This window comes from Bombina bombina, chromosome 1 (genome assembly GCF_027579735.1).
Source record: "Bombina bombina isolate aBomBom1 chromosome 1, aBomBom1.pri, whole genome shotgun sequence".
Classification (NCBI taxonomy): Eukaryota; Metazoa; Chordata; class Amphibia; order Anura; family Bombinatoridae; genus Bombina; species Bombina bombina.
In genome coordinates this window covers 1,424,716,136-1,424,860,314 of record NC_069499.1, presented here as the reverse complement: position 1 = coordinate 1,424,860,314, position 144,179 = coordinate 1,424,716,136, and the positions used below count along the sequence as shown (strand labels likewise).

The following is a 144,179-nucleotide window of genomic DNA, read 5'->3' as shown; positions in this document are numbered from 1 at the left end:
ATCTAGACGTGGTACGGGCATTGAAATTCTATTTACAGACGACTAAGGATTTTCGTCAGTCTTCTGCTCTCTTTGTGGTTTTTTCGGGGAAACGTAAGGGGCAGAAAGCTACGGCTACTTCTCTTTCTTTGTGGCTGAAGAGTATCATTTACTTTGCTTATGAAACTGCTGGACAGCAGCCTCCTGAGAGAGTTACGGCTCATTCTATGAGGGCTGTTTCCTCTTCCTGGGCATTCAAAAATGAAGCTTCTATGGAACAGATTTGCAAGGCTGCAACTTGGTCCTCTCTTCACACATTTTCAAAATTCTATAAATTCGACACTTTTGCCTCAGCTGAGGCTTCCTTTGGGAGAAAGGTTCTTCAAGCAGTGGTGCCTTCCGTTTAGGTTCCCTGTCTTGTCCCTCCCTTATCATCTGTGTACTCTAGCTTGGGTATTGACTCCCAATAGTAATTAGATGATCCGTTGACTCACCGTGTCATTAGAAAGAAAACAAAATTTATGCTTACCTGATAAATTTCTTTCTTTCTTGACACGGTGAGTCCACGGCCTGCCCTGTTTGCTTAAGACAGGTTTTGTGGGTATGCTATAAACTTCAGACACCTCTGCACCTTGTTGTTTCCTTTCTCTCCTTTTCTTCGGTCGAATGACTGGGGTTGGAGGGAAGGGAGGTGATATTTAACAGTTTTGCTGTGGTGCTCTTTGCCGCCTCCTGCTGGGCAGGAGTTATATTCCCAATAGTAATTAGATAATCCGTGGACTCATCGTGTCAAGAAATAAATAAATTTATCAGGTAAGCATACATTTTGTTATTTTTAAAAGCATCTGTATATTATCCTTAGGCTAATCTGTGCTTTGAATACATCATTATATATCCAATTTATTCCCTTTAAGTTGCTGTAACTCCTTTCCATGAGACAATACTGAGGCAGGGTCAGAAGCATTCAAGTGTCTTGGGAACTATATGTATAGCTTTATAACTAATGTTGTTACGAACTATGCTAACATATAAAGCCCTATTTAACATTTGTCAAGTGGACAAGGTTTTCAGTCACAGGATATGTCCGCTCACATTTGGGGCCAGCAAGGTGACATCTGCTACAGGCATTTATCATTGCACAAGATTTTACTTATGCCACTTCTCCCAATGTTTTTGTGCAACCAATTGCAAACGAGCAGGGCTTGTATTTTCTAGTTTGCTTTTTTCTTTTACTATGCTTTGTTGAAAAACATACCTAGGTAGGCTCAGGAGCACATATATGCCGCTTGTCATTGGCTCACCTGATGTAATTAGTTAGCTCCCAGTAGTGCAATACTTTTTCTTCAACAAAGTATACCAAGAGAATGAAACAACTTTTATAAGAGAATTACATTGTTTATATTGTTTAAAATGGTATACTCTATTTGAATCATGAAGGAAAACGTTTGGGTTTCCTGTTGCTTTAGGATTACCACCTTTAAGATAATTAACAACTCCAGAAACAGAACAGTACTACTTAACTTGCATGTGCTTAGGTGAATAAGCTGACACTTCGCAACTCAATAGCTTCTTTTGCAGCTTGATAAATGGAGCACACTTTGCTGAATATTTATTAAAACTTCTGAGCATACCTAGCTATTTTTGACTTTTTGTAAAATTGCATACTTTGGGCTTCATTTATCAATTGATGAGCAGACATGATTCGCTGTAGCAACTCATGTCAGCTGGACATCACTGCAGGCAGTCATCATACGCTGTCCGCATTTTATAATTGCACAAGCATTTCACCAGAGGGAATGACTACCCCTCTGTATTCTACTGCGCCTGTGTGAATAACAATGCATGTTCATACAGCATATACATGTACTAGGTTGTGATTGGTTAGCAAGGGTCATTTTATCCAGACAGTGAAATAAATTAAAACAAAAACACAAATTATACTTATTTTACAGTAAAGCTTGCTTCATTCATAGCAAACTATTTCTCAGATATGAGCTACAGTTTCCTCCAGCTTCCAGTTTGTGTTTGATGTTTGTATACCTATTGTTCCTGCATCCTTGGTATAGTTTTAAGAAATGTTCTTGTTTGAAGTGGATCAGTATTGAATCCATCTTACTGCTTTGGGGATTGCATATAAAAATAATGTATTACCCTGTATCAAATGTGGTGAACATGAGGCCCAAGATGGCATTCATAACAAGTATTTTCTTAATATATGATCTATATAGCGTTCATTGTTGATATATATATATATATATATATATATATATATATATGGTTAACCATCTCAGGCAGTTACCTATAATGTTTCTGATGGAACTGTTCATTTATTCTAAACTCTCCCCTTTATAAACACAGACCCGGAATGTTCATGATATTTTAGATGGAGTTTAATTCATCAGTTGTAATGAAGATGCGCTATAACTTTCTTTTTAATACAGGGAGTGCAGAATTATTAGGCAAGTTGTATTTTTGAGGATTAATTTTATTATTGAACAACAACCATGTTCTCAATGAACCCAAAAAACTCATTAATATCAAAGCTGAATAGTTTTGGAAGTAGTTTTTAGTTTGTTTTTAGTTATAGCTATTTTAGGGGGATATCTGTGTGTGCAGGTGACTATTACTGTGCATTATTATTAGGCAACTTAACAAAAAACAAATATATACCCATTTCAATTATTTATTTTTACCAGTGAAACCAATATAACATCTCAACATTCACAAATATACATTTCTGACATTCAAAAACAAAACAAAAACAAATCAGTGACCAATATAGCCACCTTTCTTTGCAAGGACACTCAAAAGCCTGCCATCCATGGATTCTGTCAGTGTTTTGATCTGTTCACCATCAACATTGCGTGCAGCAGCAACCACAGCCTCCCAGACACTGTTCAGAGAGGTGTACTGTTTTCCCTCCTTGTAAATCTTACATTTGATGATGGACCACAGGTTCTCAATGGGGTTCAGATCAGGTGAACAAGGAGGCCATGTCATTAGATTTTCTTCTTTTATACCCTTTCTTGCCAGCCACGCTGTGGAGTACTTGGACGCGTGTGATGGAGCATTGTCCTGCATGAAAATCATGTTTTTCTTGAAGGATGCAGACTTCTTCCTGTACCACTGCTTGAAGAAGGTGTCTTCCAGAAACTGGCAGTAGGACTGGGAGTTGAGCCTCAACCCGAAAAGGCCCCACAAGCTCATCTTTGATGATACCAGCCCAAACCAGTACTCCACCTCCACCTTGCGGGTGTCTGAGTCGGACTGGAGCTCTCTGCCCTTTACCAATCCAGCCACGGGCCCATCCATCTGGCCCATCAAGACTCACTCTCATTTCATCAGTCCATAAAACCTTAGAAAAATCAGTCTTGAGATATTTCTTGGCCCAGTCTTGACGTTTCAGCTTGTGTGTCTTGTTCAGTGGTGGTCGTCTTTCAGCCTTTCTTACCTTGGCCATGTCTCTGAGTATTGCACACCTTGTGCTTTTGGGCACTCCAGTGATGTTGCAGCTCTGAAATATGGCCAAACTGGTGGCAAGTGGCATCTTGGCAGCTGCACGCTTGACTTTTCTCAGTTCATGGGGAGTTATTTTGCGCCTTGGTTTTTCCACACGCTTCTTGCGACCCTGTTGACTATTTTGAATGAAACGCTTGATTGTTCGATGATCACGCTTCAGAAGCTTTGCAATTTTAAGAGTGCTGCATCCCTCTGCAAGATATCTCACTATTTTTTACTTTTCTGAGCCTGTCAAGTCCTTCTTTTGACCCATTTTGCCAAAGGAAAGGAAGTTGCCTAATAATTATGCACACCTGATATAGGGTGTTGATGTCATTAGACCACACCCCTTCTCATTACAGAGATGCACATCACCTAATATGCTTAATTGGTAGTAGGCTTTCGAGCCTATACAGCTTGGAGTAATACAACATGCATAAAGAGGATGATGTGGTCAAAATACTAATTTGCCTAATAATTCTGCACTCCCTGTATAGTAATGAAATTCAAATTCCCTGCGCTCCGCTGCCCACTTCAAAAATCAATATTTCTATGAGCTAATGGTTTAAATTGTTCTCCAATCAGAACTGTAGCTACAACAAAAGTGCCATATGGGGAGATTGCTGATTGGAGAACAATTCAAACCATTAGCTCACAGAAAAATTAACATTTAAAGTGGACGGCAGAGCGCGGAGAATTTGAATTTCATATCTATATTAAATTATATTATAGCGCATCTTAATTATTACTGATGAATCAAATTCCATCTAAAATATCATTAGCATTCTGGATCTGATTTTAAAAAGGGGAGAGTTTACTATCACTTTAATAGAAATAATTTTGTTAACTATCCAGCAACATAGTTATTTTTGCAAGGTATTTATTTGTAATTTGCAATATAGATTATCCAAGCCATCAATTTCTAACTAATATAATTCTCAGTTACAGAACTGTAGTGCCATTTCAAGTAATATTTTATGTGGGCATATAGCAACTTTGGTATTAACATTATGGCTAATATCAGTTTATTTCCCTTGTGTTTTTACACACTTTTTTTTTTTATTAAACATGGGGATCTATTTATTATGTGTCTGTCCGACGTGAGCCGATCAGCTGATCATGTCCGACAGACATCGCTGAATGCGGAGAGCAATACGCTCTCCACATTCAGCATTGCACCAGCAGCTCTTGTGAACTGCTGGTGCAAAGCCGCCCCCTGCAGATTCACGGCCAATCGGCCGCTAGCAGGGCGTGTCAATCATCCCGATCGTATTGGATCGGGTTGATTTCACGCAAGTTCTGTCAGCAGCCTCAGGGCAGACGGACAGGTTATGGAGCAGCGGTCTTTAGACCGCTGCTTCATAACTGGTGTTTCTGTCAAGCCTGAAGGCTCACCAGAAACATGGGGCATCAAGCTTTATACGGACCTTGATAAATGGGCCCCATGATGTTAATAAAGGTTGTGTTTTAAGCGTGATTTCTCTGTCTTTCAAAAATCGTGATATTTAAAGGAACAGTAAGCGCTATAGTGCATCCCTTAGTCAGCTTTTCATACTGATAATTTTAGTTAACTGTTCCTACCCCTGTCCAAACTCACTCAGCATAAAATATTACAAAACAAAAAACATAAAATAGTTGTACCAAAACTCATCTTATATAGAATTTCACAAAAAAAAAATCACATTACAGTTCTCCCATTTATTAGGATTTATATTAGGATTTATAAATGTTTTTATTAGTTCAGAGAAACATGAAACTGTGAGCCCTGACATCAACAAGAAAATGAGTCTAGTAGTGACTGTCAGGTTATCATTATTACTATGACGATCACTTCATAGCTACAAGGACATAAAAACTATAGATGTGCATTTGTTTCGTTAAACAAAAAAGAAATCTGGTTTACATCAAAAAATAAAACAAATGAATGCTCCAAAGATAATGAAAGAAAACAAAAAAATACTGATGAAAATCATCAGTATTAATTTGTTTTCTTTAATTTTTTAAGGGATTAATACTTAATGTAACACACTCTCCAGAGCATATTAAGATAACTATTGTTACTATTGTAGCTACAGGGGAACTTTCACCTGTAGCTTTGAAACATTTACATTTGTTTCAACAAAATGAATGTTTTTTGTAGTTAATGTAAATGTTTAACAAAATTCAGATTCATTTAGTTTTAAACAAATAAATATGAATAGTGCAGCCACCGAATATATTCGGGGCAACAAAACCCCTTATTTGAATTGTGGGACCTTACTCTTTCAAATAAGTGGTCTTATGGTAAATATCTCTAGTGAAACGGTAATCAAGGCTTCTTTAAAGGGACAGTCTAGTCAAAAATCAACTTTCATGATTTAGATAGGGCATGCCATTTTAAACAATGTTACAATTTACTTTTATCATCAATTTTGCTTTGTTATCTTGGTATTCTTAGTAGAGCTGCAACAACTAATCGTCATAATCGATAATAATCGATTATGAAAATAGTTGTCAACGAATCTCATAATCGATTAGTTGGTTTGCAATTAGTTGGTCTGTGCACAACACCAGCTGCTTCACTCCAATGAACTCCTGCACATGGTATTGTGTTTTATGGTTATGTCCTTAGCCTAATGGACGTCTACTTTTCCCTTTTTCAGGACAGTATAAGTTTACTACTACCCCAGGCTTATGTGCAACCCAGATATAATAGTCATCATTTGGATTGTTTATATTAAATCTGGTGATTTGGAACTATGCTTTTCATGATATAGTGCTGAGCTTGTTATTTACACCTAGCCCCTAGATTGATGGGAGTTATTTAAATTGATGTGCACTATTATCTGTTTGCACAATTATTAGCGTATTGCTTGCTATTGCTGATTACATGTACTGTATAAATAAATGTGTAAGGCTTTGTCCTGTTATTGATATACAGTCCTTAGCGCTTTTGATTTTGTTTTTTATTGTTTTTTTATATTTTTAATAAATTGTGATAATATGTACAAGATTCAACCTTTATAAGTATATATTCGTTATTTTTAGAGCGGACTAGATATTTCCCCTAACCTTATAGCTGGTTATTAACCATTGCATATAGATATTTAAGATATTTTTATGTTAGAATTAAGTCAAGGGTTACTTTATTGAGAGGCAACTTGCCAAGGTAGAAATTGGTGAAGAGTTAACAAAGATAAATATCCCACTTTGGTGAAATTGGCAAAACCCTACTTATACACCTCAACAGCCTTTTCTCTTGTTAGGTGTATCCAGTCCACGGATCATCCATTACTTGTGGGATATTCTCCTTCCCAACAGGAAGTTGCAAGAGGATCACCCACAGCAGAGCTGCTATATAGCTCCTCTCCTAACTGCCATATCCAGTCATTCTCTTGCAAGCTCTCAACATAGCTGGAGGTAGTAAGAGGAAAGTGGTAAAATATAGTTAGTTTTTTCTTCAATCAAAAGTTTATTGTTTTTAAATGGTACCGGAGTGTACTATTTTATCTCAGGCAGCATTTAGAAGAAGAATCTGCCTGCATTTTTCTATGATCTTAGCAGAAGTAACTAAGATCCACTGCTATTCTCACATATGTCTGAGGAGTGAGGTAACTTCAGAGGGAGAATGGCGTGCAGGGTATCCTGCAATAAGGTATGTGCAGTTTTTCTAGGGATGGAATTTGCTAGAAAATACTGCTGATACCGGATTAATGTAAGTTAAAGCCTAAATACAGTGATTTAATAGCGACTAGTATCAGGCTTGCTATCAGAGGTATATACTCTGATTAATATGCAATATAAAACGTTTGCTGGCATGTTTAATCGTTTTTATATATGCTTTGGTGATAAAACTTATTGGGGCCTAGTTTTTTCCACATGGCTGGCTTTATTTTTGCCTAGAAACAGTTTCCTGAGGCTTTCCACTGTTATAGTATAAAAGTTACAGTTGGTGCAGTTAAAATTACAAACTGTGACATTCAGCTTCCCTCAGCAGTCCCCTGCATGCTATAGGACATCTCTGAAGGGCTCAAAAGGCTTCAAAGTAGGAGCTGTGGCAGTTGTTATGACTGTTTCAAAAACATATTTTTCGTTTTGTTAATCTGTTTTTTGTATTAAGGGGTTAATTATCCATTTGTAAGTGGGTGCAATGCTCTGCTAACTTGTTACATACACTGTAAAAATTTCGTTAGTTTAACTGCCTTTTTTCACTGTTATTTCAAATTTTGGCAAAATTTGTTTCTCTTAAAGGCACAGTAACGTTTTTTTATATTGCTTGTTAACTTGATTTAAAGTGTTTTCCAAGCTTGCTAGTCTCATTGCTAGTCTGTATAAACATGTCTGACATAGAGGAAACTCCTTGTTCATTATGTTTAAAAGCCATGGTGGAACCCCATAGGAGAATGTGTACTAAATGTATTGATTTCACTTTAAACAATAAAGATCAGCTGTTATCTTTAAAAGAATTATCACCAGAGGATTCTGACGAGGGGGAAGTTATGCCGACTAACTCTCCTCACGTGTCGGACCCTTTGACTCCCGCTCAAGGGACTCACGCTAAAATGGCGCCAAGTACATCAAAGACGCCCATAGCGATTACTTTGCAGGACATGGCGGCAATCATGGATAATACCCTGTCAGCGGTATTAGCCAGACTGCCTGAATTCAGAGGAAAGCGCGATAGCTCTGGGGTTAGACGTAATACAGAGCGCGCAGATGTTTTAAGGCCCATGTCTGATACTGCGTCACAATATGCAGAAGCTGAGGAAGAGCTTCAGTCTGTGGGTGACGTCTCTGACTCGGGGAAACCTGATTCAGATATGTCTACTTTTAAATTTAAGCTTGAGAACCTCCGGGTGTTGCTTGGAGAGGTTTTAGCTGCTCTGAATGACTGTGACACAATTGCCAGAGAAATTGTGTAGACTGGATAAATACTACGCGGTGCCGGTGTGTACTGACGTTTTTCCAATACCTAAAAGGTTTACAGAAATTATTACTAAGGAGTCGGACAGACCCGGTGTGCCGTTTTCCCCCCCTCCTATTTTTAGAAAAATGTTTCCAATAGACGCCACCACACGGGACTTATGGCAGATGGTCCCTAAGGTGGAGGGAGCAGTTTCTACTTTAGCAAAGCGTACCACTATCCCTGTCGAGGACAGTTGTGCTTTTTCAGATCCAATGGATACAAAATTAGAAGGTTACCTTAAGAAAATGTTTATTCAACAAGGTTTTATCCTGCAGCCCCTTGCATGCATTGCTCCTGTCACTGCTGCTGCGTCGTTCTGGTTTGAGTCTCTGGAAGAGGCCTTTCAGACAGCTACTCCATTGACTGAAATACTTGACAAGCTTAGAACACTTAAGCTAGCTAATTCTTTTGTTTCTGACGCCATTGTTCATTTGACTAAACTAACGGCTAAGAATTCTGGATTCGCCATCCAGGCGCGTAGGGCGCTATGGCTTAAATCTTGGTCAGCTGACGTGGCTTCAAAGTCTAAATTACTTAACATTCCCTTCAAGGGGCAGACCCTATTCGGGCCTGGTTTGAAGGAAATTATTGCTGACATTACTGGAGGTAAGGGTCATACCCTTCCTCAGGACAGGGCCAAATCAAGGGCCAAACAGTCTAATTTTTGTGCCTTTCGAAACTTCAAGGCAGGTGCAGCATCAACTTCCTCTGCTACAAAACAAGAGGGAACTTTTGCGCAATCCAAGCCGGCCTGGAAATCTAACCAGGCCTGGAGCAAAGGCAAGCAGGCCAGAAAGCCTGCTGCTGCCTCTAAGACAGCATGAAGGAACGGCCCCCTATCCGGCAACGGATCTAGTAGGGGGCAGACTTTCTCTCTTCGCCCAGGCGTGGGCAAGAGATGTTCAGGATCCCTGGGCGTTGGAGATCATATCTCAGGGATATCTTCTGGACTTCAAAGCTTCCCCCCCACAAGGGAGATTTCACCTTTCGAGATTATCTGTAAACCAGATAAAGAAAGAGGCATTCTTACGCTGTGTGCAAGACCTCCTAATAATGGGAGTGATCCATCCAGTTCCACAGATGGAACAAGGACAGGGATTTTATTCAAATCTGTTTGTGGTTCCCAAAAAAGAGGGAACCTTCAGACCAATTTTGGATCTAAAGATCTTAAACAAATTCCTCAGAGTTCCATCGTTCAAAATGGAAACTATTCGGACAATCCTACCTATGATCCAGGAGGGTCAGTACATGACCACAGTGGATTTGAAGGATGCTTACCTTCACATACCGATTCACAAAGATCATCATCGGTTCCTAAGGTTTGCCTTTCTAGACAGGCATTACCAGTTTGTGGCTCTTCCCTTCGGGTTAGCTACAGCCCCAAGAATTTTTACAAAGGTTCTGGGATCTCTTCTGGCGGTCCTAAGACCATGGGGTATAGCAGTGGCCCCTTATCTAGATGACATCCTGATACAGGCGTCAAACTTCCAAATTGCCAAATCTCATACGGACATAGTGTTGGCATTTCTGAGGTCGCATGGGTGGAAAGTGAACGAGGGAAAGAGTCCTCTATCACCCCTCACAAGGGTTTCCTTCCTAGGAACTCTGATAGATTCTGTAGAAATGAAAATTTACCTGACGGAGTCCAGGTTATCAAAGCTTCTAAATTCCTGCCGTGTTCTTCACTACATTCCGCGCCCTTCGGTGGCTCAGTGCATGGAAGTGATCGGCTTAATGGTAGCGGCGATGGACATAGTGCCATTTGCGCGCCTACATCTCAGACCGCTGCAATTATGCATGCTCAGTCAGTGGAATGGGGATTACACAGATTTGTCCCCTCTGCTAAATCTGGATCAAGAGACCAGAGATTCTCTTCTCTGGTGGATATCTCGGGTCCATCTGTCCAAAGGTATGACCTTTCGCAGGCCAGATTGGACAATTGTAACAACAGATGCCAGCCTTCTAGGTTGGGGTGCAGTCTGGAATTCCCTGAAGGCTCAGGGATCGTGGACTCAGGAGGAGAAACTCCTCCTAATAAATATTCTGGAATTAAGAGCAATATTCAATGCTCTTCTAGCTTGGCTCAGTTAGCAACCCTGAGGTTCATCAGATTTCAGTCGGACAACATCACTACTGTGGCTTACATCAACCATCAAGGGGGGACCAGGAGCTCCTTAGCGATGTTAGAAGTCTCCAAGATAATTCGCTGGGCAGAGACTCACTCTTGCCATCTATCAGCGATCCATATCCCAGGTGTAGAGAACTGGGAGGCGGATTTTCTAAGTCGTCAGACTTTTCTTCCGGGGGAGTGGGAACTCCATCCAGAGGTGTTTGCTCAATTGGTTCATCGTTGGGGCACACCAGAATTGGATCTCATGGCGTCTCGCCAGAACGCCAAGCTTCCTTGTTACGGATCCAGGTCCAGGGACCCAGAAGCGACGCTGATAGATGCTCTAGCAGCACCGTGGTTCTTCAACCTGGCTTATGTGTTTCCACCATTTCCTCTGCTCCCTCGACTGATTGCCAAAATCAAACAGGAGAGAGCATCGGTGATCTTGATCGCACCTGCGTGGCCACGCAGGACCTGGTATGCAGACCTGGTGGACATGTCATCCTTTCCACCTTGGCCTCTGCCTCTGAGACAAGACCTTCTACTACAAGGTCCTTTCAATCATCCAAATCTAATTTCTCTGAGACTGACTGCCTGGAGATTGAACGCTTGATTTTATCAAAGCGTGGCTTCTCCGAGTCAGTCATTGATTCCTTAATACAGGCACGAAAGCCTGTAACCAGGAAAATCTACCATAAGATATGGCGCAAATATATTCATTGGTGTGAATCCAAGAATTACTCATGGAGTAAGGTTAGGATTCCTAGGATATTGTCCTTTCTCCAAGAGGGTTTGGATAAAGGATTATCAGCTAGTTCTTTAAAGGGACAGATTTCTGCTCTGTCTATCCTTTTGCACAAGCGTCTGGCAGAGGTTCCAGACGTCCAGGCATTTTGTCAGGCTTTGGTTAGAATTAAGCCTGTGTTTAAACCTGTTGCTCCTCCATGGAGCTTAAACTTGGTTCTTAAGGTTCTTCAAGGAGTTCCGTTTGAACCCCTTCATTCCATTGATATTAAACTTTTATCTTGGAAAGTTCTGTTTTTGATGGCTATTTCCTCGGCTCGTAGAGTCTCTGAGTTATCAGCTTTACAATGTGATTCTCCTTATCTGATTTTCCATACAGATAAAGTAGTTCTGCATACAAAACCTGGGTTTTTACCTAAGGTAGTTTCCAACAAGAATATCAATCAAGAGATTGTTGTTCCATCATTGTGTCCTAATCCTTCTTCAAAGAAGGAACGTCTTTTACATAATTTGGACGTAGTCTGTGCTTTAAAGTTTTACTTACAAGCGACTAAAGATTTTCGTCAAACATCTTCCCTGTTTGTTGTTTACTCTGGACAGAGGAGAGGTCAAAAGGCTTCGGCAACCTCTCTTTCTTTTTGGCTTCGGAGCATAATACGCTTAGCCTATGAGACTGCTGGACAGCAGCCCCCTGAAAGGATTACATCTCATTCTACTAGAGCTGTGGCTTCCACCTGGGCCTTTAAAAATGAGGCTTCTGTTGAACAGATTTTCAAAGCGGCGACTTGGTCTTAGCTTCATACCTTTTCAAAATTTTACAAATTTGATACTTTTGCTTCTTCGGAAGGCTATTTTTGGGAGAAAGGTTCTACAGGCAGTGGTCCCTTCCGTTTAAGTACCTGCCGTGTCCCTCCCTTCATCCGTGTACTTTAGCTTTGGTATTGGTATCCCACAAGTAACGGATGATATGTGGACTGGATACACCTAACAAGAGAAAACATAATTTATGCTTACCTGATAAATTTATTTCTCTTGTGGTGTATCCAGTCCACGGCCCGCCCTGTCCTTTTAAGGCAGGTCTAAATTTTAAACTACAGTCACCACTGCACCCTATGGTTTCTCCTTTCTCGGCTAGTTTCGGTCAAATGACTGGATATGGCAGTTAGGGGAGGAGCTATATAGCAGCTCTGCTGTGGGTGATCCTCTTGCAACTTCCTGTTGGGAAGGAGAATATCCCACAAGTAATGGATGATCCGTGGACTGGATACACCTAACAAGAGAAATAAATTCATCAGGTAAGCATAAATTATGTTTCTCCAACATAGGTGTGTCCGGTCCACGGCGTCATCCTTACTTGTGGGATATTCTCTTCCCCAACAGGAAATGGCAAAGAGCCCAGCAAAGCTGGTCACATGATCCCTCCTAGGCTCCGCCTACCCCAGTCATTCTCTTTGCCGTTGTACAGGCAACATCTCCACGGAGATGGCTTAGAGTTTTTTAGTGTTTAACTGTAGTTTTTCATTATTCAATCAAGAGTTTGTTATTTTCAAATAGTGCTGGTACGTACTATTTACTCAGAAACAGAAAAGAGATGAAGAATTCTGTTTGTATGAGGAAAATGATTTTAGCAACCGTAACTAAAATCCATGGCTGTTCCACACAGGACTGTTGAGAGCAATTAACTTCAGTTGGGGGAACAGTTTGCAGTCTCTTGCTGCTTGAGGTATGACACATTCTAACAAGACGATGTAATGCTGGAAGCTGTCATTTTCCCTATGGGATCCGGTAAGCCATGTTTATTACGATTGTAAATAAGGGCTTCACAAGGGCTTATTTAAACTGTAGACTTTTTTTGGGCTAAATCGATTGATATTAACACTTATTTAGCCTTGAGGAATCATTTATTCTGGGTATTTTGATTTAATAATATCGGCAGGCACTGTTTTAGACACCTTATTCTTTAGGGGCTTTCCCAAAGCATAGGCACAGTCTCATTTTCGCGCCGGTGTTGCGCACTTGTTTTTGAGAGGCATGGCATGCAGTCGCATGTGAGAGGAGCTCTGATACTCATAAAAGACTTCTGAAGGCGTCATTTGGTATCGTATTCCCCTTTGGGTTTGGTTGGGTCTCAGCAAAGCAGATACCAGGGACTGTAAAGGGGTTTAAAGCTTAAAACGGCTCCGGTTCCGTTATTTTAAGGGTTAAAGCTTCCAAAATTGGTGTGCAATATTTTCAAGGCTTTAAGACGCTGTGGTGAAAATTTGGTGAATTTTGAACAATTCCTTCATGTTTTTTCGCAATTGCAGTAATAAAGTGTGTTCAGTTTAAAATTTAAAGTGACAGTAACGGTTTTATTTTAAAACGTTTTTTGTACTTTCTGATCAAGTTTATGCCTGTTTAACATGTCTGAACTACCAGATAGACTGTGTTCTGAATGTGGGGAAGCCAGAATTCCTATTCATTTAAATAAATGTGATTTATGTGATAATGACAATGATGCCCAAGATGATTCCTCAAGTGAGGGGAGTAAGCATGGTACTGCATCATTCCCTCCTTCGTCTACACGAGTCTTGCCCACTCAGGAGGCCCCTAGTACATCTAGCGCGCCAATACTCCTTACTATGCAACAATTAACGGCTGTAATGGATAATTCTGTCAAAAACATTTTAGCCAAAATGAACCCTTGTCAGCGTAAGCGTGGATGCTCTGTTTTAGTTACTGAAGAGCATGACGACGCTGATATTAATATCTCTGAAGGGCCCCTAACCCAATTTGAGGGGGCCAGGGAGGTTTTGTCTGAGGGAGAAATTACTGATTTAGGGAACATTTCTCAGCAGGCTGAATCTGATGTGATTACATTTAAATTTAAATTGGAACATCTCCGCATTTTGCTTAAGGAGGTATTATCCACTCTGGATGATTGTGAAAATTTAGTCATCCCAGAGAAACTATGTAAAATGGACAAGTTCCTAGAGGTGCCGGGGCTCCCAGAAGCTTTTCCTATACCCAAGCGGGTGGCGGACATTGTTAATAAAGAATGGGAAAGGCCCGGTATTCCTTTCGTCCCTCCCCCCATATTTAAAAAATTGTTTCCTATGGTCGACCCCAGAAAGGACTTATGGCAGTCAGTCCCCAAGGTCGAGGGAGCGGTTTCTACTTTAAACAAACGCACCACTATTCCCATAGAGGATAGTTGTGCTTTCAAAGATCCTATGGATAAAAAATTAGAAGGTTTGCTTAAAAAGATGTTTGTTCAGCAGGGTTACCTTCTACAACCCATTTCATGCATTGTCCCTGTCACTACAGCCGCATATTTCTGGTTTGATGAACTGCTTAAGGTGCTCGATAGTGACTCTCCTCCTTATGAGGAGATTATGGACAGAATCAATGCTCTCAAATTGGCTAATTCTTTCACTCTAGACGCCTCTTTGCAATTGGCTAAGTTAGCGGCTAAGAACTCTGGGTTTGCTATTGTGGCGCGCAGAGCGCTTTGGTTGAAATCTTGGTTGGCTGATGCGTCTTCCAAGAACAAGCTACTAAACATTCCTTTCAAGGGGAAAACGCTGTTTGGTCCTGACTTGAAAGAGATTATATCTGATATCACTGGGGGTAAGGGCCACGCCCTTCCTCAGGATCGGCCCTTCAAGGCAAAAAATAGACCTAATTTTCGTCCCTTTCGTAAAAACGGACCAGCCCAAGGTGCTACGTCCTCTAAGCAAGAGGGTAATACTTCTCAGGCCAAGCCAGCTTGGAGACCAATGCAAGGCTGGAACAAGGGAAAGCAGGCCAAGAAACCTGCCACTGCTACCAAGACAGCATGAAATATTGGCCCCCGATCCGGGACCGGATCTGGTGGGGGGCAGACTCTCTCTCTTCGCTCAGGCTTGGGCAAGAGATGTTCTGGATCCTTGGGCGCTAGAAATAGTCTCCCAGGGTTATCTTCTGGAATTCAAGAGACTTCCCCCAAGGGGGAGGTTCCACAAGTCGCAGTTGTCTTCAGACCACATAAAAAGACAGGCGTTCTTACATTGTGTAGAAGACCTGTTAAAAATGGGAGTGATTCATCCTGTTCCATTAAGAGAACAAGGGATGGGGTTCTACTCCAATCTGTTCATAGTTCCCAAAAAAGAGGGAACGTTCAGACCAATCCTAGATCTCAAGATCTTAAACAAATTTCTCAAGGTCCCATCGTTCAAGATGGAAACCATTCGAACTATCCTTCCTTCCATCCAGGAAGGTCAATTTATGACCACGGTGGATTTAAAGGATGCGTATCTACATATTCCTATCCACAAGGAACATCATCGGTTCCTAAGGTCTGCATTCCTGGACAAACATTACCAGTTCGTGGCGCTTCCTTTCGGATTAGCCACTGCTCCAAGGATTTTCACAAAGGCACTAGGGTCCCTTCTAGCGGTGCTAAGACCAAGGGGCATTGCAGTAGTACCTTACCTGGACGACATTCTGATTCAAGCGTCGTCCCTTCCTCAAGCAAAGGCTCACACGGACATTGTCCTGGCCTTTCTCAGATCTCACGGCTGGAAAGTGAACGTGGAAAAGAGTTCTCTATCCCCGTCAACAAGGGTTCCCTTCTTGGGAACAATTATAGACTCCTTAGAAATGAGGATCTTTCTAACAGAGGCCAGAAAAACAAAGCTTCTGGACTCTTGTCGGATACTTCATTCCGTTCCTCTTCCTTCCATAGCTCAGTGCATGGAAGTGATCGGGTTGATGGTGGCGGCGATGGACATAGTTCCTTTTGCGCGCATTCATCTAAGACCATTACAACTGTGCATGCTCAGTCAGTGGAATGGGGACTATACAGACTTGTCTCCGAAGATACAAGTAAATCAGAGGACCAGAGACTCACTCCGTTGGTGGCTGTCCCTGGACAATCTGTCTCAAGGGATGATGTTCCACAGACCAGAGTGGGTCATTGTCACGACCGACGCCAGTCTGATAGGCTGGGGCGCGGTCTGGGGATCCCTGAAAGCTCAGGGTCTTTGGTCTCGGGAAGAATCTCTTCTACCGATAAATATTCTGGAACTGAGAGCGATATTCAATGCGCTCCAGGCCTGGCCCCAGCTTGCGAGGACCAGGTTCATACGGTTTCAATCAGACAACATGACGACTGTTGCGTACATCAACCATCAGGGGGGAACAAGGAGTTCCCTAGCGATGGAAGAAGTAACCAAAATTATTCCTTGGGCGGAGTCTCACTCCTGCCACCTGTCTGCTATCCACATCCCAGGAGTGGAAAATTGGGAAGCGGATTTTCTGAGTCGTCAGACATTGCATCCGGGGGAGTGGGAACTCCATCCGGAAATCTTTGCCCGAGTCACTCACCTGTGGGGCATTCCAGACATGGATCTGATGGCCTCTCGTCAGAACTTCAAAGTTCCTTGCTACGGGGCCAGATCCAGGGATCCCAAGGCGGCTCTAGTGGATGCACTAGTAGCACCTTGGACCTTCAAACTAGCTTATGTGTTCCCGCCATTTCCTCTCATCCCCAGGCTGATAGCCAGGATCAAGCAGGAGAGGGCGTCGGTGATCTTGATAGCTCCTGCGTGGCCACGCAGGACTTGGTATGCAGATCTGGTGAATATGTCATCGGCTCCACCTTGGAAGCTACCTTTGAGACGAGACCTTCTTGTTCAGGGTCCGTTCGAACATCCGAATCTGGTTTCACTCCAGCTGACTGCTTGGAGATTGAACGCTTGATTTTATCGAAGCGAGGATTCTCAGATTCTGTGATCGATACTCTTGTTCAGGCCAGAAAGCCTGTGACTAGAAAGATTTACCACAAAATTTGGAAAAAATATATCTGTTGGTGTGAATCTAAAGGATTCCCTTGGGACAAGGTTAAGATTCCTAGGATTCTATCCTTCCTTCAAGAAGGATTGGAAAAAGGATTATCTGCAAGTTCCCTGAAGGGACAGATTCTGCCTTGTCGGTATTACTTCACAAAAAGCTGGCAGCTGTGCCAGATGTTCAAGCCTTTGTTCAGGCTCTGGTTAGAATCAAGCCTGTTTACAAACCTTTGACTCCTCCTTGGAGTCTCAATTTAGTTCTTTCAGTTCTTCAGGGGGTTCCGTTTGAACCCTTACATTCCGTTGATATTAAGTTATTATCTTGGAAAGTTTTGTTTTTAGTTGCGATTTCTTCTGCTAGAAGAGTCTCAGAATTATCTGCTCTGCAGTGTTCTCCTCCTTATCTGGTGTTCCATGCAGATAAGGTGGTTTTACGTACTAAACCTGGTTTTCTTCCAAAAGTTGTTTCTAACAAAAACATTAACCAGGAGATTATCGTACCTTCTCTGTGTCCAAAACCAGTTTCAAAGAAGGAACGTTTGTTGCACAATTTGGATGTTGTTCGCGCTCTAAAATTCTATTTAGATGCTACAAAGGATTTTAGACAAACATCTTCCTTGTTTGTTGTTTATTCAGGTAAAAGGAGAGGTCAAAAAGCAACTTCTACCTCTTTCTCTTTTTGGATTAAAAGCATCATCAGATTGGCTTACGAGACTGCCGGACGGCAGCCTCCCGAAAGAATCACAGCTCATTCCACTAGGGCTGTGGCTTCCACATGGGCCTTCAAGAACGAGGCTTCTGTTGATCAGATATGTAGGGCAGCGACTTGGTCTTCACTGCACACTTTTACCAAATTTTACAAGTTTGATACTTTTGCTTCTTCTGAGGCTATTTTTGGGAGAAAGGTTTTGCAAGCCGTGGTGCCTTCCATTTAGGTGACCTGATTTGCTCCCTCCCTTCATCCGTGTCCTAAAGCTTTGGTATTGGTTCCCACAAGTAAGGATGACGCCGTGGACCGGACACACCTATGTTGGAGAAAACAGAATTTATGTTTACCTGATAAATTTCTTTCTCCAACGGTGTGTCCGGTCCACGGCCCGCCCTGGTTTTTTTAATCAGGTCTGATATTTTATTTTCTTTAACTACAGTCACCACGGTACCATATGGTTTCTCCTATGCAAATATTCCTCCTTAACGTCGGTCGAATGACTGGGGTAGGCGGAGCCTAGGAGGGATCATGTGACCAGCTTTGCTGGGCTCTTTGCCATTTCCTGTTGGGGAAGAGAATATCCCACAAGTAAGGATGACGCCGTGGACCGGACACACCGTTGGAGAAAGAAATTTATCAGGTAAACATAAATTCTGTTTTTCTCTGCTGCAGGAAATATAGCTGCAAACAGAGAACCAGCCTTAGCCAGAAGCATGTGGACATGTTGAGATTTTTGCATTTCAATGCAAAGTTTCTGAAAGAGTGAACAACAGAATGTTATTAACAGTGATAGTCTAACTCTTTCTAGTTCTACCTCTTTTCAAACAGTTTGTGGTTTTGTTTTGTTTAATTATAAAACTGTGCTCTGCTGCATAAAAATTGAAGAAACAGTTGTGTTAATGTAAAGTTTTAGTCTGAAGTTTATATTTGTAACACTCATTATGTGGATTTTATTTAAAACATAGAAAACTATTATTGATTCTCTTTTTATACGATTAGTCGATTAATCGAAAAAATAATCGGCCGATTAATCGATTATGAAAATAATCGTTAGTTGCAGCCCTAATTCTTAGTTGAAAGCTAAACTAGGTAGGCTCATATGCTAATTTCTAAGCCCTTGAAGACTGCCTCTTATCTAAATCCATTTTGACATTTTTTACAACTAGGACGTTAGTTCATGTGTGCCATATAGATAACATTGTGCTCACATCCGTGGACTTACCTAGGAGTCAGCACTGATTGGCAAAAATGTAAGTCTGTCAAAAGAAGTGAAATAAGGGGGCAGTCTGCAGAGGCTTAGATACAAGGTAATCACAGAGGTAAAAATATATATTAATATAACTGTGTTGGTTATGCAAAACTGGGGAATGGGTAATAAAGGGATTATCTATGTTTTTATACAATAATTTTTTTTAGTGTAGAATGTCCCTTTGAAATAAATGGAACTTCCAAAATAGAACCAATGTTTTCAGGTATTTGAAAGGGTCAAGTGAGGGTCTCTTGTGCCTGTAAAATGCAGATGATCACTGAAAAATGGTAATAACCTAAAAAAAAAACAGGTACAGCACTTAAAGTTTAGTTTAGCCTGAGGTAGGTGGACTCTAATAGAGCCCATGTTTCTATCATCCATTTGACCCCTTATTAGAAAGGACAGACTTTCCTCTTTCAAATGATGGGTCACTTGTTGCTCAAACACAAATTGGGGGGAGATGGGGGCTCTGTTTGTGACTTCACCTGATCAGGTTAAACAGCACTTTTAAATTTAAGTTTTTACACTTTAAGGGTGATGATCTGCATAATACAGGAGCCCCCCACTCCCCCAGGTTAACTTACAGAGGGAAGACTCTCCTCTTTCAAATGAGGGGTCACTTGTTCCTCTAAGTGGCCTGGCGCTGAAATATGGCCTTACAGAGCCCTCCCCCCAGCCCCCTGGCTTAGTCTCCATAACACATGGTATGAACAGGGAGTTCCCAGTCCCCATGACATCACCACGTGTGCCTTTGGCTTACCAGAAGAGGCAGCAATGATGTCCCCAGGATACCGACATATGGTTGTCAGCCATACTGGGTAGTGGATGTACATGATGACCATGGGTCGTCATCATGCACATGTAAAGGGTTAAAGTAAAAACACACTTTGGGAACACACTCTCAACAAGGTTAGCCATCCCTGCTCTATATGTTGAGAAGGATTCACAGAGTAAAATGCTTCCCCACTACAAGAAGTCATGCTATGGCAACGTTCAGTAAAAGACAGTAAATGCCTTATAAGTGCAAGATATTTCTGTTGTCTGGCTAACACATCAGCCCATTGTAAAAAATAAATAAAACAAATTAACATCTTGTCCACAGCATTTATTTTTTAGTAGCCAAACTCATCACACCACTTGCCTTATTTGGAGAGCCAATCCAAGCTTGTTTCTGTAAAAGCAAAGGCTTGCTGTTGTTAGTATACAATGAGTTGTTTTACAAGGTCATGTATGTAGCAGGGTTAGCCTGCAGCAGTCTTTAGTGCAGATGTCCAGTTCTGAGAAATTTCAGAGCTAAATTACATGAAAAGGGGGCAAAATAAACATAATGTGTTTACTGTCCCTTTAAATGACTAGTTACAGTAATTGAATTAGCAAACAGATCAGAATTGCATTTAAAATCTGAAATGCTTTTTTTCCGTCTTGTCCTTGTTCTGAAGGTTGGGTAACGTATGACATTTTTTGATTAAAGGTATGGGCTTGTTACATATCCACATATATGAAAATAATACAGCATATTTATAGTTTTCAAAACACAGTTTGCAGTAGGGGATTAAAGAAGTGTATTTAGACAGTCAATGCAGCCCAAAGCATGAACCCCAGCCAATTGACAGTTCTAATAAAGCATGGACATTTTAAAGGGACATGAAACCCCAAATTTTTCTTTCATGATTCAGATATAGCATACAATATTAAACAACTTTCCAATTTACTTCTATTTAATTTGTTTTGTTCTCTTGGTATACTTTATTAAAAAGCATACCTAGGTAGGCTCAATAGCTGGGGGCAAGATGCTGATTGGTGCCTGCAAATATACGGCTTTTGTCATTGGTTTACCAATGTGTTCTGTTAGCTCCCAGTAGTGCATTGTACTTCAATAAAGGATACCAAAAGAACAAAGCAAAATTTATAATAGAAGTAAATAAAAATGTGTGGTTTTATGTTTATTTAACTTCTAAATTTGATCATCATTTGTCTATTACTTGGATTTCAAACTGTCTTCATTTATTGTACCCCCTGTATAGCGCTGCAGAATTTATAGGAGCATCACAGATAATAAAGTGATGTGAAAGTCAAAGTCAAAATGAAAGTTTAATGATTCAGATAGATCATACAATTTTGAGAGGCTGTACTTCAATTATAAAATGTACTTTCTCCTCTTGGTAATCTTGGTAGGTTCAGCAGCAGCAAAGCACTATTGAGATTAGTGGCTTTGCAGGGGTTAAACAAAGCTATTTGAAAGCACATTTTAAATTCACACAGCATATCTCTGTTTGTGTGTGTATCTCTCTCTCTCTCTCTCTCTCTCTCTCTATATATATATATATATATTTATATATACTCACATGCATACAGTGTTCAGGTTTAAATTGGTATTAAAGGGACATAATACTCAAATGCTAAATCACTTGAAACTGATGCAGTATAACTGTAAAAAACTGACAGGAAAATATCACCTGAGTATCTCTATGTAAAAAAGGAAGATATTTTACCTCACAATTTCCTCAGCTCAGTTTTGTGTAAAAAGTTATACTCAGGGCGGAGCTTGGCCACGCAGGCGAATGGCTGTGTATTGAGTAAGCTCCTGAATCCACTAGCAATACAATCTTATAAAAATGGCACTTTCCTAATATATTTCCCCTAAAAAGTGTGGGATAACTTGGTCTAACAAAACGCCTGACAAGTCTCTATATTTTTGGCATGTTTTTATCACTTTGACTGCAAGAAAGATTTGGTGCGGTGAGGGCCTGGAACGGCGCGAAGACTGAGGCCTGCATTCCCTAAAGTGAACTGCCTGCGGGAGAACAGTGTGCATCTGACCGGAGCCTATAATCAACAGACTACCGCAAGTAAGGAGAGCGAGGAGGCCTAACTACAAACTCAGCATTCGGGTAAGATACCTGTTTGAAGGCTGGCAAAGAGAAACCGCGCACAACACCCTCAGTGTACACACTCCGCCATGCGCACACACACGGCTTAACGCCGCAGCAGTGCAACGACGACACGGTCCTATACACCTAGTCACACGGCACCATTGCTAATTAAGGACTGATCACATCTGCCCCTTTACACCCACTGTATCCTGAATATTAATAGAGCGCAGCTCTCCTTCTAGCTGCCTGGCTACAGATATAAATACACAAAGTGGGCATACCTGGTAATTAAGAGAGCGGAGGTTAGAAAAAGTAACTCCATCGCGGCAACTGAACTTGTACTACAGCTCTAATTGATTCTACAAATACCTACTGAACGCTCTAATAAAAGGAGAGTGAGAGGAGGGTGATGAGCGGCCCTGAATATCACTTTCACACACTTAGAAAGTCTGGCAGTGTCTCTATCCTTAACAGGCCTGTGAGTGTATGGGACATCTGGGGGTAGAAAATAGAAAATAATAGGTTTAAACATCACTCCTAAGATAAAATAAGAATCGATGTGCCCTCCATATGTTGTAACATTTGGGCAGACAGCCAGAATAATCTAATTATACAGACAGAAAGATAAGGAAAAAAGAGTGCATCTTCAAGCAAGAGACCATTCAGATATGCCTGGCAAGAAGAATTTAAATAAACCAGATAAAGGCACTCCACTTCGCACTTTAAGTGGATACTTAAAACAGGCTGAACAATCCACCCCAGCACCCACAGGAGACATGGAAATTGAAATCACACAACCATCCCAGAATCCATTAGATATGCAGACTGCACACCATATAACAAGAGAGGATCTACAGCATTTATCCTCAAAAGAGGACATTAGAAATGCAGTAAAAGAAATGCGCGACATGTTTAATGATCTCAAAAAGGACATAAATTTACTTGATAATAGACTGTCGCAATCTGAGACAAAACAAGCTAATACCAACACTACAGTAACGCAAATGCAGTTAGAGATTCAGCAACAATCTGAAACTATACAATTTCTATCTGAAAAAATGGAAGATCTGGACAACAGGGGGCGCCGAAATAATTTAAGAATCAGAGGAGCATCGGAAACAGTCCACCCCCCAGCCATAGAAGGGTACCTGCAGAGTTTGTTCCGTACCCTTAAAAATACACCATCATCCCCTGATATACCACTAGAACGGGCTCACAGGGCCTTGCGGGCAAAACCACCACCCAAAGCACCCCCTAGAGACATAATAGTCCGCTTCTTAAATTTCAAAGATAAGGAAGAAATACTTCAATGTGCACGCACCATGCAACAGGTTCAACATGCAGGGGAGACCCTACAGATCTTTTCTGATCTCTCACCAGCTACCCTGATGAAGAGGAGGGAGTTGACTCCCATAACAGCAAAGCTGAGAGCTAACAAGATCCCATACAGGTGGGGCTTTCCTGTGTCAATCATCGCCACACGAAATAACAAAACATCAATCTTCCGCCCAGGAAATGATGCCCAGGCCTTCCTAGAAAATCTGTTGACAGACAACAATAGAATACCACAGACAGAAGACTTAGACAGCTCTACATCGACACCATAACAAAGTGTAAAACCTGCACATACAACTTGCTGGAACAGTTTGATATACTGTTGATATGATGCAGTCCTGTATCCTTTTCTTTCTTATAATTTCTGATTTAGTGACTTGGGGGGTGATGGTACCCCCTTTTCATTATAAAAGTTATGCTGAGTGTGGGGATCCATGACCAGACTATCTACTAAAGTTTTATTGTTTATTGTTGAGTTCCCTATGCTTAAAGGTTATATATGCTTCTGTCTCATGCCATTGATATGAGAAAAATTACGCAACAAGGTTATTGTTTAAAAATGTTCATGTTTTATTCAATTAGGCATTCTTTCAGCATATAAGTTATAACGTATTGCCAAGTTTCCACTGCTTTCCCTTCCCTCCCCACCCTTCCTCCAATTTTCCTGTCTCTCTTCCATCTCTCCCACACCCTACCCTCTTTTTTCCCTCCCTTTCCCCTTGCACCTATCCAATCCATCCTCCCCCATACTCATCACCCACCCCTCTTCTTCCATCACCCTCTCGCCACCCCCTCACCCCCGTTCTTCCCCTTCTATCTCAAAATTTAGGGAACATTGACACATATAGTTCTACAGAACAGTTCACTAGGCCATTAGCTTGACTCAACTCAATATCTTTTTTTTTGGAGACAATGTTCTGAAGGATGATGTTATTCCTTCCTTCTGGGTCAGGCTGAGTTTAATGATTATTGGTTTAAAGTGTATTCTAATATCTCAATGTTTACCGGTGTATTTCTTTTGATCAAAGTTTACATGTATTGTTGATTCATGTCACTGATACGGTCAAATTAAGGCAATAATGTTAATGTTTAAATGTGTTTTTGTCTCGCTCAAATAAGCATTGCTTCTGAATAAGATTTCTTGACATGTCATTGAGTTTCCCTTGCTCATTCCCTCCCCTTTCATTCTAACTGTATTTTTAACCCTCCCTCCTCCTTCTCGCTCTCCCTTTCCTCTTTCTCCCCTTCTTATTTCAGCCTTTATCCACACTCCTCCCTCCTCCCCCACCCCCCACCCCCTTTTTTTTTTTTTTTTTTTTTCCCTCTTGTTTTTCCCCCTACCCTCCTTCATCCCCCCATAAAGCTTCTCCCCCTTTTGTTTGTCCTCTCCACCTTTAACCAACTTCTCAAATCAAATCCCCTATACCGGCCCCTTCCCCCTCCTTTTCACCTCCAGTGCCATATTTAAAATGCTCCTAAGACCTTGATTCCAATAGGTCTGGGTAAACTGTTAATGACATGATAAAGATTGTATTTGCTAAAGGATTACTTTCCCTGTCTCACCTCTCCAACTGAACGAGTGGTTTATCTTAACGGCTCGAGCAGTTGTTGTTTCCTTCTTTCGGAGGTTCTTATCTTCTTAATCTTATAGTCTACTCTTTATTTCCTTTCACTATCTGAATATTCTCAGGTAATAACGTTTTTTTTAAAAATTTACATTTGGTTTTAACAGACCTTCTCTTTTTATTTCTTTCCCTTTTTTTTTTTTTTTTTTTTTTCCTTTTTTCTTCTTCCCTTCTTCTCTTCCCCTTCCTACCCTTTAACCACCCCCTATTATCCCGGCATAAGGATGGCACCCTCACAAAGTAGATTTACCTTTCATAGCCTAAATTTTACCACGATTAATGCAAAGGGACTTAATGATCCGGGCAAAAGATCGATTGCTATGAGAGAACTTGGTAAGCTACATAGTCACATAATTTTCCTCCAAGAGACCCATTTTCGGAAGGGCAAAGAACCAAAATGGAACCCTAGACAATATCCCACGGCAGTATTTGCCTCAGGTAACAATAAGAAAGGAGGAGTGGGCATTCTGGTTCACCAGTCTGTCCCTCTAAAAATCACCCATACCGAGAAAGACCCTGACGGCAGATTCCTACTCCTGACAGGTACACTATACGACCACCCACTGACGTTAGCCACACTGTATGCGCCAAACTTAGAACAACACCACTTTATAAAAAAAGTAGCGAAGCTTGTTCTGGATTTAGCTAAAGGACCGGTCTTCCTTTCAGGAGACCTCAACACACTACTTGATGCGAGTATGGACACCTCTAATGGTTCATCCAGCATACCCAGTAAAACTATTAAATCTATCAAAACAACCATAGCAGACTTGCAGCTCCATGACGTTTGGAGAGCTGTACATCCGACAGACAAAGACTACACTTTCTTTTCACCACCCCATAACAAATATTCCCGCATTGACTACTTTCTATTCGATTCGGTTGGGTTGGATATGGTTAGTAATTCCACAATTGGTCCAATTACATGGTCAGACCATGCCCCTCTCACCTGTAACATACAATGGCCTGACATACCTCCCACAGCCTATATCTGGAGGCTGGATGAATTTCTCTTAGAGAACCCTGAAGTTAAAGCAGATATACAGAGTTCCCTCTCAGACTATTTATTACATAATGATCCCTCGGACACATCACTCACATCCTTCTGGGAGGCACATAAATGTGTTATCCGTGGCATATTCCTTAAGCACAAGGCAAGGCTAGTCAGAATGCATAATCATAAACACAAACAGATTTTAGATAACATCACACAGCTCGAAACTATACATAAACGCGATCCTACAAATAAGGAGGTTTTTAAGACTTTAGAAGACGCTAAAAAACAACTTCGACAATATCAACTGGAGACATTGCACCGCAAACTGATGACTGCAAAACAACATTATTACGAGGGAGGTAATAAACCAGGCAAACTACTAGCTAGAAGTATACGAAGGCAACAACTAAAATCATACATCCATTACATCCAAAGTACTGATGGCACAATACTGAAAAGCAGTAAACAGATAGCACACTCCTTCCATACTTACTACAATAATTTGTACAATATCTCTCCCATGCAAGAGGACGGTCACAGGGCTAATGCTACACTGAGCAGACAGACGGAGATAGACGACTATCTAGCCTCAATAAACCTTTCACAACTAGAAGATATGGACAGGGACTCTCTTGACGCCCCTATTTCTTCTGTTAAGTGTGATCAGTCCACGGGTCATCATTACTTCTGGGATATTACTCCTCCCCAACAGGAAGTGCAAGAGGATTCACCCAGCAGAGCTGCATATAGCTCCTCCCCTCTACGTCACTCCCAGTCATTCTCTTGCACCCAACGACTAGATAGGATGTGTGAGAGGACTATGGTGATTATACTTAGTTTTATATCTTCAATCAAAAGTTTGTTATTTTAAAATAGCACCGGAGTGTGTTATTATCTCTCTGGCAGAGTTTGAAGAAGAATCTACCAGAGTTTTTGCTATGATTTTAGCCGGAGTAGTTAAGATCATATTGCTGTTTCTCGGCCATCTGAGGAGAGGTAAACTTCAGATCAGGGGACAGCGGGCAGATGAATCTGCATAGAGGTATGTAGCAGCTTTTATTTTCTGACAATGGAATTGATGAGAAAATCCTGCCATACCGATATAATGTCATGTATGTATACTTTACACTTCAGTATTCTGGGGAATGGTACTTCACTAGAATTACACTGTAAGAAATACATAAAGCTGTTTAATAACTAGAAATTATGTTTAACGTTTTTGCTGGAATGTAAAATCGTTTTCATTTGCTGAGGTACTGAGTGAATAAATGTTTGGGCACTATTTTTCCACTTGGCAGTTGCTTAATCTTTTTTCTGACAGTTTCTGTTCTCTCTCACTACTGTGTGTGAGGGGGAGGGGCCGTTTTTTTGGCGCTTTTGCTACGCATCAGATATTTCAGTCAGCAACTCATTGTATTTCCTGCATGATCCGGTTCATCTCTACAGAGCTCAGGGGTCTTCAAAACTTATTTTGAGGGAGGTAATTTCTCTCAGCAGAGCTGTGAGAATTATAGTTGACTTAGATAAAAAACGTTTATTCTGTAATTTGTTTCCTGCTTTCAGAATTTGTTATCTTTGCTAATGGGATTAAACCTTTGCTAAAGTTGTGTTGTTTACAAGGATTGAGGCTATAACTGTTTCAATTTATTAATTTTCAACTGTCATAGATCTTCTGTGCTTCTTAAAGGCACAGTACGTTTTATTATTATTCTAATTGAATTGTATTTCCAAGTTGCAAGTTTATTTGCTAGTGTGTTAAACATGTCTGATTCAGAGGATGATACCTGTGTCATTTGTTGCAATGCCAAAGTGGAGCCCAATAGAAATTTATGTACTAACTGTATTGATGCTACTTTAAATAAAAGTCAATCTGTACAAATTGAACAAATTTCACCAAACAACGAGGGGAGAGTTATGCCGACTAACTCGCCTCACGTGTCAGTACCTGCATCTCCCGCTCAGAGGGAGGTGCGTGATATTGTAGCTCCGAGTACATCTGGGCGGCCATTACAAATCACATTACAGGATATGGCTACTGTTATGACTGAGGTTTTGGCTAAATTACCAGAACTAAGAGGTAAGCGTGATCACTCTGGGGTGAGAACAGAGTGCGCTGATAATATTAGGGCCATGTCAGACACTGCGTCACAGGTGGCAGAACATGAGGACGGAGAACTTCATTCTGTGGGTGACGGTTCTGATCCAAACAGACTGGATTCAGATATTTCAAATTTTAAATTTAAACTGGAAAACCTCCGTGTATTACTAGGGGAGGTGTTAGCGGCTCTGAATGATTGTAACACAGTTGCAATACCAGAGAAAATGTGTAGGTTGGATAAATATTTTGCGGTACCGACGAGTACTGAGGTTTTTCCTATACCTAAGAGACTTACTGAAATTGTTACTAAGGAGTGGGATAGACCCGTTGTGCCGTTCTCACCCCCTCCGATATTTAGAAAAATGTTTCCAATAGACGCCACCACAAGGGACTTATGGCAAACGGTCCCTAAGGTGGAGGGAGCAGTTTCTACTTTAGCTAAGCGTACCACTATCCCGGTGGAGGATAGCTGTGCTTTTTCAGATCCAATGGATAAAAAGTTAGAGGGTTACCTTAAGAAAATGTTTGTTCAACAAGGTTTTATATTGCAACCCCTTGCATGCATTGCACCGATCACGGCTGCAGCGGCATTCTGGATTGAGTCTCTGGAAGAGAACATTGGTTCAGCTACTCTGGACGACATTACGGACAGGCTTAGAGTCCTTAAACTAGCTAATTCATTCATTTCGGAGGCCGTAGTACATCTTACTAAACTTACGGCGAAGAATTCAGGATTCGCCATTCAGGCACGCAGGGCGCTGTGGCTAAAATCCTGGTCAGCTGATGTTACTTCTAAGTCTAAATTGCTTAATATACCTTTCAAAGGGCAGACCTTATTCGGGCCCGGGTTGAAAGAGATTATCGCTGACATTACAGGAGGTAAAGGCCATGCCCTGCCTCAGGACAAAGCCAAAGCTAAGGCTAGACAGTCTAATTTTCGTTCCTTTCGTAATTTCAAAGCAGGAGCAGCATCAACTTCCTCTGCACCAAAACAGGAAGGAGCTGTTGCTCGCTACAGGCAAGGCTGGAAACCTAACCAGTCCTGGAACAAGGGCAAGCAGACCAGGAAGCCTGCTGCTGCCCCTAAAACAGCATGAATTGAGGGCCCCCGATCCGGGATCGGATCTAGTGGGGGGCAGACTTTCTCTCTTCGCCCAGGCTTGGGCAAGAGATGTTCAGGATCCCTGGGCGCTAGAGATAATATCTCAGGGATACCTTCTGGACTTCAAATACTCTCCTCCAAGAGAGAGATTTCATCTGTCAAGGTTGTCAACAATCCAGACAAAGAAAGAGGCGTTTCTACGCTGCGTACAAGAGCTCTTGTTAATGGGAGTAATCCATCCAGTTCCACGATCGGAACAGGGACAGGGGTTTTACTCAAATCTGTTTGTGGTTCCCAAAAAAGAGGGAACTTTCAGACCAATCCTGGACTTAAAGATCCTAAACAAATTCCTAAGAGTTCCATCGTTCAAGATGGAGACTATTCGGACAATTTTACCTATGATCCAAGAGGGTCAGTACATGACCACTGTAGATTTAAAAGATGCTTACCTTCACATACCGATTCACAAAGATCATTACCGGTACCTAAGGTTTGCCTTCCTAGACAGGCATTACCAGTTTGTGGCTCTTCCATTCGGATTGGCTACAGCTCCAAGAATCTTCACAAAGGTTCTGGGTGCTCTTCTGGCGGTACTAAGACCGCGGGGAATCTCGGTAGCTCCATACCTAGACGACATTCTGATACAAGCTTCAAGCTTTCAAACTGCCAAGTCTCATACAGAGTTAGTACTGGCATTTCTAAGGTCACATGGATGGAAGGTGAACGAAAAGAAAAGTTCACTCGTTCCACTCACAAGAGTTCCCTTCCTGGGGACTCTGATAGATTCTGTAGAAATGAAGATTTACCTGACAGAGGACAGGCTAACAAGACTTCAAAGTGCTTGCCGCACCCTTCATTCCATTCAACACCCGTCAGTGGCTCAATGCATGGAGGTAATCGGCTTAATGGTAGCGGCAATGGACATAGTACCATTTGCACGCTTACACCTCAGACCATTGCAACTGTGCATGCTAAGTCAGTGGAATGGGGATTACTCAGACTTATCCCCTTCTCTGAATCTGGATCAAGAGACCAGAAATTCTCTTCTATGGTGGCTTTCTCGGCCACATCTGTCCAGGGGGATGCCATTCAGCAGACCAGACTGGACAATTGTAACAACAGACGCCAGCCTTCTAGGTTGGGGTGCCGTCTGGAATTCTCTGAAGGCTCAGGGACAATGGAGTCAGGAGGAGAGTCTCCTGCCAATAAACATTCTGGAATTGAGAGCAGTTCTCAATGCCCTCCTGGCTTGGCCCCAGTTGACAACTCGGGGATTCATCAGGTTTCAGTCGGACAACATCACGACTGTAGCTTACATCAACCATCAGGGATGGACAAGAAGCTCCCTAGCTATGATGGAAGTATCAAAGATAATTCTCTGGGCAGAGTCTCACTCTTGCCACCTGTCAGCAATCCACATCCCGGGAGTGGAGAACTGGGAAGCGGATTTCTTAAGTCGTCAGACTTTTCATCCGGGGGAGTGGGAACTCCATCCGGAGGTCTTTGCCCAAATACTTCGACGTTGGGGCAAACCAGAGATAGATCTCATGGCGTCTCGACAGAACGCCAAGCTTCCTCGTTACGGGTCCAGATCCAGGGATCCAGGAGCAGTCCTGATAGATGCCCTGACAGCACCTTGGGACTTCAGGATGGCTTACGTGTTTCCACCCTTCCCGATGCTTCCTCGATTGATTGCCAGAATCAAACAAGAGAGAGCATCAGTGATTCTAATAGCACCTGCGTGGCCACGCAGGACTTGGTATGCAGACCTGGTGGACATGTCATCCTGTCCACCTTGGTCTCTACCTCTGAAACAGGACCTTCTGATACAGGGTCCCTTCAAACATCAAAATCTAACTTCTCTGAAGCTGACTGCTTGGAAATTGAACGCTTGATTTTATCAAGACGTGGGTTTTCTGAGTCAGTTATTGATACCTTAATACAGGCTAGGAAGCCTGTTACCAGAAAGATTTACCATAAGATATGGCGTAAATACCTATATTGGTGTGAATCCAAAGGTTACTCTTGGAGTAAGGTTAGGATTCCTAGGATATTGTCTTTTCTACAAGAAGGTTTAGAAAAGGGTTTATCTGCTAGTTCATTAAAGGGACAGATCTCAGCTCTGTCCATTCTGTTACACAAACGTCTGTCAGAAGTTCCTGACGTCCAGGCTTTTTGTCAAGCTTTGGCCAGGATTAAGCCTGTGTTTAAAACTGTTAAAAATAAAATTAGAGGCGCCCTCAAATACTAGTAATAATCCGCCAGTATTGGTGTATAATGTGCTGTAAAATTGTCATAGAAAAGTTGTTACTATTGGCATTGATACAACAAGAACAGTATTGATAACCTACAAATAGATGTATAACTTGTTCAGTTAAGAGGATTTGAGTATGATATAGTTTGTTATAATGAATAAACTATCTCTCTAACAATGTATAATAAGATAGTCCACACTCTCAGAGGTGTTTGTAATCTCCAGGCAGCAATCTCATTCCAGAAAGGTGTTGGCCGTCACAGGTTCTGTTCAAAAAGAGAAGAGAGAGAAGAGGCGCCAAATGGTGTGTATCGTTTTGAATTCAGTAGGCCTTGCCCCCAAATAAAAACTACTTACAAGGCATTTGTGGCACTTCTCAAGTGCTGGAAATTTTGTAAATAGTTTTTATTTGGGGGCAAAGCCTACTGAATTCAAAACGATACACACCATTTGGCGCCTCTTCTCTCTCTTCTCTTTGTGTTTAAAACTGTTGCTCCACCATGGAGTTTAAACCTTGTTCTTAATGTTTTACAGGGCGTTCCGTTTGAACCCCTTCATTCCATTGATATAAAGTTGTTATCTTGGAAAGTTCTATTTTTAATGGCTATTTCCTCGGCTCGAAGAGTCTCTGAATTATCAGCCTTACATTGTGATTCTCCTTATTTGATTTTTCATTCGGATAAGGTAGTTCTGCGTACTAAACCTGGGTTCTTACCTAAGGTAGTGACTAACAGGAATATCAATCAAGAGATTGTTGTTCCTTCTTTGTGCCCAAATCCTTCTTCAAAGAAGGAACGTCTACTGCACAACCTGGATGTAGTCCGTGCTCTAAAATTTTACTTACAGGCAACTAAGGAATTTCGACAAACATCTTCTCTGTTTGTCGTTTACTCTGGGCAGAGGAGAGGTCAAAAAGCTTCTGCTACCTCTCTTTCTTTTTGGCTTCGTAGCATAATTCGTTTAGCTTATGAGACTGCTGGACAGCAGCCTCCTGAAAGAATTACAGCTCATTCTACTAGAGCTGTGGCTTCCACTTGGGCCTTCAAGAATGAGGCCTCTGTTGAGCAGATTTGCAAGGCTGCAACTTGGTCTTCGCTTCATACTTTTTCCAAATTTTATAAATTTGACACTTTTGCTTCATCGGAGGCTATTTTTGGGAGAAAGGTTCTTCAGGCAGTGGTTCCTTCTGTATAAAGAGCCTGCCTATCCCTCCCGTCATCCGTGTACTTTTGCTTTGGTATTGGTATCCCAGAAGTAATGATGACCCGTGGACTGATCACACTTAACAGAAGAAAACATAATTTATGCTTACCTGATAAATTCCTTTCTTCTGTAGTGTGATCAGTCCACGGCCCGCCCTGTTTTTAAGGCAGGTAAATATTTTTTAATTTATACTCCAGTCACCACTTCACCCTTGGCTTTTCCTTTCTCGTTGGTCCTTGGTCGAATGACTGGGAGTGACGTAGAGGGGAGGAGCTATATGTAGCTCTGCTGGGTGAATCCTCTTGCACTTCCTGTTGGGGAGGAGTAATATCCCAGAAGTAATGATGACCCGTGGACTGATCACACTACAGAAGAAAGGAATTTATCAGGTAAGCATAAATTATGTTTTCCATGGAGGAGCTCTCCCAGGCTATAAAAGATTTCCCTGGCGGGAAGAGTCCTGGTCCTGATGGGTTTACCCCTAGGTACTGCGGGATTTTCCTGGATACTTTGGGCCCCCATATGCTGGCTCTGTTCAATTCGCTCATTCATAATCCCACGCTTACGAGCTCATTGTTGGAAGCTCACATTGCGGTCATACCCAAACCGGGCAAGCCCCCTACTTCTCCAGCCAACTTCCGACCAATATCGTTACTTAATTCGGACATGAAGGTCTTTGCTAAGATCTTAGCAAGAAGACTTAATAAATTTCTCCCAGCTCTGATCCACTCTGACCAGGTTGGCTTTATACCTGGTCGAGAAGCGCGAGATAATACCAATAAGGTGATACAATTGATTAGCCACGCTCGAAATATGGGTATTCCAATGGTTCTTTTCTCGACCGACGCAGAGAAGGCCTTCGACCGGGTCGACTGGCTCTTCCTGCGTCGAGTCATGAAGGCAATGAATTTTGGGGATTCGTTCATAAATATGACTTTCGCTCTATACTCAGCCCCAAATGCCCGGGTTAGGGTGAACGGCACATTGTCGGATGCTTTCAAAATCACAAATGGGACCAGGCAGGGGTGTCCTCTGTCACCACTCCTTTTTGCATTATCCATTGAGGCGTTGGCGCAAACAATTAGAAGGAATCCAAAGATAACAGGAGTTGGTGTGGGAGACTTTGAAATCAAACAGGCGCTTTACGCGGATGATATTCTGTATACCCTCACTGAAGCGGAAACTTCGGTTCCGGAACTCCTACGTGAATTTGAACGGTACGGAAATCTTTCCAATTTCCATCTAAATTTATCTAAATCTGAGATGCTAAACATTAACACCCCCAGAGAACATATTCAATCTTTAGTTTCAAATCATAATATTTCTTTGGCCTTTACCAAAATAAAATATGTAGGGATTTACCTGACTGCTAACCCATCTGATCTATTTAAAAATAATTATTTAACCCTGAGGCGTGATCTAATTAATGATTTATCATCCTGGAAAAATAAAATGTTATCGTGGCTGGGAAAGATCAGTTTGATCAAAATGAATATCCTGCCGCGCATATTGTACTTATTACAAACAGTTCCTATATCACTACCGAGCGACTATCTTGCACAAATGCAACGCTCTCTGGAGCAGTTTGTTTGGCACGGTAAGAGACCTAGGATCTCTAGAAAGACTCTATACCTCCCCAGAGAAAGGGGGGGATTGGGGTTCCCTGAGCTGTCTAAATATAGGCGAGCCATACTTTTACAAAGACTAGTTGAGTGGTCTCGAAACTTACCACATAAACAATGGGTTAGACTTGATGGTCAAATCTTTAAACGACTTAACGTCGGCGCTTTGGCATGGATCCCCGCACAGAGCCGCCCCAAATTGATTTACAAATACCACTTAACTATCACAACCTTTCAGGAATGGGATAGAGTGATTGCCACTAGCACCCATATTTCATCGGCCTACTCCCCGATGACACCAATCATAGAGAACCCTGAGCTTCCATACCATGTCTTGGGATCTCGCCTAGGCTCTAGTTACAGCCTCCGCGATGGCATATTACACTTCGCATTAGATGCAGGTAAACTACGAACGATGAATGAGTTATTTGAGCGTCATGGAGAGCTCTTCCAATCCTGGCTCAGATATCATCAGCTCTCGCACTATCTGAGATACCATAAATGCAGGGGAGGTTTTGACAGAGAGCTTACTCCTTTTGAGGCCCTCTGTGTGGAACACACTCCGCCTAGGCGGTTGATTTCTAAGGTATATAAACTCCTGCTTTTACCACCAGGATTGCAGTTACCCACGTATACATCGATGTGGTGCAATGACCTTAACAATACAATAGATGAGGATGAATGGTTTAAGGCGTTTACTTTAACTAAACGATCCTCAGTCTCGGCGGTGGTACAGGAGATCCACCTCAAATTTTTGACTAGGTGGTACTATACCCCGGCAAAATTACATAGACTCTTTCCGACAGCGAGCTCCCTATGTTGGAGGGGCTGCGGTTACCCTGGCACGCTTCTCCACATCTGGTGGGCATGCCCCAGAATACAGGGCTACTGGCAGGCTGTGGTCGGGGACATGTCAAGTAGGCTACAGATTTCTATTCCTAACACACCTGAAACTTTGCTACTTCTACGCCTGCCCAAGGTCAGGGATGACACTACTAGGGCACTTATGCTGATTATGCTGACTGGAGCCAAAAGGCTTATTCCTCGAGGGTGGAAGTCCTCACGGGTTCCAACCCTCGATGAATGGCAAGCCGCGGTGGAAGACCTGTTAAATTTGGAGAAACTACATTATATGAAAATTAAAAAACCCGCAACACATGAGACGATGTTAGCCATTTGGAAAGGCACAGCACCCTAATGGACATTAATACGCTGGTTAACACTCACTTTACACATGACTACTCCCCGTGAAACTGATTAGTAAACACACTCCCCTCTCCCTTTTTCCCAGGATGACTCCCCCTCCCCTTTTTTTTTTTTTTTTTTCCTCTTTCCTCTTTTATTCTTTCTTCTTTTCTTTCTTTCCTGATCCTTTCTGAGCTTATTACTTTCTTTATAAGTTCATTTCTGATTTGACTATCACGAAACTGATTTATATTCTAAATCTATTAAAAATGTAAAATTACCAAGCTTTGTCAAAATGTTCTGATCTAAGGACTAATACAGACATTCATTATTTTGGTTTGAGAACATCCAATCTACTTGTCGGGTGGAAATTCTTTCCTGCCCCTACTCTCTGTTTATATATTGACTTATGACACTAGTGGGCTGATGGAGTTTGTTTGCTTTTGTATGTTCCATCCCTCCTTTTGTTCAAAGAATTGTATTGTACAACAACGTTTCTTACTACTGTATTGGTGACAAAATGCTACTAATAAAGCTTGTTTGAAAAAAAAAAAAAAAAAAAAAAAAAAAAAGTTATACTCAGCTGCTCCCAGCTGCAGGTAAAAAAATTAAAAAAAATGAAGAAATGAACAGCAGCCAATCAGCATCAGCAGTGCTGAGGTCATCAACTCTTACTGTGATCTCATGAGATTTGACTTCACTCTCATGAGATTTCATTGTAAGCTTCCGTTACCTGATTGGTGAAATAATATGAGAGTGCACGAAGCTCATCCTTTCAGTTGTCCCGGGACAGACACACTAATATGCCGCTTAGAAGTCCTTTACAATAGGATGTGGCTACTGAGGAACTTTTGAGGTAAAATATCTTTCTTTTTTACAGAGATGTTCAGGTGATATTTTCTAATCAGCTTTTTACAGCTATGCTGCAGCACTTTCAAGTGTTTAAACATTTGGGTATTATGGCCCTTTAAACCAGGTGAAATAAATAGTAAAAGTACAATGCAAAGTTTTTAATGTTTTTTTTTAATAATTAAATTAAATATTTTAAGGGGAATTTAGAGTGCAGTAGTGCAGTATCTCTTTAAGTGCTGAAGTTAAAGGGATATTATAGTAAGGGGACCATATTTCTCAGACCCAAATTCGGGACACCTGGAGAAGATTTCCAAAAGATAAGATTCTGGTCTGGATGCTCTCCCCTATGGATCCAAATTATAAATAAACAATAATAATGATTAATAAGCTTTCCTTTTTTATGGTTTAACTTTGCTGCTTTTGTATTGTACTTTATACTCTGGAGGTTCTATCTGTTGTGATGACAGTGATGTTTGTATAATGCAGCCGCCACCATTGCCCTTAATGCTAATTCAGTCTCTGCTTGAGATCACTACAGTCGAAGTCCCTCTAAAATAGAAATGACCCCCACAAAGGTGTTAAACACATAATGTTAATACTCCTTAGGACCCTTGACCACTGCTGGTCCTGAGCGGAAATCAGTGCTGAACCAATCAGCAGAGCTAGTTACACAGCTGGACTTGCGTCATCAACTAATGCTGCTGATTGGGTCATTGGCAGTTTCGGCTTGGGACCAGCAGTGCTCTGTGGGTCCCAAGTGGTACTTTTACAATGTGTTTAACCCTTTTGCAGGGGTTAAACACGTATAGGTGTAGAGGCACTACTCGTGCAAACACATCGGCACTGGAATGCACTGAAAGGTAGATTGCAACCCCCAAGAGGGAGGTGGGGAATAACCTCAATATCATGCTTACAATTTTTATTTAATGTTTAAATGTCCTTTTAAACAAGTATATAGTAGGAGAAATGCAGGTGTGTCAAAGAGAATAGGGGAGAAGAGAGAAACCAAAAGGCGAAAATAAGAAACAGGATGAAGTACAAAGAAAATAGTTGGAAATGTTTAAACTAAAAAATATGCTAGTAGATAAAATCAGTGTTTTTTGTTCATGTTGCATTTTATAAATAAAGCTCCAAAAATCTTATTTTATTATTGATACATAAATATATAATTACACTTGCTTGTAAAAGTGCTATGTTACACTCAGATATTCCTATGCCTGGATCTTACAGTGGTTTATGAAGGGATCACAGTGCTTTCTGTGTAAGATTGTACACATTTTAAGCCAGTCACTTTTTGTCACAACAATGACTAAGGATGAGAAAATCAAAAAACAAAACAAATATACCATCAGAAAATTGCTGAACATGTTACTGCCACTGGAACAATGAAACCAAATCTTTACAAGACTACAGGTCAATCAATATACATTCATATAAAAATACAAAAAATATAACACCTTTCAATAAATCATTCTAATTTAATATATTAAATATTTTTGTCAAAACAACCTATACTTATCTACAGTGGTTTACTTCCAGTGCTGCAGTAATATATATAACACAGCTTATACACTTATTCACCATTGGCTAGGCAAATGCTAGGGCTGACAGGTTTTCAGTATTTAATCGTACAGTCCAGTATTTTAGCAGGTTATCTAGTTCAATATTCTCAAACGTACTTAAAGGAAAATGAAACCCATTTTTTTTCTACATTTAGCCACCAATTAGCAGGTGCTACGCAGTTGTTGAAACAAAAATGGGTAAGCTCCTAAGCTTACATTCTTGCTTTTTCAAATAAAGATACCAAGAGAACAAAGAAAAATTGATAATAGGAATAACATAGAAAGTTGCTTAAAATTGCATGATCTATCTGAATGGAAAACAAATTTTGGGTTTCATATCCCTTTAAATGTCCAGTATCATTAAAGGCAAAAAGAAGTGCGTAGCAGTCAAGGGGGGGGGGGGGGTCAAATTACTACTATATATGACTGGCAACAAAAGAGGTCAAATTATTGTGTATGTTACTGGCAGCCAATGGGGTAAAATAACTGCTCAGTTGTGAAAAATATATATGGTGAGCTCAAGACTGTGGGCTTTTGGGGACATTTTGTGACTCCACCTACCATTGTGACCAATTGTCTACAGATTATCCAGAATTTTTTTGAGGACAGCTGACAACCCTATCAATGCCATATCACATTATCCAATCACATAACAGATACTGCCATTCTCCCCAATAGTTTTTTAATTGAAAATAAATTCAATTTGACTATTTTTACAGGCTGCTTGGCAGCAGATATGATTTGCACCATTCCCCATCAGCTGCTATAGTCATGGCCCTTTTGGATGTTAACATATTTTATTTCTTAAACACAAACGTTCATTACTTCTAAGAGCTGTGCTTTAATTTAACCTTTTATTTTCCTGAAAAGGCTGCAATGTATTGTTTTGCAATGAGGTTTGTCCATATGCGAGCAATGTGCTAAGAGAGTGTTTCTATAATGTAAATCATTTTAGTTTTAGGTAAAAAAATAAATAAAATGCACTGGTACACCAAATATTTTAACTAAAAACAAGGTTTTATCTCATGGGTCTACTGGCCTTTTTAGAATAATAGATAGCTTTTTACAAAAGCTGTACTGCCATCATGTGGCCATTGTTTGTATTGTATTGCTTTGTATTTCAGGTACACCAAGGAACACGTGGTTCCTAGTTACTATGAAAGCACAAGGTTTTTTTTTTTTAAAAGAACTATGCAAAAATATTTTTCTTTTTTGTAAAAGTAAGGAAAACAGATAATGTTGCTATGGGAATGCATGTGTGGGACACAGCTTCTTGCTCCTCTATCCATTTGCTACCTCCAGCTCCTTATTGGACAAACAAAAACATTTGTGAGAGATTTTGATGTTCTTCTTCTTACCAACAACATATTTGCAGATTTAAGGAGATTATTTTTCCTCTGACATAGTTTATTGATTTTCTGATTTTAATGAAAGTTGCTTTATTTAGAATTCCATACATTTTTTAAATAGGAGTTAGTGCACTGTAACCCTCTCTATGGATTCTAGGTATTGTCAATCAATTTACAGTGTCACCATTCATTTTAAAGGGAGTTGTTACTAAAAATGCTTAATCAATTGAAGGTGATTCAGTACATATGTAAAAGCTGACTAGAAAATGTCACATTAACATCTCTATGTAAAAAAATGAAGATATTTTACCTCAAAATTTCCTCAGTAGTCCCATCATATTGGAAAGGGACTTTAAGCATCCATTTTTGATGCTTGTCCCAGGACTTACAAGGGACTGTGCATCTGGCATGTGCAGACACAGTAACTTTATTTCCCTACTCAGTTTAAGGAATTTTACTATGTTTATGTGCAATGACAAAAGTGCCTGCACTGACAATTTTTATTGATGGGGAGATAGCACCATGGGGGTGATGGGAAAGATATTAAATGCCTGTATGTAAGGTCTTCTTTTCTTTTGTTCTGTTGACTATATTTGGGGCAAAGCAAAACTATTTTATATAGTTGCTTGTGCTGTTGGGGTTTAATGTATTTTTGCATTTTTGATTTTTTTTTTTTAAGTATTCCTTAGTGGAAGACTAAATCCAAAAGATTTGCATTGGTTGAAGAATGGTGCACCATTTTTAGATTTTTAAGAGACTGGTCTCTGGAAGTCTTAGTGGTACTGCCACATTGATGCCAAGCATTAAAAGCTGATTTTCGTCCCTTTTTGTTAACATGGCATCACAACGGAACACAGATTAATGTCTACAGATTCCATATGATAGCAGTAAAACATAGCAGCAGTAGTGATATAACACAGGCATGGTGGTGTGTCACTGTTTGGCTAAAGATGTGTAGTGTTTCAGGTTCTGGGTGAAAATCTTTAGCATCTTCCAAGGCAAAGTAGGCTGAGCTGGTGAAGTTGGCATCTCCTGATATAATCAAGTCAAATACACAAGACTGAAAATAAACATCCTCTATGGGTAACTTCTCTCTGCACAGAGACTTGGCTGTTTCAGTGCTGATTGGGGTTGACAGAGCGTGCTGCCTAGTCCTAGATATCCACTGGCTGGCAGGGCAACCCCCAACACAGAGCTGCAAATCCTGCTCTTCACTGAAAGCTTGTGAAATGTCCTCTGCCATGCGCAGGGAGAAAGACAGCTGCCTTGCCAGCTGGCGCACCCGAATTGTGGTGCCAATATAAGAAGCCACAATCTCTATGTAGCTCCCAGCCTCCCTCTCATGTATGGTTAGACTTCTGCCACCAATTCTCCTATCCCCATTCACTGATCCATCATCAAATGCTGCCGGCAAATTGCCAACCTCTGCTTGGTAGACTTTCTGTTCAATGCACTGTTTCATGTTTTTGAAGATAATGGTAATCTGTCAATAAAAGAACAAACCCTTATTATAACAGGTAAAAAAATAATGTTTTGTACAAAGATTCATCAAATTACAACTTATTTACATTCATGATTAATATTATTTTCATTGTTGTTCTACTTCTAAGTGGAATAAAATAAGACACTGTTTTTTAATTAATACAGAATTCATGATATTATATTTATGTTTAAATCTTTTTTTATTAAAGGTATGCAAAATACAGCAGGTATTAACACATCAATGGAACAGCCAATTTGCAGATAGCTTAACAATCAAGGCATAATGCTTGAGACAGGCATGTTATGTTACATGAGTTCCTTATAGTTTTCTTTTTTGTAAAAGCTTCAACTTGCTTCGTCATCAAGAACTATAATATTGTTCAGTGTCTTCATGTCAACTAATCTCTAAAATCGTGTTAAACCCTACCTTCTTCCGGATTCCGGGAGGTTCCAAGATGTGATATCTCTTGTATACCAATTTTAATATGAGTATAACAGTAACTCATAAATAAACTCTATAAAATTAACTAACTAAAGTGAACAGAAAAGAAAACCTAATCCGCTCTCTTTCAAATCTCTCTAGATCTCCTGATAACCTGTTTAGGCAAAAAAAAAAGAAAAAAAAAGAAAACAATAAGAAAAAGAATGAAATAAATAAAAAAGAATACCGAAAGTCTCCCCCCCACCTCCCTCCACAGGTCAATAATTAGGTCTCCTCTCCTCTGTTAGTCTAAAAAACATATCTAAATCTCGGTGGTTGATGTCCTGTTCAATGTCCAATAGAACCAGACCTTCTCAAACTGTGCTTGTGTATCCATCACCCGTGAGGCAGATTAGTACATTCGGTATGTTAGGGAAATTCTACTGTATATTTCCTCCCAAGGAGGAGCTGAGGTTTTCCAGTATTTTGCAATACAGGTTCTAGTGACCGTGCAAATGATTTTAATAAATGTATTTATCTGTTTGTTAAACTGTGGTAGAGGCTCATGTAACAGAGCTTGAATCGGGGTTAACTGAACATGTTCCTCCAGGACAGAGCTAAGTAGACTGGATGTTTTAGTCCAAGTTTCATGTATTGTCTCGCATGTTCTTGTATTCATATGATATTATATTTAAAGGGACATAAAACAGGTTGAAATATGTGCATATCTTAAAAGGGCTAATTAATTAAAAATAGTTTGCATAGAAAAATTGTTTAAAAATTGCTGGTAAGTATATAAAAATAATTTTCAAAAATAAGCAAAATTAATTACATAGTTAAGCTGCCTGGAGAAGCCAACTCCACCCCCCTTATCAGTGTTTAGACACAGGCATTGTAATTCAACTGAGTTCACAGCTTCTAGCATGCTCCAGCAGATAATCCCTATGCATTTTTGCATTCTACCAAAACAACAATAGATATAGATACAGCCATAGAAGTAAATGTGTAGGGGGAGTTAGAGCTTTGCAATTAAGAAACTAAAAAGAAAGGGTTAATGGTGAGGCAGTGCCTGTTTTTCTATGTAGGGTTTTTAAATTGTGATGGTTTATTTTGTGATTAAGATGTGATTGTTTTACTGCTTTGATTTTATGGGGTGTATTGAAATTGGATACCTGTAGCATCAGGCAGCACAATGCCAGTTGTCAATTACAATCCAGATGGTTTAAGGTTTATAGGAAATAATTATGTAGTATAAGGTAGAGCTTCACCAGCAACAGGAAGGGGTTCTATGTTAATCCCAGGCCTGTACAGTTATTACTGAAGGGGTGCTACTCAGCAAACAGCAAGACAGAGACCTTGATCTGAACCTTAAAGGGACATGAAACCCAACATTTTTCTTTCATGATTCCGAGTATGTGATTTCCAATTTACTTCTATTATAACATTTGCTTCATTCTCTTGATATCCTTTGTTGAATGATGATCAATGCGCTACTGGGAGCAAGCTGAACACATATGATGAACCAATTAAAAGAGGAATTGTTGTACAGCCACCAATCAGCAGCTCACTCCCAGTAATGCATTGCTGCTTCTGAGACAACCTAGTTAAACTTTTCAGATAATGATACCAAGAGAATAAAGCACATTAGATAATTGAAGTCAATTGGAAAGTTGTTTAAAGAAGAAAAATTTTGTGTTTCATGTCCTTTTACCAGTACATACACTGCATATTAGGGACTATTGGTAACCACGTTTATAGAGTCATTATAGTGAAAAAAATTACATGTTTTCATTTGGAAACTGCAGCTGACCCAATTAGCAGTGCTAGTCACGCGACCCAGCTGTGCTGCTAATTGGCAGTTCCTGTTAGGGACCAGTAGTTCTTTGTGGCTCCAGAGTAATACTTTTACTTGAAACATAGATATTGACGGCAGATAAGAGCCATAGGCCCAGCAAGTCTGCCTGATATTACCTAACAGTATAAACTTATCTAGTTGGTAGGATAGCCCTATGCTTGTCCCAGGCATTTTAAAAGTTCCCCACAGTGTTTGTCATTACTACCTCTTGAGGAAGTTTATTCCATAAATCAATCACTCTTTCTGTAAAGAAGTGCTTCCTCAAATTACTCCTGAATCTACTACCCTTTAGCTTGAGATCATGACCCCTTATTCTTTAATTTTCCATTTTATGTAAAATACCCACTGCCTCAGTTTTACTAAGCCCTTTAAAGGGCCAGTAAACCTATAAAATAATGTTATATAATTCTGCACATAGAGGCCTATTTAACAAATGTCTTGCAGACCTGATCCGACAGTGAGGATCTGGTCCGCAAAACATCGCTGAATGCGGAGAGCAATACGCTCTCCATATTCAGCATTGCACCAGCAGCTCACAAGAGCTGATGATGCAATGCCACCCCCTGCAGACTCACGGCCAATGGGCCGCCAGCAGGGAGGTGTCAATCAACCCGATCGTACCCGATCGGGTTAAATTCCGGTGATTCCTGTCCGTCTGCTCAGAGCAGGCGGACAGGGTTATGGAGCAGCGGTCTTGACGGGCCGTCAAGCTTCGTTCGGAGCTTGATAGATAGGCCCCATAGTGCAGAATTATATAACATTATATTAGCGCTAGCTTTATGCAATCTAATATTGCCTGTGAATTTTTATTAAAAAAGACTGTTTTTCAGACCCGCTCTCTGTGCTCTTGTGAGCGGGTCTGTTTTTATCACAGAGCGCATCTGGCCAGCTGTCTAGCAGCAGCCTGGCCCGATCGCACCATTATACTCAGTTCAGCTCGCTCCCGCTGTCAGACAGAGCAGGAGCGAGTTGCACTGGGTGTCTTTTTTAATAAAAATTCACAGGCAATATTAGATTGCATAAAGCTAGCGCTAATATAATGTTATATAATTCTGCACTATGTGCAAAATTATATAACATTATTTTATAGGTTTACTGGCCCGTTAACGTACTTGAAAGTTGCTATCATATCATCTCTTTCCCTTCTCTCTTCTAAGCTATACATATTTAGGTCATTGAGCCTATCCTGGTAAGTTTTATTTTTTAAACCATGTACCATTTTGGTAGCCCTCCTTTGCACAGATTCAAGTTTGTTAATATTCTTCTGAAGATATGGCCTCCAGAACTGCACACAATACTCAAGATGAGGCCTAACTAATGATCTATAAAGTGGCATAAGAACCATACTATTTCTGCTGCAAATACCTCTACCAATACATCCAAGCATTCTGCTAGCCTTTCTCGCTGCATTACTAAGTTTTAAATAATCTGAAATAATAATTCCCAAGTCCTGTTCCTCATCTGTAACAGTCAGTAAAGTGTCATTGAGTCTGTAATTAACATTTGCATTTTCCTTCCCTAAATTCATTATTTTATACTTTGCTGTGTTAAACTTTAGATCCCAGTTGTTTGTCCAATCCTCCAATTGTAGTATATCATTTCTCATTTTGTCTACCTCCCTGGAACATCCACTCTGTTACAAATTTTTGTATCATCTGCAAACATACTTTCCCCTGTAGCCCTTTGCTGATATCACAGATAAATATGTTAAACAAAACAGGCCCCAGAACTGACCCGTGATGAACACCACTAGTAACAGCTAAATGAACTCCATTTTACTAAGACACTTTGTTTTCTGTCCTTAAAGGGACAGTACACTGTAATATTGTTTTTATATTAATTTATTTTCAGTGACTTGTTATACCAGTTGCAGAGTATAAAATTTTTGAGAAATTGAATTTTTTGGTTTATTTGTGTATACGAATCAGCTGGTTTTACAATGGGTTCATACCCCCCAACTGTCCCGATTTTCGCGGGACAGTCTCGATTTTAGGGGTCTGTCCCCCTGTCCCAGGTTGCTAGCCATCTGTCCCGATTTGCCCCAGGCATTAAAAAATTTTTTTTTTTATTTTTTTTTTAAATTCTGTTGGGCCCATATTCAGAAGCAGCTGGCTTTGCTCTCACAGGGTTAGATACCTGTTAGATTCCCTGTGGAAAAGGAATGGTGTGTGGGTTAAGCAGGAGTAAGAAGGCTGTATACACTCTGACCAAGGGTAATGGTGACCTCTCTAACCTACCTCTGGTAGTGATGATGTCTAACCCCTGGTGATAATACTAGCATGCCTTCAGTTTTATACAATGAGCAGTGCTTATACCAGGGTAACGAACAGTGGCAGACTGCCATCTAATGTGCTTGCCAACCCCAGGGGGGGGGGGGGTGTCCCTCTTTTGAATTTTGAAATGTTGGGAGGTATGTGGGTTGAGCTTCAGGTAATATCAGATCTCATTATGTTATCACTTTTATGTACACACACTTGCTTCCTTATCTTATATTTGTCTAGAAAACCAAAGCTCAATACTTAGAGAGAACAAGGGAAAATTATAATTGTATTACTTAACTATCATGCCCCCCACTGAGAGTGCAATCTCTTCTGCTGGCTGTGTTTACTTAGGCTATTCAATAGAATATACTCCAGTATAGAAACTTTCAGTATAGGTTGGGATACCACAGTCTAAATCAGCTATTTCAAATGCCAAAATAGGGGTAAAGGAGCTACTTGTAAACAATCTAAAACACTACAGCAGGTAAAATGAATCATTGGGAACAATTTAAAGGGGAGAAAATTTTTGGGTGAACTGTCCCTTTAAGCCAGCATTCCACCCAGTTCACAATTTTTTAGTATAGACAAGGAGATACAGTTTGTGAATTAGTTTATTTTGTGGGACAGTGTCAAATGCTTTGCTGAAATCTAGATATGCTACATCAACTGCTCCACCCTTGTCTAATAATTTTGTTACATAATCAAAGAAGTCAATAAGATTAGTCTGACACGATCTCCCTGAAGTAAAACCATTCTGGTTTTGGTCCTCTAAATTGTTTGTCTTTATGTAAGTCATAATTCTTTTAAGAGGCTTTCCATTAATTTCCAAACTACTGAAGTTAAACTAACTGGCCTGTATTTACCAGATTCTTTTCTACTGCCCTTTTTATGAAGAGGTATTACATTTGCTATTCTCCAATCATCTGAGACAGCTCCTGTTAATAGTGACTGATTAAACAGATCAGTTAATGGGACAGTTAGCATTGATCAAAGTTCTTTTAAAACCCTTGGATGAATATTATCAGGACCCACTGCCTTTTTAACATTTATTTTTGATAATGCTAACAAAACCTCATCCTCTGTAAAAAGATTAGTCTTAAGCTTGTTTCTATTTTTCATAGCATTCCTTAATGTAGACATTGTATCTTCACAATCTTTTGTGAAAACAGAACAGAAGTAATCATTGAGACAGTCTGAAATTTGCTTATCTCCTTCTATTATTCTACCATCAACTGTTTTCAATTTTACTATTCCTACCTTATTTTTCTTCTTTTCACTGATATATCTTATGGCCTAGATTTGGAGTTCGGCGGTAAAAGGGCTGTTAACGCTCCGCGGGCTTTTTTCTGGCCGCACCATAAAATTAACTCTGGTATCGAGAGTTCAAACAAATGCTGCGTTAGGCTCCAAAAAAGGAGCGTAGAGCATTTTTACCGCAAATACAACTCTCGATACCAGAGTTGCTTACGGACGCGGCCGGCCTCAAAAACGTGCTCGTGCACGATTCCCCCATAGGAAACAATGGGGCTGTTTGAGCTGAAAAAAAAACTAACACCTGCAAAAAAGCAGCGTTCAGCTCCTAACGCAGCCCCATTGTTTCCTATGGGGAAACACTTCCTACGTCTGCACCTAACACTCTAACATGTACCCCGAGTCTAAACACCCCTAGCCTTACACTTATTAACCCCTAATCTGCCGCCCCCGCTATCGCTGACCCCTGCATATTTTTTTAAACCCCTAATCTGCCGCTCCGTAAACCGCCGCCACCTACGTTATCCCTATGTACCCCTAATCTGCTACCCCTAACACCGCCGACCCCTATATTATATTTATTAACCCCTAACCTGCCCCCCACAACGTCGCCGACACCTGCCTACACTTATTAACCCCTAATCTGCCGAGCGGACCTGAGCGCTACTATAATAAAGTTATTAACCCCTAATCCGCCTCACTAACCCTATCATAAATAGTATTAACCCCTAATCTGCCCTCCCTAACATCGCCGACACCTAACTTCAATTATTAACCCCTAATCTTCCGATCGGAGCTCACCGCTATTCTAATAAATGTATTAACCCCTAAAGCTAAGTCTAACCCTAACACTAACACCCCCCTAAGTTAAATATAATATTTATCTAACGAAATAAATTAACTCTTATTAAATAACTTATTTCTATTTAAAGCTAAATACTTACCTGTAAAATAAATCCTAATATAGCTACAATATAAATTATAATTATATTATAGCTATTTTAGGATTAATATTTATTTTACAGGTAACTTTGTATTTATTTTAACCAGGTACAATAGCTATTAAATAGTTAAGAACTATTTAATAGTTACCTAGTTAAAATAATAACAAATTTACCTGTAAAATAAATCCTAACCTAAGTTATAATTAAACCTAACACTACCCTATCAATAAAATAATTAAATAAACTACCTACAATTACCTACAATTAACCTAACACTACACTATCAATAAATTAATTAAACACAATTCCTACAAATAAATACAATTAAATAAACTAGCTAAAGTACAAAAAATAAAAAAGAACTAAGTTACAGAAAATAAAAAAATATTTACAAACATAAGAAAAATATTACAACAATTTTAAACTAATTACACCTACTCTAAGCCCCCTAATAAAATAACAAAGCCCCCCAAAATAAAAAATTCCCTACCCTATTCTAAATTAAAAAAGTTACAAGCTCTTTTACCTTACCAGCCCTGAACAGGGCCCTTTGCGGGGCATGCCCCAAGAATTTCAGCTCTTTTGCCTGTAAAAGAATAAATACAATACCCCCCCCAACATTACAACCCACCACCCACATACCCCTAATCTAACCCAAACCCCCCTTAAATAAACCTAACACTAAGCCCCTGAAGATCTTCCTACCTTGTCTTCACCATCCAGGTATCACCGATCCGTCCTGGCTCCAAGATCTTCATCCAACCCAAGCGGGGGTTGGCGATCCATAATCCGGTCCAGAAGAGGCTCCAAAGTCTTCCTCCTATCCGGCAAGAAGAGGACATCCGGACCGGCAAACATCTTCTCCAAGCGGCATCTTCGATCTTCTTCCATCCGGAGCGAAGCGGCAGGATCCTGAAGACATCCAGCGCGGAACATCCATCCGGACCGACGACTGAACGACGAATGACTGTTCCTTTAAGGGACGTCATCCAAGATGGCGTCCCTCGAATTCTGATTGGCTGATAGGATTCTATCAGCCAATCGGAATTAAGGTAGGAATTTTCTGATTGGCTGATGGAATCAGCCAATCAGAATCTAGTTCAATCCGATTGGCCGATCCAATCAGCCAATCAGATTGAGCTCGCATTCTATTGTCTGATCGGAACAGCCAATAGAATGCGAGCTCAATCTGATTGGCTGATTGGATCAGCCAATCGGATTGATCTTGATTCTGATTGGCTGATTCCATCAGCCAATCAGAAAATTCCTACCTTAATTCCGATTGGCTGATAGAATCCTATCAGCCAATCGGAATTCGAGGGACGCCATCTTGGATGACGTCCCTTAAAGGAACAGTCATTCGTCGTTCAGTCGTCGGTCCGGATGGATGTTCCGCGCTGGATGTCTTCAGGATCCTGCCGCTTCGCTCCGGATGGAAGAAGATCGAAGATGCCGCTTGGAGAAGATGTTTGCCGGTCCTGATGTCCTCTTCTTGCCGTATAGGAGGAAGACTTTGGAGCCTCTTCTGGACCGGATTATGGATCGCCAACCCCCGCTTGGGTTGGATGAAGATCTTGGAGCCAGGACGGATCGGTGATACCTGGATGGTGAAGACAAGGTAGGAAGATTTTCAGGGGCTTAGTGTTAGGTTTATTTAAGGGGGGTTTGGGTTAGATTAGGGGTATGTGGGTGGTGGGTTGTAATGTTGGGGGGGGTATTGTATTTATTCTATTACAGGCAAAAGAGCTGAAATTCTTGGGGCATGCCCCGCAAAGGGCCCTGTTCAGGGCTGGTAAGGTAAAAGAGCTTGTAACTTTTTTAATTTAGAATAGGGTAGGGAATTTTTTATTTTGGGGGGCTTTGTTATTTTATTAGGGGGCTTAGAGTAGGTGTAATTAGTTTAAAATTGTTGTAATATTTTTCTTATGTTTGTAAATATTTTTTTATTTTCTGTAACTTAGTTCTTTTTTATTTTTTGTACTTTAGCTAGTTTATTTAATTGTATTTATTTGTAGGAATTGTGTTTAATTAATTTATTGATAGTGTAGTGTTAGGTTAATTGTAGGTAATTGTAGGTAGTTTATTTAATTATTTTATTGATAGGGTAGTGTTAGGTTTAATTATAACTTAGGTTAGGATTTATTTTACAGGTAAATTTGTTATTATTTTAGCTAGGTAACTATTAAATAGTTCTTAACTATTTAATAGCTATTGTACCTGGTTAAAATAATTACAAAGTTGCCTGTAAAATAAATATTAATCCTAAAATAGCTATAATATAATTATAATTTATATTGTAGCTATATTAGGATTTATTTTACAGGTAAGTATTTAGCTTTAAACAGGAATAAGTTATTTAATAAGAGTTAATTTATTTCGTTAGATAAAAATTATATTTAACTTAGGGGGGTGTTAGTGTTAGGGTTAGACTTAGCTTTAGGGGTTAATACATTTATTAGAATAGCGGTGAGCTCCGGTCGGCAGATTAGGGGTTAATAATTGAAGTTAGGTGTCGGCGATGTTAGGGAGGGCAGATTAGGGGTTAATACTATTTATGATAGGGTTAGTGAGGCGGATTAGGGGTTAATACATTTATTATAGTAGCGCTCAGGTCCGCTCGGCAGATTAGGGGTTAATAAGTGTAGGCAGGTGTCGGCGACGTTGAGGGGGGCAGATTAGGGGTTAATAAATATAATATAGGGGTCGGCGATGTTAGGGGCAGCAGATTAGGGGTACATAGGGATAACGTAGGTGGCGGCGATTTGCGGTCGGAAGATTAGGGGTTAATTATTTTAAGTAGCTGGCGGCGACGTTGTGGGGGGCAAGTTAGGGTTTAATAAATGTAATACAGGGGTCGGCGGGGTTAGGGGCAGCAGATTAGGGGTACATAAATATAACGTAGGTGGCGGTCGGCAGATTAGGGGTTAAAAATTTTAATCGAGTGGCGGCGGTGTGGGGGGACCTCGGTTTAGGGGTACATAGGTAGTTTATGGGTGTTAGTGTACTTTAGGGTACAGTAGTTAAGAGCTTTATGAACCGGCGTTAGCCAGAAAGCTCTTAACTCCTGCTATTTTCAGGCGGCTGGAATCTTGTCGTTAGAGCTCTAACGCTCACTTCAGAAACGACTCTAAATACCAGCGTTAGAAAGATCCCATTGAAAATATAGGCTACGCAAATGGCGTAGGGGGATCTGCGGTATGGAAAAGTCGCGGCTGTAAAGTGAGCGTTAAACCCTTTAATCACTGACTCCAAATACCAGCGGGCGGCCAAAACCAGCGTTAGGAGCCTCTAACGCTGGTTTTGACGGCTACCGCCGAACTCCAAATCTAGGCCAAAGAATGTTTTGTCCCCATGTTTTACTGACCGTGCTATCTTCTCTTCTGCATGAGCTTTAACCCTCCTAATTAACTGCTTAGTCTTTTTTGTTGGAGTGTCCATATTTTCATATCATCATCTGATTGTGTGTGTCTGTAATTTCTATAAGCTATCTTTGTTGTCTTTACAGCATGTGTTACTTCTTTGGAAAACCAAATAGGTTTCCGCTATCTTTTACTTTTACAGACATGTCTAATACAGTGTGCGGTTGCATCTAAAATGGCACCCTTCACAAATTCCCACTGTTCTTGAACCCCATTATTAAGAGTTTTCCCTTTTAAATAGTTTTTTTAGGTATTCTCCCATTAAGGAAAAATCTGCCTTCCTAAAGTCTAAAACGTTTGTTTTAGTCTGGGTGGACAGTTCCTGCACATGAATACTAAACCAAACAGATTGATGATCACTGGATCCTAAGTTCTCACCTACAGACACATCTGAAACTGTATCACTGTTTGTAAGTATATAATATAGCTTCCTTATGAGTTGGTTCCTGAACTTATTGCTCAAGTGATTCCCCTAGCAGAGATTCAAGAAAATACCTGTTTCTAGCTGATCTAGCAGAAGGAATCTTCCAGTCTATATCTGGCAAATTAAAGCCCCCCATTACTATAACCTTACCCTTTATGGTCATTTTGGTTATTTCTTCTAATAACAGATTGTTCAGTTTTTCATCCTGCAATGGAGGCCTATATACAACCCCTATTCTAAACACATTTTTATCTCCAATTTCCAAAGTCACCCAAATACTTTCCACCTCATCATTTGTTCTTACAATTTCAGTAACCTTTATATTTACATTTACATACAGAGCAACTCCTCCACATTTCTTTCCTACTCTGTTCTTTTTAAATAACCTGTATCCAGGTATGACTATGTCCCAGTCATTGTACCATGTTTCTGTTATAGCTACTAAATCCGATTCCAAGTTGTCCCTAGTCATTATTGAAATGAGTTCTGGTAATGTATTTCCTAAGCTGCAGGCATTTGTGCTCATGGCACAAATAATTTTTCTACTAGGATTTCTAAAATTGTTAATTGGACTAACAGTTTTGGCATGCTGTGGGGGGCAGGTGGATATATTAATGCTACCCCCCTTCATTGGTTTAAATGATTTCTAATAAAGCATTTGAACTCTTCTCCCAGATATTCTGTTCCTTTAACATCCAAATGCAATCCATCTCAACTAAATAACCTAGTATCTTGCCAAACAGAGCTATAATGGCCAACTATGGTATAATGGTTAAACTATGTGTTTAACCCGTTTGTTTGCCGGGTCAGGTTGATAGTGATAAAACTGTATACCATAACAAATGAGAGCATTTCATCTCTTTACTATAATGGTCCTTTAAACCTCTTGGCTACAAGAAAATACTGAAAACTTTGTGCAGCATTCCAACCTTTTTTGTGTGCTGTGGAGCTCAGAGCTAGTTCTATCTATCGGAAGCAAACTCATTGGTTTAATATTCTAAATGCTGTCACAAATATGTAGATTCATTTTTAAAACCTTGTAAACTGTCTTTGGAACTTTATGTATCAATGTATTAGTTTGTTATGCAGTTTGTTATTTATTTATTTATACAAAGCTCAGGCAAATAGTAGTAGCATCTCTATGTAAAAAGGAAGATATTTCTTCTGTTAAGTGTGATCAGTCCACGGGTCATCATTACTTGTGGGATATTAACTGCTCCCCTACAGGAAGTGCAAGAGGATTCACCCAGCAGAGTTGCTATATAGCTCCTCCCCTCTACGTCACCTCCAGTCATTCTCTTGCACCCAACGACTAGATAGGATGTGTGAGAGGACTATGGTGATATATTTAGTTTTTATATCTTCAATCAAAAGTTTGTTGTTTTATAATAGCACCGGAGTGTGTTATTCCTTCTCTGGTAGAATTTGAAGAAGAATCTACCTGAGTTTTTTTCTATGATTTTAGCCGGAGTAGTTAAGATCATATTGCTGTTTCTCGGCCATCTGAGGAGAGGCAAACTTCAGATCAGGGGACAGCAGGCAGATTAATCTGCAAAGAGGTATGTAGCAGTTTATTATTTTCTGACATGGAATTGATGAGAAAATCCTGCCATACCGTTATAATGTAAACCCAGCCTTGAATGCAGTAGATGTAGCTGATATCAGGCTGTCATGTATGTATATTTTATACTTCTCTGGTTTTTAGACTGTATACATAGACTTAACCTAATTTGCAGGGACTTGCAATAGGTTTTAAATGACAATTAATTATTGAGGTAAAACGTTTTTTTGCTGGCATGTAAAAACGTTTTTTTCTCTGAGGTACTGGGTGAAAAAATGTTTTGGGCACTATTTTTCCACTTGGCAATAGTTTTGATTTAAATTAGAGCAGTTCACTGATCCCTCTCACTGTTATGTGTGTGGGGGAGGGGCCATTTTGGTGCTTTCACTATGCATCAGAAAAAACTCAGTCAGAGATTCATTTTCTTCCTGCATGATCCGGTTCATCTCTACAGAGTTCAGGGATCTCCAAAGCCTTTTTTGAGGGAAGTAATCATTACAGCACAGCTGTGCTGATTGTATTGACTGTGATAAAAAAAAACAAAAAAAAAAAAAAAACGTTTATTTGTGTATTTTTTTCTGCTGCCTGGGTTAGTTATCATTTGCTGAGGGGAACAATCCTTTGCTAAAACTGTATATTCTGACAAAGATTGATGCTATAACTTAATTATTTTAACTGTTATAATATTTTTCTGTGCTTCTTAAAGGCACAGTTCGTTTTCATATTATTTGTAAATTACTTTGTAAAGTATTTCCAAGTTGCTGTTTATTTGCTAGTGTGTTAAACATGTCTGATTCAGAGGAATATCTCTGTGCTATATGTGTTAATGCCAAAGTGGAGCCCAATAGAAATTTATGTACTAAATGTATTGATGCTACTTTAAAAAACAGTCAATCTGTACAAATTGAACATATTTCACCAAACAACGAGGGGAGAGTTATGCCGGCTAACTCGCCTCACGTGTCAGTACCTGCATCTCCCGCTCAGGAGGTGCGTGATATTGTAGCGCCGAGTACATCTGGGCGGCCATTACAAATCACATTACAAGATATGGCTACTGTTATGACTGAAGTTTTGGCTAAACTACCAGAACTAAGAGGTAAACGTGATCACTCTGGGGTGAGAACAGAGTGCGCTGATAATGCAAGGGCCATGTCTGATACTGCGTCACAGTTTGCAGAACGTGAAGACGGAGAGCTTCATTCTGTGGGTGACGGTTCTGATCCAAATAAACTGGACTCAGACATTTCAAATTTTAAATTTAAGCTTGAGAACCTCCGTGTGTTACTAGGGGAGGTATTAGCGGCTCTGAATGATTGTAACACAGTTGCAATCCCAGAAAAAATGTGTAGGTTGGATAAATATTTTGCGGTACCGACGAGTACTGACGTTTTTCCTATACCTAAGAGACTTACTGACATTGTTACTAAGGAGTGGGATAGACCCGGTGTGCCTTTCTCACCCCCTCCTATATTTAGAAAAATGTTTCCAATAGACGCCGCCACACGGGATTTATGGCAAATGATCCCTAAGGTGGAGGGAGCAGTTTCTACTTTAGCTAAGCGTACCACTATCCCAGTGGAGGATAGCTGTGCTTTTTCAGATCCAATGGATAAAAAATTAGAGGGTTACCTTAAGAAAATGTTTGTTCAACAAGGATTTATATTGCAACCTCTTGCATGTATTGCGCCTGTCACGGCTGCAGCAGCATTTTGGTTTGAGTCTCTGGAAGAGACACTTCAATCATCCACACTAGATGACATCACACACAAACTTAAATTCCTTAAGTTAGCTAATTCATTTATTTCAGATGCCGTAGTACATTTAACTAAACTTGCGGCTAAAAATTCAGGATTCGCCATTCAGACACGCAGAGCTCTGTGGCTGAAATCCTGGTCAGCTGATGTTACGTCTAAATCTAAATTGCTTAATATTCCTTTCAAAGGGCAGACCTTATTCGGGCCCGGCTTGAAAGAGATTATTGCTGACATTACAGGAGGTAAAGGTCATGCCCTGCCTCAGGACAAGGCCAAAGCCAAGGCTAGACAGTCCAATTTTCGTTCCTTTCGTAATTTCAAAGCAGGAGCAGCATCAACTTCCTCTGCACCAAAACAGGAAGGAGCTGTTGCTCGCTACAGACAAGGCTGGAAACCTAACCAGTCCTGGAACAGGGGCAAACAGGCCAGAAAACCTGCTGCTGCCCCTAAGACAGCATGAATTGAGGGCCCCCGATCCGGGACCGGATCTAGTGGGGGGCAGACTTTCCCTCTTCGCCCAGGCTTGGGCAAGAGATGTTCAGGATCCCTGGGCGTTAGAGATCATATCTCAGGGATACCTTCTGGACTTCAAATCCTCTCCCCCAAGAGGGAGATTTCATCTGTCAAGGTTGTCAACAAACCTAACAAAGAAGGAAGCGTTTCTACGCTGCGTACAAGATCTTTTATTAATGGGAGTGATCCATCCAGTTCCGCGGTTGGAACAAGGACAAGGGTTTTACTCAAATCTGTTTGTAGTTCCCAAAAAAGAGGGAACCTTCAGGCCAATCTTGGATTTAAAGATCCTAAACAAATTCCTAAGAGTTCCATCGTTCAAGATGGAAACTATTCGAACAATTTTTGCCCATGATCCAAGAGGGTCAGTACATGACCACAGTGGATTTAAAGGATGCTTACCTTCACATACCGATTCACAGAAGTCATTACCGGTATCTAAGGTTTGCCTTTTTAGACAGGCATTACCAGTTTGTAGCTCTTCCATTCGGACTGGCTACGGCTCCAAGAATCTTCACAAAGGTTCTGGGCACTCTTCTGGCGGTACTAAAACCGCGAGGAATTTCAGTAGCTCCGTACTTAGACGACATACTGATACAAGCTTCAAGCTTTCAAACTGCCAAATCTCATACAGAGATAGTACTGGCATTTCTAAGGTCGCATGGATGGAAAGTGAACGAAGAGAAAAGTTCTCTCTTTCCACTCACAAGAGTTCCCTTCCTGGGGACTCTGATAGATTCTGTAGAAATGAAAATTTACCTGACAGAGGACAGGTTAACAAAACTTCAAAATGCATGCCGTGTCCTTCATTCCATTCAACACTCTAAATCTGAATCAAGAGACCAGAAATTCTCTTCTATGGTGGCTTTATCGGCCACATCTGTCCAGGGGAATGCCATTCAGCAGGCCAGACTGGTCAATTGTAACAACAGACGCCAGCCTACTAGGTTGGGGCGCTGTCTGGAATTCTCTGAAGGCTCAAGGACTATGGAATCAGGAGGAGAGTTTTCTTCCAATAAACATTCTGGAATTGAGAGCAGTCCTCAATGCTCTTCTGGCTTGGCCCCAGTTAACAACTCGGGGGTTCATCAGGTTCCAGTCGGACAACATCACGACTGTAGCTTATATCAACCATCAGGGAGGGACAAGAAGCTCCCTAGCAATGATGGAAGTATCGAAGATAATTCGCTGGGCAGAGTCTCACTCTTGCCACCTGTCTGCAATCCACATCCCGGGAGTGGAGAACTGGGAGGCGGATTTCTTAAGTCGTCAGACTTTTCATCCGGGGGAGTGGGAACTTCATCCAGAGGTCTTTGCCCAAATACTTCGACGTTGGGGCAAACCAGAGATAGATCTCATGGCGTCTCGACAGAACGCCAAGCTTCCGCGCTACGGGTCCAGATCCAGGGATCCGGGAGCGGTCCTGATAGATGCCTTGACAGCACCATGGACCTTCAGGATGGCTTATGTGTTTCCACCTTTCCCGATGCTTCCTCGATTGATTGCCAGAATCAAACAGGAGAAAGCATCAGTGATTCTAATAGCGCCTGCATGGCCACGCAGGACTTGGTATGCAGATCTGGTGGACATGTCATTCTGTCCACCTTGGTCGTTACCTCTGAAACAGGACCTTCTGATTCAGGGTCCTTTCAAACATCAAAATCTAACTTCTCTGAAGCGGACTGCTTGGAAATTGAACGCTTGATCTTATCAAAGCGTGGTTTTTCTGAGTCAGTTATTGATACCTTAATACAGGCTAGGAAGCCTGTTACCAGAAAGATTTACCATAAAATATGGCGTAAATACCTATATTGGTGCGAATCCAAAGGTTACTGTTGGAGTAAGGTTAGGATTCCTAGGATATTGTCTTTTCTACAAGAAGGTTTAGAAAAGGGGTTATCCGCTAGTTCCTTAAAGGGACAGATCTCAGCTCTGTCCATTCTGTTACACAAGCGTCTGTCAGAAGTTCCAGACGTTCAGGCTTTTTGTCAGGCTTTGGCCAGGATTAAACCTGTGTTTAAAGCTGTGGCTCCACCATGGAGTTTAAACCTTGTTCTTAACGTTTTACAGGGTGTTCCGTTTGAACCCCTTCATTCCATTGATATAAAGTTGTTATCTTGGAAAGTTCTATTTTTAATGGCTATTTCCTCGGCTCGAAGAGTCTCTGAGTTATCAGCCTTACATTGTGATTCTCCTTATTTGATTTTTCACTCGGATAAGGTAGTTCTGCGTACTAAACCTGGGTTCTTACCTAAGGTAGTCACTAACAGGAATATCAATCAGGAGATTGTTGTTCCATCCTTGTGCCCAAATCCTTCTTCGAGGAAGGAACGTCTTTTGCACAATCTGGATGTAGTTCGTGCCCTTAAATTTTATTTACAGGCAACTAAAGATTTTCGACAAACGTCTTCCCTGTTTGTCGTTTACTCTGGTCAGAGGAGAGGTCAAAAAGCTTCTGCTACCTCTCTCTCTTTTTGGCTTCGTAGCATAATTCGTTTAGCTTATGAGACTGCTGGACAGCAGCCTCCTGAAAGAATTACAGCTCATTCCACTAGAGCTGTGGCTTCCACTTGGGCCTTTAAGAATGAGGCCTCTGTTGAACAGATTTGCAAGGCTGCAACTTGGTCTTCGCTTCATACTTTTTCCAAATTTTCCAAATTTGACACTTTTGCTTCCTCGGAGGCTATTTTTGGGAGAAAGGTTCTTCAGGCAGTGGTTCCTTCTGTATAAAGAGCCTGCCTATCCCTCCCGTCATCCGTGTACTTTTGCTTTGGTATTGGTATCCCACAAGTAATGATGACCCGTGGACTGATCACACTTAACAGAAGAAAACATAATTTATGCTTACCTGATAAATTCCTTTCTTCTGTAGTGTGATCAGTCCACGGCCCGCCCTGTTTTTTTAAGGCAGGTAAATATTTTTTAAATTATACTCCAGTCACCACTACACCCTTGGCTTCTCCTTTCTCGTTGGTCCTTGGTCGAATGACTGGAGGTGACGTAGAGGGGAGGAGCTATATAGCAACTCTGCTGGGTGAATCCTCTTGCACTTCCTGTAGGGGAGCAGTTAATATCCCACAAGTAATGATGACCCGTGGACTGATCACACTACAGAAGAAAGGAATTTATCAGGTAAGCATAAATTATGTTTTTACCTCAATATGTCCTCAGTAGCCACATTCCATTGTAAAGGAAGTTTAACCCTCCAATCAGGATGTATGTTCTGGGATTTGCAAGGGAACGTGCATCTGGCATGTGCAGACACAGCCACTTTATATCCATACTTAGTTTAAGGACGTTTACTATGAAATCTCAGAGATTATAGTGCAATCACATACAATCACAGTAAAGCAAAGTGAGATTATAGTGAAATTCCTTAAAATCACAGTAAAGCAAAGTGTGAACTCAGCACTGAAGATGTTTTTCACCATGCAGATGACATTAAAAAGAGTAGCTTAAAGGGACAGTTCACCCAAAAACTTTCTCCCCTTTAAATTATTCCCAATTATCCTTTTTACCTGCTAGAGTGTATTAAATTGGTTGCAAGTAGCTCCTTTACTCATATTTCAGCATTTGAAATAGCTGATTTAGCTTGTGGTTTCCCAACCTATACTGAAAGTTTTGATACTGGCGTATACGCTATTGACAAGCCTAAGTAAACACAGCCAGCAGAAGAAGTTACACCCTCAGTGGGGGGCATGATAGTTAAGTAATAAAATGATAATTTTCCATTGTTCTCTCTATGTATTGAGCTTTGGTGTTCCAGACAAATTTAAGATAAGGAAGCAAGTCTGTGTACATAAAAGTGATAACATAATGAGATCTGATATTACCTGAAGCTCAACCCATTGTAATAGGCTGTGGTTTCAAAGCACATAACCAGCTACTTCAGATACACAAATAAACCCGAAAATGCAATTTCTCAAATATTTTATACTCTGCAGTTGGTATAACAAGTCATTTAAAATACATTTATGGAAAAACAATTTTACAGTGTACTGTCCCTTTAAAGGACCAGTAAACACAGTAGATTTGCATAATCAACAAATGCAAGATAACAAGAAAATACAATAGCATTTACTCTGAACTTCAAATGAGTGGTAGATTCTTTTCTAACACATTTTAAAGTTATGTATATTTCCACTCCCCCTGTACCATGTTATAGCAATCAGCCAATCACAAATGCATATACGTATAGTCTGAATTCTTGCACATGCTCAGTAGGAGCTGGTGACTCAAAATGTGTAAATATAATATAATGTGCACATTTTTTTTTAATGGAAGTAAATTGGAAAGTTGTTTAAAATTACATGCTGTATCTGAATCATGAAAATTTAATAAAACCTGAGTGTCCCTATAACTGCTATCACAGCAGTAAATGAGGTGAGCTGAAGAAATTCTGAGGTAAAATATCTTCTTTTTTAAATAGCGATGTTCATGTGATATTTTATAATCTAATTTTTAAAGATATGCTGCATTACTTCCAAGTTATTTGTTTATTTTGTTTATAAATGTTCCATTTATAGGTAGTCAAAGCTGTGCTTCTGTGCCCCTCCATGTGAGGATAAACCAGGTGAGCAAATGAGAAGCAAGCTTACATGTCTGTGCTCCAATCACTGGCTATTTCATCATCTGGAGCAGGAACGGGGTGTTCTAGGAGTGCATCTTTGACTATGGGGCCAATTTGTCAATGTGCGAGTGGACATGATATGAAGTAGCGTATCATGTCCGCCGCACATCGATAAATGCTGACAGCATACGTTGTCGGCATTTATCATTGCACCAGCAGTTCTTGTGAGCTGCTGGTGCAATGCCGCCCCCTGCAGATTCGCGGCCAATCGGCCGCTAACAGGGGGTGTCAATTAACCGATCGTATTCGATAGTGTTGATTTCTGTCCACGGCCTCATAGCAGGCGGACAGGTTATGGAGCAGCGGTCTTTAGACCATTGCTTCATAACTTCTGTTTCCGCCGATCCTGAAGGCTTGCCGGAAACAAATAAATATGCCCCTATGTTTATAACCGTTTTAAAGGAGCTAAATACCTAGTAAAATAAGTTTATTTGTTTAAAAATAACATGATCTAATCAACAATTTATTTTCTTACTAAAATGGCCCTTTAAGTTATATGATGGATGGTAAGGCCGGGGGTTTAAAATGCTGGATAACAGGATAAGGACATGATGATCAAAAACATGCTCCAAAAAATCCGTTCTGCGTGGAGAATTTATCAAACATAAAGCTTTACAAACTAAACATTTCAGAATGCAGTTTTCGACCATTCTACACTCCATACGCACCCTAGAGCAGCAACATCAAGAAGCACCCACGGACCACCACCTCTCTCATCTCCTGAGGCAACATAGAAATGACTTAAATAGGCTACTGTACAGGGAAGCCCAGACCAGGGCATTATATCTTAAAAAGACATTCCTCGCTAGGTCTAATAAAATCGGTCCTTCTCTAGCCAGAGCACTTAAGGAACGTAGGTTAAACACTCACATCCACAAAATAGTGAACGGTGCGGGAAACAGTTTAGTAAGCAGCCCTTCAATAGTTGAGGAGTTTAAAAACTTCTATGGTAACCTCTATAACCTCCTGGCCCCCCCAGCATCCACAACCCCCTCAGCCACTGAGCAGTACATAGCAGATGCTTCTCTCCCTAGCATTCCTACAGAATTAACAGAATTTTTGGATAGGCCCATTACATCACAAGAAGTAGCAACAGCTATAAACTCCCTCCCAGCACAAAAATGCCCGGGCCCAGACGGGTTCTCAAACATCTACTATAAGCAATTTAAAAACTTGCTTATCCCCCATCTAACAACCCTTTTCCAGTCCTTAGACAGTGGTGCATCATGGTCGGAGAGTTCCCTTGAGGCATATATATCGGTTATCCCCAAACCAGAAAAAGACACTACTCAGGTGGGCAATTATAGACCGATATCTTTACTCAATACAGATATAAAGCTGTACTCAAAAATCTTAGCGACCAGAATGAATACAATTTTACCACAGGTCATTCACACCGATCAATCCGGCTTCATCCCAAAAAGAGAGGCAAAGGACAATACCACAAGGGTCTTACATCTGATTGAACAGTCTGGCCGGTCAAAAACACCCACTATTCTGATCTCAACTGATGCTGAAAAAGCATTTGACCGGTTGGACTGGGATTTCTTAAAACTCTGCTTGAGCGCCATTGGGATAGGACCCATAATGCTCCGGAGGATCTTTGGCCTTTACTCCCACCCGATAGCCAGGGTTCGGGCGAACAACACACTTTCCGACAGCTTTAGAATCCGTAACGGCACGAGACAGGGGTGCCCCCTGTCTCCTCTGTTGTTCGCTGTATCAATTGAGATACTAGCAGCTCACGTACGAAAGAATCCACATATCACCGGCCCACAGCTAGGTCCCAACATGTATAAGCTCACTTTGTACGCTGACGACGTTCTCACCTTCCTAACACACCCAGACAAATCCCTGCCACACTTATTAACAGAATTCGAGAGATTCAGCTCCCACTCTAACTTCTTGATCAACGCCAGAAAATCTGAAATCCTTAATATTAATCTTCCAAAAGAAAACTTTGAGAACCTCAAAACCCTATGCCCATACACCCTACTCCATGATAAAATCAAATACCTTGGAATATACCTGGCCCCCTCCATTAACATGTTATTTAAATTTAACTCCACACCACTTTTACACAAACTTAGGAAAGATTTTGACTCCTGGCAGGAGAAACCACTGTCATGGTGGGGTAGGATCCAGGCAGTTAAAATGACCACCTTACCCCAAATCCTGTATCTCCTCCAGGCTGTACCAATCCAATTGCCACTGACCTATCTGACAAACCTACAATCCATGATAAACTCCTTTATATGGAGAAAGGTAAAGCCCCGTATCAGTAAAAGGATCCTGACAAAACCCTTAGGCAGGGGGGGCTTGGGGGTACCGTTTATATCACAATACTACAAGGCTGTAGTTCTGCAAAAAATCTTAGAATGGCATGATGTCACACACACAAAAGCTTGGTCCTCTATAGACTCCTTCCTGCTGAGTTCACCCGTAATAGGGCCATTGTGCTGGATCAAACAATCAAGTAGACCCATATTATCCAGAACCTCCCCTCTCTACGCTCATTACTTCCGAACTTGGGATACTATACGACTTAAAACCAAAGGACTCACGACATACATCTCACCAATGACACCTATACCGATAAACGCAGAATTCCATAAGGGACTCATCCCGAATGAATCCTATTCCCCAGATACAGGCCCAACGATACCGTTCACTTACCTGACAGGGGCTGGGAAACTGAAACAGAGAGCACAACTTACAGAATTGGCAGGTGGAGCCTTCTCTCGGTGGCTAAAATATGCTCAACTTACACACTTACTGGCCTCTTCACCCTATAAACAGGACTTATTGAGAGAATTGACGAAATTTGAAAGACTCTGTCTGGAGGGAGTGACGCCCAGAGGTTCACTGTCTATAACAAAAAGACTGTTAGACGACACCCTTAGCCTACCCACACCCTCTTATGACTCTCACTGGCAAACCGACATGGGAATCACTATCCCCAAAGAGCAATGGGACAACATATTCTACAACTCTGCCAAGTCCTCCTCCTCCCCTAGAATACTGGAGCTTAACCATAAGGTTCTGTTTCGATGGTATCTTACCCCTGACAGGCTTAAACGTATATACCCCCAATCTAATGCCACATGTTGGAGAGGTTGTGGGTCTCCTGGCACAATGGCCCATATTTGGTGGCACTGTCCGAAATTACTCCCATTTTGGGACAGCGTTATTATTAGCCTAAAAGTTATTATGGGAGAACAATTCGAATTACCCCCAACCACAGCCCTTCTAAATTACAAACCAAAGAACATATGCAAAATCAAGTGGAAAATCCTCCAATATAGCTTAAACGGAGCCAAATTACTTATTGCACGCAAATGGAAATCTGCCCAGATTCCAACTCGGCAGGAATGGTTGCACAATACATCTGAGCTGCTAGAGATTGAAGAATATGCATACCTTAAGAATGGCAGTCTTGCCTTCTACCATAACATACAATTTTACTGGCAGACTCTCCTACACTCACAGATAGTCTAATTGTCTCTAAGGCTTCGGGGTGGGCCGCCCTACCTGGACCACATATCAAAATTCATTAAAAACCCTCCCCCCCCCCTTTTCTTCTTCGCCCTTTCCCCCCTCTCTATACTCACCTTTCTTTTTGTTCCCTTTCCTTTTCTCTCCTCTTCCTTTCTTATTGTGTTTTTGCCGGAATAGGCATATGTTCTGAATTGTTAAGTTCTTTAAGTTGTTACTGTTTGTGAGGAGTGCTCTTCCTATGCAGAGATACCAGTTGGAGACGTAAAGGTTAAAATGAACTGTTGCAAAGCCAGGCTAAAACGGTATGTACCACCGCTAACTTATATGAACTATTCCTATTCTACACCGTGCCTGTTTATAGTATCTATATCTTGGGGAGTTTCCCCAATATTATTAACAAGAGTCTCCCCGTTACGGACAATTCACCTCTAATAGCTTGCTTAATATGGTTAAATTATACGAAATGTCTGAGTATCTTTATGGACAATGTTATGGTTATTTCCACTGTAAGTGTATTCTTTTCTTCTAAAATAAAAATGTTTTAAAAAAAAAAAAAAAAAAAAAACATGCTCCAAAACTTCCTTATACTACCTTATATGTAATGTATGTGTGTCTCCTTCACATTCAGAACCCCATTTACAAGTTCTGGTATTACAGAATGGTAGCATGGCCAACTTTTTTTAGTGCATCCTATACTTTTAATGTATAGTGCACTATCATAGCTCATATTGCAAGTTGTAAGATATGTGTAGCATACAAGCACAACACATAACATGAACATTTTGGGTAACTGGAGAGTAAAGTGTTAGGGCTAAAATAATAATATAACAACACACATATAATATGACACACGCATACTTACACACACACACACATATATGTATATATACACATACAAATATATACACACACACACACATATATATATATGTATATATACACATACAAATATACACACACACACATATATATATGAATGTATACACATACAAATATATACACACACATATGTACAGTATATATACACATACAACTATATACACACACACACACATATGTATATATACACATACAAATATATACACACACACATATATACAGTATGTATATACACACATACAAATATACACACACACACACAAATACTCACACTTACATATAGACTTCCCAGTCCAACACCTTGTCATATTTAAAATCAGTTTAAATTTTTTTATATATAGATATATAAATTAAAATTGGGAAGAACCCCTCTAATGGATTAATTCAGAATCTTGTTTTATCAACCTTTGTCAATTGGCTTACTTAATATAGTTGGTTTATGTAAAAACTGCAAACTTAGGGCTAATAAGATCTTGCGTGAATGTTTATATTGGCAAAGATAGATTTTTATTTCTAAGTTTTATATTAAATTAATTATATTTTAGCTGTATTAGCCATTTTCTGACCTGAATAGACCATATTTGAAATCAACCACAATTGTATCAACCACAATTAAGTGTGTATACTGTGTTTGAAATGTATAAAATGGTTTATGGTAATGGTTAAAACTGGTTGTGTAATCTAATTAATGTGGATCTAGGAGGGACTATTTAGGCTATCTCTGTACATGGAAAAATGAACGGCTAGATTACGAGTGGTACGTTAGGGTAAAAAAGCAGCGTTAACAGGTCCTAATGCTGCTTTTTCACCCCCGCTGCTATTACGAGTCTTGTAGGTTTAGGGGCACCGCACACTTTTTTGGCCTTACCGCAAAACGACTTATGTAAACTTTGTAAACCCTTTTTTCTATGGGACTTCCATAGCGCCGGTATTACGAGTCTGTCCTGGGAGGCCAAAAAGTGAGCGGTACACCCTACCCTGTCAAGAGTCCTAACACATTTTAAAGTCAGTAGTTTTGAGTTTTAGACAACAATGCTGTAGCATAAAACTTATAACTAAAGTGCTAAAAAGTACACTAAACACCCATAAACTACCTATTAACCACTAAACTGAGGCCCTCCCGCATCGCAAACATTAAAATAAAATTATTAACCCATAATCTGCCGCTCCGGACACCGCCGACACCTACATTATATTTATTAACCCCTAAACTGCCTTCCCCAATGTCGCCGCAACCTACCTACACTTATTAACCCCTAATCTGCCGCCCCCAACGTCACCACCACTATAATAAACATATTAACCCTTAAACCGCCGCACTCCCGCCTCGCAAACATTAGTTTAATATTATTAACCCCTAATCTGCCATCCCTATCATCGCCACCACCTACCTACATTTATTAACCCCTAATCTGCCACCCCCAACGTCACCGCCACTATATTAAAGTTATTAACCCCTAAATCTAAGTCTAACCTTAACCCTAACACCCCCTAACTTAAATTTAATTAAAATAAATCTAACTAAAAATTCCTATCATTAACTAAATTATTCTTATTTAAAACTAAATACTTACCTATAAAATAAACCCTTACATTGTATCTAGCTTAGGTTTTATATTTATTTTACAGGCAAGTTTGTATTTATTTTAACTAGGTAGAATAGTTATTAAATAGTTATTAACTATTTAATAACTACCTAGCTAAAATAAAGACAAAAGTACCTGTAAAATAAAACCTAACCTAAGTTACACTAACACCTAACACTACACTATAATTAAACAAATTAACTAAATTAACAACAATTAAATCAATTAAATTAGCTAAAGTACAACCCCCTCTAAATTACAGAAAATAATAAACAAATTACAAGATATTTAAACTAATTACACCTAATCTAATAGCCCTATCAAAATAAAAAAAGCCCCCCCCCAATAAAAAAAACCCTAGCCTAAACTAAACTACCAATAGCCCTTTAAAGGGCCTTTTGAGGGGCATTGCCCCAAAGTAATCAGCTCTTTTACCTGTAAAAAAATTACAAACAACCCCCCAACAGTAAAATCCACCACCCACACAACCAACCCCTCAAATAAAATACTATCTAAAAATAAAAACAAGCTCCCCATTGCCCTGAAAAGGGCATTTGGATGGGCATTGCCCTTAAAACGGCAGTTAGCTCTTTTGCAGGCCCAAACCCTAACCTAAAAATAAAAACCACCCAATAAACCCTTAAAAAAACCTAACACGAACCCCCTGAAGATCGATTTACCGGGAGAAGTCTTCATCCAAGCCGGGCCGAAGTCCTCAACGAAGCCGGGAGAAGTCTTTATCCAAGCCGGGCTGAAGTCCTCAACAAAGCCGGGAGAAGTCTTCATCCAAGCCGGGCGAAGTGGTCCTCCAGACGGGCAGAAGTCTTCATCCAGATGGCATCTTCTATCTTCATCTATCCGGCGCGGAGCGGGTCCATCTTCAAGACATCCAACGCGGAGCATCCTCTTCATCCGACGACTACCCGACAAATGAAGGATCCTTTAAGTGACGTCATCCAAGATGGCGTCCCTTAGATTCCGATTGGCTGAAAGAATTCTATCAGCCAATCGGAATTAAGGTAGAAAAAATCCTATTGGCTGAATCCTATTGGCTGATCCAATCATTGGCTGATCCAATCATTCTATTGGCTGATTGGAACAGCCAATAGAATGTGAGCTCAATCCTATTGGCTGATTGGATCAGCCAATAGGATTGGACTTCAATCCTATTGGCTGATTGCACCAGCCAATAGGATTTTTTCTAACTTAATTCCGATTGGATGATAGAATTCTATCAGGCAATCGGAATCTAAGGGACGCCATCTTGGATGACGTCACTTAAAGGAACCTTCATTCATCGGGTAGTCGTCGGATGAAGAGGATGCTCCGCGTCGGATGTCTTGAAGATGGACCCACTCCGCGCCGGATGGATGAAGATAGAAGATGCTGTCTGGATGAAGACTTCTGCCCATCTGGAGGACCACTTCGCCCGGCTTGGACGAAGACTTCTCCTGGCTTCGTTGAGGACTTCGGCCCGGCTTGGATGAAGACTTCTCCCGGTAAGTCGATCTTCAGGGGGTGTTTTTTTAAGGGTGTATTGGGTGGGTTTTATTTTTAGGTTAGGGTTTGGGCCTGCAAAAGAGCTAACTGCCCTTTTAAGGGCAATGCCCATCCAAATATCCTTTTCAGGGCAATGGGGAGCTTAGGTTTTTTAGATAGTATTTTATTTGGGGGGTTAGTTGTGTGGGTGGTGGGTTTTACTGTTGGGGGGTTGTTTTTAAAAGATCTGATTACTTTGGGGCAATGCCCCACAAAAGGCCCTTTTAAGGGCTATTGGTAGTTTAGTTTAGGCTAGGGTTTTTTTTTATTTTAGGGGGGCTTTTTTATTTTGATAGGGCTATTAGATTAGGTGTAATTAGTTTAAATATCTTGTAATTTGTTTATTATTTTCTGTAATTTAGTGTTTTTTTTTGTACTTTAGCTAATTTAATTTATTTGATTTAATTGTTGTTAATTTAGTTAATTTATTTAATTATAGTGTAGTATTATGTGTTATTGTAACTTAGGTTAGGTTTTATTTTACAGGTACTTTTGTATTTATTTTAGCTAGGTAGCTATTAAATAGTTAATAACTATTGTACCTAGTTAAAATAAATACAAACTTGCCTGTAAAATAGGTAAGTATTTAGTTTTAAATAGGAATAATTTAGTTAATGATAGGAATTTTTTGTTAGATTTATTTTAATTATATTTAAGTTAGGGGGTGTTAGGGTTAGATTTAGGGGGTTAATAGCTTTAATATAGTGGTGGCGACGTTGGGTGTGGCCGATTAGGGGTTAATAACTGTAGGTAGGTGGTGGTGATGTTAGGGGAGGCAGATTAGGGATTAATAATATTTAAATAATGTTTGCGAGGCGGGAGTGCGGCGGTTTAGGGGTTAATATGTTTATTATAGTGGTGGCGATGTTGGGGGTGGCAGATTAGGGGTTAATAAGTGTATGTAGGTTGCGGCGACATTGGGGGCGGCAGATTAGGGGTTAATAAATATAATGTAGGTGTCGGCGATGTTGGGGGCAGCAGATTAGGGGTTCATAAGTATAATGTAGGTGGTGGCGGTGTCCGGAGCGGCAGATTAGGGGTTAATAAATATAATGTAGGTGTTGGCGATGTCAGGGGTGGCAGATTAGGGGTTAATAAGTGTAAGATTAGGGGTGTTTAGACTCGGGGTTCATGTTAGGGTGTTAGGTGTAAACATAACTTTAGTTTCCCCATAGTAATTAATGGGGCTGCGTTACTGAGTTTTACGCTACTTTTTTGCAGCCGGCTCTCCCCGTTGATTCCTATGGGGAAATTGTGCATGAGCACGTACGACCAGCTCACCGCTGACTTAAGCAGCGCTGGTATTGGAGTGCGGTAAGGAGCACAATTTTGCTCAACGCTCACTTCTTGCCTTTTAACGCCTGGTTTGTAAAAACCCGTAATACCAGCGCTGCAGGTAAGTGGGCGGTGAGAGAAAACTGCTTGTTAGCACCGCACAGCTCATAATGCAAAACTCGTAATCTAGGCCGAAGTTTTTTAAGTTTGACAAGCATGGACAGCTGAAAAGTGTCAGGTATATTTTCCTGAATTTTTTAATGTATGTTTTGGTGGTTTTTAATAAAGTTTTTACATATTTATGTGCTGCTTGAGGAAATATTTTTATATTTGGTTTCCTTTGGTTTAGCGCACCTTCAGCTAAGGTTTTCAGAACACACCCTAGAATTCTGTTAGGTATTAAGCGATGCCGCTCTATCTGACCTCCAGGTGATAGCGTACCCTAGGTTTTCTCTTGATTACTAACATTTTACTTTCCACTTGTAATATGGAAGTAAAAATGGAAGCACTATGGATGCACTTACATTGTTATGCTACACTTGTGATCTAGTGCTTAGTAAGATAAACAGCTCTCAAGCTAAAATTTGCATTAGCTTTAGAGAATTGGGCCGTTAGTTACTTTTCAAAACATAGAAAATCTCATATTTAGCACTGAATTACATTTACGTACAGGTTGGAGATGGAGATGTACGAGAAGCATCATTCCACTGGCAATGATTAATTTGACAGTTAATGCAATATTGGTAAATAATAAAAAAGTAATGTAGAGAATGAGAAAACAATGTTTTGTCTGGGGAAGGAATGTGTGTTTCTTTAAAGTATAAAACAAAAATATAAAATGCACATTAAACTTAGAATGCAATTTCCCCTAAAACCCTTGTAATTTATTTTGCCCACTTTTCCTGTAATTTAACTCTCAAAAGTGTGGTTTTCTATCTTCCCCAGAGAGGCTGTAGTTGCTTCTTGGAGGATTCTAAACTGTGACCTACAACATTCTACACAGTGATTGCTTAATTAGTGAATATATTGTTTATATCTATCTCTTATTGGCTGCAGCAGAAAGATAATATACGCATATTGAAAAAGATTTTTAAGATTTGTGTTTTACGACTGCTCTGACACAGTAAAACAACAAAATTCTCTTTGATATGAAGATCCTTACCTTGTTAATAACTGTTGCATTAGACAGTGGTGAGAGAGGGGAACTTGTTGCCTGGACAAACAGGTAGTCATTATCCAACAGAGGCCATGAGCCTTTCACCTGACAAGTCTGGAAGTCGCCACTGAAAGTCCGTAAATGTGGGTCGCCAAAGGTCCCACAGTGTAGATACTTGGGATCTTTCTTGTGTTTCTCATTGAAGACCTTCTCATAATTGCAGGCCTCTTGCTTCTTGGTCCCCTCAGGAAGTGGCTGTGGGGGTTGTGGCCTAGGAGAGTCTGTAGGCCCTTCCTTGGAGCAGTTGTGCTGGATCATGAGATCTTCAATGATGTGTACAGCTGAATGGTAGACCAGGTCTCCACGACAAGTGCGGGCGGTTTTACGGGTGCAGTGTGAGTAGGCTCGCAGTGCATTGCAGCACACTACATTCTTGTTGGGACCCCTTAGATCTGAGGTGGCAGACAGATATTCTGTATTGCATTTGATAATTTTACACTGGGCATCCGCTGTGCAACAGAGAGAGAGAGAGAGAGAGAGAGAAAAAAAAACAATAAAAATAATTTTGCAGTCCTGAAAAACATTGGCCATTACATTTTGGTGTTCTTTTCTTTCTATTCAACATTTGTTTGCATATCTCCATTTACCATAATTTCTCTGATATACTTCTCTTTTGAAGTTGTTGCCTTTAGATGGTTGCCATATGGGAAATAAAAGGAATTCTTTTACCATTTAAGTGATATTCTATTGTAAAAATGAAATACATTTTCTTCATAAATGGAAAGAGTCCACAGCTGCATTCATTACTTTTGGGAAATAAGAACCTGGCCACCAGGAGGAGGCAAAGGCACCCCAGCCAAAGGCTTAAATACTCTTCCCACTCCCCTCATCCCCCAGTCATTCTTTGCCTTTCGTCCTAGGAGTTTGGCAGAGAAATGTCAGAAGTTTGTTTTGTCTCTTATGGAGGGTAGTACTCTTCGACATGAGATGGGAGTTTTAAGTAATCCTATCAGTCTCTCAGTAAGGGGCTGGATGAAAGTTAGAGTCAGGAGATGCAAAGTCCGGTGTCGGATTTTGCTTTGCTTCCTGCTTTCTTCTCTCAAGTCCATGGCGGAGGCGCTGCTACTATTTGTCAAACTTGAAGCGCCGTGTTCCTGTTCCACGGCGTAGCATCTGGTAAGATCGTTTCATTTTACTTCATCAGAATGTACTGTAACTTATTTTCTCTTGTTAAGTGTATCCAGTCCACGGATCATCCATTACTTGTGGGATATTCTCCTTCCCAACAGGAAGTTGCAAGAGGATCACCCACAGCAGAGCTGCTATATAGCTCCTCCCCTCACTGCCATATCCAGTCATTCTCTTGCAACTCTCAACTAAGATGGAGGTCGTAAGAGGACTGTGGTGTTTTATACTTAGTTTATTTCTTCAATCAAAAGTTTGTTATTTTTAAATAGTACCGGAGTGTACTGTTTATCTCAGGCAGTATTTAGAAGAAGAATCTGCCTGCGTTTTCTATGATCTTAGCAGAAGTAACTAAGATCCTTTGCTTTTCTCACATATTCTGAGGAGTGAGGTAACTTCAGAGGGGGAATAGCGTGCAGGTTTTCCTGTAATAAGGTATGTGCAGTTAAAATATTTTTCTAGGGATGGAATTTGCTAGAAAATGCTGCTGATACCGAAGTAATGTAAGTAAAGCCTTAAATGCAGTGATAGCGACTGGTATCAGGCTTATTAATAGAGATACATACTCTTCTAAAAGTGTATTTTAAAACTTATTGGGGCCTAGTTTTTTCCACATGGATGGCTTGAATTTTGCCTAGAAACAGTTCCCTGAGGCTTCCCACTGTTGTAATATGAGTGGGAGTGGCCTATTTTGGCGTTTTTTTGCACAGCAAAAATTACAGACACAGACATCCAGCTTCTTCCTGCATGATCCAGGACTTCTCTGAAGGGCTCAAAAGGCTTAAAAAGTCGTATTGAGGGAGGTAAAAAGCCACAGTAGAGCTGTGGCAGTTGTGACTGTTTAAAAAAACGTTTTTGTCATTTGTTATTCCGTTTTTGGTATTAAGGGGTTAATCATCCATTTGCAAGTAGGTGCAATGCTCTGCTAACTTATTACGTACACTGTAAAAATTTCATTAGTGTAACTGCATTTTTTCACTGTTATTTCAAAATTTGGGAAAATTTGTGTTTCTTAAAGGCGCAGTAACGTTTTTTATATTGCTTGTAAACTTGTTTTAAATTGTTTTCCAAGCTTGCTAGTCTCATTGCTAGTCTGTTTAAACATGTCTGACACAGAGGAACATACTTGTTCATTATGTTTGAAAGCCATGGTGGAGCCCCATAGGAGAATGTGTACTAAATGTATTGATTTCACCTTAAACAGTAAAGATCAGTCTTTATCTATAAAAGAATTATCACCAGAGGGTTCTGTCGAGGGGGAAGTTATGCCGACTAACTCTCCCCACGTGTCAGACCCTTTGCCTCCCGCTCAGGGGACGCACGCTAATATGGCGCCAATTACATCAGGGACGCCCATATCGATTACCTTGCAGGACATGGCTGCAATCATGAATAATACCCTGTCAGAGGTATTATCTAGATTGCCTGAATTAAGAGGCAAGCGCGATAGCTCTGGGGTTAGGAGAGATACAGAGCGTGCAAATGCTGTTAGAGCCATGTCTGATACTGCGTCACAGTATGCAGAACATGAGGACGGAGAGCTTCAGTCTGTGGGTGACATCTCTGACTCGGGGAAACCTGATTCAGAGATTTCTAATTTTAAATTTAAGCTTGAGAACCTCCGTGTATTGCTTGGGGAGGTATTAGCTGCTCTGAATGACTGTAACACAGTTGCAATTCCAGAGAAATTGTGTAGGCTGGATAGATACTATGCGGTGCTGGTGTGTACTGACGTTTTTCCTATACCTAAAAGGCTTACAGAAATTATTAGCAAGGAGTGGTGTCATGAACGCTTCCGTTCATCGCCGTGTCGCCGCGGCTCCCGGAACTTCTCTGTGTCTCTGACGTCATGTTGCTTAGCAACATGACGCTTCCTCTCACACCCTCTGATGACGGTTACGCTCCTGCCCTTTAAATCTCGGCGGGAGATCTGAATCTGGGCCCGTTTGTTTGTTTCCCTGGATTGTGAGTACCATATCAGTTTTGTTCTTCTGTGTACCGACTTCTGCCTGCCTGACCAAGCCTCTTGCCTAATCCCTACTTGCTGATATTTGGACATTGACTTCTGCCTGCCTGACCAAGCCTCTTGCCTAATCCCTACTTGCTGATATTTGGACATTGACTTCTGCCTGCCTGACCTTGCCTGTAGCTTTTACCCTTTTGCTGATACTTGGATGCCGACTTCTGCTTGCCTGACCTTGTCTTTTGCCTCTACCTTTTGCTGATATTTGGATGCCGACTTCTGCCTGCCTGACCTTGCTTTTGCCTTTCTGTTTGTTATACACCTGCTTAAAAGGGACATTTACTTTTACAAGCTGCAAAAGAGAACTTTGCCTTTCTGTTTGTTATACACCTGCTTAAAAGGGACATTTACTTTTACAAGCTGCAAAAGAGAACTTTGCCTTTCTGTTTGTTATAAACCTGCTTAAAGGGACATTATACTTTTACAAGCTGCAAAAGAGAACTTTTCCTTTGTTTTACAAGCCTGCTAAAGAGGACCTTTTTCAGAAGCTTCAAGTAAGAGCATTTCCTTTTTGTTCTTTGTACTACTTAAAGGGACGTTTTATCCTTTGTGGCTTTCCTGCATTCTGGAACAATATTCATTTTTGTTATCTTCTAATCTGCTTCCTGAGTGGGTCACGTCCTGGATATTTCTCAGTGTGCTAGCGTGTGCTTTCAATTCACGCTAGCAGTTGGGTTACATCCCGGATTGATTCCAGAGCGGCTGACATTACAAACGGGCCATAAAAATGGACCCCACTGAATTATCTATGGCCGTGGCTCACCAGGGACAGCTCTTGGGTTCTCATGCCACTCACTTGCAGTCTCTGGACACTAAACTTGATCAAATTACTGCTCTATTACAAAATTTGGTTGCTACCGCACCTCCCAATCCTAATCCCAATCCAAATCCGATTGAGGCATTACCTCCTCCGATTCCTAACAATCAGTCTCAGGTACAACTAAGTCCCAGGATTCCTCTTCCGGATAAATATGATGGGAATCCTGAAGAATGTAGAGGCTTTTTGAATCAATGCCGTCTTCATTTCCGAAATAGCCCTACTCTCTTTGCTACTGCCTCTTCTAGAATCACGTTTCTTATTTCCTTAATGAAAGGAAAAGCCTTGGCTTGGGTGTCACCTTTGCTAGAAAAGAATGATCCTATACTGTTGGATGTTGATACATTTCTATCTACATTCTCAAACGTATTCGATAAACCTGGAAGGTCATCCGCTGCTGAAGCTACTCTCCTGGATTTACGTCAAGGAAATCAACCAGTCTCTCAATATGCAATTGAGTTCCGCACCCTTGCCTCTGAAACCACTTGGAATCAGGGAGCACTCAGAGCCGCTTTCCGTAAAGGACTTTCTGAGCGTCTCAAGGATGAATTGGTGTATCGTGAACTTCCAGAGTCCTTAGAAGCCTTAATAAATCTCTGTATCAGTCTCGACGCCAGGTTTCGTGAACGCCAACAAGAAAAGGATAGAACACAGAGGACTTCCACTCGAACTCCTTTTCGTTTAGCTCCTCGTTTTTCTAATCCAGTCACTCCAGCCTCTCCTACTACTGATCAGGCTGAACCCATGGAAGTAGGAAGTATAAAATTAACTGAGACTGAACGCTTGAGAAGACGGACTCTTGGCTTATGTCTGTACTGTGGCCTTAAAGGACATTTATTAAGGGATTGTCCTACTAGGCCAGTAAAAGCCAGGGCTTAACTCTAGTCCAGGGAACTGAGTTAAGCCAAAATAGTGGTCATTCCCTATACAAGAAACTCTTTGTTCCAGTAACTCTTCTAATTGGACATAAGAAGATCTATACCCAAGCTCTAATTGATTCTGGTGCTGGAGGTGTGTTCATTGACTCTACATTTGTTTCTACTCATTCTATACCCTTACTAAAGAAGGAGTATTCCATTTCAGTCTCTACGGTCAGTGGAGATCCTTTGGGTTCTGGATACATTCAGTTTTCTACTCAACCCTTAATCCTCACCGTAGGAATACTTCATTCTGAGACAATTTGTTTCGATGTCATTTCCACTCCGCAATTTCCCATTATCTTGGGATTACCCTGGCTCCAGATTCACAATCCCATTTTTTCTTGGACTTTCGGTGAACTCACTTCCTGGGGATCTACATGCCAGACTAAATGTCTTCAAAAGATTACTAAGTTACCACTCACTATTGCTCTCACAGTTGAAACTCCGGAATCCTTACCTATGCATTACCATGACTTTGTGGATGTCTTCTCCAAAAAAGAAGCTGAACGTCTTCCTCCTCATCGCCCTTTTGATTGTCCCATTGACCTCCTTCCTGGGGCTGCCTATCCTCGAGGCAAGACATATCCACTTTCTAAACCAGAAAACATGGCTCTGGAAGAATATATAAAAGACAATCTGGCTAGAGGATTTATTCGACCCTCCTCTTCCCCTGTAGGGGCCGGTTTCTTTTTTGTGGGAAAAAAGGATGGCGGATTAAGACCCTGTATTGATTATCGTGGATTGAATCAGATTACCATCAAGAACAGTTATCCTCTGCCCCTTATTCCTGAACTTTTTACTTATCTTCAGGGAGCCACCATTTTCACCAAACTCGACCTACGCGGTGCATACAACTTGATCCGTATACGCAAAGGAGATGAGTGGAAGACTGCCTTTAACACTCGATTTGGGCATTATGAATATTTGGTCATGCCCTTCGGGCTATGCAATGCTCCGGCGGTTTTCCAGCATTTTGTAAATGAGATCTTTCGTGATTTTTTGAATATTTTTGTTATCATATACCTGGACGACATCTTAATTTTTTCTCAGAACCACCAAGATCATGTGCACCACGTCAAGAAAGTACTTCAACGTCTAAGAGAATTCCATCTGTTTGCTAAACTGGAGAAATGTTCTTTCCATCAAAAATCCATACCCTTTCTGGGTTATGTAATATCGGCATCTGGATTCGAAATGGACCCTACTAAACTTTCTGCCATTTTGGATTGGCCTAGACCTGATTCTTTGAAGGATTTACAACGTTTCCTAGGCTTCGCCAATTATTACAGAAAGTTCATCAAGAATTTTGCTACTATTACTTCTCCTCTTACTTCTCTCACAAGAAAAGGACAAAACTGTAAAGTATGGCCGTCTGAGGCTATAGAAGCTTTTGAATCTCTCAAAGAAGCTTTTTCCTCAGCTCCTATCCTTCGTCATCCAAATCCTGAGTTTCAATTTATTCTGGAGGTGGATGCTTCCTCTGTTGCTGCTGGAGCTGTTCTGTCTCAACGAATACCAGAGACTGGAAGGATTCATCCTGTTGCTTTTTTCTCTAAAAAATTCACTCCTTCCGAATTTAACTATGACGTAGGGAATAAAGAGTTGCTTGCCATCAAGATGGCATTGGATGAATGGAGACATTGGCTGGAAGGTACTTCTTTGCCATTTACTATACTTACTGATCATAAGAACCTTCTGTATCTCCAAACAGCCAAACGACTAAATTCCAGGCAAGCACGCTGGTCATTATTCTTCTCTCGGTTTCACTATAATTTGTCTTACATACCTGGTTCAAAAAATATTAAAGCAGACGCACTTTCCAGACAATTTCAAGATACCCCAGTTCCTGAGTCTGGTACCATTCTCCAACCTCATGAAGTCATTGCCCAGTTAACAACTTCTTGGTTACAAGAATTACAGTCCGCTCAAGAGCATCTTCCTTTGTCCTGTAAACCTCCCGATGGTTTACTCTTTGTTCCTGAACGCCTTCGTTCCAAGATTTTATTTTGGGCTCATGATAGTCCCCTTTCTGGACATCCTGGCATCAGTATTACCACTCGAAACCTCAAACAACATGTCTGGTGGCCTACACTCTCTCAAGATGTGAAGGATTACGTCTCAGTATGCACACAATGTGCCATGAACAAAACTCCACGCCAACTTCCTTCAGGATTACTCCAACCATTGCCTATACCCCACCAGCCTTGGACTCATGTATCCATGGACTTTATTACCGATCTTCCCTTGTCCACTGGGAACAATACTATCTGGGTGGTGGTCGACAGGTTCACTAAGACGGCTCATTTTGTACCCTTGCCAGGATTACCATCTGCCAAAAGACTCTCTGAACTTTTTATTCTACATATTGTAAGAATCCATGGATTTCCTCTAGATATTGTTTCAGATAGAGGGGTACAATTCGTTTCTCGATTTTGGAGGTCACTTTGTAAACATTTTGGTACTACTATATCTCTCTCTACTTCTCACCACCCACAATCGAATGGTCAGACTGAAAGAGTAAACCAGTGTCTTGAAACATATCTTAGACATTATGTGGATCATTATCACTCTAACTGGACTTCTTACCTTCCTTTGGCTGAATTGGCCCATAATGCCCGGTACAATTCCTCCCTTCAGACTTCTCCTTTTCATGCAGCTTACGGATATCAGCCTAGGACATTCCCTTTGCATACTTCCTCCACAGTGAATCCTGCTTCTGATCTTACAGCCCGAAGATTAACTCGACATTGGCAGAAGATACATCGTATTCTTTCTGTAACTTCTAGACGTTACAAGTTCTTTTCGGATCTTCGACGGAAGAAGGCTCCCAAATATCGCCCTGGTGATAAAGTTTGGATTTCCTCTCGATTTCTTCGCCTGAAACAACCTTCTAACAAATTGGGACCACGATATGTGGGTCCTTTCCGAATACTGGGTCAGGTATGTTCCACTGCTTATCGGGTAGCTTTACCCAAGTCTCTCAAAGTCCATCCGGTATTCCATGTTTCTCTTTTAAAACCTGTGATGATTAACAGGTATTCTAAGCCTTTTTCTAAACCTCCACCGTTATTGGTGCATGGACATCCTGAGTTTGAGATCAGCCATATTCTAGATTCCAAATTGCGGGGCAAGAAATTGTATTATCTCATTCATTGGAAGGGTTATCCAGTCACGGAACGTTCTTGGGAACCTGCTCATCAAGTAAATGCTCCTATATTGGTCAAGACCTTCCACAAGACTCATCCTGATAGACCTGGTCCTGTCCCCCGGAGGGGTCCTTGAGGAGGGGGTGCTGTCATGAACGCTTCCGTTCATCGCCGTGTCGCCGCGGCTCCCGGAACTTCTCTGTGTCTCTGACGTCATGTTGCTTAGCAACATGACGCTTCCTCTCACACCCTCTGATGACGGTTACGCTCCTGCCCTTTAAATCTCGGCGGGAGATCTGAATCTGGGCCCGTTTGTTTGTTTCCCTGGATTGTGAGTACCATATCAGTTTTGTTCTTCTGTGTACCGACTTCTGCCTGCCTGACCAAGCCTCTTGCCTAATCCCTACTTGCTGATATTTGGACATTGACTTCTGCCTGCCTGACCAAGCCTCTTGCCTAATCCCTACTTGCTGATATTTGGACATTGACTTCTGCCTGCCTGACCTTGCCTGTAGCTTTTACCCTTTTGCTGATACTTGGATGCCGACTTCTGCTTGCCTGACCTTGTCTTTTGCCTCTACCTTTTGCTGATATTTGGATGCCGACTTCTGCCTGCCTGACCTTGCTTTTGCCTTTCTGTTTGTTATACACCTGCTTAAAAGGGACATTTACTTTTACAAGCTGCAAAAGAGAACTTTGCCTTTCTGTTTGTTATACACCTGCTTAAAAGGGACATTTACTTTTACAAGCTGCAAAAGAGAACTTTGCCTTTCTGTTTGTTATAAACCTGCTTAAAGGGACATTATACTTTTACAAGCTGCAAAAGAGAACTTTTCCTTTGTTTTACAAGCCTGCTAAAGAGGACCTTTTTCAGAAGCTTCAAGTAAGAGCATTTCCTTTTTGTTCTTTGTACTACTTAAAGGGACGTTTTATCCTTTGTGGCTTTCCTGCATTCTGGAACAATATTCATTTTTGTTATCTTCTAATCTGCTTCCTGAGTGGGTCACGTCCTGGATATTTCTCAGTGTGCTAGCGTGTGCTTTCAATTCACGCTAGCAGTTGGGTTACATCCCGGATTGATTCCAGAGCGGCTGACAAGTGGGATAGACCCGGTGTGCCCTTTTCCCCACCTCCTATATTTAGAAAAATGTTTCCAATAGACGCCACTACACGGGACTTATGGCAGACGGTCCCTAAGGTGGAGGGAGCAGTTTCTACTTTAGCAAAGCGTACCACTATCCCGGTTGAGGACAGTTGTGCTTTTTCAGATCCAATGGATAAAAAATTGGAGGGTTACCTTAAGAAAATGTTTATTCAACAAGGTTTTATTTTACAGCCCCTTGCATGCATTGCGCCTGTCACTGCTGCGGCGGCATTCTGGTTTGAGGCCCTGGAAGAGGCCATCCAGACAGCTCCATTGAATGAAATTATTGACAAGCTTAGAACGCTTAAGCTAGCTAACTCATTTGTTTATGATGCCATTGTTCATTTGACTAAACTAACGGCTAAGAATTCCGGATTCGCCATCCAGGCGCGTAGGGCGCTATGGCTTAAATCCTGGTCAGCTGACGTGACTTCAAAGTCTAAATTACTCAACATTCCTTTCAAGGGGCAGACCTTATTCGGGCCTGGCTTGAAGGAAATTATTGCTGACATTACTGGAGGCAAGGGTCATACCCTTCCTCAGGACAGGGCCAAATCAAAGGCCAAACAGTCTAATTTTCGTGCCTTTCGAAATTTCAAGGCAGGAGCAGCATCAACTTCCTCCGCTTCAAAACAAGAGGGAACTGTTGCTCATTCCAGACAGGCCTGGAAACCTAACCAGTCCTGGAACAAGGGCAAGCAGGCCAGAAAGCCTGCTGCTGCCCTCAAGACAGCATGAAGGGACGGCCCCCTATCCCGAAACGGATCTAGTGGGGGGCAGACTTTCTCTCTTCGCCCAGGCATGGGCAAGAGATGTTCAGGATGTCTGGGCGTTGGAGATCATATCTCAGGGATATCTTCTGGACTTCAAAACTTCTCCTCCACAAGGGAGATTTCATCTTTCAAGGTTATCAGCAAACCAGATAAAGAAAGAGACATTCCTAAGCTGTGTGCAAGACCTCCTAGTAATGGGAGTGATCCATCCAGTTCCGCGGACGGAACAAGGACAGGGATTTTATTCAAATCTGTTTGTGGTTCCCAAGAAAGAGGGAACCTTCAGACCAATCTTGGATCTAAAGATCTTAAACAAATTCCTCAGAGTTCCATCATTCAAAATGGAAACTATTCGGACCATCCTACCCATGATCCAAGAGGGTCAGTACATGACCACAGTGGACTTAAAGGATGCCTACCTTCACATACCGATTCACAAAGATCATCATCGGTTCCTAAGGTTTGCCTTTCTAGACAGGCATTACCAATTTGTAGCTCTTCCCTTCGGGTTGACCACTGCCCCGAGAATTTTTACAAAGGTTCTGGGCTCACTTCTGGCGGTTCTAAGACCGTGAGGCATAGCGGTGGCTCCGTATCTAGACGACATCCTGATACAGGCGTCAAGCTTTCAAATTGCCAAGTCTCATACAGCGATAGTTCTGGCATTTCTGAGGTCGCATGGGTGGAAAGTGAACGTGGAAAAGAGTTCTCTATCACCACTCACAAGAGTCTCCTTCCTAGGGACTCTTATAGATTCTGTAGAGATGAAAATTTACCTGACGGAGTCCAGGTTATCAAAACTTCTAAATGCTTGCCGTGTCCTTCATTCCATTCCACGCCCATCAGTGGCTCAGTGCATGGAAGTTATCTGCTTAATGGTAGCGGCAATGGACATAGTGCCATTTGCGCGCCTGCAGCTCAGACCGCTGCAATTATGCATGCTAAGTCAGTGGAATGGGGATTACTCAGATTTGTCCCCTCTACTAAATCTGGATCAAGAGACCAGAGATTCTCTTCTCTGGTGGCTTTCTCGGGTCCATCTGTCCAAGGGTATGACCTTTCGCAGGCCAGATTGGACGATTGTAACAACAGATGCCAGCCTTCTAGGTTGGGGCGCAGTCTGGAACTCCCTGAAGGCTCAGGGATCGTGGACTCAGGAGGAGAAACTCCTCCCAATAAATATTCTGGAGTTAAGAGCAATATTCAATGCTCTTCTAGCTTGGCCTCAGTTAGCAACACTGAGGTTCATCAGATTTCAGTCGGACAACATCACGACTGTGGCTTACATCAACCATCAAGGGGGAACCAGGAGTTCCCTAGTGATGTTAGAAGTCTCAAAGATAATTCGCTGGGCAGAGTCTCACTCTTGCCACCTGTCAGCGATTCACATCCCAGGCGTAGAGAACTGGGAGGCGGATTTTCTAAGTTGTCAGACTTTTCATCCGGGGGAGTGGGAACTCCATCCGGAGGTGTTTGCTCAACTGGTCCATCGTTGGGGCAAACCAGAACTGGATCTCATGGCGTCTCGCCAGAACGCCAAGCTTCCTTGTTACGGATCCAGGTCCAGGGACCCGGGAGCAACGCTGATAGATGGTTTAGCAGCTCCTTGGTTCTTCAACCTGGCCTATGTGTTTCCACCGTTTCCTCTGCTCCCTCGACTGATTGCCAAAATCAAACAGGAGAGAGCATCGGTGATTCTGATAGCGCCTGCGTGGCCACGCAGGACCTGGTATGCAGACATAGTGGACATGTCATCTCTTCCACCATGGACTCTGCCTCTGAGGCAGGACCTTCTAATACAAGGTCCTTTCAATCATCCAAATCTAATTTCTCTGAGTCTGCATGGAGATTGAACGCTTGATTCTATCAAGGCGTGGCTTCTCCGAGTCAGTCATTGATACCTTAATACAGGCTCGGAAGCCTGTCACCAGGAAAATCTACCATAAGATATGGCGTAAATATCTTTATTGGTGTGAATCCAAGAGTTACTCATGGAGTAAGGTTAGGATTCCTAGGATATTGTCCTGTCTCCAAGAGGGTTTGGACAAAGGCTTATCAGCTAGTTCTTTAAAAGGACAGATCTCTGCTCTGTCTATTCTTTTGCACAAGCGTCTGGCAGAAGTTCCAGACGTCCAGGCATTTTGCCAGGCTTTGGTTAGGATTAAGCCTGTGTTTAAAACTGTTGCTCCCCCATGGAGCTTAAACTTGGTTCTTAAAGTTCTTCAGGGAGTTCCGTTTGAACCCCTTCATTCCATTGATATTAAACTTTTATCTTGGAAAGTTCAGTTTTTGATGGCTATTTCCTCGGCTCGAAGAGTCTCTGAGTTATCTGCCTTACATTGTGATTCTCCTTATCTGATTTTTCATTCAGACAAGGTAGTTCTGCGTACCAAACCTGGGTTTTTACCTAAGGTGGTTTCTAACAGGAATATCAATCAAGAGATTGTTGTTCCATCATTGTGTCCTAATCCTTCTTCAAAGAAGGAACGTCTTTTGCATAATCTGGACGTAGTCCGTGCCTTGAAGTTTTACTTACAGGCTACTAAAGATTTTCGTCAAACATCTGCCCTGTTTGTCGTTTACTCTGGACAGAGGACAGGTCAAAAATCTTCGACAACCTCTCTCTCCTTTTGGCTTCGGAGCATAATACGCTTAGCCTATGAGACTGCTGGACAGCAGTCCCCTGAAAGGATTACAGCTCATTCTACTAGAGCTGTGGCTTCCACCTGGGCCTTTAAAAATGAGGCCTCTGTTGAACAGATTTGCAAGGCTGCGACTTGGTCTTCGCTTCACACCTTTTCAAAATTTTACAAATTTGACACTTTTGCTACTTCGGAGGCTGTTTTTGGGAGAAAGGTTCTACAGGCAGTGGTTCCTTCCGTTTAAGTTCTGGCCTTGTCCCTCCCATCATCCGTGTACTTTAGCTTTGGTATTGGTATCCCACATGTAATGGATGATCCGTGGACTGGATACACTTAACAAGAGAAAACATAATTTATGCTTACCTGATAAATTTATTTCTCTTGTAGTGTATCCAGTCCACGGCCCGCCCTGTCCTTTTAAGGCAGGTCTAAATTTTAATTAAACTACAGTCACCACTGCACCCTATGGTTTCTCCTTTCTCGTCTTGTTTCGGTCGAATGACTGGATATGGCAGTGAAAAAGTGTTTGATTTCAAAATCCACTGCAGTCCGCAATACACGGTCTATACAGACGTTTGGTTACTGCAATCAAGCAACACAGACATCCACCTGGCTGCAGTTCAGCTGAGGCCACCCAGTGTGCTAACCACTGAGAGTGTTAGTCCGTCTGATAGCACCGGTCATAGAACGGTGCCGAGCCATTTGGTAAGCCTTTTTGAATATTCTGCCTTCTGATTTTATAACAACAGTATCACGCTATGTGGCGCCCTCTTTTTCACTTATAATTATATTTATTAACTCCTAATCTGCCGCTCCGGACACCGCCGCCACCTACATTATACTTATGAACACCTAATCTGTTGCCCCCAACATCGCAGACACCTACATTATATTTATTAACCCCTAATCTGCCTTCCCCAATATCGCCGCAACCTACCTACACTTATTAACCCATAATCTGCCGCCCCCAACGTCGCCACCACTATAATAAACATATTAACCCCTAAACTGCCACACTCCTGCCTCGTAAAAATTAGTTAAATATTATTAACCCCTAATCTGCCGTCCCTAACTTTGCCGCCACCTACCTACATTTATTAACCCCTAATCTGCCACCCCCAACGTCGCAGCCACTATATTAAAGTTATTAACCCCTAAATCTATGTCTAACCCTAACCCTAACACCCCCTAACTTAAATATAATTAAAAGAAATCTAACTAAAAATTCCTATCATTAACTACATTATTCCTATTTAAAACGAAATACTTACCTGTAAAATAAACCCTAATCTAGCTACAATATAACTAATAGTTACATTGTAGCTATCTTAGGGTTTATTTTTATTTTACAGGCAAGTTTGTATTTATTTTAGCTAGGTAGTTATTAAATAGTTAATAACTATTTAATAACTATTCTACCAGCCAATCGGAATCTAAGGGACGCCATCTTGGATGACGTCACTTAAAAGAACCTTCATTCGTCTTTAGTCGTCGGATGAAGAGGATGCTCCGCGTCGGATGTCTTGAAGATGGACCCGCTCCACGCCGGATGGATGAAGATAGAAGATGCCGTCTGGATGAAGACTTCTGCCCATCTGGAGGACCACTTCACCCGGCTTGGATGAAGACTTCTCCCGGCTTCGTTGAGGACTTCGGCCCGGCTTGGATGAAGACTTCCCTCGGTAAGTTGATCTTCAGGGGGTTAGTGTTAGGTTTTTTTAATTGTGTATTGGGTGGGTTTTATTTTTAGGGTAGGGTTTGGGCCTGCAAAAGAGCTAACTGCCCTTTTAAGGGCAATGCCCGTCCAAATGCCCTTTTCAGGGCAATGGGGAGCTTAGTTTTTTTTAGATAGTATTTTATTTGGGTGGTTAGTTGTGTGGGTGGTGGGTTTTACTGTTGGGGGGTTGTTTGTATTATTTTTTTTCAGGTAAAAGAGCTGATTACTTTGGGGCAATGCACCGCAAAAGGCCCTTTTAAGGGCTATTGGTAGTTTAGGCTAGGGTTTTTTTATTTTGGGGGGGGCTTTTTTTATTTTGATAGGGCTATTAGATTAGGTGTAATTAGTTGAAATATCTTGTAATTTGTTTATTATTTTCTGTAATGTAGTGTTTTTTTTTGTACTTTAGCTAATTTAATTTCATTGATTTAATTGTTGTTAATTTAGTTAATTTATTTAATTATAGTGTAGTGTTAGGTGTTAGTGTAACTTAGGTTAGGTTTTATTTTACAGGTACTTTTGTATTTATTTTAGCTAGGTAGTTATTAAATAGTTAATAACTATTTAATAACTATTCCCACCTAGTTTAAATAAATACAAACTTGCCTGTAAAATAAAAATAAATCCTAAGCTAGCTACAATGTAACTATTAGTTATATTGTAGCTAGCTTAGGGTTTATTTTATAGGTAAGTATTTAGTTTTAAATAGGAATAATTTAGTTAATGATAGTAAATTTTCTTTAGATTTATTTAAATTATATTTAAGTTAGGGGGTGTTAGGGTTAGGGTTAGACTTAGGTTTAGGGGTTAATACATTTAGTATAGTGGCGACAACATTGGGGCGGCAGATTAGGGGTTAATAAATGTAGGTAGGTGGCGGCGATGTTAGGGACGGCATATTAGGGGTTAATAATATTTAACTAATGTTTGCGAGGCGGGAGTGCGGCGGTTTAGGGGTTAATATGTTTATTATAGTGGCGGCGATGCTGGGGATGGCAGATTAGGGGTTAATAAGTGTAGGTAGGTTGCGGCGACATTGGGGGTGGCAGATTAGGGGTTAATAAATATAATGTAGGTGTTGGCGATGTTGGGGCAGCAGATTAGGGGTTCATAAATATAATGTAGGAGGCGGCGGTGTCCGGAGCGGCAGATTAGGGGTTAATTTTATTATAGTGTTTGCGATGCGAGAGGGCCTCTGTTTAGGGGTTAATAGGTAGTTTATGGGTGTTTAGTGTACTTTTTAGCACTTTAGTTATGAGTTTTATGCTACAGCGTTGTAGTGTAAAACTCATAACTACTAACTTTAAAATGCGTTAGGACTCTTGACGGGGTAGGGTGTACCGCTCACTTTTTGACCTCCCAGGACAGACTCGTAATACCGGCGCTATGGAAGTCCCATAGAAAAAAGACTTTACAAAGTTTACGTAAGTCGTTTTGCGGTAAGGCCAAAATAGTGTGCAGTGATCCTAAACCTTCAAGACTCGTAATAGCAGCGGTATTGAAAAAGCAGCGTTAGGAACTGGTAACGCTGCTTTTTTACCCTGACGCACAACTCGTAATCTAGCCGTATTTTATTATCATATTTCCTTAAATTATATATGCAGTGTATTTAGTATGTGTTTATGGAGATTTTGTATGACATATACGTTATTTCTCACATTTTGTCCATGAGATTAAAAAAATAATACTTCTTAGAATTTTTTGGAATATGACTACCAAAATGCATATTTTGTATTTTATTCTTACCACAGAACACACACAAAGTCATGCGCACACACACCCACACACACACACAAAGCCAGACATGCATACACATTCAATCACACACATACCCAGACATGCATACACAGTTAATCACACACACATACCCAGACATGTATACACAGTCAATCACAGACACACACATATCCAGACATGCATACACAGTCAGTCACACACACACATACCCAGACATGCATACACAGTCAATCACGTCACACACATACACACACAGCCAGACATGCATACACAGCCAATCACATCACACGCACACAGCCAGACATGCATACACAATCACACACACACATACCCAGACATGCATACACAGTCAGTCACACACATACCCAGACATGCATACACAGCCAATCACACACACATTCCCAGACATGCATACACAGTCAATCACGTCACACAAACACACACAGCCAGACATGCATACACAATCAATCACGTCACATACACACACAGCCAGACATGCATACACAGTCAATCACATGCACACACACACAGACATGCATACACAATCAATCACACACACAGACATGCATACACAGTCAATCACACACACAGACATGCATACACAGTCAATCGCACACACATACCCAGACATGCATACACAGTCAATCATGCACACACATACCCAGACATGCATACACAGTCAAGCACACACAGATACCTAGACATGCATACACAGTCAATTATGTCACACACACACATACCAAGACATGCATACACAGTCAATTACACACATACCCAGACATGCATATACAGTTAATCACACACACACACACACACATACCCAGACATGCATACACAGTCAATCACACACACACCCCCAGACATGCATACACAGTCAATCACACACACATACCCAGACATGCATACACAGTCAAGCACACACACATACCTAGACATGCATACACAGTCAATCACACACACACACATACCCAGACATTCATACATAGTCAATCACACACACACATACCCAGACATGCATACACAGTCAATCACGTCACACACACACACAGCCAGACATGCATACACAGTCAATCATGTCACACGCACACAGCCAGACATGCATACACAGTCAATCACACACACAGATACCCAGACATGCATACACAGTCAATCACACACACACATCCTGTTATGCATACAAAGTCAATCACACACATACACGCATACACAGTCAATCACACACACACACCCAGACATGCATACACAGTCAATCACACACACACACATACCCAGACATGCATACACAGTCAAGCACAGACACATACTTAGACATGCATACACAGTCAATTACATCACACACACACATACCAAGACATGCATACATAGTCAATCATGTCACACACACAGCCAGACATGCATACACAGTCAATCACTCACACACATACCCAGCCATGCATACACAGTCAGTCACATCACACACACACACACAGCCAGACACAAACACGCATACACTGTCAATCTCCCACACATAACTAGACACACACAAACAGTCACACACACATTTTTGTTCTGCTTGAGTGTATACAATCCCAACTTTTGGCTATAATAAACCACCCATGGAAACTTCAGTTTTCTCAGGAGCAGCATTGTGCATTTATTAGCAGTATTGATAGCTTCAAAAGCAGTCATTTTATCCACTCAAGTAGAACAAAAATTACATACTCCTCTAAGCCTCAACACTAAATTTGACAAGTTAATAAAGACACTGGGATGGACAATAACAGTGAGCTGTATGAGACCTTTGTCTGCTCAGCAAGGGGTTAATAAAGGAAAGAGTCTGTTTGTTTATTTAACAGGGGGACTGCATGGCACACCATCATAAAGATTAATTACAGCTGTGGGTTATCAAGCAGATGAGACAAAACAAAACTATGTGTAACTTAGCTGACAGCAAACTGAATTCATGCTCAGTGGGAACAGTCAGTGCCTCACAGTGTTGTCCCAATGCAAAGTTCTGAGCTCTTACTGCTCTCACTATCTTTCCAATGTTATTTTCTGACTGACACAATATATACACACAGGTCTCCTCTAAATGCAGGCACTAAAAACACTGCTACTGTATTGTACTGTCCTGCACTGCCTACCTCTCTCATAGCCAGTGTTCTATCGAGAACTCCAATACATCGAAAACTCCAATCTGACTTCACTTCCGGTGATTCCATGCATCTGATTGGTCCGTGTCTCAGTGAGTGACAGGATTCACAACCAATCAGATGGGCACTGTAATCGCCTATCTTCACTATCTATTTTGCCTCCGCCTGGAGGGGGGGGGGGTTAAAGGGGGGCTATGCCCCCCTTGTAAACCTCATTCCCCAATGTTTACTTGAGGTGTATGCCAGAGGATCAGCGGTGCGCCCCCCAAGACAGGCAAAAACAGATAGTGAAAATAAGAGTCACCGGAAGTGATGTCAGATTAGAGTTTTCAAGGAATTGGCTTTCTCAACAGTCCTTTTCTCCCCAGCACTGGAAGACTGCTGCTCTGCACTGAACCCTCCCACTCAACTTGGGCGGGAGCTCCTCCCTCACACTCTGATTTGCTGGCCCTTGCTCCAAGGCATTCTGGAACATGTAGTTCCAGCCCTTCAGTGCAGAGACTGGGCCCAGAAGCACCAGACTAAATTTCTGGAGCGGCGGTCAGACAGAGGGCCCTGTAGAGATCCCAAACCAGTTGCCTACACTAAGTCAGGGGCCAGGCCCTCTCCCAGTGGGCCCCTAACTGGAATCACCCATTTCATCCCCTGATGGTGGCCCTGCTTCCCGGGGACATTTCCGTGGGCATAATTTGTCCGGGGACAGTCTCGTCAATCCGGGGACTGTCCCCGGAAATCAGGGACATCTGGTCACCCTACACTAGAATGCACCATTGAGAATAGTGGTAGGTTTGGGTGGAAGTTAGTGGTGGCTAATAGACAAAATATACAGTACATGCTGTCTTTTAGCGCTTGAAACAAGAAGGTAAACATATGTTAAATTAAAGAGACATGGAAGTCAAAATTATTATTATTATTATTCTTTATTTATAAAGCCCCAATAGATTCTGCAGCACTGTCCATGAGTACAAAGATAAAAGTACAACAGTGAAACATGGGAAACAGGAGGTGGGGACTGCAAAGGTGTGAATGATGTTAGTGAGGAGTTAGATAAGGGCGACTGTTAGGTTAGTGAAATTCATTTGTTTAAAATATGATAAGCTTCCTTGAACAAAAAGGTCTTTAGGGAGCATTTAAAGGAGGAGAGGTTAGGGGAAAGTCTGACAGCTCGAGTTAGTGCGTTCCACAGGGTTGGTGCCGCACGTGTGAAGTCCTGTAGTCTAGCATGGGAGGAGGTGATGGTAGAGGATGTAAGGAGTAGGTCATTGTTGAATGTTATACGGCGGGCTGCAGAATATTTGTTGATGAGTGAGGACAGTTAGGGTGGGGCAGCATTGGTGAGGGCTTTGTAGGTCAGGGTTAGAATTTGGAATTTAATTCTGCTGCGAATGGGGAGCCAGAGGTGCAGCAGATACACAGCGTCGAGAGAGGTGGATTAGCAGAGGCATTTAGGATGGATTTAAGGGAGGAAGAGAGGGAGGCCAGTTAGTAGGTTATTACAGTAGTCAAGTCAGGAAATTACCAGGGAGTGGATAGAGCATAACATTTCCAGTTTACCTTTTAAAAAAAAAAAAACAACAACACATATTTTCTTCAGTCTCTTTGTATCCTTTGTTGAAGAGCATACATATATAGCATACCTGTTCAGGAGCCTGCACATGTCCTGAGCACTATATGATAGCAGTGTTTGCAACAATGTTTCTCAATAAAATTTTACATTGTTGAGCACTACAGTGCAACAATGATTGCAACTATATGTTACATAATTGTTGCAAACACTGTTGTTATACAGTGCTCAGACAGGTGCACGCTCCGTCTCGAGCTTACCTGGGTATGGTCTTCAACAGAGGATTCCAAGAGAACAAAGTAAATTTGATAACTGAAGTAAACTAGAAAGATGTTTAAAATTGTAGGCTCTGTTTGAGTTATTAATATTTCATTTTGACTTTCCTTTAAGTAGGTAAAAAACTAAATTTATGTTAATATGAAATATATATGTGTAAAATGTTATGTGATAGGTAACAAAACATGTATTTTAACTTTACATGATATGTTGTACATGATTAAATGGCTTTTGGCTTTTGAGCCTGCAGATTTAGAGATACAAGTTAATCTGAAAACAAATGAATTAATAGGGGAAAGCTGAACCTTTGAACATTGAAGGTGGGTGAGAAAAGGAATTTCATAAACTAGGTGCATGTATGTAGAAGTGGGAGGATGTAATAATATAGGGGAGAAAGTCCTGGGCAGAGTGAGGGGGCACTTGGGGTAATATTAGCAGATAAAATGCACTGACTGTTGCTAAGGGCTTTGCAGGATAAAGTCAATATTTTGATTTCTGTTCTGTAAACTCTGGAGGGCCAGTAAAGTGTCTGACAGAATGATACAGCAGATGTGAAGCTATGTGCATGATAGCTAAAAGCCTGACTAAGGACATCGCAGAGAAGCTGGCAGGGATAGGGTGACAGTAGTTAACACTGGACAAGAAAAAGTATAACAATTTATTTTGGTTGTACCTTGGGTTAGAAGTGCTGCATTTTGCAAACACTCTTCAGTTGAAAGCTATAGGATTGCAGTCAATTACTGTATGTGAGTAGTGAATGAGATTACATAGTGAAATACAATCCCAATGAAGCACTTATGGAGTGTTCAGTATTGATGTTATTGACATCGAGGGAAATTTGAGTTGTCAGGATATACAGTGAACACATGGACTGAAGTTCAAATTTTAGAGATGCTGAAATTTAAGAAGCAGGAAGAGATAGAATACGCAAGTGGTAGCACAAGCATGAAGTAAGAAGGAATAGGCTGAGTGTAAAGATAAATGTAATTGTCAACAGCCTAGAAAAGATGCTGAAACCTACAAGGGTTTACTAGGAACTAAAGACAAATGAGTAGATTGATTACAGTAGAAAGCCCTGTGAGCTGCATGAGATCTGTGTTACATCGAAGAAATTTGACACATTGGAGTAGGTGGTTGACTCATTCAGAAAAAGCCACTGAACACAGTAGTTAGATTTTTCTGATAACAAGTTATATGATGTTTAAGTGATTGTTGTCCCAGTAGAATGGATCAAACTTACACATCAATCAAATCATTGTTGATAATCCTTACCTTGCTCACAAAACATAAGTAGGAGCACCGTCTTAAAGAGGAAACGGTCAAAGAATTTGGGGAGGTGGTGTCTGATATCAGGTGTACCCATTCCAATCCATTCAAATCTCCCAGTTATTTTCAGCTCCTCTCTCACTTATCTTCTTCCATGAAACTGAGAGAAAAGCATGTGGTCATTGTTCATCTTGTTTTATTTATAAACAGTGAGTAAAATGCTGTTGGTCGTAAAGTTAAGTTTAAAAATATTGTAACTAGAAGACATAAAAATAAAAGTTTTAAATTATTCATATATATTACTAGTTGAACATTAATTTTTGAGTGGAGGGAGGTTAACTGGCCTCCATTTTTACATATAAAGAACATTTGTATTTATTATTATTAATATTATTATTATTAATAATAATAGTAATAATAATGTTTTTTATTTATAAAGCACCAACATATTACATAGACTTATCACATTAGGTGCATGATGACAGGGTAATATTTCACAAACATGCAATTACTTAAATAATAAAGGGGTACAGCTTTAACAGATTCATATGACACTAAAATGAATGGTCACTGTGCTAAAGAAATGTATTTGTTATTTAGCTGTGTATACTATCGTATGTTTAACCATTTATTGTCACATTTATGTTTCAGTACCTTTAGCTACAATAGGAGATTTCTAAATAAATATTAACTAGATCTGTTTGATGTGGGGAGTGGGGGTAGCTACTCAGAACAGACCTAGGGATCTAGGGTTGAAAATGGGTTATGGAATTAAGCTACGTAATAGCATAAAAAAACAAAGCTTTTAAAAGGAAAGAAGCAATAAGGGTTAGTTTTTTTCAGCAGGGCGATCCATTAAAGTTTATGAGGAGAAGAATTTAACATGGTTGTGATATCCGAAGTGCAGAAGTTAGCACACGTTGGGTTTTGCTGGGCTGCAAACCATTTACTTTCAACTTGTAAATCGTGCGCTAAGAAAAATGTGTTAAAAGTTTACTTCTGGCGTTGTTTGCACTTGAGCAAAAAAAGCACTAAATAGCGCACCACTTGTAATTTGGCCCTGAATCGGGAGAGGTAGTAGTGCAATCATAGTGCTTTTGAAAAACAGGTATTAAAGGGACAGTGTACTGTAAAATTGTTTTTCCCTTTATGTGTTTCCAATGACTTGTTTAAACAGCTGCAGCTGAGTATAAAACAGCTGAGCATAAAATGTATGAGAAATTGCTTTTTTGTGTTTATTTTTATAAATAAAATAGCTGGATTTATTATTTGAGCTTGCAAGGAAATTAGATTTCCTTATTTTATCACTTTCTGTACCCACACATGCTTCCTTATATAACCTCTGTCTGTATACCAAAGCCCATTATTTACACCCTGATAACTGTTTAAAGGCATCGCTGAGAGGCATTTTACCATACATTTAAGTGCTTCTCTGATAGCTATATATTCAAAGCGGCATTGCCATCTACATTGAAGGTGAAATGTAAATGATCCCTTTACACAGTACTGTATGACAATACCATTTACACGTGTCACTAGAAACTTAACCCCTGTTCTTACAATACAATAGTGAATTAAACATATCAATAATACACCTATAGGAGCTGGGGAATTGTGGGTATATGATATATGTATGTCAGTTGTTTAATGCATATGGATTGTATACTATAATGATAGAATATGTATGTAAACGGCAAGCACAATTGTACTAATCTTCTATTGTGTCCTTAGGTGCATATTTTTACATGATGTTAATGCTCCACAGCACATTTTTGTGCTTCACTTGTAATCTGGACCATCTAGCTTATTATCAGCGAGTTTAGGTTGTATCAACAAAATTACTTGAAAAATGATAGATTTTAATTTTTATAAAATCAATAAAAAAAGATGCTTCCTGTTTTATTTGAATGGAGTATGCTTTACTAGAAGTAGCGAAAAATCTTTTACCCCTTCCACCCATCTGCTTGCCTGCCGTCCTCTCTAACCCATGGTATTAACTGTGCCATTTGGCCTGTCACGTAGTGGAATGCATTTCTAATGCTGCTCAGCTGTGGAAGTTGCCTGATGCATATGCAGAGCTCTTGAGAGAACAAAAATCTGAAACAATTCATCACCACTTAATATGGCAAGAATAAATAGACAGACACTGCCACACAGCATCCAGCAGCTCATTTGACTTTAATAGAATTTATATCATCAATCCTTAGCATTGTTTGGAGAAATCTGTCTTACGTTTATTCTGTGATTGCCCAATATATCTGGTACTTTGTTTAAAGCAAAATTTCAGAAAATTATTAAGAAGACACTTTGGACAAGTACTGATGCTAATGCAGAAACGGTGGCTCCAACTTTCAAATATGGTTATTATTATTATTAGCAATAGTATTATTATCATTAATTATAATGCACCAACAGATTTAGCAGTGCTATAATGAGATACAGTAAAGACATGGAAGGTAGAATTTGACAGAAGCATTATAAGACATGCAGTGCTTCTGTGCTTACACTCGGCTAGATTAGTTTTGCGTTAAGCTGAAAAAGCAGCGTTATCAGGTCCTAACGCTGCTTTTTCACTACCGCTGCTATTACGAGTCTTGCAGGTTTAGGGGTACCGCACACTTTTTTGGCCTTACTGCAAAACGACTTACGTAAACTTTGTAAACCCTTTTTTCTATGGGACTTCCATAGCGCCGGTATTACGAGTCTGTCCTGGGAGGCCAAAAAGTGAGCGGTACAGCCTCTACCGACAAGATCCATAACGCATTCTAAAGTCAGTAGTTATGAGTTTTACACTACAGCGCCGTAGCATAAAACTCATAACTAAAGTGCTAAAAAGTACACTAACACCCATAAACTACCTATTAACCCCTAAGCCGAGGCCCTCCCGCATCACAAACACTATAATAAAAATTTTAACCCCTAATCTGCCGCTCCGGACATCACCGCCACTAGAATAAACATATTAACCCCTAAACCGCTGCACTCCCGCCTCACAAACACTAGTTAAATATTATTAACCCCTAATCTGCCGCCCCTAACATCGCCGCCACCTACATTATACTTATTAACCCCTAATCTGCTGTCCCCAACGTCGCCACCATTATATTAAATGTATTAACCCCTAAATCTAAGTCTAACCCTAACACCCCCTAACTTAAATATAATTTAAATAATAAAGAAAATTACTATAATTAACTAAATTATTCCTATTTAAAACTCAATACTTACCTATAAAATAAACCCTAAGCTAGCTACAATATAACTAATAGTTACATTGTAGCTAGCTTAGGGTTTATTTTTATTTTACAGGCAAGTTTGTATTTATTTTAATTAGGTAGAATAGTTATTAAATAGTTATTAACTATTTAATAACTACCTAGCTAAAATAAATACAAATTGACCTGTAAAATAAAACCTAACCTAAGTTACAATAACACCTAACACTACACTATAGTTATATATAAATTATATAAATTAACTAAATTAAATACAATTAAATAAATTAAATTAGCTACATCACAAAAACAAACAAACAAACAAACACTAAATTACAGAAAATAAAAAACAAATTACAGATCTTTAAACTAATTACACCTAATCTAATAGCCCTATCAAAATAAGAAAAGCACCCCCCCCCCAATAAAAAAAAAACCTAGCCTAAACTAAACTATCAATAGCCCTTAAAAGGGCCTTTTGCGGGGCATTGCCCCAAAGTAATCAGCTCTTTTACCTGCAAAAAAAAAATACAAACAAACCCCCCCAACAGTAAAACCCACCACCCACACAACCAACCCCCCAAATAAAATACTAACTAAAAAACCTAAGCTCCGCATTGCCCTGAAAAGGGCATTTGGATGGGCATTGCCCTTAAAAGCCAATCAGAATTAAGGTAGAAAAAATCCTATTGGCTGATTGAATCAGCCAATAGGATTGAACGTCAATCCTATTGGCTGATTGGATCAGCCAATAGGATTGAGCTTGCATTCTATTAGCTGATTGAAACAGCCAATAGAATGCCAGCTCAATCCTATTGGCTGATTGCATCAGCCAATAAGATTTTTTCTACCTTAATTCCGATTGGCTGATAGAATTCTATCAGCCAATCGGAATCTAAGGGACGCCATCTTGGATGACGTCACTTAAAGAGATATTCATTACGAAGAAGCTGTCGTTTGAAGAGGATGCTCCGTGTTGGATGTCTTGAAGATAGACCCGCGCCGGAAGGATGAAGATAGAAGATGCCGTCTGGATGAAGACTTCTGCACGTCTGGAGGACCACTTCTGCCCGTCTGGAGGACCACTTCTGCCAGCTTCGTTGAGGACATCTTGCCGCATGGATGAAGACTTCTCCCGGTAAGTGAATCTTCGGGGGTTAGTGTTAGGATTTTTTTAAGAGTGTATTGGGTGGGTTTATTTTTTAGGTTAGGGTTTTGTGCTTGCAAAAGAGCTAAATGCCCTTTTTTAGGGCAATGGGGAGCTTAGGTTTTTTTAGTTAGTATTTTATTTGGGGGTTGGTTGTGTGGGTGGTGGGTTTTACTGTTGGGGGGGTTGTTTGCATTATTTTTTTTACAGGTAAAAGAGCTGATTACTTTGGGGCAATGCCCAGCAAAAGGTCCTTTTAAGGGCTATTGATAGTTTAGTTTAGGCTAGGGTTTTTTTTTATTTTGGGGGGGGGGCTTTTTTATTTTGATAGGACTATTAGATTAGGTGTAATTAGTTTAAAGATCTGTAATTTGTTTTTTATTTTCTGTAATTTAGTGGGGGTTTTTGTGTGATTTAGCTAATTTAATTTATTTAACTGTATTTAATTTAGTTTAGTAGACTTAGGTTTAGGGGTTAATACATTTAATATAGTGGCGGCGACGTTGGGGGCAGCAGATTAGGGGTTAATAAGTGTAGGTAGGTTGCGGCGACATTGGGGGCGGCAGATTAGGGGTTAATAAATATAATGTAGGTGGTGGTGATGTTGGGGGCAACAGATTAGGGGTTAATAAGTATAATGTAGGTGGTGGCGGTGTCCGGAGCGGCAGATTAGGGGTTAATAAAAATAATGTAGGTGTCTGCGATGTCGGGGGCGGCAGAATAGGGGTTAATAAGTGTAAGATTAGGGGTGTTAAGACTCGGGGTTCATGTTAGGGTGTTAGGTGTAAACATAAAATGTGTTTCCCCATAGGAATCAATGGGGCTGCGTTACTGAGTTTTACTCTGCTTTTTGGCAGATGTCTATGGGGAAATGGTGCACGAGCACGTATAACCAGCTCACAGCTGACTTAAGCAGCACTGGGATTGGAGTGCGGTATGGAGCAAAATTTTGCTCTACGCTCACTTCTTGCCTGTTAATGCTGGGTTTGTAAAAACCTGTAATAACAGTGCTGCAGGTAAGTGAGCGGTGAGAAAAAACTGCTCGTTAGCACCACATAGCTCCTAACGCAAAACTCATAATCTAGCCGAGTGTTTTGCTTCAGGATTGTGTTTGATTTAGGATTTTCTACCATAATTTGCAAATAAATTCTTTCCAAATCAGACAATGTGATTGTCTGGATTTGTTTCCACATTTTGTCTCTCATAGTTGAGGTATACCTATGATGAAAATTAGAGGCCTCTCTCATCTTCTTAAGTGGGAGAACTTGCACAATTGGTGGCTGACTAAATACTTTTTTGCCCCACTGTACATGGATTAGCAGTGTCTTGTGAAAAGCTAATAGAAATGCATGTGATAAGAGGCTGTTTATAGTGGATTAATTGTTATAAAGTATATTAATATAACAACGTTAGTTGTGCAAACCTGGGGAATGGGTAGTAAAGGAATTATCTATCTTTTTAAACAATAACAATTTTGGTGTAGACTGTCCCATTTTGTACTATGTATAAAGTAATGTTTGCTAAAATTGTTAAGTTGCAACTAAAAATAAAAAAAGTGCTGATCAACAACTCAGTAACTACACTTTACCCATAACCTTTATCTATTCATATGTGTGTATACAATATGAGGGCAGGAATGTAAGTGTGCATAACCCTTTTGAGTATCTTCCTTCAGGCAATAGGGGGGGGGGGGGTTGCCAGTGGAAATGGTGGTAACATCAGTGCCTTCATTTTGTTCACACTTTAAGGAAGATGCCACATCTACTACTCTAAGGGCCCGATGATCTAAACTTTGCAAATTCAGATGTGGTTTTTCATCCCAAACCTCGCAGGGGCTGCCCTGGTGGAATTATCATAAAAAAGGGTCAGTCCCTGCGAGTGACGAGATGCCTCCTATTAAAAGTAATGGAGCTAGTTGGAAAGGGACACTTCACTCCTTACAGCAAAGTTAGCAGTGATCAAGGGGACTTTAAAAATTAAATCCTGCAGCCAATATAAATCACATTTACGCTGCTTTCTGTGTATAGCATCTTAAATCTCTTATGTTTTTGTATGTATGTGTTTGTCTTTTATGGTATTAAGTATTTTGAGTATTTTTTCACAACTTTGCTACCTTTTAGATTGTGAATAAACCTATTAAATCTGTAATATAAAAATGGGATTAGAAATACAATTTCATATACGCCCATGGAATGCCCATGTTCAGCCCATTTTTATGAAAAAACAACAATTACGCTTTGTATTTAGAACTTAAAAGTACAAATTTCTAAGTGATGTTTGCACATCCATTGTACTTAAATTACAATTTATGCTGTGCACATTTAATATGATTTATTCTAGTGTAATTCACATACAAATTTTAAGTTTGTGCTAAAATACAATTTTCAGTGAAGAATTTTGTTACAATTTTTGATGCACCTTAACAATACAATTTTTTCCTGCATATTTTTGCATGAATAGTTCAATTATTCATTTTGTATGATGCTTAAAATACAAATTTTATTGTGCACTTTGGTAAAGCATATGAAAATGTAGTATATGCCCCTTAGCGAGACACTTTGTTTTCAGGGTAAATCTGGCTTTAGATCATTCCACCAGGGAAATAGATTCAATGGTGAGCATTCTTTAATAATCTCGCCAACCCAGATCATTGTGCCCTTGTTCTGAATTTCAAATGGGTAGTAGATGTTTTTCTGACAAATTTTAGATAGTTTAAATTTTCTTCCACCTGCATCATGTGACAGCCACCAGCCAATTACAATATATATTATATTGCATTACATTTTGTGAATTCTTGCACATGCTCAGTAGGAGCCGGTGCCTCAGAAAATGAGCATCTTAAAAGATTTTGCACATTTTGAAAATGGAAGTTAATTTTAAAGTTGCTAACAATTCTTTGCTCTGTCTGAATCATGAAAGTTTAATTTTGATGTTAGTGGTCCTTTTACGCAAATAATTGATAACACTGACCTTCCCCTCACTGCATCAGGTACCATTTTGTCAGAAATACTATTATTTGTTCCTAGCATATACAGTAGATATTTTTTATGAGAATCTATAAAAATAAGTAGGTTTGGTTGTTCTTATTTTTTACTAGAAATATTGACTTGGTATATACAGTAAGATTCTAACAGTTCAGTAAGAGTCAGCTTGTTGACAGCAATGGTAGATCACAGGAATGTTTTTGGTATTATAAATAAGTGCAGCACTGAGTATGCTGACAAAGGGAAAAAATCCAGATGGTTGGTAAGAAATGATAAAAAAATTGAAAAGCTGTGTTGACCATTAGTTTTCTGTATGTGAAACAATCTGCAGTATATTGCTTAGCAATAGTAACATGTTAGACTATTATTTTCACAAGGTCTGGCCTCGGCTGCAAGCATCTGCTGCTGCTCCAGCTGACAAAACCTTGGGATGACATCACAAAATCACTCCAGCTTTTTGGGAAGATGTGTAATAAGTATTTCCCACACATACCCCTTATGCTGGGCAAGCCATTCACCTCAGCCTTTATGCCACCAATGGTCTGCTGAGTTCACCACAAGAGTTCTAAAAACTGTTTTCACTTCCACCTCTGATTCTAGGCAACAACCAAGATTTATGTCTAAATGCAGATGTCATGTCACAAGAAATAAAAACTACAAATTGGCACAGCATGCTCTCCCATAGCAAACATCTGGATTACTGACCTTGCAATCCCCTCCACACAAAAAAAACAACTTTTTTTTTTCTTTTTCCAACCTGCACTGAGACACAGACGTTAAAGGGACACTGAACACATATTTTTTCTTTCGTGATTTAGATAGAGCATGCAATTTTAAGCAACTTTCTAATTTACTCCTACTATCACATTTTCTTCGTTCCTTTGCTATTTTTATTTGAAAAAGAAGGCATCTAAGCTTTTTTCTTGGTTCAGACTCTGGACAGCTCTTTTTTATTGGTGGATGAATTTATCCACCAATCAGCAAGGACAACCCAGGTTGTTCACCAAAAATGGGCCGGCATCTAAACTTACATTCTTGCATTTCAAATAAAGATATCAAGAGAATAAAGAAAATTTGATAATAGGAGTAAATTAGAAAGTTGCTTAAAATTTCATGCTCTTTCTGAATCACGAAATAAAAAAAAATTGGGTTCAGTGTCCCTTTAAAGTATCCTTCCACTCAGTTGCATTGACTCTGCTCTTATATAAACCATTTGTCCATGCATCAAAGAGAGAAGACAAATAACATTTGGGAACTGCATGGAAAGTACCCAATCATAAGGACACCCTTCACATCCACCTGCTGTATTTCAGCAGTATGTGCAGCTGGGAATGGGAGGGACCTTGGATGATCAAACTCTTTGCAGTCCAGCTAATTGCTCTCTAAAGAGATGGGAAGTATTTCCTCCCAGATAAACATGTGTCCAGATGTCATGGGGAAAAGATGTTACAGATGTACATTAAATTACCATGCAAAGACAGTTTTCTTTTTCTTTTTTTTTTTTGTCCTCTTCGGGCCTCTGATACAGAGCATTTACATATTTTACTAGGTCAAGATGCTTCCAGTAGATGAGACTATGCAATGATAAGCAACCCCTTTTTATAATATTCCCTATTGCAGAATATCAGTGTGTTTGAGTGATTGGGAATACAAATACTAACTTAATATACTGATTTGTAAATGATTCTGTAAAATATAGTAGAAACAGCTTCTTGTTGAATTTTTTAAAACATTGGGTTGGGTCCCATATTTACGTTTTATTTTAGATTATATCAATACTCATTTTTATGCAATCAATTTGAATTAAAAATATATATGATAATTTAAAATATACATTTAAATCTATATTTAAAAATCTACATTTTTGTCTTGTACTAAACTGCACATATAATGTATTTAAAGCATTAATATTACTTTAAATATTTTTGAATATTTATATCAGTTATTTTGAAACAAAATGGATCCAATAAAGTACACATTAAAATATGCAAGTCTTCGAAAATATCTAAAATAATGAAAGCCAACTATGTTTATGCACATGACTTATTCTTTGTTGAAAAAGTATTCACTAAAGTGTTCCACTGACAAAATAATATACTGCATTTACATTTTTTTATTTTTATATTAAATAAAGCCCAGGGATAGCATCATAATTGTATATTTTCCTTTCATTATAGGGAAAGCTTTTTATTTAGGATACATGTCTTACTGCAAATCTATATTTTAAATAAGAATGCTATGTATTACACATATATGATGTCATACACAAAAATGGGTACAATATACTATACCTTGAAAGTTTTCCCATTATTGTTTGTGGAGAATTTTCTGTGAACGTAAAGATATCAGAGCACATGTGCTTTTCAATAGAGCAGCTCACCTGCAACGCATTGGGAAAAGAGCCTGTGCTAGAAGCCAGGTCCGTTCTCTTTCTTGTCCTGTTTCATAAGAGTGATAATCCAGGACTTTCATAGGCAGCTGTCCTGAAGTATCTATGATGACAGCAACTGGCTGGAGAGCTGTCAGTATAAAAAGATATACTAAACTTCATAAAGAACAGCAATGTACAACAGTGGATCTGAAAGAGCCCCATATTGCTAGAGTCACAAACATTTCTGCGTCGTATCCCATCGTTTGGGGAAATATTTCCAAAGAAACAAAATAAATCACATATTTGATCAATGCTTTTTTTGTAATTGTTCACTAAATCTCTTTGAAGATCAGCTTGTTCTTTTGGTATTTATTTTCAATCCAGTTTTCAATAAGAAGTTCCAAATGTTATGAGCTGTGTTATCAAAAAAAGATAGGTAAAGAGTCCCAGTTGTAATTAATCTCTGTGAACTAATGTGCGATTAAGCAATAAACGCAGGGTAGAAATAACTCTCATTGCATGATATTTCTACTTTTTACAAAAACACAGAGGTAATGATCAACTTATTCCTGGTAGAGACAAGTAAATAGATAAGTATTTTGTTCTTTCCTGACATCATGGCTAAACAAACTGCCTTCATATGACAGAAATTAGTATGCTCAGCAAGCACAAGGATATGATGGAATACAATTTGACATTTTTTTGTTGTAATATTGTCAGAATAAGGTCTAATCAGACATTGGCAACATTTTCAATAAATGTTATATAACTATTATAGTAATTTCAATTAAATTAGCAAATGTAGATAATATATATTAAAGTTTTAGCACGCTTCTTCCGATATATTTCTGCCATTTTTCACTATGTATATACATTGTATCAGTACACAAATAACTCCTGTCAGCTTAGAGCGCAATAAGAAATCTTTTACTCCTGTCGGTTTAGAGTGCATGAAGAACATAGGAATTTGCATGTGCGTTATCTTGACAGGGGGCGTTATGTCTTTATTTGTAGTACTTAAAGAGATAGTCCAGCTTAAATTTTTTTATTTATTATTTTTATAGAACTCAGAAATTAATTTTACATGAGATATTTATCATACAAATTAGTGAAACATAAAATCATTTTTTAACATTAAATTCCATTTTCAAGTCCTCACTCCTCAAAAGATTACGAGTTTTTTCTCTAAACAGGGTGCGAAACTAACGCCAAAAAAAAGTTGCTTTATTTCACTCTCCATAGCGCTGCCATTACGAGTTACTGAAAAGTTTCCTTGTGCGTGCGATATGGTGGCGTTAAGCTCCATACCGTGCAAAATCCAAGGGCTGCTTTGACGTGCTCGTGCACTCTTTCCTCCATACACATCAATGGGGAGAGAGTGTTGGAAAAAAAAATCTAACACCTGCGATAGCGGAATGGAGATCGCCGTAACGCAACCACATTGATGTCTATGAGGAAAAAAAAATTAAGTTTAAACCTAGCATAAACACCCCTAATCCGCCGCTCCCGACATCACTGACACCTAAATAAAGTTATTAACCCCTATTTTGCCGCTCCCCGACATCGACAACACTATAATAAAGTTATTAACCCCTAAACCTTCGGCCTCCCACATCGCCGCCACTAAATAAACCTATTAACCCCTAAATCTCCGGCCTCCTACATCACCGCTACTAAATAAACCTATTAAACCCTAAACCGCCGCCCCCCCCCACATATCTGCAACTAAATAAACCTATTAACCACTAAACCTCCGGCATCCCACATCTATGCAACTAAATAAACCTATTAACCCCTAAACCGCCGGCCCCGCACATTGCAAAACTATTAACCCCTAAACCTAACACCCCCCCTAACTTTATATAATATAACTATCTTTAAATAAATAAAAACTTACCTGGGAAATAAAATAAACCTACCATTAATCTATAAATTAATCTAACCTTACAATTCTAATAAATAAAAAAATACTACCAATTAAAAAATATAAATTACAAATTTAATAAACACTACAAGAAAAATTAAAAAATATAAAATTGCAAAAAATAATAAGCACTAAATTACAAAAAAATAAAAAAACACTAACCTTACAAAAAATAATAAATGAAATTATCAAAAAAAACAAACAATTACACCTAATCTAATAGCCCTATAAAAATAAAAAAGCCCCCCAAAATAAAAACACCCCTAGCCTACAATAAACTACAAATTGCCTTAAAAGGGTCTTATGTAAGGCATTGCCCTAAGCTAAAGAGCTCTTTTACCTGTAAAAAATACAAAGTCCCCCCAAAAGTAAAACCCACCACCCAACCAACCCCCCAATATAAAAAACCCTAAAGGGGCATTTGTTTGGGCATTGCCCTTAAAAGGGCATTCAGCTCTTTTTCATTGCCCTTAAAAGGGCTTTTAGCTCTTTTTCAAATTGCCCAAACCCTAATCTGAAAAAAAAACACCCCAAAAAATAAAAAAAATACCTAACACTAACCCCAGCATATCTACTCACAGTTCCTGAAGTCCGTACATCCATCTCCATCCAGGCAGCGAGAAGTCTTCATCCAGGCGGCGACATCTTCATCCATCGCGGGGGCGTCTTCTATCTTCATCCCGGCGGTGCGGAGCAGAGCGGAGCGGCGAAGACATCCAGCACAGAGCGTCTTCTTCATACGGTCCCCGCCGTACACTGAAGCTTCAATGCAAGGTAGCTATTTCAAAATGGCGTACCTTGCATTTCTATTGGCTGATTTGATTCTTCAAATTCAAATAAGCCAATAGGATGAGCACTTCTGAAATCCTATTGGCTGATTTGAATTTGAAGAATTTAAACATGAAATCCTATTGGCTGATTTGAACAGCCAATAGGATTTCAGTAGCTCTCATCCTATTTTATTTTTCGTAATTTATTTTTATTTTTTTATTTTTTTTAGTGTAAGGTTTTTTAAAATTTGTAATTTAGATTTTTTAATTAGTATTATTTTTGTATTTTAATAGAATATTAAAATTAGGTTAATTTATAGTTTAATGTTAGGTTTATTTTTATTTCACAGGTAAGTTTTTATTTATTTAAATACAATTATATTCTAATTTTAAATAAGTTACGGGGTGTTAGGTTTAGAAGTTAATAGTTGAATTTAGTGTTTTGCGATGTGGGGGGCCGGCGGTTTAGAGGTTAATAGGTTTATTTAGTTGCGGAGATGTGGGAGGCTGGAGGTTTAGGGGTTAATTGGTTTATATAGTGGCGGCAGTGTTGGAGGCAAAGGTTTAGGGGTTAATAGGTTTATTTAGTGGTGGCAATGTGGGAGGCCGGAGGTTTAGGGGTTAATAACGTTATTATAGTGTTGGTGATGTCTGGGGAGCGGCGGCATAGGGGTTGATAACTTTATTATAGTGTCAGCGATGTCGGGGAGCGGCGGAATAGGGGTTAATAACTTTATTTAATAGTCGCGATGTGGGTGGGCGGCGGATTAGGGGTTAATAAGTTTAATAGTGTTTGCGATGCAGGAGGACGGCGGTTTAGGGGTTAATAGGTAGTTTATGGGTGTTAGTGTACTTAGTAACATTTTAGTTATGAATTTTGTTAAACATTTTTGTTACACAAAATCCATAACTACTGCTCTCAGATGGCGGTATGGATCGTGTCGGTATAGGCTGTAACACAAGCAATTTAGCCTCACTGCACAACCTGTAAAACCAGCGCAATGAATATCCCACGCAAAAACGTAATTCTTTTTAAGTGTGGAATGGATGTTGCATTACAGGCTAAAATGCTTGCAGTATAGCTATACCGACACGACTTGTAATATGCGATCCTGGCCATTACACTGCAATTGCGATTTTTTCTGCGTTAAAGGCTGTAATGCAAAACTCGTAATTTACCTAATAGTTTATTTCCTAAGATATGGAGAGTCCATGACGTCATTCCAATTAATAGTGGGATATTAACTCTTGGCCAGCAGGAGGAGGCAAAGAGCACCACAGCAAAGCTGTTAAGTGTCACTTCCCTTACCCATAACCCCTAGTCATTCACTTTGCCTCTGTCAATGGAGGAGGTGAAATTTGGTGTCTGAAGATATTGATTCCATTTTTTGGGTACTTTTCCCTGCAAGCAAGGATTTGGGTTTAGATGTGTCAACGTCAATCTCTTGAGTAAGAGTAGTGGTGGCTTTTAAGCAGTTTGAAAGTAGTGAAGTGGTCCTTGCTCAGATTTCTAACATATTTGCTGCCCTTGGTATAGAAAGCCAGAGTTGGTTACTCTGTTCTTTCTTTTTCTACAGGTCTCTGTAAGGAGTATGTGTCCTTTCACGCCTTGTGCTGGATTTGCAGGTAAGTGCTTTTGTCTTCTAGGTCTTGGAGACTTGCACTTAAGAGGATTTCTCTGCATTATTTATTGGGGACATGCTAAATCCTTAGTAGAGGATTTTATTTAGGCAGTGTGCAGGCACATAAAACGTGTGTGACAGGAGACTTTGGGGTTAATCTTCCTTTATGGGTATTAAGGAGTTAATTTAAAATCTGTGGCTCATTTTATTTATTAAGACTCTGTGTGGTTCTTATTTGGACGTGTGTCAAGGTTTCAGAGTGCAAACGACAGACTTAGGACTGAATGTGTCAGTTTACTGTTCGGTCTTAAACGACTTCTGAAATGCCTGCTTTTACTTTGATGCTCAGTTTCATTTTCAGTCGGTCACATGACTCCCTCTCTTCCGTTCTCAGATCTGATCGGCTGTGTTAGTCAAATCTGTTAGTCTTCCCTGTGAGACCGGCAGGTTTATTCTGGCAAAATGGTTTGTACTCCGGAGGGGCAGGTAGGGCACCTCAGTCTGCTGAGGTGTTGAGGTCCTTAAATAGGGGTATGTTTTTGAGCGCAAATTTGCTCTGAGTAAATTTAAATTGAAAGTGACAGTGTCAATTCTAAAAAAATATTTATTTTTACTTGTCATTCCTGTATCTCTGGAAATATTTTAAGCTGAGGACATGGAGCAGGAGTCTGTTCTTATGGACAAATGTGTATTGTGTCTTGAGACCCAAATTGTGTTACCCATGCAATTTTGTTCCTCATGTCTAGATAAAACATTGAAATGTAAAGATACATTTCTTGTTTCTGAGCCTAATGTCTCTCAGGATAATGCTGCAATGCCACAGCTTTCTCCTCAAACGTCCCAAGCCTCAATGGCGTCACATACAGTGCCTTGCAGTTCCTCTCAGCCTTCTGGAGGAGTTTATTTGCCATCAGATTTTGCTGCACAGTTATCCTCTGTGGTATCTGTGGCATTATCTGCTTTTCCTATGTTCGGAAAACGCAAGAGGAAATCTAAACATTTGTCAGATCGTAAGGTGTCTGTCCCATCTGCTGCCGTCAAGGTGGACCCTCATCATAAGTATAATTCCTTTGATGCTGAAGAAGTAAACTTCAGATTTAAGCTTAAACTCCTTTGTTTACTGTTAAAGGAGGTACTGGCTACTTTTCACAACTCTGTCTCTCCTGTTGCTGTCAACCCTAAGAAATCTAGTAAGCTTAACAAATACTATGATGTTCCTTCCTCTGTGTAAGTGTTTCCTGTTCCAGACTGTGTGACAGAGATTATTACACAGGAATGGGAGAAGCCAGGGATACCTTTTTCCCCGTCTCCCAACTTTAAAAAGATGTTTCCTGTTGCGCACGGGGCCTAAGGTAGAAGGGGCTATTTATACTCTGGCTAAGAGAACTACGATCCCTATTGAGGATAGCTTTTCCTTTAAGGACCCCATGGACATAAAGCTGGAGGCTTATCTAAAGAAAATGTTTGTTCCTCAGGGGCTTCAATGGCAACCTGCAATTTGTATTGCCACAGTAGCAAGTGCAGCACATTATTGGTGCGATGCCTTATCAGAACTAATTTTAGAGGATACTCCATTGGAGGAGATCCAGGATAGGATAAAGGCTCTCAAACTAGCCAATTTCCTTATCTCTGATGTTAACATGCAAGTCATTAGACTGGGAGCCAAGATGTCGGGCTTCACTGTCCTAGCCCGCAGGGCTCTGCTCTGTGGCTAAAATCATGGTCTGCTGATGTTACCTTCAAGTCCAAGCTTCTTTCGCTTTCTTACAAGGGTAAGACCCTGTTTGGTCCTGGTCTGGTGGAGATAATTTCTGAAATTACGGGTGGAAAGTGGTCCTTTCTACCACAAGACAAGAAGAATAGACCTAAAGGACATCAAAGTAATTTTCGTTCTTTTTGTAACTTCAAGGGTCAAAAATCTTCCTCTCCTTCCTCCAAGCAGGAGCAGTCCAAGTCTTCTTAGAAACCCAATCAGTCTTGGAATAAGGGAAAGAAATCAAAGAAGCCCTCTGCTGAGACTAAGTCAGCATGAAGGGTCTACACCTGGTCCGGGATTGCCCCCTACTCACTGGTGACCAATTGGCCACTAGCAGGGGCTGTCAATCATCCAGATGGTATTGGATTGGCATGACCCTGAATCGATGGGCCTCCAAAGCAGCATCTGGAGCCCTTTTTGTCATAGAAATACTAACATTCTCCCTGAATCATGGGTTTTGAGCATTGTCGATATCCTTAACCCATGGCTGGGTTAGGCCCTTTTGTTATTTTGGTTTCAGTTTAGTTTATAAGAGTCCCATGAATTTTCTTTGGTGGGGAAAATATGACCTCCCATGTGCTTTTTTAAGTATTGGAGGTGCTGAGGGAAACAAAAGGGCTTTAAGGATGCTATTATATCCCCTGAACCCCCTTAGCATGTAAGCCTAAGAGTCCAGCTGTTTGTAGATCATCTTCTTAAGAGCTGACTACAACAGTGTGACTCTTGACAGGGCCCTCTACCTGATTGATCCCTATAAATGTTTTGTACTGCGCCTTTGTTTATAGCGCTGCGGAATCTGTTGGCGCTCTACAAATAACCGATAATAATTATAAGAAAAATAATAATAGGAGCCTCAGCATTCATTTTTATTAAGATGTCTGATTCTTTTTTACTTTTTTATGCAAAGGTCTGTTGGGCAAATAGTTTCAGTTACATAAGTTTATTGCTTACTTATTAGGTCCTGATCATATAGGAATCCAAAATATGGCCCCAGAGCCTGCAAATCTGCCATTAAATTGCATTCACATTTATGTTTATTTTGCTAATTAATGGGATTTTTTTATTCCTACATACAGTACATGAGATATTATGGGGATGATCACAATCATTTAGAAGAGTTTAAAATTATTTATCTACAAAAATCCCATTATCCTTTAAAGGTGAATTTTGTAGAAAAATCACTAGATAAACGTTTATATTGTGATAGACCCCTATGTTTATGGGTAGACTTGATGGGCCTTTTTGGTTCTTATCTAACGTCAAATTCTATGTTTCCATGTTAGGCACGGATACAGCAGAGGGGTTAATGTGCTCTACATAGCTTGCCTTTCAGCTAGAGTTTGATCTGCTTGATTGGGAGAGAGTCCAAGGCATTCTGCCAGCTGGGTGTCACTTACCAGTTACTGTCAGGATCACTGACCCCCTGCATTGCTTCATAACTGCTTTGTGAGGAGTTCTCTCTACCAGACTTGTACAAGGTAACTGAGGCATTTAGTCTTCAGTTTTGTTGCCCAAAGTCATGACAAACATTACTCATTTTCACCTGCCATTGAAAACTTATGATGCCACTAAAAATAGCAAGTAATACATTAACATTGGATTTATATTCATGGGCTTTCCAAGTCAAAGAAAGTATTTGTATCTATGTTTAAAAACCTGTTTAATTGATATTGGACTGAGCTGAAATTAATATTATGAAGAAAAAAAAAACCACTCTAGAAAGGCAAGACAAAGGGTAGTGATGGTGGTGATATTTATATGTTATCAGACTTACAATGGACACTGTTTTTGTTGACACAAGTGCTAATACCAGTGTGTGGTATGGAGTTGTTCCACTAATATTTTATAAATCCATACAGACATATATATTTTTCCCAGTTTCAAATGACTTGCATGTACACTAGAACACATTTGTTATTTAAAAAGCACCATGGTACCCAAAATGTTCTTTCTGCCTCAGAGCCATTTTGTAGACCTTGAGTCCTAGGTCGGAAAGGCCTCTACTGAACATAATGTTTATTTGAAGAGAAACATTCTAGTGTAAAAATAAAATGCAGCCATTCCTACTGATTTTGTAAACTTTTTATTCTTTCTACATTGTGTGCACAGCAGCTAAAGATTGTTGTTTCTTCAAACCAAGCCTTATAGAGCCGCTTACTTTGGGGATCTTTTCACCTTCGGATATCTTATAGGAACGCTACAGCCTGGATTGCGCTACAGATCATGTGACCGCTTCCCTTCCGGGGTTTGTTGTTTGCCTGCTTACTTATATTGGAGGCGAATATTCACATCGGCATGAGACCTGCATTAATGGGCACCATTGTCACGAGCAGTGGGTCAACGGTTTGTAACACACTGAATACCTTATTACTTAAAGGGACATTAAACCCAAACATTTTCTTTCATGATTCAGATAGAGAATACATTTTTAAAAACGTTTCCAATTTACTTCTGTAATCAAATTTGCTTTGTTCTGGAGCACTACATGACAGAAAATAGTGCTGCCATCTAGTGCTCTTGCTAATGTATAAAATTGTTGCAAAACTGCTGCCATATAGTGCTGCAGACACGTGCACACGTCTGAGCTTACATACTTGCTTTTCAACAAAGGACAACATTAAAACGAAGAAAATGTGATAATACATGTAAATTGAAAGTTGTTTAGAATTGTACGTTCTATTTGAATCATGAAATTTTGAGTTTTATATATCTTCAACTACTTTACAGTCAGAGCTGAGTTGTTTTTACCTTTTCTTACTTGGGGATAGCAGTCGATATTATATATATATATGGAGGTATTTTGATATACAGTACTTTACGACTTAGTGCACAAACTGTTTATTATTCTGGATATCCTGCAACACGAGTCACCATTAACTTAGTACACTTTGGTATTCTGGTCTTACACAGACATTGTTCAGATGTCAGACATTGAATTATACAAATAAAATGCTTTGTTTATTTTTATTAACCCCTTAAGGACCAGCACCCTTACGACGCTGGCGCTGCAGTCCTGGGCTTCTCTCCGCCGCGATCTCGCTAAAAATAGCAATATTGCACTATTTCTGCATGCCCCACGAGTGGGGGAACTGCAGAGAATTGTGGGGTGGGGGAGGGAAGAGAACTGTTTGAGAGGGGTCAGGGAGGGATCAGGGGGTGTGTCAGGTGGGAGGCTGATCTCTACACTAAAGCTAAAATTAACCCTACAAGCTACCTAATTAACTCCTTTACTGTTTGGCATAATACAAGTGTGGTGCGCAGCTGCATTTAGCGGCCTTCTAATTCCTAAAAAGCAATGCCAAAGCCATATATGTCTGATATTTCTGAACAAAGGGGATCCCAGAGAAGCATTTACAACCATTTGTGCCATGATTGCACAAGCTGTTTGTAAATAATTTCAGTGAGAAACCTAAAATTGTGAAAAATTGAACATTTTTTTTTATTTGATCGCATTTGGTGGTGAAATGGTGGCATGAAATATACCAAAATGGGCCTAGATTAATACTTTGGATTGTCTACTAAAAATAATATATAGTTTTGATAGGTAAATATAAAAAAAATGGCTCTATTTCAGTTATGTAGTGATGGCAAAACTGATAGAAATGCTCTGGTCTTTTGGGGAAGTTTTTGTCTGAAATGCCCGGTCCTTTATGCATTTAACCCCTTAAGTAGTTAAATGGAAAGTAAAGTAAAAATTAAACTACCAGGATTCAGAGCATGCTATTTTAGACAACTTTCCAGTTTAATTTGATAAAATGTGCTTTGTTGTCTTGATATTCTCTGTTGAGTAGCTTTACCTAGGTATGCTTAAGAGCAGCAAGGCATTACTTGGAGTCAACAAGTGACTGGTAGCTGCACATGTACTCCTCTTGTCATTGGCTCACCCATTGTGTTCATCTAGCTCCCAGTAGTGCATTGCTGCTCTTGAAGTTTACTCTTTAACAAAGGTCACAGAAGAACAAAATAAACAAGGGTATTTATTTAAGAATAAAAAAAAATAGAGCATTTTATTTTTCATACTTTAATGGCCATTTAAATTAACTATAATCTAAAGATCATGAGATGAACATTAATTAAACAATCAAACTCTGTAGCTCAAAACTACTTTACCAGATCTCAACCAAAAACAACTACACAAAAAAAATATTGAAATGTTGTACAAGATATATGACTTAGATGTCCTGGTGAGACACTCACTCAACCAAAATGTGAATCCTACCCCCATACTTCCATTTATTTTAGTAAGGGAACTAGCTCAAACTAAATTTAGCTTTAGTTCCTAACAGGGCCAATTAAAACATGCACCTGGCACGGAGTAGTAGAAATAGCTTTATGTGGGAAGCACAGTACAGCTTTACTGATCTGGTGCAATATGACCTCTAAGCTCCTTATCATGCCCCACTCATAAAACACATATGACCCCAGTGCTGAGATCAGGACAACATTAAGGGATTTATATCATTCCAGTTTCTTTATTGGAATAAATTAATTCTAAAATTAGAATACCCAATTATTGTGTAATTTTTTTTAGTAAGGTTGTAAACTTCACTACTACGGTGCTTGCAAAAACCCTGTAAATGGTTTTCCAGTCCATGTGAAAGCACTTTTTTAGGCAACTTTTTAAAATTTGTTTTTACTATGCTATTTCAACAGCCATGACCTCAAGACAAATCTATTTCACCTTTTGTATAGAATGACTTTGCTTGTTTTTGTTATTAAATCTTTTGTGCAGGTTCTGTTCATATGTTACTAAACACAATTATTCACTGGTTTAATGAAAATTAAAAAGAACAAAATTTATGCTTACCTGATAAATTTATTTCTCTTGTGGTGTATCCAGTCCACGGATTCATCCATTACTTGTGGAATATTCTCCTTCCCAACAGGAAGCTGCAAGAGAATCACCCACAGCAGAGCTGTCTATATAGCTCCTCCCCTAACTGCCACCTCCAGTCATTCGACCGAAGACAAGCAAGAGAAAGGAGAAACTATAGGGTGCATTGGTGACTGTAGTTTAAAAATAAAAAACACCTGCCTTAAAATGACAGGGCGGGCCATGGACTGGATACACCACAAGAGAAATAAATTTATCAGGTAAGCATAAATTTTGTTTTCTCTTGTAAGGTGTATCCAGTCCACGGATTCATCCATTACTTGTGGGATACCAATACCAAAGCTATAGGACACGGATGAAGGGAGGGACAAGGCAGGCGCTTAAACGAAAGGCACCACTGCCTGTAAGACCTTTCTCCCAAAAATAGCCTCCGAAGAAGCAAAAGTATCAAATTTGTAGAATTTAGAAAAAGTTTGAAGCGAAGACCAAGTTGCCGCCTTACAAATCTGTTCAACAGAAGCCTCATTTTTAAAAGCCCATGTGGAAGCCACCGCTCTAGTGGAATGAGCTGTAATTCTTTCAGGAGGCTGCTGGCCAGCAGTCTCATAAACTAAGCGGATTATACTTCTTAACCAAAAAGAAAGAGAAGTTGCTGAAGCCTTTTTGCCTCTTCTCTGTCCAGAGTAAAAAACAAACAATGCCGATGTTTGAAGAAAATCCTTAGTAGCTGTAAATAAAATTTTAAAGCACAAACCACGTCAAGATTATGTAATAGACGTTCCTTCTTTGAAGAAGGATTAGGACACAGTGACGGAACAACAATCTCCTGATTGATATTTTTATTAGATACCACCTTAGGAAGAAAACCAGGTTTGGTACGCAACACTACCTTATCTGCATGGAAGATCATATAAGGGGAATCATACTGTAAGGCAGATAACTCTGAAACTCTTCGAGCCGAAGAAATAGCTACCAAAAACAGAACTTTCCAAGATAAAAGCTTGATATCTATGGAATGCAGAGGTTCAAACGGAGCCCCTTGAAGAACCTTAAGAACTAAATTTAAACTCCATGGCGGAGCAACAGGTTTAAACACAGGCTTGATTCTAACTAAAGCCTGACAAAACGCCTGAACGTCTGGAACATCCGCCAGACGCTTGTGCAAAAGAATAGACAGAGCAGAAATCTGTCCCTTTAAGGAACTAGCTGACAATCCCTTCTCCAATCCCTCTTGGAGAAAAGATAATATCCTGGGAATCCTGACTTTACTCCATGAGTAACCCTTGGATTCACACCAATGAAGATATTTACACCATATCTTATGATAGATTTTCCTGGTGACAGGCTTTCGAGCCTGAATTAAGGTATCAATGACTGACTCGGAGAAACCACGTTTTGATAAAATCAAGCGTTCAATCTCCAAGCAGTCAGACTCAGAGAAATTATATTTGGATGGTTGAAAGGACCATGAAGTAGAAGGTCCTGTCTCAGCGGCAGTGTCCATGGTGGAAGGGATGACATGTCCACCAGATCTGCATACCAAGTCCTGCGTGGCCACGCAGGTGCTATCAAAATCACTGAAGCTCTCTCCTGCTTGATCTTGGCAATCAGACGAGGGAGCAGAGGAAACGGTGGAAACACATAAGCCAGGTTGAAGGACCAAGGCGCTGCTAGAGTATCTATCAGCGCTGCCTTGGGATCCCTGGACCTGGATCCGTAACAAGGAAGCTTGGCGTTCTGACGAGACGCCATGAGATCCAGTTCTGGTTTGCCCCAATGTTGAATCAACTGTGCAAACACCTCCGGATGGAGTTCCCACTCCCCCGAATGAAAAGTCTGTCGACTTAGAAAATCCGCCTCCCAGTTCTCTACTCCTGGGATATGGATAGCTGATAGATGGCAAGAGTGAACCTCTGCCCATAGGATAATTCTTGAAACCTCCAACATTGCTAGGGAACTCCTTGTTCCCCCTTGATGGTTGATGTAGGCTACAGTCGTGATATTGTCCGACTGAAATCTGATGAACCTGACCGCAGCAAGCTGAGGCCAAGCCTGAAGAGCATTGAATATCGCTTTTAGTTCCAGAATGTTTAACGGAAGGAGTGCCTCCTGCTGAGTCCTCGAGCCCTGAGCCTTCAGGGAGTTCCAGACTGTACCCCAGCCCAGAAGGCTGGCATCTGTCGTTACTATTGTCCAATCTGGCCTGCAGAAGGTCATACCCTTGGACAGATGGACCCAAGATAGCCACCAGAGAAGAGAATCCCTGGTCTCTTGATCCAGATTTAGTAGAGTGGACAAATCTGTGTAATCCCCATTCCACTGACTGATCATGCAGAGTTGCAGTGGTCTGAGATGTAGGCGGGCAAACGGCACTATGTCCATTGCTGCTACCATTAAGCCGATTACTTCCATACACTGAGCCACTGAAGGGCGAGAAGTAGAATAAAGAACACGGCAGGAATTTAGAAGTTTTGACAACCTGGCCTCTGTCAGGTAAATTTTCATTTCTACAGAATCTATCAGAGTTCCTAGGAAGGAAACTCTTGTGAGAGGGGATAGAGAACTCTTTTCTTCGTTCACTTTCCACCCATGAGACCTCAGGAATGCCAGCACAATGTCCGTATGGGACCTGGCGATTTGAAAATTCGACGCCTGTATCAGAATGTCATCTAGGTAAGGGGCTACTGCTATACCCCGCGGCCTTAGGACCGCTAGGAGTGACCCTAGAACCTTCATAAAGATTCTTGGTGCCTTAGCTAACCCAAAGGGAAGAGCCACAAACTGGTAATGCCTGTCTAGGAAGGCGAACCTGAGAAACCGATGATGATCTCTGTGTATCGGAATGTGAAGATAAGCATCCTTTAAGTCCACGGTAGTCATATATTGACCCTCCTGGATCATAGGTAGGATGGTTCTAATAGTCTCCATCTTGAAGGATGGGACCCTGAGAAATTTTTTAGGATCTTGAGATCTAGGATTGGTCTGAAAGTTCCCTCTTTCTTTGGAACTACAAACAGATTTAAATAGAAGCCTTGCCCCTGTTCCTCCTTTGGAACTGGGTGGATCACTCCCATAACTAGGAGGTCTTGAACACAATGTAAGAATGCCTCTCTCTTTATCTACAGAAAACACAAAATGGGTACAAACTTCTTTACACCAGTCTAATACCTGCACACATCAAAAGAAAGAAATGCACTCTGAAAGCAATTCTAAACAAGAAATTTAAAGAAAGATGGATGTGGCGCTAGTGGATAAGCACGGTATCTCAGATAAATAAAGGATTTGACTAAATGCATAAGACTAAATTAAAAATACTAGTAGCAATACACATAAATAATAAGATTTAATACACATAAATACTATGATATAATACACCAAACAATTCACACATAGAATACTAATCGCAATAAATATAAATCCTATACCACCGGTGGTTTAAAAACCTGAGACCGACCGGGACACCTACTTGGATTTGACACTGGTTGACGTTGTACCGAGCAGAGAAGCCTTGTCCTGAAGGTGGTCGCACTCTCAAGGTAATTGACACCCCTATCCCAGATCCAGCAGCACCTTACAAAACTTGTCTTACAAAACTTGTATCACTGACATGATTAACAAGTGGAGATTGTAACTTTACCAAGTGTTTTTTGATTCCTGCATTGCCTCAAACATATGAATATCTGATCAAACTTTGCACAGATTTTAAACGATTGGATTATCCTTGCACTTGGATTTTATACTACCCCATTTTTTAATATTATCCTTTTTAAACCACCGGTGGTATAGGATTTATATTTATTGCGATTAGTATTCTATGTGTGAATTGTTTGGTGTATTATAATATAGTATTTATGTGTATTAAATCTTATTATTTATGTGTATTGCTACTAGTATTTTTAATTTAGTCTTATGCATTTAGTCAAATCCTTTATTTATCTGAGATACCGTGCTTATCCACTAGCGCCACATCCATCTTTCTTTATACCTCTCTCTTTATCTGGTTTGCAGATAATTGTGAGAGATGAAATCTCCCTTTTGGGGAAGAAGCTTTGAAGTCCAGAAGATATCCCTGGGACACAATTTCCAACGCCCAGGGATCCTGGACATCTCTTGCCCAAGCCTGGGCGAAGAGAGAAAGTCTGCCCCCTACTAGATCCATTTCCGGATTGGGGGCTGATCTTTCATGCTGTCTTAGAGGCAGCAGCAGGTTTTTTGGCCTGCTTTCCTTTGTTCCAAGCCTGGTTAGGTCTCCAGACTGGCTTGGACTGGGCAAAATTTCCCTCTTGTTTTGTATTAGAGGAAGTTGAAGCTGCGCCACTCTTGAAATTTCGAAAGGAACGAAAATTAGTCTGTTTGGTCCTTAATTTGTTGGACCTATTCTGAGGAAGGGCGTGACCTTTTCCTCCAGTAATATCAGAAATGATCTCCTTCAGTCCAGGCCCGCATAGGGTCTACCCCTTGAATGGAATATTGAGAATCTTATACTTTGAATTAACGTCAGCTGACCAGGATTTAAGCCATAACGCCTTACGTGCCTGAATAGCAAAACCTGAGTTCTTAGCCGTTAGCTTGGTTAAATAAACAACAGCGTCAGAAACAAATGAATTGGCTAGCTTAAGAGCTTTAAGCTTGTCAAGGATATCATCCAATGGGGTTTCTACCTGTAGAGCCTCTTCTAGAGACTCAAACCAGAAGGCCGCAGCAGCAGTGACAGGGGCAATGCATGCAATGGGCTGGAGAATAAAACCTTGTTGAATAAAAATTTTCTTAAGGTAACCCTCTAATTTTTTGTCCATTGGATCTAGAAAAGCACAACTGTCCTCGACGGGGATAGTTGTACGCTTCGCTAGGGTAGAGACTGCTCCTTCCACCTTAGGGACCGTTTGCCACAAGTCCCGTGTAGCGGCATCTATAGGAAACATCTTTTTAAAAACAGGAGGGGGAGAGAACGGTACACCTGGTCTATCTCATTCCTTAGTAATAATTTCTGAAAACCTCTTAGGTATTGGAAAAACATCAGTGTAAACAGGCACTGCATAGTATTTATCCAATTTACACAATTTCTCTGGGACTACAATGGCGTCACAGTCATCCAGAGTTGCTAAAACGTCCCTGAGCAACATGCGGAGGTTTTCAAGCTTAAATTTAAATGTAGACATATCAGAATCAGGTTGAAGTGTCTTCCCTGAGTCAGAAAAATCACCCACAGATAGAAGCTCTCCTTCTTCTGCTTCTGCACATTGTGAGGGTATATCAGACATAGCTACTAAAGCATCAGAGAGCTCTGTATTTGTTCTACCCCCAGAGCTGTCTCGCTTTCCTTGTAACCCTGGCAGTTTGGACAATACTTCTGTAAGAGTATGATTCATAACTGCCGCCATGTCTTGTAAAGTATACGCAATGGGCGCGCTAGATGTACTTGGCGTCCCTTGAGCGGGAGTTATAGGCTCTGACACGTGGGGAGAGTTAGTCGGCATAACTTCCCCCTTGTCAATTTCCTCTGGTGATAAATCTTTTAAAGCCAGAATATGGTCTTTATAACTTATAGTAAGATCAGTACATTTGGTACACATTCTAAGAGGGGGTTCCACAATCGCTTCTAAACATAATGAACAAGGAGTTTCCTCTATGTCAGACATGTTTAACAGACTAGTAATGAAACCAGCAAGCTTGGAAAACACTTTAATTAATGTGAAAAAGCAGAATATAAAAAAACGGTACTGTGCCTATAAGGGAAAAAAAAACAAACACAAAAACTGCAAAACAGTGAAAAAAAGCAGTTAACTTTATGAAATTTTTACAGTGTGTATAACAGACTAAAATAGCATTGCACCCACTTGCAAATGGATGATTAACCCCTCAGGCTCAAAAATGAAGCAAAAAAACTGTAAAACCGTTATAACAGTCAAGCAAATTGCCACAGCTCTACTGTGGCTCCTACCTTCCCATAAAACGTCTTTTGTAGGCACAAAAACCCCTACTGAGGTCCAATATGTCAGGGGACTCCTTCAGGAAGCTGGATGTCTCAGAATGTAAAAACAACTGCGCAATTAGAGCGCAAAAATAGGCCCCTCCCACCATGCACTCAAAGTGAAAGGGCCATAAATAACTACTCCTAGGAGAAATCTAGTCAGCCATGTGGAAAAACTAGGCCCCAAATAAAGATTTATCACCCTCAGTAAAAAAAAACGTTCTTTATATACAGGCAGTCCTCGGGTTACAGACATCCGACTTAAGTACAACTCGTACTTACATACAGAGAAAATAGAGCTTTATCGACAATCCTTCTTTCCAGGATAATCCAAAATACTGAAAATCCAATTGTCACAAGGACAGAAAGTGATGTGAAATTTTCTGAACAGAGGCACAGATAGCAAAACAAACTTTATCCTATGCTATCCAAAACAAAACAAAAATGTTTGACTAGAGTTTCACCTAAAAAAAGTGCCTGTTCCAACTTACATACAAATTCAACTTAAGAACAAACCTAAAGTCCCTATCTTGTACGTAACCCGGGGACTGCCTGTATATATGCAAACGTTTTCCATACTAAGCCATAATAGCAAGTAATATGAATATTACCCTTTACTGCAAGCATGATGCCAGTCGTTTATTAAATCACTGCAATCAGGCTTACCTTAAATATATCAGGCACTGTCAGCATTTTCTAGTTTTTATCATCTCTCTAGAAAAAAATATACTGAACATACCTCAGGGCAGTTAATTCTGCAGGCCGTTCCCCCAGCTGAAGTTTCCCCATACTCTTCAGTTATGTGTGAGAACAGCAGTGGACCTTAGTTACAACCTGCTAAGATCATCAAAAACCTCAGGCGAAACTCTTCTTCTAATTTCTGCCTGAGGTAAAAAACAGCACAACGCCGGTACCGTTTAAAAATAACAAACTTTTGATTGAAGATAAACTAGACTACTTCACCCCATCTCTCTTGATACTTCCCTTGTCGAGAGCTGCAAGAGAATGACTGGAGGTGGCAGTTAGGGGAGGAGCTATATAGACAGCTCTGCTGTGGTCGATCCTCTTGCAGCTTCCTGTTGGGAAGGAGAATATTCCACAAGTAATGGATGAATCCGTGGACTGGATACACCTTACAAGAGAAATATATATATATATATATATATATATTTACGCTATAAAACAAGTAAACAACGAAAATAATCATGTGATGATTTATTTATTTATTAATGAAACTCTTTGGAGCCGTAGGTCATCTTTAAAGCTAAAGAAAGGTTTTATCAATTGCTTACTATTTTATATGTATTTAATTTTCAATTTCTACCTTTTAATCAGTCGTTTCCAGGACACCTTTTATAAATAACTGATAATAATAATATTCTAAGCCCTTCATCAAATGATACTTAGGTACCAATGGCAACACAAACATGTACACCCTTTTAGTTTCACTTTAAACAACTTTTACTTAAAATGCTTTCAAGCAAAATATATTTTCCATGTGTTTAAAGGGACACTGAGCCCACATTTTTTTTCATGATTCAGATAAAGCAGCAATTTTAAGCAAATTTCTAATTTACTCCTATTTTCAATTTTTGAATGTAAGTTTAGATGCCGGCCCATTTTTGGTGAACAACCTGGGTTGTTTTAGCTGATTGGTGGATACATTCACCCACCAATAAACAAGTGTTATCCAGGGTTCTGAACCAAACATTGCCTGGCTGCTTATCTTAGATGCCTTCTTTTTCAAATAAAGATAGCAAGAGAACAAAGAAAAATTGATTATAGGAGTAAATTAGAAAGTTGCTTAAAATGACATGCTCTATCTGAATCACGAAAGAAAAAAAAATTGGGTTCAGTGTTTAAAGGGACAGTCTACTCTATAATTGTTATTGTTTAAAGAGACAGATAATCTCTTAATTACCGATTCCCCAGTTTTGCATAACCAACACTGTTATAGTAATACACTTTTTAACTCTGTGATTACCTTGTATCTAAGCCTCTGCAGACTGCCCCCATATCTCAGTTCTTTTGACAGATATGCTTTCAGCCAATCAGTACTGACTCTTAAATAACTCCACGGCAGTGAGCACAATGTTATCTTTATGATACACTTGAACTAAAGATACCATTATTTTCATCATCCTATAATATAAAAGGCCAAGTGTGTTTGTCCGAAGATGTCATGCACAGTAGATAGCACGAGGACAAACACACCTGGCCTTTGAGTCACTAGCTGTCGTCTGATCTGCGGCAGAAGTGGGCGTGAGTGGGGGGCATGGTCGGGTGTGAAGGGGGCGTGGCCTGATGTGAATATCCATGAAGGGGGCGTGGCCGGGCGATAGAGGGGAGAGAGATAGAGAGAGGAGAGAGATAGAGAGAGGAGGGGGAGAGAGAGAGGAGGGGGAGAGAGAGAGGAGGGGGGGGAGAGAGAGGAGGGGAGAGAGAGAGGAGGGGAGAGAGAGGAGGAAAGAGAGAGGAGGGGGAAAAAGAGAGAGGGAGAGAGGGGGGAGAGAGAGAGAGGGGAGGAGAGAGTGCAAAAGAGAGGGGGAGAGAGAGAGAGCGCAAAAGAGGGGGAGAGAGAGAGCAAAAGAGGGGGGAGAGAGAGAGCACAAAAGAGAGGGGAGAGAGAGCACAAAAGAGAGGGGGGAGAGAGCGCAAAAGAGAGGGGGAGAGAGCGCAATAGAGAGGGGGGAGTGAGCACAAAAGAGAGGGCGGGAGAGCGCAAAATAGAGGGCGGAAGAAAGCGCAAAAGAGAGGGGGGAGAGAGCGCAAAAGAGAGGGGAGGAGAGAGCGCAAAAGAGAGGGGGGAGAGAGCGCAAAAGAGATGGGGGAGAGAGAGCACAAAAGAGGGGGGAGAAAGAGAGCGCAAAAGAGAGGGGGGAGAGAGAGCACAAAAGAGAGGGGGGAGAGTGCAAAAGAGAGGGGGGGGGGGAGAGAGCGCAAAAGAGATGGGAGAGAGAGCCCAAAAGAGAGGGGAGAGAGCACAAAAGAGAGGGGAAGAGAGAGAGCACAAAAGAGAAGGGGGAGAGAGAGTGCAAATGAGAGGGGGGGAGAGACCGCAAAAGAGATGAGGGAGAGAGAGAGCACAAAAGAGATGGGGGAGAGAGAGAGCGCAAAAGAGAGGGGGAGAGAGAGAGCGCAAAAGAGAGGGGGGAGAGAGAGACCTCAAAAGAGATGGGGGAGAGAGAGAGCTCAAAAGAGAGGGGGAGAGAGAGAGAGCAAAAGAGAGGGGGGAGAGAGAGAGCGCAAAAGAGGGGGGAGAGAGAGAGCGCAAAAGAGAGGGGGGAGAGAGCGCAAAAGAGAGGGGGGAGAGAGCGCAAAAGAGAGGGGGAGAGAGAGCTCAAAGAGAGGGGGGAGAGAGAGAGCTCAAAAGAGAGGGGGAGAGAGAAAGCAAAAGAGAGGGGGGAGAGAGAGAGAGCAAAAGAGAGGGGGAGGGAGAGAGTGCAAGGGGTGGGACCGCTGTACTGCAAAAAATGGCCCATGTGAACGGGCTTTATGACTAGTATCTTATAATTTACTATAATTATTTTTATAAAATATGAGGAAAAAATGGAAAAACACACTTTTTCTAACTTTGACCCCCAAAATCTTACACATCTACAACCACCAAAAACACCCATGCCTGGAGGATGATGATCTTAGCATTTGTAACTAAGATCCATTGCTGTTCCCACAGAGGCTGAGGAGTACAGGAAACTTCAGTGTGAGGAACGTTTTCATGCTATGCAGCAGTGAGGTATGTTCAGTCATATTTTTCTGGAGAGACTGTATTTCAGAAAGGCTGACATTATACCCAGGAGGGTAAGGGTATGCAATAATCCTAGAGCTAATAAGAAGGGCATTACTAAGCTTGCATAAGGGGCCAATTACATATATGGTTGACACATGGCTTAATTTCTGGGTCTCAGAACCCACATGGCTAGTTAGCAAGCAGCAAGCTCTAACTCCTGAGGGCCCTGGTGGATGTTCTGGGCCAAATTGAAGCTTTAACCCCACATTTACTATCCCTGAGGGCAGGTAGGGCCACAGCAGGGCTGTGGCAAAGTGCTGAGGGTGTTTTTTCCGGATCTGGGCCTATTTTCAATCCGGTTTGCACATTATAGGGTTAATTGTTAAAATACCTTGTGCGGCAATCTTAACTACATATATTGTGTCTGCTTACAAAATTGTGAAAAATTTGGTGCATGTTTAGGCTGTTTTGCAGAACGTGTATGCTTTTTTTCTCTTAAAGGCGCAGTACCGTTTTTTAAGATTGTTATTTTTTTCACTAAATAAAGTGTTTTCATGCTTGTTTGTAGTCATTACTAGCCTGTTCAACATGTCTGACATTGAGGAAAGTCAATGTTCAATATGTTTAGAAGCCATTGTGGAACCTCCACTTAGAATGTGTCCCTCATGCACTGAAAGATCAATAAATTGTAAAGAACATATTTTAGCTACTAAAAGTATGTCGCAGGATGATTCTCAGTCAGAAGGGAATCAGGTTATGCCATCTAATTCTCCTAATTGTCACAGCCGTTAACGCCTGCACAAGCGACGCCAAGTACTTCTAGTGCGTCTAATTCTTTCACCCTGCAAGATATGGCCGCAGTTATGAATACTACTCTCACAGAGGTTTTATCTAAGCTGCCTGGGTTGCAGGGGAAGCGCAGTAGGTCTGGTGTGAGAACAAACGCTTAGCCCTCTGAGGCTTTATTAGCCATATCCGATGTACCCTCACAATGTTCTGAAGTGAGGGATTTGCTGGCTGAGGGAGAGATTTCTGATTCAGGAAATATGTTCCCTCAGATATGACGGCTTTTAAATTTAAACTAGAACACCTCCGCTTATTGCTCAGGGAGGTTTTAGCGACTCTGGATGATTGTGACCCTATTGTAGTTCCAGAGAAATTGTGTAAAATGGACAGATTCCTAGAGGTTCCTGCCTACACTGATGTTTTTCCGGTCCCTAAGAGGATTTCGGAAATTGTTACTAAGGAGTGGGATAGACCACGTATTCTGTTCGCTCCCCCTCCTACTTTTCCCATATCAGACGCCGTGCGGGACTCGTGGCAGACGGTCCCTAAGGTGGAGGGAGCTATTTCTACACTGGCTAAGCGTACAACTATACCTATTGAGGACAGTTGTGCTTTCAAAGATCCTATGGATAAAAAATTAGAGGGTCTCCTGAAGAAAATATTTGTTCATCAAGGTTTTCTTCTCCAACCTATTGCGTGCATTGTTCCTGTAACTACTGCAGCGTCCTTTTGGTTCGAGGCTCTGGAAGAGGCTCTTCAGGTTGAGACCCCATTAGAGGATATTCTGGATAGAATTAGGGCTCTCAAGCTAGCTAATTCTTTTATTACAGATGCCACTTTTAAACTGGCTAAATTAGCGGCGAAGAATTCAGGTTTTGCCATTTTAGCGCGTAGAGCATTATTGCTTAAGTCCTGGTCTGCTGATGTGTCTTCAAAGGCTAAGCTTTTAGCCATCCCTTTCAAGGGTAAGACCGTATACGGGCCTGAACTGAAAGAGATCATTTCAGACATCACTGGAGGGAAAGGCCATGCCCTTCCTCAGGATAAGACGAATATGATGAGGACCAAACAAAATAATTTTCGTTCCTTTCGAAACTTCAAAGGTGGTCCCTCTACCTCTTCCCCTGCCGCAAAGCAAGAGGAGAATTTTGCTCAATCCAAGTCAGTCTGGAGATCTAACCAGACTTGGAACAAGGGTAAACAGGTCAAGAAGCCCGCTGCTGCCACCAAGACAGCATGAAGGGGTAGCCCCCGATCCGGGACCGGATCTAGTAGGGGGCAGACTTTCTCTCTTCGCTCAGGCTTGGGCAAGAGACGTTCAGGACTCCTGGACTTTAGAAATCGTGACCCAGGGGTATTTTCTAGATTTCAAAGATTCTCCCCCAAGGGGGTGATTCCATCTTTCTCAATTGTCTGTAAACCAGACAAAAAGAGAGGCATTCTTACGCTGTGTAGAAGACCTATATACCATGGGAGTGATCTGCCCAGTTCCGAAAACAGAACAGGGGCAAGGGTTCTACTCCAATCTGTTTGTGGTTCCCAAAAAAGAGGGAACCTTCAGACCAATTTTGGATCTCAAGATCCTAAACAAATTCCTCAGAGTCCCATCCTTCAAGATGGAGACCATTCGTACTATTTTGACGATGATCCAGGAGGGTCAATATATGACTACCGTCGATTTAAAGGATGCGTATCTACACATTCCTATCCACAAAGATCATCACCAGTTCCTCAGGTTTGCCTTTCTGGACAAGCATTACCAGTTTGTGGCTCTTCCCTTCGGGTTGGCCACGGCTCCCAGAATTTTCACAAAGGTGCTAGGGTCCCTTCTGGCGGTTCTAAGGCCTCGGGGCATAGCTGTGGTGCCTTATCTGGACGATATCTTAATCCAGGCGTCGACTTACCAACTAGCCAAGTCTTACACGGACATCATGTTGGCTTTTATAAGATCTCATGGGTGGAAGGTGAACGTAAAAAAGAGTTCACTTATCCCTCTCACAAGAGTTCCATTCCTGTGAAGTCTGATAGATTCGGTGGACATGAAATTTTTTCTGACGGAGTTCAGGAAATCAAAAATTTTATCCATCTGCCGAGCTCTTCATTCCATTCCTCGGCCGTCAGTGGCTCAGTGTATGGAGGTAATCAGCTTAATGGTAGCAGCAATGGACATAGTTCCGTTTGCTCACTTACATCTCAGACCACTGCAACTTTGCATACTCAGACAGTGGAATGGGGATTATGCAGATTTATCTCCTCAGATAAATCTGGACCAAGAGACCAGAGACTCTCTTCTTTGGTGGTTGTCACAGGATCATCTGTCCAAGGGAATGTGTTTCCGCAGGCCAGCGTGGGTCATAGTGACGACGAATGCCAGCCTATTGGGCTGGGGTGCAGTCTGGAACTCCCTGAAAGCTCAGGGTTTGTGGACTCGGGAGGAGGCTCTCCTCCCGATAAATATTCTAGAACTGAGAGCGATATTCAATGTGCTTCAGGCGTGGCCTCAGCTGGCGTCGGCCAGATTCATAAGATTCCAGTCGGACAATATCACGACTGTAGCATATATCAATCATCAAGGGGGAACAAAGAGTTCTCTAGCGATGATAGAGGTTACCAAAATAATTCGATGGGCAGAGACTCACTCTTGCCATCTACCAGCAATCTATGTCCCAGGGGTGGAGAACTGGGAAGCGGATTTTCTAAGTCGTCAGACTTTTCATCCGGGGGAGTGGGAACTCCATCCGGAGGTGTTTGCACAATTGATTCAGCAATGGGGCACACCAGAATTGGATCTGATGGCGTCTCGTCAGAACGCCAAACTTCCTCGTTACAGGTCCAGGTCAAGGGACCGTCAGGCAGTACTGATAGATGCTCTAGCAGTACCCTGGTCGTTCAACCTGGCTTATGTGTTTCCACCATTTCCTCTCCTTCCTCGTTTGATTGCCAGAATCAAACAGGAGAGAGATTTGGTGGTTTTGATAGCACCCGCGTGGCCACGCAGTACTTGGTATGCAGACCTGGTGGACATGTCATCTCTTCCACCATGGACTCTGCCCCTGAGACAGGACCTTCTGATTCAAGGTCCGTTCCAGCATCCAAATCTAGTTTCTCTGCGGCTGACTGCTTGGAGATTAAACGCTTGATCTTATCCAAGCGGGGTTTCTCGGAGTCGGTCATAGATACCTTGATTCAGGCTCGAAAGCCTGTCACCAGGAAAATGTATCATAAGATATGGCGTAAATATCTTTATTGGTGCGAATCCAAAGGCTACTCATGGAGTAAGATCAGGATTCCTAGGATTTTGTCCTTTCTCCAAGAAGGATTGGAGAAGGGGCTATCAGCTAGTTCCTTAAAGGGACAGATATCTGCTTTATCAATTCTACTGCACAAATGTCTGGCAGATTTTCCAGACGTTCAGTCGTTCTGTCAGGCTTTAGTTAGAATCAAGCCTGTGTTTAAACCTGTTGCTCTGCCATGGAGTTTGAATTTAGTTCCTAAAGTTCTTCAAGGGGTTCCGTTTGAACCTATGCATTCCATAGATATTAAGCTTATATCTTGGAAAGTTCTGTTTTTAGTTGCTATCTCTTCGGCTCGAAGAGTTTCTGAACTATCTGCATTGCAATGCGACTCGCCTTATCTTGTTTTCCATGCTGATAAGGTGGTTTTGCGTACCAAACCTGGATTCCTTCTTAAGGTTGTTACTAATAAGAATATTAATCAGGACATTGTTGTTCTTTCTCTGTGTCCTAATCCTTCCTCTAAGAAGGAGCATCTATTGCACAACTTGGATGTGGTTTGTGCTTTAAAGTTTTACTTGCAAGCGACCAAAGATTTCTGTCATACATCTTCTTTGTTTGTTGTCTATTCTGGAAGACATATAGGTCAAAAAGCTACGGTTTCCTCTCTTGCAGCAGCCTCCTGAAAGAATTACAGCTCACTCTACTAGAGTGGTGGCTTCCACATGGCTTTTAAAAATGATGCTTCTGTTGAACAGATTTGTGAGGCTGCGACTTGGTCTTCTCTTCAGACCTTTTCCAAATTTTAGAAATTTGATACCTTTGCTTCTTCGGAGGCTATTTTTGGGAGAAAAGTTCTTCAAGCAGTGGTGCCTTCTGTTTAACCATCTGTCTTGTCCCTCCCGTTCATCCATGTCCTGTAGCTTTGGTATTGTATCCCACAAATAAAGGATGAATCCGTGGACTCGTCTTACCTTTATAGAAGAAAAATAAATTTATGCTTACCTGATAAATTAATTTCTTCTATGGTAAGATGAGTCCACGGCCCGCCCTGTCATTTTAAGACAGATTATATTTGTTTGATTTAAACTTCAGTCACCTCTGCACCTTGTAGTTTCTCCTTTTTCTTCCTGTACCTTTGGTCAAATGACTGGGGGTGGAGCTAAGGGATATATATAGGGCTATATAGACAGCTCTGCTGTGGTGCTCTTTGCCACTTCCTGTTAGCAGGAGGATAATATCCCACAAGTAATGAATGATGAATCCGTGGACTCGTCTTACCATAGAAGAAATTAATTTATCAGGTAAGCATAAATTTACTTTTTTTTTTAGCTGGGCCCCCACCCTCTGTGGCCTGGTCACAGTTGCGGACTCTGCACCCCCCGTAGTTCCGTCCCTGGCAGCATGTCTATTCAATTGGGATTGCTACATATTAAACACTATTTCACTGATTTGCTGGCTTTCAAGAATCTGCACTCACAGCTGCAGAAGCAAGGTACCAAGGGAAGGCCCGGCATATGACAGATGATTGATATGATTTAGCTAAACTTATAGAGGCATATATAACACATACCAAGCAGGACCATACTCTCCAGTGTGGTAACGCAGACCAGGTGTTGATCAGAGCAGGGGATGACCATGTTGTATTTGTCAATAGAAACTCTAGGGAGTAGGCTCAGAAATGCAAAACTAATCTGTTCATATCAGAGCTGCAAACAGCTGTGGAACAGGTTGAGAAGCAGGCTGTGGAAAGCTAAATCCCACTTCATAACTGTGCAGTTCTACAGCACTGAGCTGCTTAGCAAACATTCTGAAAAATTGCTTTGTTGAACGCCTTATTAACAGGTTTTTTCTAGGCTTTTTTGTGTATAATATGCACATGCATTCTTTCAATTTAATGAAAAAAAATACTAGATTGTGCATTATTATTTTTTATTATTTAACGTAATTATAAAGTACATATATACAGTTCTAGATTTTTACATCTTAGTTTCTTGTAATAAAATTCATATACTAATATGAAATATGTTTGACGTAAGCTATTAACCACCTAATATTTAATTTTCATTCTAAAACAAAACATAATTATTATTAGTATTATTTATTTATTGCAACATTTACTTATGTACCAATATATTCTTTAGAATTTTACCATGTAATTTCTTTCTTAGGGATAGATTGCGAGCGGAGCGCTAGTTATAGCTTCTGCTCATGTGCTATCTACGCTCGACTTTGGCTTTTTGTGCGCACCACATACGAATTACAAGTTGAAAGTAAAAAGTTTTGTCTCTCTTGCTAACCCGATGCTTGCAGCAAGCCGAAGTTAGAACATACTGTAAAATATATAGATATATTCTATGGCTTATTTAAAATATTTTACAGTATGTTTAATCATTTCTAATTGTATATTTAACATTTCAATAATGCGCCTTAAGAATACTAAGTTTTCATGTGCGCTAACCCGACCACGTTAAGATCTAAATCAAGAAATACGATGGCAAAATGCATATTTTACATTCCTATGTTCTTCACATAGAAAATAATGTAATTTTTTACTTTGAAATATAGATTTCTATATAGAGCTGATACTGTTAATGTAAAATACATATCTATACCTATAAGAATAGATATACAGGTATAGGTAAATACATACATATATATAAATATGTATTTAAGAATACAATTAACATCCTGTAATTGAAGAACAGAATGTGAAATATTGACAGTAAATATACAGTAAAAGACAAATACATATGTACACACATATAAACATCTCTCTATCTATCTATCTATCTATCTATCTATGTTAAAGTCATTTTCTTGCCTTTTTTTTCTAACACTTGAGACCTCATATTAATGAGCCCTTAGAACTTTTTATTGCAATTTTGTTTCAATATTTTTTATTAGATAGTGTTATTATGAGTGTAACTGTACTTTTGATGTCTGTTGTGCAACTTTTTATTCGAGCATAGCAGTTAACCAGAACTCTGAAGTCGCGATATCCCAGCCTGCGTAAATTAAATTGTGCTTGATCATACAAGTTTAATTTCAACTTGTAATACGGGCGCTACTTCCGACGCGAGCAAACAGGTACAATAAACCCAATATCACTCAGTTGTAACTATTGGCGCTCCACTTGTTATCTAGCCCTTAATTTCTTAACCCCTTAATGACAACTGACGTACCAGGTACGTCATGCATTAACAAGCAGTTAATGACAATGGACGTACCTGGTACGTCAGTTGTCTAAGAGAGTGCTGGAAGCGATCGCAATTGCTTCCAGCAGCTCTCAGGGTATTGCAGTGATGCCTCCATATGGAGGCATCCTGCAATACCTTTTTAGAAGACTCCGATGCAGAGAGAGCCACTCTGTGGCCCTCTCTGCACCGGTAGCGATGGTGCCGGTTCGTTGGTGGGTGGGAGCGTAACAGGGAGGCGGGTGGGCGGCCCATCGCTACCCGGCATCCGGTTCCTAGAAGTGCAATGTGCACGCGCGCGCATTAGCTGGCACTGACACTGACACCAATGAGGAGGGAAGAGGGGGGGGGGAAAGATTTTTTAATAAAATAATATAAAAGGATCTGGGAAGGGGAGGGGGATAGGGGTATTGTGGGGGGCTGCTACACTACAGAAAACATAAAAAAAAACAAAAGAACAAAAAACACTTTTGTTTTTGGGGCAAATTGGGTACTGGCAGACAGCTGCCAGTACCCAAGATGGCCGCAATTAGATAGGGGAGAGGGTTAGAGAGCTGGGGGGGGGGGGGGATCATGGAGGTTGGGGCTAAGGCAGGAGTCCATCACAGCTAAAATATTTTATTTTTTTTATAAAAAAAAAACAAACTCCTTTTATTTAGTACTGGCAGACTTTCTGCCAGTACTTAAGATGGCGGGGACATTTGTGGGGTGGGGGAGGGAAGAGAGCTGTTTGGGAGGGATCAGGGGGTGTGATGTGTCAGGTGGGAGGCTGATCTCTACCCTAAAGCTAAAATTAACCCTGCAAGCTCCCTACAACCTACCTAATTAACCCCTTCACTGCTGGGCATAATTTACGTGTGGTGCGCAGCAGCATTTAGCGGCCTTCTAATTACCAAAAATCAATGCCAAAGCCATATAAGTCTGCTATTTCTGAACAAAGGGGATCCCAAAGAAGCTTTTACAACAATTTGTGCCATAATAGCACAAGCTGTTTGTAAATAATTTCAGTGAGAAACCTAAAATTGTGAAAAATGTAAAGTTTTTTTTTTATTTGCTCGCATTTGGCGGTGAAATGGTCGCATAAAATATACCAAAATGTGACTAGATCAATACTTTGGGTTGTCTTCTAACAAAAATATATACATGTCAAGGGATATTCAGGTATTCCTGACAGATATCAGGGTTCCAATGTAACTAGCGCTAATTTTGAAAAAAAGTGGTTTGGAAATAGCGAAGTGCTACTTGTATTTATGGCCCTATAACTTGCAAAAAAAGCAAAAAACATGTAAACATTGGGTATTTCTAAACTCAGGACAAAATTTAGAAACTATTTAGCATGGGTGTTTTTTGGTGATTGTAGATGTGTAACAGATTTTGGGGGTCAAAGTTAGAAAAAGTGTGTTTTTTTCCATTTTTTCCTCATATTTTATTATTTTTTTTGTAGTAAATTATAAGACATGATGAAAATAATGGTATCTTTAGAAAGTCCATTTAATGGCGAGAAAAACGGTATATAATATGTGTGGGTACAGTAAATGAGTAAGAGGAAAATTACAGCTAAACACAAACACCGCAGAAATGTAAAAATAGCCATTGTCATTAAGGGTAAGAAAATTGAAAAATGGTCCGGTCATTAAGGGGTTAAAGGGACACTGAACCCAAAAAAAATTTTTGTGATTCAGATAGAGCATGAAATTTTAAGCAACTTTCTAATTTACTCCTATTATCAAATTTTCTTCATTCTCTTGGTATCTTTATTTGAAATGCAGGAATGTAAGTTTAGATGCCGGCCCATTTTTGGTGAACAACCTGGGTTGTTCTTGCTGATTGGTGGATACATTCATCCACCAATATAAAAATGCTGTCCAGAGTTCTGAACCAAAAAAAAAAAGCTTAGATGCCTTCTTTTTCAAATAAAGATAGAAAGAGAACAAAGAAAAAATGATAATAGGAGTAAATTAGAAAGTTGCTTAAAATTGCATGCTCTATCTGAATCACGAAAGAAAATTTTTGGTTCAGTGTCCCTTTAATAAAATTAATTTATTGGTATAACTACATACAATTTTGTTAGAAAATATGAAAACTCTCATTATAAAGAAACAAAATGACTTGGCTTTGAAATAATCATAACTCCTACTACTACTAATGCTACCACTACTATACCCAGGGATACTAAACCCACATTTTTCTTTATTGAATCAGATAGATCATGCAATTTTAATCAACTTTCTAAGTTACTCCTATTATCAATTTTTCTTCTTTCTCTTGCTGTCTTTATTTAAAAAGCAGGAATGTAAGCTTAGGAGCCGGACCATTTTTGGTTCAGCTTACATTCAAATAAAGATACCAAGAGAACAAAGAAACATTGATAATAGGAGTAAATTAGAGAGTTGCTTAAAATTGCATGCTCTATCTGAATCATTAAAGAAAAAAATGTGGGTTTAGTGTCCCTTTAATCATTTATTTATAAAGTTCTAATGTATTCTCCAGATTTTTATTACTTCATTTCCTGTAATAAGATTTATATATTGGTATAATTACAGACAATTTTGATACCTTAAAAAAACAAAATATTTATAGATCCACGTAAAGCTCTGTGTTTCTTGGACATCACCTCGTTACTTTACGTAAGGCGTTAAGATGCAATGTAAATGCAATATCAAGTATCGCACAGCATGCCATCATGCTCTGTATATCTTCCAGTTGCCATAAATCCTGGGCACTGCTACACAAGGTATAAAGGGACATTCAACTTGACATGAAATTCACCATGAAACTAGTAACAGTGTTGTATATATTCACTGTTTTGATGACGCTTAAAGTGAAGGTAAACTTACATTTATGCCTATCCAGGATTTCATTGGTTTCACAAAATCAATATCACTTTCATTCATGATTCTTTCTAAATCTAATTACAAACCGAGTTATCATCATTATCGTTCCATTTGCGATTGTACACAAATGCAACCCTTAATTTGTATTTTTTTTTTGCTGCCGATCACATTTCTGTAGCAGCCAATTGAATTTCTGGCCGTTAGGTGGCCATCAGTGCACGTCATCCGCATATTTGACCATGTGCGCATGCGCTATTGTTGGCTTCCGTGAGTGTTCACGATTCGTGCATGCGTATTCCAAATATTCAGGAATCCATCATAGAACTTGCCCATTCTCGCTTGCGCAGAACACTGTAAAATCGTCAATTGGCGCATGCGCTGTTTCACTGAGCCTCGTGAACGCGCTTTAGGAAGACGTAGAAAGCGGGTGGGACCGCTCTCTATGTCAAACACAAGAAAAGCCGGAACTGGTGTGTGGGAGGAGTTAGAGATCGCATAGGTAGGGAGATAACAATGTAAAAATAAGAAAATTGTGAAAAAAAAGAAGAAAAAAAAGTTAGCGATTAGATTAGGGTAATATTAAAGAATGCATTCCTGTATTTCATATGCTGAAACTTAACCTTCACTTTAAATGGAGAGTAAACACCTTGTAGTCATAAGACATTTCTGTTGTGTTGCTATAGAATAACATATCAGCCAAATCTTACCATTTTTAAAACTGCAAATATCTATTAATAGCCAAACTCCACCCACCATTTGCATTGTTTGGTGGAGCCAATCTGGGCTTTAGTCAGCAAACAACGTTAGCCCTGTTGTTCCGAGAAAATAGCGAACCCGTGAAATTAGCAAACCACGTCACCTAACTTAATGTGTATGCCTGCTGCGTCATGGAATTCCTGGCTGCACATGTCAGAGCTTCACTTTTTTCCCGTAAAATTCCTCTACCCTCTTTAACGCACATGCGTGCGATTTTTAACTTTGTTTATACTGCACCCGCTAACTTTGCCAACCGCAGCAGGAGATTAGAAATACAAGACAATCATCATTTACTATACACTGAGTTTATATGTCTCCCACATTGGTATTTAGATGCTTGAACTGAGTATATATTGCAGACAACACTAACTGTGCATTTTTAGAAGTAAAGTACACTTTGTTCCAGAAAGGAACTTCTGTCGGAACAATATAATTTTATTAAAATAAATAACTTTATATACTTCATTCAGCGCTTTAAAGATGGTTGAGAAATTTTTATGGGGATAGAAAGTGAAGCACTGATGTGTGCGGCCAGGAATGCCATGATGCGGCAGGCATGTGCATTAAGGTAAAACTTTGTCAAACAGCTGATGCCACGTCACAGGACGTGACGTGGTTTGCTAATTTCACAGGTTCGCTATTTTCTCGGAACACCGGCTATAAATTTAGTATAGAGTGCATTGTTTTGCAGTTGTTATTTCATAAAATCAATTAGGGAAAGATATATAGCAGAGTTAGCACTGAAAGGTCTGACTAACTAAACATGTTATATAATCTCAAGGTAATTACTGTCCCTTTAATTACAGGTACAGTATCAAAATGCGTAAGTACAGCTTCTCAAAATGAGAAGCTATCCGCACTCATTTGCCGGATCTGTTCGTCTGCTGACCCGTATGCAGCATTGCACACTCCGCTGAGTTTATAATGCCCGTCCCTACACTCACGCGACCAATTGCGTGAGAGAAGGGATTGTCAATCACAGAGAGTGAGCGAGCTCTCCGTGATTTCTCTTCGCCACCTCAGAGTTGGCTAAGAGTGTAAGAAGCAGCGGTTTAATGACCGCTGCTTCTTACATTGCGGGAAGCAGGCTAGCATGTGCGAACCTGCTCCACAAAGGCTCCGGAGCAGCTTACGCTGCTTTGTACATGGAGCCCTATGAGAGTAATTCTGCATAAGTGCAGTTTTTAAAAGGTGCTAGTTAGAATGTATTTTTGGTTCATGCATGCACAGGCTGTATAAGCTTAAAAGGATATTAAAAGAGCAATTCAATTGTCATGTTTCAGAAAGAGCATGCAGTCATTTCAATCTACTTCTGTTATAAAACATATTTTATTCTCTTGGTATCCTTTGTGTAAAAGCATACCTAGATAGGCTCAGGAGCAAAAATGCATTGCTAAGATTTTTTTTAAGATGCCCACAGATCATTGCCCAATAGGGATGCGCATTTATTTGTTATTTGGCATTCCTTAGAGAAACAAATCCTAAAAATGGCTACGGCCTCAGCATTTGGTTAATTTCGGCACCAGATTTATTAGAGTAAAACACACAAATGTCTGTATTTGCAGAGATATTTGTGTGTTGCAAATACATCGCCCATATTAGCCAAATGTAGCAGACCACAGACATTTTTGGCATTTGTTTCACTAACGAAGGCAGAATAATGAATAAATATACATCCCTATTTCTTACTACAATTTTTCATTTAAAAGGTTTATTTAAAGGTATGGGTGCATTTCAATGTGGATGGGTGCATTTCAATTTTAAAAAGATGCATTTTTGCAATATACGTCCATTACCAAAAATGCTTCCAGTTAAAGTTATTGCTGTTTTTCACCGGCATATGCACATATGCTGTAAGGGCCTGCACAACAGTAGTCAAACACCACACCTTCTCAGAAGCTCAGCAGTGGCTTGTATGATACAAATTAAATCTTCACTGACACCATACACACCACTACCAGCTCTTAGAGCACGGACACTCACAGCTTATGTGCATATGTCACTGATAAACAGTAGCAATTATAACTAGAAGCATTTTTGCTAATGAAAGTATATTACAAAAATGTTTCTATTTAAAATAGAAATGCACTCATGCACATTTTAGGTTTGACCTTTCTAGCCCTTTAAGTGATCTTTAAGAGATTACAAACCATTACAGTTCAATATCTGATGCATCTTGAATTGGAAACTGCTTTTCAAGTTTTCCTACAATTGTGTTTCTATTTTACTTATATTTATAAAGCATTGTTTTTTAAAAAAACTTTTAAATTCAAAATATGTGGCGTTCCCATTGCGCTTAACTTGTAATACCAGCGCACATCTGCATGTGCCGTATTACTGAGTGGAGCGCAAATATTGCACTTGCGACAGTGTAATTTTGCTCTCCACTCGTAATCTAAAACTTAATAATTTAGCTGCTTATTATATTTTACTTTATTGTAAGATTGTGTTTCTAATGACTTGCTATACCAGCTACAGAGAATAAAATTGAAAGGAAACTGTCCCTTTAGGCTTTTGTATATGAAATAGACATTTTTGTGCTTTGAAACCACAACTAAATCACATGGCTAATCATGCAGGGAGAGCAGTCCTCATTATCTTATCTCTCTCTATAAACACACATAAAGCTTCCTACTTCTCTATACACAAACAGCAATTGGTCCCACTAAGAGGTATATATCACCTGTTGTCTATTGTTTACATAGATTTTTTTGTACCCAGCAGGCAAAATCAGCTATTTAAATGAACAAAATAAAGACAAAGGAACAGTTTGTAATCAACTTAATACACTCCAGCAGGTTAAATGGATCATTCGGAACACATTAAAGGTGAAAACATTGTACAGTGTCCCTTTTACCGTATAATTTGTAGATGCTTGCCAAAAAGCTACACATGATACTGGTGTGTTGCAGGGTCATCAGTTTCTAAAACGTATTCCACCTTTTATTATATCCTCGTCCCAATGTTTGCCTTTATTTAAAGATCAACTTCTTTACTTATGTATAGCTACTGACACCTTTGACAATTGAAAATGCAAAAATAATGATTGACAGCACATGGCATCCCCAGCACACTCTAGAAACATCTCTGATCGTAGTTATACACATAAAGCTTCTCCAATGAACCCCAATCAATTCCATGAATATTACTCCTTTGCCAAGAGTCATTAAAATATGACAGGGCAGCTGTTCTGTTGCACTGAATGTCAGGCACTGTAGTATTCCTCGAAAGGTAACAGAAATAAATACAATGATATAAAGGGTTGCTGAGCATGACAGCAAACTTCCAAGTTCTTTAAACTCATAATAGGCTTTGTGGGTTAATTGCAGCTGTTGTGCTGAGGCCGGCTTGTGATGTCTTCTAATCTTTTGCACAAATAGGGAAGCCCCTCAATAAACAGGCCGCTGGTGTGAGGAAGATTTTCTTGTTGGCTTTTGCTGTGGTTTCAGCAGCAGCTGCGGTAGACCACACCACACTGAATAAGCATAGTAGTGCTAATTTATATTTACTAAGTAGAAGGAGCTTTGGGAAGGGAGTAAAGAACTAAAAGTATAGACTATAAATGTGCACACAGTGATTTCGAAACCCTTTTTTAATTTATATCGTTATAATTCTATGAATTTGCCCCTATTGTATCACCAATATTTGATAGGTTCTGTGGCAGCCGAGGGGTTAAAGTGCAATAGCAGTTTTGGACTATTACATGTTTAAGATATAATTATTTTAAGATCATTTTGTTCTGCATTTAAAATGTTTTAAGGTTGCGTGTGGTAAATGTTGTGCCTTATATATATTTTTTTTTTAAAGAATGGAACAAAATGTTGGACTTTTAATTAACTATAGTCTCATTCAGTGTTTTCACCATGTATATATTGTTGTTTTTTAAAAATGTTTTAGACATAAATAATCCAGAACAACAAAAACATTTTTTTAATGTTTTTATAGTAGTTAAATGGACAATAAAGTAAAAATGCAACTTTTAAGGTTTAAATAGAGCATGCAATTTTAACCCCTTAACACCAGCGACGTACCCTGAGTTTTTGATAGTGCAGTCTCGTGCCAGTGGAGAGACTGCGCTATTCCGGGAGGCCTGTTGGAGGGAGGTCATAATAATGCGGTCTTGATGCTGGCTGCGACACCCGTGCTATTATGGCCTGAAAAACCCTTAACGACCAGCGATGTACAGGGTACATTGTGGTCGTTAAGGGGTTAAAAAAGGTTCCCCTTTACTTATGTTATCAAATTTTGTTAGTTTCTTGGTATCCTTTGTTGAAGAGTAAACCAAGGTAGGCTTATAAGAACTCAGAAGAGTGCATGTTTTATAGCACTACTTGACAGTAGTGTTTGTATCAATGTTGTTTTTAAAAGTGTTATATGTTGTTGAATACACTGCTGCCCTAGAATGCTGAAGACGTGCAAAGTTTTAATAAAGAAATAATGTCATTTCTATTATATCAACATTACTGCTGAAAGAACCATGATTCCAAAATACATATATGTTTGGCATAGATGTTATACATAAATGATAAATCTTTGCAGGCATTGCACCCATTTATATATAGTACAATATTATTGTATGACAGATGTTGCACTAAATACACAGTCCTCATGACATTCGTTGTAATTTGGATACAAGTCTTATTTGCATATTGACAGTTAAGAGTGTACAAAGTACAAGTAAAAAGTCTGAAAATACTGCCAAGTTCCAAGTAATTGGCAGCGTGAGATTGTGGTGAAATGTTACCTCAAATGTCCAAGATATGCCATATATCGATTTTTAAAAATAAATATTACCAAGCCTATTAAAATCAATTAAACCTATAGTATAATTCCTCATACAATGTTTGATTATACATACTAAAAAGTATATATAATTTACTTTCATTATTCGTTTTTTATTATTATTATTATTATTATTATTATTATTATGTTTCCTGTAATTTTCCACTGCCCCTAGGAAGGCTGAAGTATTTAGAACAGGATCCATAAAACCAACCCTGCAACATTCTACACAGTGATTGCAAGATTAGTGCAGGAGTTAATTTCTATATGCCCCGTATATATTGTCCACAGAAAAGGAGATACAATGAAAATTCTCAAGAAGTGTGTATGTTTGTCACTTGACTGTAAATCAGTGCAGATTTGCTTATAGAAATATATGATTGAAAATGCTATTTATTTATTTTTTTGCAACTTTTTTGCAAATCAGTGCTTTGTTATTTATTTATTCAATGATGAAAAATGTCCCTTTAAAATATATGGATATGATATCTGAGATTCTTACCTTGAATCCAATCTATATGTACAGTACGTCTTGTCACTTGCTCATGTCCCTTTTGACAACATGGTAGCACTGGAAGTGAAGGTCGAGAAGATATTCATGGACGTATATCATAGCTGCACTCAGTGAAGCTTTTTGGCAGAAGACAGGTATCTAACTGCTAATCAAAGGCTGAATCAGTCTAATAGCAGTTCCTTTTCTTTCTCTGAGTCTTGTCTCTTGTCCTGGTCTCTCTTCTATTGTCATTGGGTTTTTTTTAGAGAGTGGGTGCAGTTTTTCTCAGTGGGGCTCCGGAGATACCATGGGGGAGATAAATCAATAGACATTGGCACCTGCTTTTTACTCAGCAACTGGGCATGGCAGCTTTAACCCGGCCTCTCTGCAGAGCTCTGTACATATGGGACTAACTGGAAGGAGAAACACAGGGTGTGTGTAAGGGAAGGGTGGAAGGGGGAGAGAAGGGGTCTAAAAAAAGATTGAAACAGATGTAGTGAAATCCAGCAAGCTCAATATGTCAAGTCTTCCTACTGCTGGGACGCAAGCAGTGCACATGATATTTCTGAGTTTAAAGAGCACTAGAGCAAGCGAACTTGTTGCATACCATAAAAATATATATGCTGAAAGAGGTTAAGGAGTTATTTGGTCCATTTATCCTGCTAGAATTACAGCCTCAGACTACAGTTGAGAATTGACTTTCTTTGATATTTAGCATAGCTCTAGGTACACACTAAGCTTTTCTGAATTCCATCACTGAGTGAGAAATGGCTCTAAAAACGCAACTACAATTTCTATTAAAGTTCTCCTTTGCATTCCCTTTCCAAGGAGGACAACTCGGCCGATTCAGAGCTTTTCATGTCTTTCAGTACTAGAATCATTTAAATAAAGTTGCATAAAAGTGCATAAAGAATATGCGCTAATTGAGCGTTTTATTATTGCACTATTACTGGCAGGAGTAAAAGTTAGTTAATGTTAGCCCCACAGCAGCAATGCATTACTGAGATCTAGTTAAACATATATGGTGAGCCAATGACAAGAGGCATTGTGTAACCAATAAGCGCTAGATTACAAGATGAGTGCTAATTTATCGTTCGCCCATAAACGGGTATATTCGCCTGCTTACAGGTGCACAATAAATAACCAGTCATTACAAGTGGCTGGTTATTGCTACTGCAAGCTTGTGGTAGCAATTAGTTTTCAGAAAATTAACCAGAAATCAGATTTCTGGTTAATTTTTTAAATGTCCACAAGTGTGAGGTTTATGTTATAAAAAAATAATTTTGTAGATTTTTTTTTTTAAAGCTGCATGAAGCAGTTTTTACGGGTTAAAAGTGGTAGGTGTGGGATGTTAGAAAAAAATGGCACTGAAAATTACCTTTACATTGCAGTCTTTGGGACCTATTTAACAAAGGTCTGTCGGACCTGATCCGACAGTGCGGATCAGGTCCGACAGACCTTGCTAAATGCAGAGAGCAATACGCTCTCCGTATTCAGCATTGCACCAGCAGCTCTTGTGAGCTGCTGGTGCAACGTCGCCCCCTGCAGATTCGCGGCCAGTCGGCCGCCAGCAGGGGAGTGTCAATCAACCCGATCGGGTTGAATTGCAGCGATGTCTGTCCGCCTGCTCAGAGCAGGCGGACAGGTTATGGAGCAGCGGTCTTTAGACCGTTGCTTCATAACTGGTGTTTCTGGCGAGCCTTAAGGCTCGCCAGAAACACGGGGCTTCAAGTTCCATACAGAGCTTGATAGGCCCCTATGGGAACTGTAAATATATATTGTATATTCTTATATACATATATATTTACCTGTTAATATGTGTATATATACATATAAATATATATGTACAGTATATAATCATATACATATATATTAAAGATTTGCTGCACATCACTGAGAGCGACTTCGCTGCGCTATGTTCTGTGTCATGTCTGACGGCATGTGAACGAGGCTCCCATTGGAGCCTATAGAAGTATGCTCTTGTGAGCGCAATGCTACCGTGCAATGGGAACACGTGCATATTTGCATGCACTGGTATTACAAAGTAGATATTACTTATTAGATATTTTGCGCTCTACTTGTAACCTGGCACTAAATGAGCCAATGACAAGAGCAGGGATAGGCAAGGTGTCCGTACACGGACACTGGTGTCCATGAGTGGCCCTTGCAATGTCTCCGCCAAAGGTTTTGCGGAGGGGAGGGAGGAGTAGGACAGATAAATGCTGGTCCTCACTCCCAAGTGACCCAAGCTGCGCCATGCTTAGTAGCAGGAAAGTGAGGGAAAAAGCAAGCTGCCTGCAGTCAACTAAACGTGAGTCGTGACCCATCCCAATTCCTTGATCTGTACGGCAGCGTGGTGCTGGTGTCTGTGTGTAGAAGACCGCTGCCTACTCTGACAAACCTTACGTAACCAAGTAAGTAACCAACCATGATGATCATGCAATTAACTTCAAGGTGGGTGGGTTTGGTCACGAGTTGCAGACTCTCAGTATAACCAAAAATAAAATAAAAGGTAATACCACAAGTAGTCTTTATATAAATGTTATTTTAAACTTGTTTGATTAGATGACTAATTTGTACAACGTGCAGCCTATTTGACAGCAAAGTGTCGCTCTCCTGACTTATAGAAACATAGAATATGTCGGCAGATAGGAACCATTCGGCCTATCTAGTCTGCTCAATTTTCTGGTTCCTGGCCTTATCTTATATCTAGCATAACCTTATGCCTATCCCATGCATGTTTAAATTACTTCACTGTCTCTACCACTTCTGCTGGATGGCTATTCCACCATGTATCTACTACCCTCTCTGTAAAGAGAGTGTTTTTTGATGTTTTTAATTTGAAATGTACCTTGGTGTCCTTCACTATTGTCTGTATTTTGGAAAATGTCCGCCACAGCTTCGGTCCGTGCCTATCCCTGGACAAGAGGCATATGTGTGTAACCACAAATCAGCAGTTTGCTCTCAGTAGTGAATTGCTGCTCCTGAACCTACCAAGGTATGCTTTTCAACAAAGTAAATTTAATTTTAGAAGTAAATTGAAGAGTTTGTTAAAATGCCATGTTGAATCTCTATGTAAAAAAGGAAGATATTTTACCTCAAATTCTCTTCAGCTCAGTAAGTGCTTAAAACTTCAAATTCATATCAGCCAATAGAAATAGGTTTCATTCTATTGGCTGATTTAAATTTGAAATTTAAAATCAGCCAAATGGAATGCAAGGGTACCACTATATAAAAGAGGATGTCGGGGATGAAAATAAGAAGATGGCTGAAGACTGCCCCGGGATGAAAATAAGAAGATGGAGCACTGCTGGTATGAAGATTCATCTTTGGTGAGTACCATCCCATCTTTGGGGGTTAGGTTTAGTTTTAGTTTTTTAAGGTTAGGGTTTTTATTTAAATTTTTCTGGGCACCAAAATAGCTAAATGCCCTTTTCAGGGCACTTTTTAGAGTAGTTTTTTTTTTTAAAGATAGAGGGTTTTTTTTGGGGGGGGGATTAATTGTAAAGGTTTTTAGATTTTTTTTCACAAAAAGAGCTGACACTTTAGGGCAATGCCCTTCATACAGAAATTCTCATTGCCTGTGTAGACCCCTTATAGAAGTTAACAGCTCCCAGCTCAAAAGAAGAAATAATGTTGACACGCCATACATTAAAAATAAAAAAAATCAGGAGCCCTGTGCATTGTGTAGGACTGGATGCTTGTTTAAGTAAATTACATGTGCTCTCTAGTACTATAGATTAATTCAGCAGTTGTATTAGATAGGTAAAATGCACAGCTATGCATAGTGCATATTGTTTCTATGTTTAATATGGCTGCTAAGGGTTTAAAAAAGTTTAAAACACATTGCAAATAAACAAGCAGCCTTTGAAGGAATGACCAGTGCAGGAAGAGTTAAAGGGGCAGTATAATGTAAAAAATCTTTGTTTTCCTTTTTGTGTTTCCAATAAATTCAGCAGAGAATAAATGTATGAGGAATTGCTTCTTTAGATTTAATTTTGTATATGAAATAGATAGTTTTTTTTTTTGACACCACAATCCATCAAAATTGGTTAAACTCGCAGATTTCCTAATGTTATCACTTGCTCTACACACACATGTTTATCTCTGATTATATACCAAATCCCAATACTTAGAGAGAACAATTGGAAATTAACATTGCATTACTTATCTTACACCTAATTCCAACTGGGGGTGTAAATTCTTCTGCTGGCTATGTTTACACAGCTTTTTTTATAGCCTATATGTAAGTATATAATCTTTCATTATGGGTAGGGATACCACAGGAAAATTCAGCCATTTCCATTGCTGATATAAAGGTACATGAGCTATTTGTAAACAATTTAGTATAATCCAGCAGGTCAAATAATTTATTGAAAACAAATTAAAGGGGGGCAATTTTTAGGGTAAACTGTCCCTTTCATTTCAGAACTAGAGGAATTAAAGGGACATTAAAAAGTTAATACTACCCTGCATCTGCACAGCTCTGGCATAGTACTGTACATCAATGTTGTTATTAAGCAGCATTTTAAAATGGCTGTTTTACCCTTTATGTCAACATCAGCACCACATGTAAATGCTTTGTAGTAATCTCTGAGTATACCTGGGTACTGATTGGTAGGTATGCTCTGCACACTGTGCATGTAGTGTACTTACCAAGATTAGCACTGCTGTTGAGGGGAGCGAGTGCTAATCTTGCAAGTTTGTTTATTTGTAACACACTGGTCCTGGAATGGATCACCTCCTTCCTCAGCGACAGAACCCAGAAAGTCAGACTCCCACCCTTCTCCTCCAATCCCACAGCAATCAGCTGCGGCATACCCCAAGGCTCTTCTCTTAGCCCCACCCTCTTCAACATCTACATGGCCCCCCTCGCCGCCATCGTCCGACAACACAACCTCAATATCGTCTCATACGCCAACGACACCCAGTTAATCATCTCACTCACCCAAGACCCCGCCACCGCCAAGAAAAACGTCCACGAAGGACTTACATCAATTGCCACCTGGATGAACAACACCCGTCTCAAACTCAACACTGACAAGACCGAAATCCTCCTCCTCTGACCCACCAAATCTGCATAAGATGACTCCTGGTGGCCCACAGCCCTCGGACACCCTCCAACATACCACACACGAAATCTAGGCGTCATCCTTGACTCATCACTTTCCATGGACCGCCAAGTCAACGCCGTCTCTTCAACTTGTTTTCACATACTCCACCTACTGCAAAAAATCTTCAAGTGGATCCCCACCGAAACTAGAAAATCTGTCACCCACGCCCTCGTCAGTAGTCGTCTGGACTACGGCAATGCACTCTACGCCGGGTCCACCATCAAGCTCCAGAAACGACTCCAACGCATCCAGAACACCTCGGCCAGACTCATCCTCGACATCACTCACCAAAACCACATCACCGAACACCTAAGGAACCTACACTGGCTCCCCGTCAACAAGAGAATCACCTTCAAGCTCCTAACCCATGCATTCAAGGCCCTCCACAACATCGGTCCTGAATACATCAACCACCGTGTCAATTTCTACACCCCCTCCAGACAACTCTGCTCTGCCGATCAAGCACTCGCAGTCATCCCCCGCATCAGATGTTCCGATCAGCCAATAGAATGCGAGCTCAATCTGATTGGCTGATCCAATCAGCCAATCGGATTGAACTTCAATCTGATTGGCTGATTCTATCAGCCAATCAGATTTTTCCTACCTTAATTCCGATTGGCTGATAGAATCCTATCAGCCAATCGGAATTCGAGGGACGCCATCTTGGATGACGTCATTTAAAGGAACCTATTCATTCGTCATTAGTCCATCGGTGAGGAAGGATAGCTCCGCGTCGGCTGCTTCAAGATGGACCCGCTCCGCTCCGGATGGAAGAAGATAGAAGATGCCGCCTGGATGAAGACTTTGGACCCTCTGGAGGACCTCTTCTTGCCGGATAGGATGAAGACTTCGGACCCTCTGGAGGACCTCTTCTTGCCGGATAGGATGAAGACTTTGGACCCTCTTCTGGACGGATCGGTGATACCCGGCTGGGTGAATACAAGGTAGGGAGATCTTCAGGGGCTTAGTGTTAGGTTTTTTAAGGGGGGTTTGGGTGGGTTAGATTAGGGGTATGTGGGTGGTGGGTTGTAATGTTGGGGGGGTATTGTATGGTTTTTTTTACAGGCAAAACAGCTGATTTCTTTGGGGCATGCCCCACAAAAATTCCTTTTAAGGGCTGGTAAGGTAATAGAGCTGTTAACTTTTTATTTTAGAATAGGGTAGGGCATTTTTTTTATTTTGGGGGGCTTTGTTATTTTTTTAGGGGGCTTAGAGTAGGTGTAATTAGTTTAAAATTCTTGGAATCTTTTTTTATTTTTTGTAATTTAGTGGGGGTTTTCTTTTGTAATTTAGTTTAGTTGATTTAATTGTAGGTAATTGTAGGTAGTTTATTTAATTAATTTATTGATAGTGTAGTGTTAGGTTTAATTGTAACTTAGTTTAGGATTTATTTTACAGGTAATTTTGTAATTATTTTAACTAGGTAGCTATTAAATAGTTATTAACTATTTAATAGCTGTTGTACCTAGTTAAAATAAATACAAAGTAGCCTGTAAAATAAATATAAATCCTAAAATAGCTACAATATAATTAATCGTTATATTGTAGCTATATTAGGGTTTATTTTACAGGTAAGTATTTAGCTTTAAATAGGATTCATTTATTTAATAAGAAATAATTTATTTCGTTAGATTAAAATTATATTTAATTTAGGGGGGTGTTAGGGTTAGGGTTAGACTTAGCTTTAGGGGTTAATACATTTATTATAGTAGCGGTGAGGTCCGGTCGGCAGATTAGGAGTTAATACTTGAAGTTAGGTGTCGGCG

The 144,179-nt window shown here is 40.2% G+C and overlaps 1 protein-coding gene across 3 annotated transcripts; it reads right to left on the bottom strand.

Annotated features, from left to right (window-relative positions):
* Positions 1–37,304: 37,304 nt before the first annotated feature.
* Positions 37,305–137,741, bottom strand: HJV (hemojuvelin BMP co-receptor). Of its 3 annotated transcripts, none has more exons than XM_053705423.1 (4): positions 137,309–137,741; positions 90,901–91,054; positions 69,559–70,061; positions 37,305–40,584 (listed from the first exon to the last, which is right to left on the bottom strand). In XM_053705423.1, the coding sequence occupies exons 2-4, from the start codon at positions 90,989–90,991 to the stop codon at positions 39,967–39,969; spliced, it is 1,212 nt and encodes a 403-aa protein (XP_053561398.1). In that variant the 5' UTR covers positions 90,992–91,054; positions 137,309–137,741; the 3' UTR covers positions 37,305–39,966. The 3 variants fall into 3 exon arrangements, with proteins under 3 accessions (XP_053561398.1, XP_053561400.1, XP_053561403.1); XM_053705425.1 differs by lacking the exon at positions 137,309–137,741 and adding an exon at positions 100,532–101,078; XM_053705428.1 differs by lacking the exon at positions 137,309–137,741 and adding an exon at positions 100,621–101,078.
* Positions 137,742–144,179: the final 6,438 nt, after the last annotated feature.

What these genes read in the sequence shown, in the direction of transcription:
- HJV (XM_053705423.1), bottom strand. Translation starts at nt 90,991, where the DNA reads ATGGGTACACCTGATATCAGACACCACCTCCCCAAATTCTTTGACCGT. An exon ending in ACTTATGTTTTGTGAGCAAG is followed by an intron (nt 70,062 to 90,900) that starts GTAAGGATTATC and finishes TCTGTTGCACAG; the next exon opens with CGGATGCCCAGTGTAAAATT. An exon ending in ATGCAACAGTTATTAACAAG is followed by an intron (nt 40,585 to 69,558) that starts GTAAGGATCTTC and finishes TTTTATTGACAG; the next exon opens with ATTACCATTATCTTCAAAAA.